The sequence below is a fragment of the Helianthus annuus genome, chromosome 6 (assembly GCF_002127325.2).
Source record: "Helianthus annuus cultivar XRQ/B chromosome 6, HanXRQr2.0-SUNRISE, whole genome shotgun sequence".
NCBI lineage: Eukaryota > Viridiplantae > Streptophyta > Magnoliopsida > Asterales > Asteraceae > Helianthus > Helianthus annuus.
Window position 1 is genome coordinate 102,050,559 of NC_035438.2, and position 144,179 is coordinate 102,194,737.

A 144,179-nucleotide genomic window follows, 5' to 3' on the forward strand; every position below is an offset into this window, starting at 1 on the left:
TGTCTTTTAGTACTATTTCTTTTTTGAACAAGTTAGGGGTTTTACATGTTACTTCATTGTTACCTAAACCTAAGATTTGCACACCTTGTCAACTTGCAAAAGGACAACGTTTATCCTTTGATTTGAATGTTAAGTGTGCTTTTAATTTTTCGAATTTAGTGCATTGTGATTTGTGGGGTCCTGCACCTATTTGTTCTAACGATGGTTTTCGTTATTACGTGGTTTTTATTGATGACTATTCTAGGTTCACATGGTTATATCCCCTAAAAACAAAAACAGGTTTTTACTCTGTCTTACCAGTTTTTCTTGACCTGGTTCAAACGCAATGTTCACGTAAGGTAAAGGTCTTCCAAAGTGATGGTGGTACTGAGTTTGTAAATCACACGGTTTGAAAAATTTTCGAAGATAATGGCACTTTTCATCGGTTTTCGTGTCCTTGCACACCTCAACAGAATGGGCGTGCTGAACGAAAACATCGCCACATTGTTGAAACAGGATTAGCAGTGCTATTTAATGCTCATATTCCGGCTTCATATTGGGTTGACGCATTTACATCAGCTACGTATATTATAAATCACCTGCCAACTCCAGTATTGGGTGATAAGTCTCCCTATCAACTACTCTTTGATGAGCATCCTCAATACTCAAATTTTTGGACTTATGGTTGTCAAGTTTTCCCTTATCTCCGTGATTACACGAAGCACAAGCTTGAGCCACGTAGTAATTGCTTGTGTCTTTATTGGTTATAGTGTTCAACACAAAGGGTATCGATGCCTTGATCCTTCTATGTCAAGGGTATTTATCTCTCGGCATGCGCGTTTCAATGAGTCTGTTTTCCCATTTCAGGGTACCACCCGGCTCCATTGATTTGTCCTCTCTGCCTATCACGAGTTTTACTGAAGAGACTTGCCATTCTCAGCCTATTCATTCTACTTGTGGCCCAAGCTCCGCCATGCTAAGCCCACCTACACCAAGTCCACTGGACCTTCCTGTCTTTGAACAATCTGTTCCATCGGCCCACCATGATACGGACTAGCCTTCATCAGACCAATCATCCTCGGCCCAATCGTCTTCAGCCGAGCCTTCCTCGGCCCAATCCTCTTCGTCCTTAGCTGGGTCACCGGCCCAACCTTCCTCGGCCGAATCATCTTCAGCCGAGCCCGCTGATGAGTCTACCAATGCTGGTCAACCCAATCCCAATGCCTCGCAACATGAAGTCCCGATTTCTTCGTCTTCACCACAGTCAGTTCATCCTATGCAAACACGGTCCAAAGCAGGTATTTTTAAGCCCAAGCATCGACCTGATTTTGCTTCTCTTTCTACTCATGCTCTTCATGTGGCTCTTGTCTCGGCCAAAGAACCTTATGGTTTCAAGTCTGCTGCTAAAGACCTTCAGTGGATGGCGGCTATGCACAATGAATTACAGGCCTTACAACAAAACCATACCTGGACTCTTGTTCCTCGTCCAGCCTCTACTAATGTTGTAGGTTCTAAGTGGGTTTATCATATCAAGTATCATTCCGATGGTTCCATTGAACGATATAAGGCACGACTGGTTGCACAAGGGTTTACTCAGATTCCTAGACTTGATTATTCTCATACCTTCAGTCCTGTTGTTAAGGCTTCCAGAGGGTTCGTATTGTTCTATCTTTGGTCGTTCTAAATCATTGGAAGCTACATCAGTTAGATGTTAAAAATGCCTTTCTAAATGGTAATCTGAGTGAAACTATATTTATGGAGCAACCACCTGGGTTTGCCGATGCTCGCTTTCCCAATCACGTTTGTAAACTCTCTAAAGCATTATATGGCCTTAAACAAGCGCCTTGTGCATGGTTTCATCGTTTGAGCAGTTTCTTAGTGTCATACGGTTTCACTTGTAGTCGGGCAGACACGTCCTTGTTTGTTTTAGGCAAGGATCGTGTCTTATGTACTTACTTGTTTATGTGGATGATCTTATTCTTACATGAAATAATGAAGATGTTGTACACAAGTTCATCTATTGCTTGAATCATGAGTTTGCAATTAAAGTTTTGGGTGATCTTAATTACTTCTTGGGACTTGAAGTTGCATATACAGACACTGGTTTGTTTCACACTCAATCCAAATACGCACAGGATATTCTTCAACGAGCTGACTTATTTGATGCCAAACCTGTTAGCACTCCCTTGGTGCCTCATGAGTCATTTACTATTGAAGGCACTCCTTGTCCTGATCCTACTATGTATCGTTCACTCGTTGGTGCTTTGCAGTATTTAACGATTACTCGACCTGACTTGTCATACGCTGTTAATCAGGTGTCGCAGTTTCTTCATGCTCCCACTCTTGATCATCTTCAGGCTGTCAAAAGCATTCTCCGCTATGTCAAAGGAACTATTTCCTTTGGTCTTACCTATAGTCGGCCTCATTCCACATCCATTATTGGATATTCTGATGCGGATTGGGCTCGTTGCTTAGATACCAGACGCTTTACGTATGGTTATTCTATCTTTCTTGGCGGAAATTTGGTGTCTTGGAGTGCTAAGAAACAACCAACCATCTCACGCTCCAGTTGTGAATCTGAATATCAGGCCATGGCTAACACTGCTGCTGAACTTGTGTGGATTACGCATCTTTTACGAGAGCTTCACGCTTTACCGCCAGATTGTCCTACTTTGCTTTGTAACAACAAAAGCGCTTTATTCATGACTCAGAATCCAGTTTCTCATAAGCGTGCAAAACACATTGACTTGGATTACCACTTTATCAGGGAACTTGTTAATTCAGGGAAACTTTATACGAAGTTTGTTCCAACCAATCTTCAAGTGGCGGACATTTTCACTAAAAGTCTTCCGCGGCCGCAATTTGAGAAGTTTTGTACTATGTTACGTCTTGGTCCGCCACCGTTTCGATTGAAGGGGGTATTAGATAAAGATTTGTAAAATATTTATATTTATTGTATATCTTTTATATTTGTTAACCTCCTTGATTATAGGAGAGTTGTTGTAATTCTTTGATTATAAAAGTTCCCTTTCCCTCATTCAATTGATGAGGTTGAAATCATTATTATCTTATAACCACTAACCAGTTAAATTTATACTAGTTATTAACCAATTAGTTTATTTAACTAGTCCCGTTAATTACTTTAACCTGTTAGTTTCGGTTAATAACCGGTTTTTTTTGCCTTTTTTGAATTTCTTGTTTTTTTCGGTTTAACCGGTCTACTGGTTAAAAAACCGGTTCCTATACTAAATATTTATAAGCGGTTACTAATCGCCTATTGAAATTAATCAATAACCAGTTAAATTTATACTGGTTATTAACCAGTTCTGATTAATTAACAAGTTTTTTGCCTACCTCTAGACTTGTATCTCGCTAGTTATCTGTTGCTACAACAAATACAAGACCAAGGCCTGTAGCGATATCTCCGGGGTAAAAGGGTTCAAGGTTTCAGTTAGCCTAACGCAGGTCGTGGGGTCCCCCCACGTTTGCAAGACGTGGAGAGAGGTTCACTAGTATTGTTGTTATTCTCGTTAGATCCTGAACTGATTAGAAGTCAGCCCAGAAAGCAATCATTGGAGAAGAATAATTATTTAGTGTGAAGAAGAGAACTTGTAAGAAGCAAGCTTTCATGGGAGAAGAAGAAGAGAAGCAAGCATGAAGCTAGTTCTCGAGATGGAGAGGAAGAATCAGAGAGTTAGGATGATTCCTATTGATACAACCCCTTATATAGGTTTATTCAACCCTTGAACCTATTGAGCGATGTGGCCTGGGAGCTCATCCCCTTACATGGCCCTTGCCATGGAGTTTCTTGCTAGGTTCTCAACCTGATTATAGGATAGAAAGACAAATTTTGATTCATCGTTCATTCATTTCAAAGTAATTTGATTACTAGGGGAATAGAACAACTTTTGGGAACTATTTGTAACACGTTTTGGTTAAACATAGAACCTTTTAAGGTTTTTGCCTGTCCAATGGCGGGGAAGCTTTTTGCCTTGCGGACCTGCCAGCTTGTATGATCCCCCGTTGTGGGCTTTAAGGATAGTGTATGGCCCTTCCTACTTAGGGCCAAGCTTTCCTTGGCTTTCTTTCTTGTAGGCCTCATTATTTCAAAGCACAAGGTCCCCAGGCTTAAAGCGTTCATGCTTCACCTGTGTATTGTAATACAATTCCATGTTTTGCTTGTACCTTGCTTTTTGTATGGCTGCTTGATCACGAGCCTATTCAAGGAGTTCCAAATTCAAAATCGTCTCTTTCTTATTTGGCTCAAGGTCGATGTTGTATTTTCTTTGTGTTGTCACTCCGATTTCAGCTAGGATTACAGCCTCTGATCAAAACACTAGGTTATAGGGTGTTTTCTTGTGGCTCATTTTCTCAGTTGTTCGAATTTCCCATACCACATTGGGAAGTTATTCGAGCCAGTTGTTGTCGTATCTTCCCAATCGAGATTTAATCCCTTCAACAATGTTGCGGTTTGTCCTATCAACCTGGCAATTGGATTGTGGGTAAGCTACCGAGCTGAATACTTGAGTTATTCTAAACTCCTTACACCAGGAGCTAGAAGGCTTCTCGGCAAACTACTTCCTATTATCCGTGACTAGTACCCCTGGGAGCCGAAAACGATAGATATGTTTTCCTAAACGAAATCAATGACCTGTTTCCCTGAGATTTTTGCCAATGGTTTTACTTCTGGCCATTGGTGAAGTAGCCCACGGCTACCAATAAGAACTTGACTCCTCCTTTGGCTGGTGGGAATGGTTCAATAATGTCCATTCCCTGCTTGCGAAATGGCCAAGCCGAGAAGATGGGAACGGGGTCATGTTTGGGGCTTTTGGGTACCAGAGCATGTAACTGAAAAGCTTCACATTTTCGCATTTGTTCGGAGGTATCTCGATGCATGGAGGGCCAAAAGTGTCCTAGGTTCATCAACTTTGACACTACCGATCTTAGGCCACATTGAGCCCCACATATCCCTTCGTGAACCTCTTTGATCAGATATTGGTTTTGTTTTGGGCCAATGCATTGAAGTAGTGGTGCAAGGTATCCTTTTTTGTAAAGGATATCTCCTTGTAACACATACTGCCTTGACTTGATACGAACCCTTTCAGCCTTAGTCTCGTCATTAGGTAATTCACCGTTTTTGGGGAACTTTTCAATGGGAGTCATCCAATTTGGCCCTTCTTCGGTGATCATATCTTGAACCTCGTGTTTTTGGATGGATGGGGTTTTTAATACCTCAACTAGTATCTTCTTGGTGAGATGGGTAAACGTAAGAGATGCAAGCTTACTTAGTGCATCAGCTCTCTTGTTTTGAGATCTTGGAATTTATTTGATGGTACATGTAGAAATGTGTTCATTAATTCCTTTGATTTCTTTTGGTACTTATTCATGTTGGGTTCTTTTGCTATGTAGTTGTTATTGTCTTGGCTTGAGAGAGTTTGTGAGTACTTGAAGCTTTTGAACCCCCATTTCTGTGGCTAGATTTAGCCCAGTGATCAATGCTTTGTACTTAGCTTTATTATTGGTAGTCTGAAATACAAGCCGAAGAGCATATGTGAATTCTAACCCTTCAGGGTTAATTAAAACTAGCCCAACACCTAACCCTTCGATATTGGAAGCCTCATCGTTAAAAAGCTTCCAGGTATCAGGGTTGGAGGGTTCAGCTGTAGTTGTATTAACTTCTGTTATGGCTTCTTTAGGGACTTACAAGATGATGTCAGCCAAGATTTGAGCGTTGACAGCTTTTCTCAGGACATAGGTGATTTTGTGTTCACCTAGTTTCACAACCCATTTGGCTAATCATCTGGAATTTTCTTGTTTTTCAAGCACATTCTTAATACGTTAGTCAGTGACCACTTATATCGGGTGTGGCTGAAAGTACCTTCGAAGCCTTCTAGCCATTTGGACTAGGGCTAGAGCAAGTTTTCCAAAGAAGAATATTTGATTTCTGCTAATTTTGAAGTTTTGAAAAAGTAAACGGGTATCTGAACTTTGTTTCGTTCAATGATCAGAGCCGTACTTATGGTCATTTCAGCAATCGAAAGGTAGATAAAGGTCGTTCCTCCTGTTTCCGGAGCTAAAATGGCTAGGAGTGAAGCCAAGTGTTGCTTCATTTGGTTGAAGGCTTCCTTTTGAGGTAAAACGCTTCAAAGCTGTAAGCTTTCCATCGAAAGTCTTTCTTGTTAGCACATCCCTTGAGGGTTGGCTTTTATGCTTTGTTCCCCATGATGTGCCCTAGAAACGAGCACTTGACTGGATTAAGCTTCATGTTGATCTTTCTCGAGTTTTGGAAGGTTTCTTGTATGTCATTAAGCATTTGATATTCCGTTTTGCTCTTGATTACCAAATCGTCAACATAAGCTTCAATGTTCTTGCTGATTTGTTCGGCAAACGGTTTGTCAACCAGACGTTGATAAGTGGCACCTGCATTTCTTAAACCAAAAGGTATTTTTGGATAGAAATATATACCTTTATCAGTGTGGAATGTGGTTTTTTCTTCATCTACTTTTTTCCTTAGGATCTGACGGTAACCCTTTTAGGCGTCATGAAAACACTTGAACGGGAAGCCTGTAAGCGAATTATCCTTGAGGTCTATCTGGGATAACGGGTAGCAATCCTTTGGGCATGCTTTGTTCAAGTCTTTAAGATCGATACACATTCTCCAAGACTTTTCGGGTTTTCGAACCATTACTGGATTGGCCACCCATGATTGATACTTGACCTCTCGAAGGATTCCGGCTAGGACAAGCTTTTCCATCTTTTGTTACTCTGCAAGGCTTCATTCAGGGGCTTGACTCCGTTTTTTTTTGTATAATGGGCTTAATGTCAGGTAGGATCCATAACTCATGTTCAACAATGCTACGAGGGATGCCGGTTATATCTTCCGGGCACCAAGCAAAGACGTAATGCAAGAGCAGCTTTTCAAGGTTTGAGAGGGTTTCATTGGAAAGGTTAGTGTTTACCCTTATCCCCTGTTGAGGATATTTTGGGTTTATGTCCAACCCTTGTTCATCGTTTTCGTCCTTTCTTGAGCTTTCCCCTTCAACAACAAAAGCTTCTTGGGTAGGTTGAAGGGTTGCTATCCCTTTTTCAGTAGGAAACTTCACAGTGCCTTGACCAACTGAAACTGCCATTTTGAACACACTTTGCCCTGACCTTCCTATGATGATATCATAGTTGGAAGGGATATTAATCACCACAAAAGTGAGTTGTTCGGTTCGTCCCTTTGTTCTCTCGCTGAACAAACATTAAGGGTTATTTGGCCTAAAGGCTTGATGGATATGTCTGCGATACCTTCGATGGAGGGTTCAGACTGTTGAAGCTTTGAATGTTCATCATCGCTGAGAGGGTTAAAACATTTCTCAAACATGATTTTGGTGGTTGCACTGGTGTCAATGTAAGCCTTTTGTGTCTTGATGGTTCCTATGTTGGATTCCATCACCAGAGGGTTTGAAAGCAACTCTCCTTCCGGTGGTGGGCAGCAAACATATTGACGTTCCCATGCCTTAAAATGATGGCGTTTGTGGGAAGCTTTGTTTTCAAGGTCGACCATGTTCACTTCCTACTTTTTTTAACCATCTTGTCCTTTACCCCTTTAGCCAAGTGAGCCAGTTCAGACTTGATGGCTTCTTCGATCCTCTTTTTGGGTTGGAAGCAATCATTGGTATGGTGACATTTCTATTCGTGAAACTCACAATGCTAGCTTTATTTTTCCAATCTTTTGTTTTTTGGAAAAGGTTGAGGAGGGCGGAAGTTGTGTTTTACCTCTTTGGTTGCCAAGATCTCTTGCAGAGTCTTGGTTAAGGCTGTAAAGTTTAAGGTTTTTTCTCGACTTGGAGGGTTACGGCCTTCAGGCCTTCTGGAATCCGAACCTTTGAAGCGTTTGTCATAAGAGCCATACTGGAAGCTCTAGTTAAGAGTTTTATTTATTTATTTTTTTTCTTTGATATATACAACTTATTCTCCTCGAATGTGGGCTTCAGCTACTTTGAGTGCTTCTTCAAGGGTTTTGGGCAGGCATTTATTGAAGTCTTTTGTGAGATATTTGGAATTTGCATTCATGAACCCTACAACCCTAATCTTTTCATTGGCGTAAGTTAAATCTTCCTTCTTGTACCTTTCGATGAAGTCATTGAGACTTTCATCATCACGTCGTTTGATCCGGAAGATTATCGTGGCGTCCTTGACATACTTCTGTTGTTATGGGAAAGCTTTGCTAAGATCGTCAAAGGTCTGAATGCTTCGTTCAGGAAGGTCATTGAACCATATGCGTGAAGACCCTTCAAGGGTTTGTATGAACATGAGACAACATTCGGGGCTGGGCAATTTTTCAATTCTTGCTGCCCCAGCGAAGATTTGGAGGTGGTTTTCAGCATCGTGATAGCATCTTTATCTGGGTTTGAAACTCGTAATCAACGATTTGTTGGGAGAAGCAAGACAAGTTATTGGGCTTGTAGGGTTTTGAGAGGTCTTCTACTACCCTTGAAGCTGGGTTACCATTTGAGGTACCTTGGTGAGTGGTTGGCACTTGGTTGATGAAGTTAAGGCTAAAGCCTTGAAGGCTTTCTCTGTCATCATCCAGCTTTCACTTGATGCAGGAAATTGTGCCATCATATGTGTCATCAGCTAGGGTATAAGGTTAAAGCCTTAAAGGCTTTCTGATGGTACTCATAAAAGATGCCATAATCTGTGTCATTAGCTGAGGCATAAGGTTAAAGCCTTGAAGGCTTTCTGATGGTACTGTATAAGGCATTTCCATGGATGTGCTCATGACTGTACCTCGAGCCAAAGGCAGGATGGCCAAGGCTTGTTACCATGAAGTAGCAATGGGAGGAGGAAAACTTGAAGCTGGTGACTGTCATAATTGATCAAGGGTGGTTTCATGCCCAATTTGGGAGGTAAATAAGGGAAAAGCGGTTGGACTTGGCCTCCCCAAAAGCTCAAGGGCTTGAGTGGTTGGTCTGTCACACTTGGACCAGCTTCAATGTAAGATGTGGCTGATCATGAGCTACTAAAAGGAAGAGATAGAGGGCAAGGTGATAATGAGGGTTCAGACTCCTCATATTTTAGTCTTATTCTCACCCTTTTTTCCCTTTCTAGGCTCACATGCTAGTTGAGAAGAAATCTCAGGGTAAGAAATTTCTAGCTACTCCTTCGGGTGTTAGATCTATGCGTTCCGGTGTATACATTGCATCGATTTGAGTAGGTGCAACCCCTGATCAAGATGGGGTTGGTGTTTGAAAAGAAGTGAACTCTGGGAACATATCCCGGTGGAGTACTTCCGGGAGTAGAAAGAGGTGTAGATCTGACCGATGAGATCCGACCAGAATTTAGTGTTAAATCGGTGTTGTAGGCACCTGGTTTACCTGACCAAGAGACTCGCTTTCAGACATGATGTAAAGAGAAAATGGAGCTACACAACTGGTCATTAAGATAAAGTAAGCGGCATAGCCCCACGGTGGGTGCCAACTTGTTGCTACAACAAATACAAGACCAAGGCCTATAGTGACATCTCCGGGGTAAAAGCGTTCAAGGTTTCAGTTAGCCTAACGCAGGTCATGGGGTCCCCCCACGTTTGCAAGACGTGGAGAGAGGTTCACTAGTATTGTTGTTATTCTCGTTAGATCCTCAACTGATTAGATATCAGCCCAGAAAGCAATCGTTGGAGAAGAATAATTATTTAGTGTGAAGAAGAGAACTTGTAAGAAACAAGCTTTCATGGGAGAAGACGAAGAGAAGCAAGCATGAAGCTAGTTCTCGAGATGGAGAGGAAGAATCCGAGAGTTAGGATGATTCCTATTGATTCTGGAGTGGTCTGCATGTTTATCATGGCCTACATTTTATAGTGAAAGAGGTTTCTCAAAGGAGAAACCTTTGACTAGTGAACCTGGCTTGCATTGAGGGACTTACCCTTTTAGGGTTGAAGGGTTTGGACCTGCGGACAAAAGGGTGTGTTCTCCCACATGTTCTGGTTGCGGTTGGGCAGGAGGTTTCACACGCAAACAGTGATGTGACAAGGCCCTGACTTGTCCTTTTTACTGTTCACGACAGCTGACGATTTCTGAACATTTTAATAACCTTTTTAAGTTGTTGTGTCTCTAATCAGTTTATTAAGGTTTAAGCTACCCCCGTCATCAGCCCCCCAAGTCAGAGGTATTTAGGGTGTAAGCTCAAATTCTTCTGTTTGTACACGATTTTTATTGCTTAAAGGCTTCAAGGCTTGAAAGGTTATCAAGCGTCTAAGTTTTTTGGATTTGAATTTTGAAATGACAGTTAATGTGATGGATGGCAGTTTTTTGCCTTTTGCGTAATAATAACTGCCTAGACTTCACTTTCTTTTTTCTTTCGATCGCCTCTCCTAGGTGCTAGCAAAGATCTGTATGTGAGTTATTCTTGTCTCACTAGAGAGGAAGTTGAGGCTTTTTGTAAATAATGGGGGATCGATCTAAAGTTTAATCCGGCAACTCCGGGTTTTAGATAAATCGATTGATCAGTGTCCCGCTGGTTTGATTGCTCTTTATTGTTGTCATTTTGAGTTTTCCAGTTTGTGTCATTCGTTTTCGGTCTTTGTTCTGAATATTTTAGAGTATTATCGTGTGTCTCTTAGTTAGTTGCGTCCTCAAGGTCTTGCTGGGACTTTACACTTTGAGATTTTGTGATAGGGTATGGCCCATCATTGTTGTTCTGATGTTTCTTCCGGTTAACCAAGAATGACGATCCACGTTTGACATCCCCAGTTGATGTTTATTTGATTTCCTCAATGGTTACTACCTTTGGTTCTTGGAAGGACCGATTTTTCTGGATTTCTGAGTCCATTGTTCCCTTCAAGCTTGTTTAGAGGCACCCTGATGCTGTGTTAAACAAGCTTGAGCCATTTGAGTCTGAACTAGATAGTTCGTTATTAAAAGCCATTTAGGAAATGTCCTTCGAGGCTTTGTCCCTTTCCTGAACACCTTTTAGTGTTGATAGGTGTGAGCACCTTGTGGGACAAGCCAGATCGTGACCCTGTGCTCATGAGGGATGATCAGGGTATGATGTTTTGCTTTATCAAGAGTGATGGTACCTTTGATGTTGTGTTTGGGGATGCTGAGGCCACGCCCGGTGAAGATGTTGTTGCCAGGAACACTTAACATAGGTTCGAGGGTTCAGGCTACATGAACGTCCCAAACGCCAAGGGTTTTACCAAGGTTACTGCTTCCAAACTCTCTATTCGCCGTTCAAACCGTCGTTTGATAAAGGTTGCCGACCTACCATCGGCTTCAGAGCCAGTGGAACTGAGCGATGACATAGAGGCTTCAGACGACTTGGAAGTTGGGGTTGAGGGAAAATAAAAAAAAGACAAGGAGTTGTCCTTGGTGATTGGTAAGGAGAGTAAAGCAGCAGGTAAGAAGGTTATGAGCTTGAAGGGTTTCGGGAAGGGTGGTGAAGGTTCCACCAATGTTAATGCAGAAGAGGTTTATGTGCTGGATTGGAGGGTCACAGTTGGTGACAGCTTCAAGTCTTCATCCATTTGTGAGGATGTTCTTACCCATTTTGCTCCTCCTATTATTCGAGGTTCTTGCTCATCTATGGATGACGACCTGATGATCTCGAAGATGTTGATGGGTGCTTGCAACCTTGCTGCCTTACTTCTAGAGGGTGTATCCTGATTTCGCAAAAGGATGCAAGAATATGAAGTCTTTTCGAAGAAGAGGGATGAGATTAGTTATTTAGTGTGAAGAAGAGAACTTGTAAGAAGCAAGCTTTCATGGGAGAAGAAGAAGAGAAGCAAGCATGAAGCTAGTTCTCGAGATGGAGAGGAAGAATCAGAGAGTTAGGATGATTCCTACTGATTCTGGAGTGGTCTGCATGTTTATCCTGGCCTACATTTATAGTGGAAGAGGTTTTTCAAAGGAGAAACTTTTGATTAGTGAACCTGGCTTGTAGTGAGGGACTTACCCTTTTAGGGGTTGAAGGGTTTGGACCTGCGGACAAAAGGGTTTGCTCTCCCACATGTTCTGGTTGCGGCTGGGCAAGAGGTTTCACACGCAAAGGGTGTTGTGACAACGCCCTGACTTGTCCTTCTTACTGTTCACGACAGCTGACGATTTCTAAACCTTTTAACCTTTTAAGTTGTTGTCTCTCTAATCAATTTATTAAGGTTTGAGCTACCCCCGTCATCATTATCCTACATATAATTTAGAAGAAGTTTAATACTGTAAAGCCACTAAAATGGGATAGGCGTATCCTATATATAATTTAGAAGAAGTTTAATAGTGTAAAGCCACTAAAATGCGCCAGACGACGACGACGTATATGTTTTCTTTTTCTATTACTTGTTTTGAGATATGTTCTCTTTTTCTATTTCTATATAAGATTTCATATTTTTTTTCTAAATTATAATATTTTTCTACATTTTTAATATAACTTTAATCTTTTTAATTGTAAGTTGTTCGCTTTTTGGGTTTCTGTATTTTTTATCGGACGGAACCAACACCGTTTATTGTTAGGTTTTTTCTTTTGTTTTCCATAAACTGATACCGATCAAACTTCTATCGCATCCCTGTGACAACGCACAATTTTTTACTTTTCATCTTTACCTTTGTTAGGTACCTTAATTTTTAACATTTTTCTTATTATCTATAATACCTTATTAAGAGAACTGTATTTTTTACCCTTTTCGTAATTTTGCATAGATACGGAGCAACATGTACAACAAAGTCAAAGCCTTTTGATAGGGGTTGGAATTGTAAAGTATACAAACTTTTAAGATGCTTTGAGGGTAAAATGGTAAAATATAAGACTAGGAACTGCTCCTCGGCCATTCGCTTCCCTTTCCTGGCACATTAATGCCTTTAGACAATGGGGTATAGGGTGGGGGTTGGAGCGTGGGTTGGGTACAAACGGCCAAGTCACCACCTTGGGTGGGCTTGGGTTTCGGCGTGGCCCTTTTGGTGGGTGTTTCAGCCCGGGCGTCGGGCGGGGCTACGAACCTGACATGGCGGGATCTCATTGGGCAACAAAAGTAGCCGTTTGGGCTAGCCGTTGGGCATGAATTTTATAAAAAAAAATCTTTTTTCCTATATAAATACCATACCACATTTAACATTTTTCTTACACAATATCAAACACATAAAACACAATCTTGCCATGAGTTCTTCAAGTTCAAGTGTGTAACAATCCTAACTAAACCGACACCCTCGAATAATTCCCGACACTCTAATATATTTTAAAATATCTCAATATGTCCCAAAATATACCCGTATGTGCAAACTGAGCCCGAAATACAAAATAACATTAAAAATAACTAAAAAACTGAAATTGTAAGTTGAGGCGGGCCGCGTAACCCTACCCCAACCTTCACGCGGGCCGCGAGAGACCAAGAACGCGGCAACACCCCAGGCCGACACGTGTCATCATCGTGTCGAGCCTACTAGCTGATCCGGACGAGCTACGCTTTGACCGGAGTTTAAGGCGGGCCGCGTAGGCCCTTGCCTACTCTTACGCGGGCCGCGTAAATGTCAGATTTCAGCCCTATATAAGGAGGCATCGAGCCTTCAAGTTGTTTGTTCATTTTCTTTTCCTCAATCTTAATTTCTGAATAGTGGGCATTATACCCGAGTCTAATACACCCTTAATAGTGAGGTTCTGCTATGATGTAAGTATCATAACCCCTGGAGACGTATTAGATACTCTGCCCGATTGATCTAGGGTTCCGTAACGGCTGTCGTTGTTCTGCCCGACGTAGTCGTTGGAGTGCCGTCTCGGGGAGGGTATTACTAATGTTAAATTGGGTTACTATACTAACATACGTGCATTTGTGTAATTTATAGATTGTCATCAGGAAACCCTTACGGATAATCTAAGACAGCAAAGTGAGTTAATCCTTCTTTTTATATACTCCTTTTTGTGAGTAATCCTCTTTTTGTTAAATGTTTTTACAAAACCTCACTTAATTAAATATATACTAAGCAGTTATTGAGTATTTGTAAGAATATAATTATAGTGGGTATGTTGGGGTTTTTTATACAAAATTTGTTACTGGCGTGGTAACATTCCACAAGTTGAGTATGACAGTACCACTGATGTTAATTGTTATATCTTGGAAACAAAAGTAATTGCGGATGCGCCCTCAATACCGTAAAATGATTGTTATTTCAACTTGATTAAACTGGGATTCACTCACCAGTATTTCCCACTGACAAAATGTTTTTAAAACGCGTTTCAGGTAACAAAATGTGAAAGCCAAATAGAAGCCAGCTGGACAGCACCGAAGGCTTGGAAAAGTGGTAATAAAGTTACCTAAAAAGAAGTAGATGTTTTTCTTAAATAAAAATAGGATTTATTCCTATGAAATGTGTGTACTGAAAACTTGGGTTTTACCCATGTGTTTAATATATTGGAAATGTGGTATTTTACTCTGATAAAATATTTCCTAACTACAGTCCTGATGAAAAATTCTGCTACCAAATTAGACAATAACGTGATACCACCGAAACTGGCTCGCGGCCGCCCGTTCCCGGGGGATTAGGGATCGGGGGTTGCGACAGAAGGTGGTATCAGAGCTATGCCACTGATTAAACCACAGAAGTGTTCTGCTGACTTCAAAATTCAAAGTGTTAGGAAATAAATAACGGGAATACATGTATAATTGTATTCTCTTGTTATGTGTTATCTGACTATTTGTTAGTTTACAGTATGAGCGACCAAGGACCCTCTGACGCGTATTGTCAATTGTCTGGTTCGCCTAGCAGCGAAGGTGCCTCTTCTCAGCCTGCCCTCTCGGGGTATTCTGCTGATACAGAAGATGGAATATTCGTATTTAAGGCTCAATCTGAAGAGCTATTTCCTCAGAAAAAGAGGGGATGGTTCAGTAGGGGAGCACACGAGCGTAGGAAGCGTATGAAAAAGTTACAAGATCAGAGAGCACTAGCCGCAGCAAAAAGAGAAACCGATGCATATGCCCAGGATATGCTTAATAAGGGTATAGCCAATATCCATATTTTAGCAACCACTGCCGCTGACCCAAACCTGGAGCAAATGCTAGCACCTCAACCACAACCACAAATTCCTGATCAACCCATGGAAATAGAAAACCTTGGAAATCAAGTAGAAATGCATGATTTCAACCCGGAGGGGATACCTAGGGTACCTGCACCAAATCCCCTAGACCCAAATTACGACCTATGGTGGGATGACAACAGGGATTATGCGCAACATTACCCTATCCATGAAGATTTGCCCCTGCCAAATCTAGGAGCCTACCCAGGGTTAGATACTCTAGATCCCTATTTTGATAACGATGCATACATTAGGGAGATTTTAGAAAATCCTTACCCATACCAGGCCCCTATACCTCCATATCAGGAACCCGCACCCCAAATTCCGAACCCAGTCCTAGAACCTACACCCCCAATGAGTGCAGAAAACGTACAAGAACTTAGGACTTTCGGTGAGGAAATTTTAGAAAGTAGTGAACGAATGCGACAAGTGGGAGAGCGTCTCGTATGGAAATACGATGAATGCAATATGGATTTTTGGATGAATCCATATCCCTGAATTGATGGTGGAGACGGCAGAAATAATAATATAATATAATATAATAATATATGTGTGTATGTTTAAAAAAAACTACGGATGCCTATTAGTAGTAGTGTAGTTTTAAATTTCAGTTGGTATTGTAATTTTTATTTCAGTACTAGTGTGTAATAGACGCATAATATATGAATAGAGTAAAAGTCGCAATGCTCGACGCTTTTGACCAAAAGTGTGTGACATGTGATTGACTATATTCAAATATTATTGGTGATATTAATATGTGGTAAATGTTTAAAATTCAGATGGACAACGAAGTGAATCAGGAAAACCAGAATGATAATATTCAGAACGACAACCACTCGAATAATGATGATCTGAATAACGAGAATCCGAACAACAATAACAATGGAAACCAAATGGATAATAGTGCCGTTCAACATATACCGGCACAAGGAATCATAGATGCAATGCCATTTATTATTCAAACGGTTTAAGAAGCGAATAATAAAAGTAAGCATAGCAGTAAGCGACCAATTGAACCGGAACACAACGTAAACAATGGACCCGTACTTCAGGTGCCCATTCCTAAAAGAAGAAGAACCATGCCATATGGTTGTTCTTACAAAGAATTCTGGTCCTGCAAACCAATAGAATTCTCGGGCAATGAAGGACCTATTGCAGCTCTACGCTGGATAGAGAAGACTGAGGCTGTTCTGAAAATAAGCAAATGTACTAAAGAAGATAAGATAATGTTTGCTTCTAATCTGTTTAAGAACTCAGCCCTAGAATGGTGGAACACTATCCTCCAGTCAAGAGGAAGTGACAGGGTGTACAACATAGAATGGGAAGAATTTAAAAATATGGTAGAATGGAAGTTCTGCCCTCCCAATGAAAAGGAGCAGATAGCCAATAAGTTTCTGAACCTTAGAATGACCGGGGTAGATTGTAAGGGATATACTACTACATTCTTTGAAACCAACCCTTGGATCACCTGAACCGGTATTAATCTCTTGTTACATCTGGGGATTAATCGGGGAGATTAGGCATGTAGTCAAGGCAGCTAGACCCCAAACCATAGAAGAAGCTGTAGAACTAGCCAATACCTTGACTGATGAACTGGTGCGTACTAGAGAAGAAGACCAGAGGAAAAACCCAACCCAAAGGCTTACCCAAGAATTTCGTTTTAGGAATTCCAACCGTAGAAATGTAGGTTCTACCTCTGCACCATACTGCAAGATCTGCAAGAAGAAGCATTCTGGAAGATGCTCCACTCATTGCAATTTCTACAAGGCCCCAGGACACAAGGAAGAAGATTGCAAGAAGAAATCCAGAAATGGAATGTGTTTCAATTGCGGAGAAAAAGGTCATATCAGGACGAATTGTCCGAAATTGGCTCCAGCTGCAAACCACAAGAATCCTAAAAATGCTAGAGCATTTGTCTTAACTGCAAATGAAGCCAAAATGATCCCGGATGTCATAGCTGGTACATTTTTAGTTAATGATATTTTTGCTAAAGTATTATTTGACTCTGGTGCAAACCAAAGTTTTATTAATACTTCGTTTTGCAAACTTCTAAATCAATCATTAACTAAACTACCACAAGAATGTCTAGTAGAGACAGCAAGTGGAGAAACCGTTAGGATTTCTGAAATCTTGCAGGGAGCAAGAATAGAAATTTTTAATCAAAAATTTATTGCAAACCTTTACCCAATGAATCTGGCACGATTTGATGTCGTGTTAGGAATTGTTAGGAAACTTTATTTGTAAGCATTGAAGAAAATCTCAATCAACTGGATCTCTGAAGTGATAACAGTCCTGAAGGTCACAGCAAGAAGAAGAAGATCAGATAGGACAACCGAAATGCAAAACATCTACTTCAAAGAATCACAAGTTGATCAAGAGTTGATTTGGATTATCAGAGAAGGTCATTTCTGATGGATCTGATGAAATATCATCAGTTTCTGACTATTCTGATCATCAGACTTTCTGATGATTTGTTCACCAGAATTTCTGATGAAGTGGTTTATCCTAAATTCTGATGAAAACCCCACTTGTCTAGTGACAACTTGAATTTCCAAGATTCTTATTTCGCATTTATTGCACGTTTATGTGTTGTTTAGTTGTTTGATTCAATATAACGTTTTGATACAATGAAGTGTATTGTGTGATTATGCATGGTTATGTGTTAATTGTGAAAGACTTGTCAAATATGTGAACTTGGTGGCGAAATTGTGGAATTGTTATGAGATGGTGTAATTGTGTAAAATAAAGTAATTCAGGGTGTATTGAGCAATTAGTGAAAAGTTAATTATACTTAACCCTAATCCTTCACTAAACCACACACACAAAAATCCAAGCACGTAGTTCACAATTCTCTGGCAATCATCACCAAATCATTGGCAAGACATCACAAGTTTGATTCCTCTCTTTCTCAAAAATCATTCAAGGTAATTGTTATTGATCATTGTAATATTTGTAAACTCTAATTGATTTCTTGATTATTATCAATTCCTGATTCTTGATTGAGTGCTCATAAAAACCCTAGTGCTTCATATAATACTCTACGATTCTTGATTTGATTCGGATTGTGATGATAATGATATTGAATGGTTGTTTAATCGATTGCCTGTGAATGATAGAATGGTTGGATGTTGAACTAATGTTTGCAATGCAATGAAATCTAGGTTTCCAGATCGTAGAATATGAGAACGTAACTGATGGAATGTATGTGTGTGTAACTGTTACGATTGTGATTATGTTTGTCTGAGTTTGATTTGATATGTTAGTCCGAGTATTGAATAAAATAGTCTGAGTTTTAATGATGCATTAAGGATCCGAGTTTCAAGTCATGAGATATGGTCCGACCTTTTTATTAACATGATGAATGGAGTCTGAGTTTGTTGATAATACAACTTGTGGCCCGACTATTAAACACCATTGTATGGCCGAGTTTATTTATGATGTGAAGGTCCGAGTATGTGGGGGTATAACCTTGTCCGATGATTAACTTGGTAAAGAGGTCCGAGTTTAGTGATAAATAACCTTGTCCGATACTTGTTGATTTAACTTAATATGTCCGAGTTTCTTGAGTGGAACCATGTCCGACTTTATGATTATATATTAGGTCCGAGCTTCATTAAGGGGAAGCAAGGTCCGAGTTTTATGGGCTTCCCTTGTCCGACTTTGTGAGAGAAACCCACCCCCATGTCCGAGTTTAAGCAGGGGAAACCCCCCCCCACACACACACACTTGTCCGAGTTTGATAAGATCAAGGCCCTGTCCGACCTTTTTATGATGCAAGGAGTCCAAAGATGTTAAGTGGATTGTGTTGTCCAAGTGTTATTGATTTTATATGCTAAAATAAGTGAATGAGTGTTCTGTTATGACAAACACCAGTAATTAGGCCCTCTGTATGCTTCTGTATATAGTTTCATGCAACTGTTCATGTTTGCTTATAACTGAATGATACGATATATGATTTCATGATTTTGATTTCAACTACATGATCCTGCATGCGTGAGCATCCTATGTGATAATTGCATGTACACACTAAACACACAAAAACACAGTTGCTTGATTTCTCATGACATGCAAACCCTAATTTGATGCAAACACTTACATCATATCATGTGCAACATATCCTAGGTCGTGTGTAACGGATTTAGACACTTGATAAACCCTAGAGCATAGCATACCGAGCAAACCAAGGTGAGTTCACACTCTTACTAAGGCATGGGATTCCCAAGGGCTTGGGAATGGGCTTGAAGGAATAAGATTGAATAGAATCGTACTGACACTAATACTAGACTACCATACCACTGTCCTCGGTTGTGCATGACACATACTTATGCTATTCACTGTCCTCGGTTGTGCAGGACACATACTTGCAATCTACGTAGACTTATACTTACTACTATCCTCGGTTGTGAAGGATACGCACGTAAAACCTACGTGCATTTATACTTATTACTATCCTCGGTTGTGAAGGATACGCACGTAAAACCTACGTGCATTATACTTACTACTATCCTCGGTTGTGAAGGATACGCACGTAAAACCTACGTGTACCTATACTCACTACTATCCTCGGTTGTGAAGGATACTTATGGTTACGAGTAGTCTAGTGGTTATACAACATGGGAAGCCCCCACCAATAGAACGTACTAACGGCCCAGTAGAGCCACCTGTACAAACGAACTTACTATTACGCATTTACTTTCTGTGAACTCGCTCAACTAGTTGTTGATCCTCTGTTACATGCCTTGCAGGTCGTTAGATACATGGAGTTTGCACAGGGAGGAGCTGGTCGTTGTGGGCTTGGATCGTGATTGTTTCTTTAAACACTTATAACATTTGATACTATATTACGATGGGTTTGGATCGTGATTGCTTCCGCTAAACAACGATAACTTACTTATGTTTTGGAACACCATTCATATGGATTTGGTTTGGTTTAATGGCAATTACTTTTATTATATATATTGTTCTATATGATTGGTGGCTTGATCCTGGTCAGTCACGCTCCCAAGCGGTGATACTCCGCGGGTGGATTTTGGGGGTGTGACAGATTGGTATCAGAGCCATTGGTTATAGAGAACTTGGTTTTAATATGGGAAAACGTTTTTATTAAAACCAGACTATAACCAGAACAGTGCTCTCAACGATCCACAACGACGCTTCGCTCCACGTGCAAGACTCGACATACTAGGTAATAAGGTTTATGTTTATTGCCTACATGCTAGAATTGCATAGAACTTTGCTCGTAGTATGCTTAGATTACATTGCTCATTACTTGTTATTGCTTGAGAACACCTATGTGCTTACACCCTTCTGTCATCGTACTACTCGCGAACCATTCTCACTTAGTTACATTTGCTATAAAGGTCATGGTCGGATATATCAACATGACTCAAGCCCGGTTGACGGCTCTCATTAACGAACGAATTGCTGCGGCACTTGCAGCCATACAAGCAGGAGGTAAACCCTACAGTCGTAACTAGGGTCTTTAGATCCTACACTCCAAAACCAACTTTTGTGTTTAACCTTGTCCTATTCTTATACACGATAGGTCAACACGCTCAGTCACCTGTTTACACCTTCAAAAATCTCAAGGATTGCCAACCTAGTACCTTCAGTGGAACTGAGGGGGTTGAAGGCCTCCTCCATTGGTTCGAGAGACTCGAAACTGACTTCGAGGTGCATGATTGCCCTGAGTCACGTAGGGTAAAGTTTGCTGCTGGAACACTCGAAGGTGCTGCATTTACCTGGTGGAAAGCACAGGTTCAGATGTTAGGGCTGGCAGCTGCTAATGCCACCCCCTGGAACGAGTTCAAGGACTTAATTAAGGAAGAGTTTTGCAGTCGAGAGGACATCCACAAACTAGAGGTAGAGTTCCTCAACCTACAGATGGTGGGGTCTGAAATTGAAGTTTATACGAGGAGATCGAATGAATTAGCCACATTTTGTCCTACTATGGTAGACCCTCCCACCAAACGTATCGAGCTGTATCTCAAGGGTCTGGTGCCAGAAATTCAGAGTCATGTGACTGCAGCTAACCTTGGCACTATCCAGCAAGTCACTCGTCTTGCTCATCGTCTCACAGATCAGGTAGTGGATCAGAACAAGCTGCCAAAACGCATCAGTACTACCACTACTGCTGCCACTACTTCTGCTACTCCCAGGGACAACAAAAGAAAATGGGATGGGGATTCCAGCAAGGGATCAGCTCCAGTTCAGTCACAGGTTCAGCAGCAAAAGACTGACAGTTATCAGAGTCCCAGTCAGCACTCTTCAGGCAACCAGGGGCAGGGTGGATATCGGGGAATTCATCCACTATGTAACAGGTGCAACAGACACCATAGTGGATGGTGTCGCAAGGAACAATGTCAGAGATGTCTCAAGATTGGTCATGAAGCAAAGGATTGTCGAAACTCACGTCCTGTAACCCAAGAACAACAACGACCGCCTCAACCTTCACAGAACCAGCAACTGCAACTACCAGCTCCACAGAACACACAGCAGCAGCCACAGCGTGGGAACGGGGGATGTTTCCAGTGTGGGGCTGAAGGTCATTTTAAACGCGATTGCCCTCAATTAAACCAGGATCAGACTCAAAACCACGACCATGGAAACAGGGACGACAACGGGGAAAGCGTTGGGGGAAGCAATGGAAACCATGACGCCGGGGCAGCGTGTACATGATTGGTCAGGGAGACGCAATGAACGATATTTGAACTTATAACTTATCTTGGGTTTTCATTATTATGTTTACGCTACTCAAACAAAGTTTGGCTCGAACATTAATCGTATTGGGTTTTATGAATTATTTTACCTACTATATTTTATGTTTGATATGATGGATGGTTTGATATTATTGAACGCACCTGCCGTATTTATGGACCTTACGAACAGGGTATGCAAACCCTATCTTGACAAGTTCGTCATCGTCTTCATCGACGACATTCTGATCTACTCCAAGAGTCAGGAGGAGCACGAGCAGCACTTACGTCTTATCTTGGAACTTCTTCGAAAGGAGCGACTGTACGCAAAGTTTTCAACATGCGACTTCTGGCTTCGTGAAGTCCACTTCTTAGGCCACGTAGTGAACGAGCACGGGATCCATGTTGATCCATCCAAGGTAGATTCGATCAGGAACTGGGCAGCACCGCGTACACCGACAGAAATACGCCAATTCTTGGGTTTGGCGGGATACTACAGGCGGTTTATCAAAGATTCTCCAAGATCGCGCAGCCGCTTACTATGCTGACATAGAAAGGTGTCGTTTACAGATGGGGTAATACGCAGGAAACTGCTTTTCAGTACCTGAAGGATAGACTATGCAGCGCACCTATCCTCTCACTGCCCGAGGGCACGGATGACTTCGTGGTTTATTGTGACGCATCGATACAGGGGCTTGGTTGTGTATTGATGCAGCGGGATAACGTTATTGCCTACGCCTCTCGTCAACTCAAGGTTCATGAACGGAACTACACGACGCACGATTTAGAGCTGGGAGTTGTTGTTTTTGCGCTTAAGATATGGCGACACTACCTGTACGGTACCAAGTGCACAATTTACACCGATCACAGGAGTCTCGAGCATATCTTCAAGCAGAAGGAATTGAATATGCGTCAACGACGATGGGTCGAACTGCTTAATGATTACGAATGCGCTATCAAGTATCATCCAGGCAAGGCTAACGTTGTGGCCGACGCCCTTAGTCGGAAAGACACCTTACCTAAGTGCGTGCGAGCGCTACAAGTTACTATTCAGTCCAGTCTTCCTGCACAGATACGAGCTACTCAGATAGAAGCTTTAAAACCCGAGAATGTCATGGCTGAAGCCTTACGCGGCTCAAGGCAACGCATGGAACAAAAGGAAGACGGCGCCTACTATGTAACGGGGCGTATTTAGGTCCCACTTTATGGCGGTCTACGAGAGCTTGTGATGGACGAAGCGCACAAGTCTCGCTACTCGGTACACCCAAGGTCGGATAAAATGTACCACGATATCAAAACAACATACTGGTGGCCAAGTATGAAAGCCCACATCGCCACCTATGTTGGCAAGTGCTTGACCTGTGCGAGAGTCAAGGTTGAATATCAGAAACCCGCAGGTCTACTGCAACAACCCAGGATACCACAGTGGAAATGGGAAGAAATTTCCATGGATTTCGTTACGGGCTTACCTAGATCCCAGCGTGGGAATGATACCATATGGGTGATCGTGGATCGACTCACCAAGTCTGCACATTTCCTGGCCATAAAGGAAACGGATAAGTTCTCCACTCTCGCAGACATCTACCTTAAAGAAGTTGTTTCGAGGCACGGAGTGCCCACCTCCATCATCTCGGATCGGGATGCACGATTCACGTCAGAGCTATGGCAAGCGATGCACAAAGCGTTTGGCTCTCATTTAGACATGAGCACAGCATATCACCCTCAGACGGATGGGCAGTCTGAACGCACGATTCAAACTCAAGAAGACATGCTTCGAGCGTGTGTTATCGATTTCGGCAACGGCTGGGAAAAGCATCTCCCTTTGGTGGAGTTCTCATACAACAACAGTTATCATACCAGCATACAAGCCGCTCCATTCGAGGCATTGTACAGACGTAAATGCCGGTCACCTCTCTGTTGGGCAGAGGTGGGGGATAGTCAGATTACAGGACCAGAAATGGTAGTTGACGCTACGGAAAAGATTGCGCAGATACGACAACGCATGGCGGCAGCACGCGACCGTCAGAAAGCCTACGCGGATAAGCGTAAGAGGCCATTGGAATTTCAGGTCGGGGACCGGGTTTTACTTAAAGTCTCACCCTGGAAGGGTGTGGTTCGATTTGGTAAACGAGGCAAACTCAATCCACGGTATGTTGGACCGTTCGAAATCACTGAAAGAATAGGTCCAGTAGCCTACAGACTGAACCTACCAGCTGAACTCGGTGCAGTTCACAATGTGTTTCACGTGTCGAATCTGAAGAAATGCCTATCAGATGAGACCCTCATAGTTCCTTTTAAGGAACTCACTATCGACGAGCGGTTGCAGTTCGTCGAGGAGCCAGTTGAAATCACGGACCGGGATGTTAAAGTCCTCAAACACAAGAGAATCCCTCTTGTTCGAGTTCGTTGGAACTCCCGACGTGGCCCAGAGTACACCTGGGAACGCGAAGACCAAATGAAAGAAAAGTACCCCCAGTTATTCGAAACCAATGCAACCACTACTGAGGCTGAAGCTACTACTACTGAATTTCGGGACGAAATTCCAAAGCAACGGGGGGATGATGTGACACCCCAGGAAAACCAGTGAACGATATAACTTACCTAGCTTCCTCAGTGAGTGCGTACCAAATTTAGGGACGAAATTTCTTTTAAGTTGGGGATAATGTGACAACTTGAATTTCCAAGATTCTTATTTCGCATTTATTGCACGTTTATGTGTTGTTTAGTTGTTTGATTCAATATAACGTTTTGATACAATGAAGTGTATTGTGTGATTATGCATGGTTATGTGTTAATTGTGACAGACTTGTCAAATATGTGAACTTGGTGGCGAAATTATGGAATTGTTATGAGATGGTGTAATTGTGTAAAATAAAGTAATTCAGGGTGTATTGAGCAATTAGTGAAAAGTTAATTATACTTAACCCTAATCCTTCACTAAACCACACACACAAAAATCCAAGCACGTAGTTCACAATTCTCTGGCAATCATCACCAAATCATTGGCAAGACATCACAAGTTTGATTCCTCTCTTTCTCAAAAATCATTCAAGGTAATTGTTATTGATCATTGTAATATTTGTAAACTCTAATTGATTTCTTGATTATTATCAATTCCTGATTCTTGATTGAGTGCTCATAAAAACCCTAGTGCTTCATATAGTACTCTACGATTCTTGATTTGATTCGGATTGTGATGATAATGATATTGAATGGTTGTTTAATCGATTGCCTGTGAATGATAGAATGGTTGGATGTTGAACTAATGTTTGCAATGCAATGAAATCTAGGTTTCCAGATCGTAGAATATGAGAACGTAACTGATGGAATGTATGTGTGTGTAACTGTTACGATTGTGATTATGTTTGTCTGAGTTTGATTTGATATGTTAGTCCGAGTATTGAATAAAATAGTCTGAGTTTTAATGCTGCATTAAGGATCCGAGTTTCAAGTCATGAGATATGGTCCGACATTTTTATTAACATGATGAATGGAGTCTGAGTTTGTTGATAATACAACTTGTGGTCCGACTATTAAACACCATTGTATGGCCGAGTTTATTTATGATGTGAAGGTCCGAGTATGTGGGGGTATAACCTTGTCCGATGATTAACTTGGTAAAGAGGTCCGAGTTTAGTGATAAATAACCTTGTCCGATACTTGTTGATTTAACTTAATATGTCCGAGTTTCACACTAGCATGGTCCGAGTTTCTTGAGTGGAACCATGTCCGACTTTATGATTATATATTAGGTCCGAGCTTCATTAAGGGGAAGCAAGGTCCGAGTTTTATGGGCTTCCCCTTGTCCGACTTTGTGAGAGAAACCCACCCCCATGTCCGAGTTTAAGCAGGGGAAACCCCCCCCCCCACACACACACACTTGTCCGAGTTTGATAAGATCAAGGCCCTGTCCGACCTTTTTATGATGCAAGGAGTCCAAAGATGTTAAGTGGATTGTGTTGTCCAAGTGTTATTGATTTTATATGCTAAAATTAGTGAATGAGTGTTCTGTTATGACAAACACCAGTAATTAGGCCCTTTGTATGCTTCTGTATATAGTTTCATGCAACTGTTCATGTTTGCTTATAACTGAATGATACGATATATGATTTCATGATTTTGATTTCAACTACATGATCCTGCATGTGTGAGCATCCTATGTGATAATTGCATGTACACACTAAACACACAAAAACACAGTTGCTTGATTTCTCATGACATGCAAACCCTAATTTGATGCAAACACTTACATCATATCATGTGCAACATATCCTAGGTCGTGTGTAACGGATTTAGACACTTGATAAACCCTAGAGCATAGCATACCGAGCAAACCAAGGTGAGTTCACACTCTTACTAAGGCATGGGATTCCCAAGGGCTTGGGAATGGGCTTGAAGGAATAAGATTGAATAGAATCGTACTGACACTAATACTAGACTACCATACCACTGTCCTCGGTTGTGCAGGACACATACTTATGCTATTCACTGTCCTCGGTTGTGCAGGACACATACTTGCAATCTACGTAGACTTATACTTACTACTATCCTCGGTTGTGAAGGATACGCACGTAAAACCTACGTGCATTTATACTTATTACTATCCTCGATTGTGAAGGATACGCACGTAAAACCTACGTGCATTATACTTACTACTATCCTCGGTTGTGAAGGATACGCACGTAAAACCTACGTGTACCTATACTAACTACTATCCTCGGTTGTGAAGGATACTTATGGTTACGAGTAGTCTAGTGGTTATACAACATGGGAAGCCCCCACCAATAGAACGTACTAACGGCCCAGTAGAGCCACCTGTACAAACGAACTTACTATTACGCATTTACTTTCTGTGAACTCGCTCAACTAGTTGTTGATCCTCTGTTACATGCCTTGCAGGTCGTTAGATACATGGAGTTTGCACAGGGAGGAGCTGGTCGTTGTGGGCTTGGATCGTGATTGTTTCTTTAAACACTTATAACATTTGATACTATATTACGATGGGTTTTGATTATACGCTTCCGCTAAACAACGATAACTTACTTATGTTTTGGAACACCATTCATATGGATTTGGTTTGGTTTAATGGCAATTACTTTTATTATATATATTGTTCTATATGATTGGTGGCTTGATCCTGGTCAGTCACGCTCCCAAGCGGTGATACTCCGCAGGTGGATTTTGGGGGTGTGACATCACAACTCTATCCTGCCACCAATGACCAAGCATGACATTATTGGTTATCATGATTACAAATGCAACTTGAACCATGGATTCAATAAATATGTCAAATTGCTACTTTACGCAGGACTTATTGCATGAATAAACAATTGTTTATTCATGTACACAGCCGTCTATAAATAGAAAGCTCGAGAGGCAGAAGATAATTGAGTTTGAAGCTTAGCATTCATATACAAACACCCAAACTCCACTGCTCTTCTCACCCACATAATTCAAGATTCATTTATATTAGATAATAATCTTACAATCACCTTGTTAAACTAATTTGTTTCAAAGTGATATAAACTTGATAATTCTGTAGGTCTTGTTTCTTGAAAGTCTGATTTCCATTTCCGCACATCTTTTTCACATATAATGAAATCACTTGCCATATTACGTAAAAAGAAGTTGTTAAGGCCATACTGGGTCCAACAATTGGTATCAGAGCAGATTGAATAAATTATTTTCAAATGATCAATCGCTCTTCTTCTTTTTTCTAAATATGGCCAGCTTTCAATCCTGGAATAATGCTTTTAACATTGGTTCTATGTCCAAACCTCCGACTCTGGTCAGAGAGGAATACCGCCAATGGAAAATCAGGATGGTCAATTTCCTTAATGGTCATGACCAAGCTCTGTTTCAATCCATTGAAAGGGGTCCACACATACCAATGACTGAAATACCAGCAATTCCAGCAACTGACCAAATACCAGCAATCCCTGCCTCCCGTGCTCCCAAAAGTGAAATAAACTGGAGCACGGAAGACAAGGATCTGGTGGCTGGGGATGAAAGAGCAAAATCACTCTTAATAATGGCCATCCCTAATGACATATTTTCACAATTTGATGCTAGTGCATCAGCCAAGGAAATATGGGATCAGTTGGAAAATCTTTGTGAAGGAGGAGAAAGGATGAGAAGAAACATGAGAACAAACAATGTCTCATCTTATGAAAGGTTTAAAAGTTTACCTAATGAAAAATTAAATGACACATATCAAAGGTTCACAAAACTTTTAAACAAGCTAAAGAAATTTGGTATAACTAAATCAAATGATGAAAGAAACATAAAATTTCTTGATGCTTTGCCTAGAGAATGGAGAAGTCTAACAATGACTTTGTCCTCAACCTTAGAACCAGGAAACATGAGTCTTCATGACTTATACAGCATCTTGATCCCCAGAGAGGAAGAAATATTTGAAGAAACCATTCAAAGAGGGGGATCTTTAGCTCTTATCTCAAACCCACAAAGACAAACAACTTCCAATGATCCACAACCATCCAACAGCCAGAGTTTTGAAACTTCTGACACAACATCAGATTTTTCAGCTTTTGCTGAAGCTATAGCACTGCTCACCAAAACATTTGAGCAGAGGTTAAGGGGAGGAGGCCAGAGATACCAAAGGAGTGATAGAGGGAGGATGGATGGTAGATCTAAAGAAGAAGCTAGATCTAAGGATAAAGGGAAGGCTAAGGTGGTGTGTTATAAGTGCAAGCAAAAAGGTCATTATGCATCTGAGTGCAAGACCAAGAAGCTGAAAGATGTTGCTTACTATGAAAAGAAGCTTGAGGAAGCTAAGAAGCAATAACAGCAAGTCAGCTTAATTGCTGGGACAGATACATGGCTATCTGATGACTTTTCTGATGATGAAGAAGAAGAAATGGCCAACTTCTGTCTCATGGAACTTTCTGAAGACATACCAAAAACTTCAGGACAACAGGTAAGTTTAGACAATCTTGATCTTGAACACAAGCTAATTGAGCTCATGTCAGATTTTTTAAACTTGCAAGTTAAACATCAATCAGATGGTAAAAAATCTGATGAGTTGCAGAGGACCTTGAATAAAATTATTCTTGAAAACCAATTACTTATAGAACAAAGTTTAGATCAAAGAGCTAAAATTGAGTTCTATGAAAATGAAAGAAGAGATCCTTACAAGAAAATCAATGATAAAGAAATTAATGTAAGAGGTTTTCAAGAAGCAAAAGAATTCATAAATTTCATAGAGTCCACTCCAAAGAACAAAGGAGAGGGTTTGGGTTATGTGAGAATAAATAATATCAAACTCACTGTCTTTGTAAAAGCAACTCAACAGATTTCTGATAAATTTATATTAGAATCTGATTCTGAAACTTGCAAATCAACATGTTCTGAATACTCCTTTGATAAGCCCAACTTGGAACCAAAAAGAAGTGAATGCAATCAAGAGTTTGTAAAAACTCCAGAAGCAGTTCACTCATCTTTTAAAAATTATCCCTTCATTCCATCACAAGAAGGAACATCAAAGGTCTCTGATGATTCTTGTATGTGTGTTGAAATACTGAAGCTTGTTCAACACTATCTCCAGAAGAAAAAGAAAAATTCTGTTAATGGCTCAGCATTTAACAGAAATTCTGATGAAAGTTTATTTAGAAGAAATAATTTTCTATTTCAGGACCATCATGTGCAGCAGATCTGGTACTGCGACTCAGGAAGCTCCAAGCACATGACTGGGGATAGGAGCTTACTCAACAACTTTGTCTCAAGGCTGGGTAAAATAGTGAACTTTGGAAATGGAGTGAAAGGAAGGATCATGGGATACGGATGTATCAGGTATGGATGTTTGACCATTGAAAAAGTAACCTATGTTGAAGGCTTAAAATACAACTTGCTGAGCTGTGGTCAATTTTGTGATAAAGGTTTTCAGGTAACATTTTTACCAGAAAAATGCTTGCTAATAGGTATGGATGATAACAAAATATATTTAAGTGGCAAAAGAATAAGAAAATCAATATACTACTTTGATTTCAAAGAAGAAAATGAACATCCAAAATTATGTTTATTTTCAAAAATCAACAAAGGAAGTAGTTGGTTATGGCATAAAAGGTTGGCTCACTTAAATTTCAAAAACCTAAGCAAACTAGCAAATACGGGCCTGGTAAAAGGATTACCTTTAATATCCTCTAAAAAGGATAAAATTTGTGATGCATGTGAGATGGGAAAATCCAAAAGAAGCTCACATAAATCAATTTTTGAATCTTCCATTACACAAAATTTGGAACTTTTACACATGGATTTGTGTGGACCCATAAGTACAGAAAGTTTTTCTGGAAAGAAATATATACTAGTAATAGTTGATGATTTTTCCAGATATACATGGGTTGAATTTTTGAGAAAGAAAAGTGAAACACCTGATCTTGATCATTAATTTTATCAAGAAAATTGAAAACCTGTTAAAATTAACAGTCAGAAGGATCAGATCAGACAATGGGACAGAATTTAAAAATTCAAAAATTGAGAGCTTTCTTATGAGTAAAGGAATCTCTCATGATTTTTTAGCTCCCAGAACCCCTCAACAAAATAGGGTTGTTGAAAGAAAAAATAGAACCTTAGTAGAAGCTGCCAGAACAATGCTTGCCTATGCTAAAATGCCCACTCACTTTTGGGCAGAAACAATTGCAAATGCATGTTTTACTCAAAACAGAACCCTTATCAACAAAAGGCTAAACAAAACACCTTACAACATTATAAATGGAAGGATTCCAAGTGTAAAATTTTTACACATATTTGGTTGTAGATGCTTTGTTTTCAATGATTTTGAAAGCCTTGAAAAATTTGACAGAAAAGTAGAAAAAAGGTATTTTTTTCTTGGATATTTTTTTGTCCTCAAAAGCTTATAGAATCTTTATTCTTAACACAAGGAGAATCAGATAAAGTTTATATGTCTCATTTGATGACTCATTAGAAACTGAGGTTTCTGATGAATACATGAAAGAAATAAATTTTTCTGACAAACAAGAAAACTATGAGCATCTCTTCGAAATGATATCAAAAGATTTTCTAGAACATGATAAATTTCTCACATATAAATCATCAGAAATATAATGTACTAAACCTACAGAACTAGTGAATAGGACATCAGAAAATCCAAATTCTGGTGCATTACACCCAACAGAGACAACTGAACAGGGAGAAACTTCAAATCCATCAGAACCAACAATTGTTCACAACAGGTTAAGACGGATCAAAGGGCATGTTCATTCTGATATCATTGGCAATCCAGCTGATGGTGTGAGAACAAGATCTGCAACTGCACATGAATGTGCATATGCTGGGTTCTAAAGCAAAATAGAACCCAAATCTGCCAAAGAAGCTCTGAATGACCCCGACTGGATACAAGCTATGCAAGAAGAGCTGGATCAATTCGAGAAGAGCAAGGTATGGGATCTGGTACCTAAGCCTAAAGACAAATCTGTCATAGGCTCAAAATGGTTATACAGGAATAAATCTGATGAGAATGGCATAATCATAAGGAACAAAGCAAGGTTAGTGGTCAAAGGTTATTGTCAACAAAAAGGTATTGATTATGATGAAGCTTTTGCACCAGTAGCTAGATTAGAAGCTGTAAGAATTTTTCTTGCTTATGCTGCATCCAAGGATTTCAAAGTTTATCAAATGGATGTAAAAATCAGCTTTCCTAAATGGTAAAATTGAAGAAGAAGTTTATGTGCAACAACCAGAAGGCTTTGTTGATCCAAAATTTCAAAATCATGTTTATAGATTAAACAAAGCCTTATATGGGTTGAAGCAAGCTCCTAGAGCCTGGTATGAAACATTATCAAACTTCTTAATCAATTCTGGATTTACCAAAGGTACTATTGACACCACACTTTTTCTCAAAACACACAAAGGTCATACCTTGTTGGTTTAGATATATGTTGATGACATTATATTTGGATCAACAAATGAAAATTTTTGAAAAAAGTTTCAAAAGTTAAAGACCAGCCACTTTGAAATGAGTATGATGGGCGAATTAACCTTTTTCTTAGGGTTACAAGTCAAACAAAGAATTGATGGAATATTTTTGAGTCAATCAAAATATGTTAAAACAATTCTACAAAAATATTCACTTGAAAACTGCTCTGTTTCAAAAACTCTCATGGCAACTATACGATCGGTTTTGACACCGTTCGATTGCGTAACGAACGTTCGACGTGCGGAATCTGTGAACGTGCGTGACCGAACACACAATAACGTACTAGAACCGTGAATCTATTGAAAGATATGACGTGTACGATACAAGAATCACGTAGAGAGTACTTTCTCTCTCTAGACTTTCTCTCTCTAGACTTGAATCTCCTAAAATCACAAATGAGCAGAAGTCTTACAACTTATGACATAAAGCTCCTATTTATAGCCCTTGGAATTAATGAGATTTCTCATTAATTACCAAAATGCCACCTTTCTAATTCTATCTAAATATTACAATATAAGCTTGATTTCTTCGGTTTCTCGCTACGGCTCGAATTGACGAAGGCAATAGACATTAATGCACTAACAATCTCCCCCTTGGATATTGCCGCAGTCAATCTCGTAGCGTCTTGTCTTTCTCTTTTTCAAACAGAATCCCTGTTCAGCTTCAGTTGCTCCCCTCCTTGGTAGTCTCTTTCTTCAGGCTCCCCCTTTCGTCAAGCTTCCGTGCTTTTGGGATCGACGCTTGGCTTTCCGTAGCAACAGAATCAAAAACCTACACAACTCAACCTCTCGTAAGACAAAATAATTTTGACTCTAAAAGACTTCACTCAAAATTCTCAAACATATAACACACAATATTGTGATTCAAATTAATGAATCATCTAAACATTTGAGGATTATCTTCCAACTTCTCATCATCTTAACCAAACCAGTTGTTCATCTTGTTTAGCCTTTGAGATTTTGAATATCAGCTTTTCAACATCAGTTGTCGAAAATCTTTTTGGATTTTTCAAAAATTAGGCTAAAACACACTAATATATTTTTTGGATTTTGTAATAAGAGAAATGTAATGCAGTAAAGACATATATACAAGCAATATTTTTGTGAGTTTGTGTAAGAGGATCATATCAGTTTTTGAGACACATCACAAGCACCGTTAAGCTTTAAACATATTAAGTTCTAAACGATTCACATTGATTGACGATATAGTTGTCCTCTTAAGCTCAATCTAAAAACTTTCGAAATGCTTACAGACACGTTAAGGTATATTAATTTTGCACTAAATTCTTATGGACCCCACAATCTCAGCATATCCCCTCATCATGCAATACACTAACTCAAGTAATGCCTTTAAACTTTCATCAACTGTGATATGTGCGAAAACAAAGCAGAATGTTTAAACATTAACAATCAGGTCGATACTTCCGTATACGCAGAGAAAGTCCAATGTTTAAACAAAATAAGAAAATAAAACAAGTTGAAATTGTTTAGGCTTTAACCACCAGGTCGATACTCCCGTATACGCAGAGGAGGTCCAAAGCTTAAACGAAACACCAAAGAAAATAAAGCAGAACGTTTAGGCAATAACATCCAGGTCGATACTCACGTATACGCAGAGGATGTCCAATGCTTAAACAAAATAAAGAAATAAAACAAGTTTAAATCTTTGCAAAATGAAATGCACAATCACAGGGACTTTTCAGCAAAGTTGTGAAAGCTTACAAACTTAACCGGTTTTATGTCTTTCGACAATCAGCGATTACCGAGTAGGCACACAGTCAAGAAGGACAAAACTAAGTACTACGCATTCGACCGTGTTTCCCACTAGAACTAGGCTTTTTCATTTATGTTTGTATCGTTATCGCAAATCTACTAGTCTAGCTGAGCCTATCGTCACATCTTTAGTGAGACCGTTTATCACATTTGACATTTCATATCTTTAGCATGCTGTGATAGTCCACTGATTTACTATCATTTCCTCTTATTCCAACAAAACTCATTTTTGAATTTTCAATGTTTTTGATATTTTCAAATTTTCTAATTTTTTTTTAAAATTTTTCTCCCCCTAAAATCAAAATATGTTTCAATTTTGATTTTCTGAGAAAATTTGAAAACAAACTGTACAAGAACGTGACAACATGATATCGAATTGCTTCAATTCGCCATCCACTTGGCATAAACAATCAGAACTCCCCCTAACAACAAACTATTTTCCCATTATGATTTCAAAACACTTAAGTTTGTTTTAATCAAAATGGTTTTTCCGGAAAATTAGTTTTGTTTACCAATCATTTGTAGATTCGGGGTCACTTCATCACATTGTTTTCTTCAGACACATGACAGATTTTACAGATTTCAGTTTTAGATCTCAAACATCACTTGTAGAAAATCAAGTACAATTTAATGTCCTTGATTTACCACATATAAGGCAAAAAATCACCAAAGTGAAATTTCTCAAGAAATGTACCGATTCATGTTCCACGCTTACCAACCTGGGAACTCCGGCAAGTCAGGTTTTTCTATTTAAACAGATTCACCCAAGCCTGACGGTCCTTGGGTGATTTGGAATTCTTGTTCAACAATGGTGGAAAATTTGCATCTTCCATTGTTAAATCAGAATTCTCAACTTTTACCTCAACACATGGCTCCTCTGGCTTTGACGAACCAGAATCATTGCCTGTATATGGCTTGTCTGACTTTGACCTGTCAGATTCATCGCCTGAAGGTGGCTTGTCTGACTTCGACACATCAGATTCATCGCCGACCATTTTCTCTTTCTTTTTTAACCTGTCTGTCCTCAGATTTGTATCTGATGAACTCAGTTTGCTTGATTTGTTAGTCTTTGAAGAGCAAAGTGGTTTATCAGAACTTTTATCTAATTTTCCTTTTGTATCCGAGGACAAAATCTTCTCCAGATACTCTTTCGCCTTCTTCCTCTTCTTTCGCAGTCTGTCTTTCTGCCCTTGTGAAACCTTCACTTTCTGTTTTTGAACTTTCTGTTCTTTGACTTTCTGTTCTTTGACTTTCTGTTCTGAAACTTTCAGTTCCTTGGGCTTTTCTTTGACTTTGACTGACTTCATCACCCTTTTCTGAGATACAGCCCTCGATCTTTCATTTGATCTCATTGGGCAATCTCTGGCAATGTGACCTTTGATTTGGCATTCATAACATCTTCTTGTCTCAAAACTCTGTCTCTGGCAGTTAATAGCAATGTGTCCTTGAAAACCACAGTTGTAACACACCCTATTATCATACCATGTACCACCTTCACACCAAACGCTCAGATTATAGCATTGTCTGGCTTTGTGGTAGTCATCATTCCTCTTGTAAGCTGGATTTGACTTTTGAGTACTGTGGTCAAACTTGCACCACTTATTACCAACTTTTTGTGAGTTTTGATTTTTAAATTTTTGTGGTTTTTCATAGTGATTGGATGACTGATCTGATGAGCTTTTATTTTCATTTTTAAAATTTTTCAAATTTTTTACTTTTTGTTTCTGTTCTACACTCGTCTGAACAGGTTTTTGCTTTGAGCATTCACCTATTTCAGTAGATTACAAAAAAGTATTTTAAAATTTTTCTTTTAATTCCAAAAATATTTTTCTTTTTTCTTCTTTTTCTTTCTCATCATCAGATTTATCATAACAATCCTCAATTTTGACTTTGTCAAAATTTGTGACACTGTCACTTATTGGAACTGAATTGATCGGTTATGGACACACATATGATGCAGAAGTCACAAAACCTTTCAACTTATTTTCTAACTCAGCAATTTTATTCCGATCACTTTCAGCTTCTTTTTCAAGCTGAATGATTTTAGCAAGATGAGAATTTATTGCAATTTGTTTTTCAAGATTATTTTTACCAAAAATATCTTTCTCATCTTCTAAAATCTTTATTTGATTTTGAAAATCTTTTTCAATTTTTACTTTTTCATTTTCTAAAATTTTTATTTGAATTTTTAAATCATTTTCTGAATTTTTAAAATTTTTGTTTTCTAATGTCAAACTCTCTAAATCCCTCAAGAGTTTGGTATTTTCAGATTGCAGATTTTCACAATTTAAGCACTTCTCGGTCATCTTTTCTGCTTCAGCCTTCTTCTCAACCTTAATAGCTGAAATTTTGTCAACTTGTTTCTCTACCACTTGAACATTTTCTTCAGATTTGATTTTTTCTTCATCAGTTGCTGCTTTACTCTTCTCTCTTGAATCAGACTTCAATTTTCTAATCTTATGGAACTCAAGTTCTTGAGCTTGAATCTTCTCGACAAATGTGCTCAAATTGAATCCAAAATATCCCAAGCTATTTTTCCAAACCGACAAATATGTACCCCACACATCATTTGGTAAAGCGTTCGCCAACTTGTCAACCCATGTCTCATCCATTTGGTTAATGTTCAAACGCCTCATCTCTAAATACAACTCGACATACCTATCGATCAATTCTTTTGTAGACTCTCCCTTAATACCTGTAAAATTATCAAACTTGTTCAGTGCAATATAAATCTCAGAACCCATGTTTCGATATTGAAAGATTCTCAAAACAGATTTTCAAATGAAACGATAATTCACACAAACTAAAATCAATTCAATTGCTTTGTCACACCACTGAATCAGATGAATATCCGATTTAGTGACAAAAATCCGATGACAACAGATCGAGTAAAGATTCGTTTGTGCGGGTATTCGATGCTTCACAAATACCTCGGATCACCTGCAAACAACAAGCAAATGATCAGTTTAAACAAATCAATCTATATGAATGGGCCAGAATTTTCAACAATCAAATGACTTTGTATTGGGCTGAAACTAAAACTTATTAAACCGATGGACTTTATATCAAGAGTTTGGCCTTTTACTTGAACCCAAAAGCTTATCCTTGAAACAAATTAATATCACCAACTTGAAATCAAATGTAATTGAACCTCTACACTGTTGTTAAAAAAAAATTCACAAGCAATCTATTAATTCAAATAGCCGACAATTTAGAACAATTCACATGCAAACAGATGATGAGTTCCCGAGTTGATTAATGTGCCCCCAAACAAAATCTGACAACCCTTCTTAATGATTGGACCGATATTAATCACATGCACATGCAATTCGTTTTTTTTAAATAGCCTACAAACTTCAAATGTTGTTGATTAAGGACTGGGCCGTTAATTTTGACACTTGATTTAATTTGACCAACAAAACCACTTAACACTATTGGACCTTCACATAAAAGTAGCCGACAACTTTACTTAACCGACAACTATTAATTCATACCACAACATCATTGGGCCAAAGACTGAAATCACATGGGCTTTAACGCCTTAGCTCGACTGATTGGACCAATTAATATGTTTTTATCAATTCAATTAATTGTGCCGACAATATCTACTGATGCTATTTTTATTAACTTCTCGAATTACAATATCTACTGATTGGGCCGATGGTATGGTGGGCTGACAACAAAGACTTATTAGACCTCAATTTTAGTTAACCGACAAATTTTAATACACAGCACAAACTATTGGACCGATGATTTTTAATCACGTGAACTGACACACGCAATTATGAGTTCACACAAGATATGTATGTTCAAGCGAAATCACGACGTTCAAGACACTCAGGCGAAATCAGTCTTTTGCTCAGAAGAGCGAAATCAGGTAATGACCGAATAAGCGAAACTATGAAATGGCCATAAGAGCGAAATCAACTTTTGTCACAAGAGCGAAATCACATATTGTCACAAGAGCGAAACCAGGTGATTGCACTATGAGCGAAACCTCATCTCTGATAACGTAAAATCGGAACAAAAAACTGAAATTTCTCCTAAACGGCTAGGAGTTTGGATCTGAAACTTGGTAGGGTTATAGATCAGGTGTTTTCGCACAACATATCAAAAAACAGCCGATTCGGACCGTAAAATCCCGTTCAATTTGACGAAAAACAGTAAAAACGTGATAAAAGTGAAAAAATGAAGAAATAGATGAAATTCGGATCTGAAATCGTTGAAATCTGGTACGAATCAATGTCTTTGATCAGTGCAATCGAGCTCCTAGCTCTGATACCACTTGTAGGACCGGTTTTGACACCATTCGATTGCGTAACGAACGTTCGACGTGCGGAATCCGTGAACGTGCGTGACCGAACACACAATAACGTACTAGAACCGTGAATCTATTGAAAGATATGACGTGTACGATACAAGAATCACGTAGAGAGTACTTTCTCTCTCTAGACTTTCTCTCTCTAGACTTGAATCTCCTAAAATCACAAATGAGCAAAAGTCTTACAACTTATGACACAAAGCTCCTATTTATAGCCCTTGGAATTAATGAGATTTCTCATTAATTACCAAAATGCCACCTTTCTAATTCTATCTAAATATTACAATATAAGCTTGATTTCTTCGGTTTCTCGCTACGGCTCGAATTGACGAAGGCGATAGACATTAATGCACTAACAATCTCCTTGATGGAATAAGTGTAGATATTAAAACCTATAGAGGGATGATAGGGTCATTGCTATATTTGATGCAAATAGACCAGATATCATGTTTGCTACATGCTTTCTGGCCAGATATCAATGTGATCCTAAAGAATCCCACTTAAAAGCTGTAAAAAGGGTTTTCAAATCTCTAAAAGGCATGTCAGAACTTGGTCTCTGGTATCCAAAGGATACAAACCTTGAATTAATTGCATACACAGATGCAGATTATGTAGGGTGTAAGATTGACAAAAAAAGCACATCTGGTGCTTGTCAAATCTTGGGTGAAAAACGGGTATGTTGGGCAACCAAGAAGCAAAACTGTGTTGCCACATCAACAGCAGAATCAGAATATGTTGCAGCAGCAAGTTGTTGTTCACAAGTGCTGTGGATGCAAACTTAACTGAAGGATTATGGAGTAAATCTGGCAAAAATACCAATTCTATGTGATTCAAAGAGTGCAATTGCGATAACAGAAAATCCAGTTCATCACTCAAGAACCAAACACATAGATGTCAGATATCACTTCATAAAAGATCATGTGGAGAAAGGTAACATTGAAATGTATTTTGTTCCAACTGAAAACCAAATTGCTGATATCTTTACAAAACCTCTTGATGAAAAGAGACATAACTTTTTTATCAGCAAACTGGGCATGGTTAACTTAAAAGATGAAAATTTTTCAGAAATAAAAGCAATACAAAATGAAAACCAAATTGATGTGCCAAAAGACTGATAATGAAAGGACAATTAAACAAAATTATGATGAAGAAAACCATCTATCTGATGGAACATCAGAAGGTCTAATAGATCATCAATGAAATGTGATGACTTATCAGAAATTCTGAAGAAATATCAGAAAATCTGATGAAAAAAAACCCATCAGAAATTCTAATATTCATTAGGAATTTTGTTTAAAATGCATAATGATCATTAATCATCAAGGGTCCATATCTTCATACATATTCCATTTGTATAAATTCATAGTTGTCCTTAGTTTAAATTTTGTCATTTTTTTATTAAAAAAAACAAAAAGGGGGGAAACATGACATGCATGAAGATAAAATTAAATCCAGAAAATTCAATCATCACAATTTTTTTTCTTCTAGAAAAATCATTTTTTTTACTCATGCAACGTCATTTTGTCATAAGGAGTTTAAGAGAAACACGTAAGCACCAAAATCATTAGGAGCTATGAAAGTAGCCGCCCAGCTATTGAATGCTTACTCACACAAAGGGCTTGGTAGACTGTCATATTCACTGCAATAGATATCGTCTTAAATGAAGAGATGAAAAATCTTTTTAATGTTAATATGAAACTATCACTTTCATCTATAAATATTAACAAACCTGAAAAAGACATTCTTCATAACAAAATCATCTCTTCAAAAGCCTGTGATCAGAAAACTTCTTATTTCAAATGGGTCACCCAAAATCAATGGAATCCAACCAATTCCCTCTCAACCTTTACGAAAATCATAATCTCAGGCTAAGATCTAACTTGGAAGGACCTGCATGGGAGGACTGCAGGTTTGTATATAATATGATCATGCGAAGTCCTTTGGGCTTTGCTGTATCAACACATGTCACTATATATCCAGAACTTCTTCAAGAGTTCTGGTGGAATGCTCAAATCGTTATGAGTGGCACTTCCATGTGGATAAATAGTGAGGTTATGGGGGTAAAAATCACCCTAAAGGAGGAAACACTCAGAGATGTCCTCCTATTGGGTGTTGATCAAAAGGTCACCATACTGGATAAGGCAGAGGTGCAACGAACCTTGATAGAAATGGGTTATAATTCAAACAACGTGTCAAGGAAAATTTGCAAATCTGGGTTTATACCACCTTTCCAGTATCTGGTAACACAACTAAGTGTTTGCTTTTCTAAAAAGACTAGACACTTTAACGAGCTGTCTCATAGGATGATGGAAGTGGTTCACACTGTTGTACAGGAAAAACCTTACAACTATGCTAAGTTTCTCATGAGAGACTTGGAAGCAAACATCCATGACCGTAATCCTTTTCTGATCTACCCCGTTTTGTAACCAAGGTAATCACAAGTCAGCTGGACTTTGGTGGTGTAAGAAGCTGTTATACAAGAGCTGAGCTGGCACTTCAAGAAAACTTAAGAGTTGCTTCCCTAGTTCCATCAAATAATCACACAGGAAGGATAACCAGTCTCTGGTTATATGTGAAGTGCATGTATAACGTGTTGGATGAGGAGGATGAGTAGTTAGGTTTACTTGTTTTTGTTTTACTTGTGTGTTTAACTGTCTTTTGTTTAGTAATATATTAAGTTTGTCTTAAATACATGTTACTTATATATGTCAATAGGTCTAAGGGGAACTAAGAAATCTTGTCTGATAAAAACAAGGAAAATCTAGTAAAAATCAAATGAAATCTGATAGGATTTAGTAAATCACCAGATAGAATTTATCAGAAATCTCATTAAATCATCAGAATTTGTTCAAATCACCAGATAAACTGAAAAGTTGATGAAAACATCAAAAGAAAATTTCTTTTGACAAACGGGAAAGTTTTATTGTTCAAACGGAAAAGAAACATGACTTTAACCAGATACAAAGGAACTTATAAAACATCTAAATTATCTTTAGATAAGTTTCTTTTAAATTTTTTTTCTGAGGATTGGAACAAGCTATATGACAAAGACTTCCTGATACATCAGAACAAAGGTGTGGAGTTCACAAATACAAGGTAAGTAAAAATTCTTCAAACTCTGTTCATTCCCCCTCATCATAAAAAAATAAAAAAAAATAAAAAAATATATGAGAAATTCAACTCTCCAAGAATTACTTAAAGACTTTCTAATATATATCACTAAAAGGACAACATGGGAAGGTACATAATTGAAGAAAAGGTTTCGACTCGACCTTTTTAAACAAAAGGGGTCCCACATGAAGAAAAGGTGCAAGTTGGATACTAGTGTTTATCCATTTAAATCGTTGGAATCTCTAATTATCCTTAGAAGAGATATACATTAAATTAGAGATAAACCAAAGGTTTTTCAAAAACGGTTGCTTCTTTAAAAGATTAAAACATCATTAAGGTGTCATAAACCACCTTGAATACAAAACAACCCACGAAAAACACTCAAAAATCTCTGTCTCAATTTACTATAAATATCTCATTCAAAAACAGAGACGTCCATCTTCAACCTCAATTCTCAAACCCTAAAAACCCTTTTCAAAGCAAAGACCAAAATCCTAAATGGCTGCTACCAACATCAATTCACCTTCAACTGAACACTCTGTTCCTTTAATCACTGTAGCTGAATATCTTCCATTGAAGATCAACAATGAAGCAATGAATGCTAACATTAAACAATATGATATGAAGTGTCAAATTCTCATTGAATTTCTGATCAGAAGCCCAATAGTTCATGCTCTTACAAAGACCAGAGAGGTACCAGAAAGACTGCTACAACAAGTTGTAAAAACTCTCGAACCTCACAGCACAAGTATGGAGCTAACAGCACACGTATGGGAAAATATCTTCATTACAATAACACTGGAGAAAATAAGGGAATGTTTAGAATTACCCTTAAACCAAGGCTATGAAGAAGCACCAAGAAAAGAAGATATGTTCGAACAACTGGATGCTGTAATGGGCTGCAAGGCAAAATTTTCAAAAATCAATGAATTCAAGAGAAACAAGCTACCTGCCTTCTGACAAGTGTTAATGGAGATACTGAACAAGTGTTTATCATCAAAGATTGGAGGTACAGATCAGATAAATATGAATATTCTAACAATCATGTTCAGCCTCATAACTGGGTTGAATATTGATTTTGGAACAGAAATATTTAATCTGATCAAAAGATCAATTTTGACTAAAACTGGAAAGATAGATTCACATCTACCATTCCCCAGATTTCTGTCAATCATAATTTCTGATACTTTTTCTAAAAAGAATCTACAAATTCCAAAATCAAAAAATATGTGGAAAACAGAAATTATGAGACCTTAGAGTGCTGCAGGGTCATGGAAGTCAGATTTTGATGTACCTGTTCTGTCAGAAAGAATGATGTGTCTGATACCAGAAGACTCACCATACAGAGCAGAATATCTGAGGATGTTAAGCAAACAGGCAGAAACCAAAGAAGGGTTTGAAAATGTGTCACCCATGGAGCATGATGCGGAAGAATCAAGCACACCAAGAATAGAGCAGCAGGATGAATCTGATCCTCATCCAGCTGATGAAGATGCGCATATGAATCCTGTAGCAGAAGAGCATCATGCTGAAGGCTCACATATGGGAGAAACAGGTGCAGCACAATCTAAACTCAATATATTTTATAATTCTAAGAGTGATTCTAATGAATCAATTCAAGGAAAATATGAAATTTTACATAAAAGCACTGTTTTTACAAGACAAAATGTGAGTGAAACAAAAGACCTATTTTCTGAATCAGATTCTGAGGAGGAAAATGTGGTGGCAACAGGTGGAGATCAGTCTACTGATCAAAGAAACCTGGATGAGAAAAATAAGAGTTTCTCAACAACTCATGGAGAACCTGAAAGGGTTCAAGGATATGAGGAAAACCAGGACTTGAATTTGTTTCAATTTTCTGGTGAGGGAACAGATAATTTGGATTCTTCCAATCCTCTTAACCTCAGAACATCAGAAAATGTGTTTTCTACTGGTGTTAGAAGATAAACATCTGTTGTTTCTCCTATTTCCCAAGGAAGTCAATCTATGTCCCCTAAGCAACTTCACAAGGAACTTGAAGACAAAACTGCTACTGTGAAAACAACCACGGAGGAAAAACTTGATCTGATACTGGAAGAAATCAGAAATCAAAAATCAGAAATCAAGGTTTTATCAGAAACTGTCAAAACTGTGTAGAAACAAACAGAAGAAAATAATGCAGCTCTCAAAGAAATACAAAAGTCATCAGAAAACAAAGAAAGCTCATCAGAAATTGAGAAAGCTCTTAAAGAACTACGTGATATCAAGAAATACAGTTTCTTAGAGCCAACAACCGCAGCATGGCTGAGGCTTTTGAGAAACTATTAATGGAATTGACTGCTCAAAGAAATAAGGAAAGTCAAGAGTTTCAGAAGATAAAGAAGCAAGAAGAAACAAATACTCAAGCTCTTACTAATATCCACTTATTAGTAAAAAGATTGCGGTACAATGTTGCCACACTGGCAAAAGTTGATCTTCATGAACTAAAAGCTCCAATTCCATAAGAAAAACAAGCAAAAGGATCAGAAACTCATCAGACAGAAACCATTCAACAAACCAAGCAAACAGAAACTTCAACAACTCAAAAACAGAAGCAGACCATGGGTCCACTTCCAGATAAACAAAAGTTACGCATGGGTCCTCCACCAAACATACCAAAGTCAGACACTTCAAAGATCCAACAGAAAGAACGTGTTCCAGTTCAACCATCTTCTACAACCATCACTGGAGAAACAGAATTAAGCATAAGTATGGATACAAAAGAGAAGAGAAGAATGGAACATGAAGTGACCTCTTCAAAAAGGCCAAGAAATATAATGAGAGAAGATTCAGAAGGCAACATCAAAGAATCAACGGTGCTGGAAGGTGATCTACACACAATCATGTATCCAGAAGAACATCTAAAGCACTACTATTGGAAAAGTCCAGAAGACAACTCAACAAGGCCACCCTCACCAAGGAGTAAAAGTATTATTGAAGAAAGAAACAATGGCAGCTGGGTAATATTGCACAAACACTTGACCAATCCAATAGTATCTATTGAAAGAATTTATACTTTGACCACTGGAGGAGGCATATTAGGAAATGAAAGTCAAAACAAGTATACCCTGATCATAAAAAATAAAGATGTTCAAAAGGTTACTGATGCAGATCTGGCTGATGATGTTCACCCAATGGATATAGTCAAGATGAAGAACATCATTGATGAATGGAAAGGTAGTTCAGTAGTGATCAGAAGAGCCCTTGACAGTCTTAAGAGTGCAGGAGCAAAATTATACAATAGAGCAGCACTGGCAGACTTTGATCTGTGTATCAATTTTGAGTATAGCACCAAAGTGTTAATACCTCCTCCCAACACATCAATTCCAACTGAAATTCCTTCAAAATTAGCAAGAACTAGAGCAATCTTTGACACACCAGAAATATGTGCAGTCTTCAAAGATGCAAATGAAGAGAAAGTTCTATTCAAAATCAGTGAAATTTGCAGGTATTCAAACCAAACTTTAATATATATATATATATATATATATATATATATATATATATAAGATACTGCATAAATGATAAGCAAGAGCAGCTCAAGAAGAAGGGAAAGAACAATGAACAGCTGAGAAAAACAATTGAAGATTGTATTAAAAACTAGATGGAAGCAAGAGGATGGTACAAGTCAATGTACAAGGAAACTCAAAAAGCAATTGATCACAAGAAAAAGCTGAAACCAGGAGACAAATACAGAGGTGGAGTGAAGATCAATTAATGAACTGATGAGATATTGCTGTTTTTGAACAATGTTTAGAGTTTTCTTCTGTTTTTTGAACAATGGTTGGTTTGTTTATGTTTTATGTTTTTGAAACTTAGTTGTTTGAGTTTTCTTTTCAAGAAATAGTTAAAAGTTGTTTACATTGGATATAGGTAGTTCATTTTCTTACAATACTTAGAGGGGAACTGTTAGGAAACTTTATTTGTAAGTATTGAAGAAAATCTCAATCAACTGGATCTCTAAAGTGATAACAGTCCTGAAGATCACAACAACAAGAAGAAGAAGATCAGATAGGACAACCGAAATGCAAAACATCTACCTCAAAGAATCACAAGTTGATCAAGAGTTGATTTGGATTATCAGAGAAGGTCATTTATGATGGATCTAATGATATTTCTGATGAAATATCATCAGTTTCTGACGATTCTGATCATCAGACTTTCTGATGATTTGTTCACCAGAATTTCTGATGAAGTGGTTTATCAGAAATTCTGATGAAAACCCCACTTGTCTAAAATCACAACTCTATCCTGCCACCAATGACCGAAGCATGACATTATTGGTTATCATGATTACAAATGCAACTTGAACGATGGATTCAATGAATATGTCAAATTGCTACTTTACGCAGGACTTATTGCATGAGTAAACAATTGTTTATTCATGTATACAGCCGTCTATAAATAGAAGGCTCGAGAGGCAGAAGATAATTGAGTTTGAAGCTTAGCATTCATATACAAACACCTAAACTCCACTGCTCTTCTCACCCACAGAATTCAAGATTCATTTGTTTTAGATAATAATCTTACAATCACCTTGTTAAACTAATTTGTTTCAAAGTGATATAAACTTGATAATTCTGTAGGTCTTGTTTCTTGAAAGTCTGATTTCCATTTCTGCACATCTTTTTCACATATACTGAAATCACTTGCCATATTACATAAAAAGAAGTTGTTAAGGCCATACTGGGTCCAACAGGAATGGATTGGTTAATAGCTAATAAAGCCAGTATTTTATATGACGAAAAGTCAATTCAAGTAAATTCACCAAGGGGTGAAAAGATCACAATTAAAGGAGATAAATCATCTAGATCCACTAAATTCATCTCTGTGATGAAAACTGCAAGTTATATAAGAAAAAGATCTATAGTGTATTTGATTTCTATAATCACTAACACTAAAGGAAAAGAACTAAAAGACATTTCAGTAGTATCCCAGTTTTCAGATGTGTTTCTAGAAGAATTGCCAGGATTACCGCCAGACAGGGAAGTTGAATTCAGAATCCATTTACTACCAGGGACAGCACCGATTGCCAAAGCACCTTATCGTTTGGCACCCGCCGAAATGCAGGAACTGAAGAAACAGTTGGATGAATTGTTGGAGAAAGGATTCATACAACCAAGCTCATCGCCATGGGGAGCACCGATTTTGTTTGTCAAAAAGAAGGACGGATCAATGCGTATGTGCATTGACTACTGTGAACTAAACAAGGTCACGATTAAGAATCGGTATCCATTACCAAGGATCGATGATCTGTTCGATCAACTGCAAGGAGCTCGATTTTTCTCAAAAATCGATTTAAGATCAGGATATCATCAATTAAATGTACAGGAAGAGGAAATTCCTAAGACTGCATTTAGAACAAGGTATGGTCATTGTGAATTTACTGTCATGCCATTTGGTTTAACCAATGCCCCAGCCGCATTTATGGACATGATGAACCGAATATGTAAGCCATATTTGGATAAATTCATAATTGTCTTCATAGATGATATTCTAATTTACTCTAAGAGTAAAGAGGATCATGCAAAGCACTTGCACTTACTTTTACGTCTATTTAGAAAGGAAAAGCTTTACGCTAAGTTTTCCAAGTGCGAGTTTTGGTTAGAACACGTACAATTTCTTGGACACTTAGTCAATCATGAAGGAATTCATGTGGATCCAACAAAGATCGAAGCAATTACCAATTGGAAAACCCCTGAGTCGCCAACCGAGGTTAGAAGTTTCTTAGGATTGGCTGGTTATTATAGAAGATTTATTCGAGATTTTTCTAGAATAGCCATTCCTTTAACCAAGTTAACCTGTAAATCCATTAAGTTTAAATGGGGACCAAAACAAGAAGAAGCCTTTAGAACTCTTAAGCAAAGATTAACCCATACACCCATACTAGCGTTACCAGAAGGAACTGAAGACTTTGTAGTCTATTGTGACGCTTCTAAGTTAGGTTATGGATGTGTGTTGATGCAACGTCAAAAGGTTATAGCCTACGCCTCTAGACAACTTAAGAATCATGAAGAGAATTATTCAACCCATGATCTAGAACTAGGAGCTATAACTTTTGCCCTTAAAATTTGGAGACATTACCTTTATGGTAGTAAGTTTACCATATTCACAGATCATAAAAGTTTAAAGTATGTTTTGGGGCAAAAGGAGTTGAATACGAGACAAAGACGTTGGATGGAATTGCTTAGTGATTACGATTGTGATATCCAGTATCATGAAGGAAAAGCCAGTGTAGTGGCTGATGCTTTAAGTCGGAGGTATCATGAAAAGCCAAAAAGGGTACGTTCTCTTAAATTAAATCTACAAGTAGATTTAAATGGTCAGATTAGCAAAGCACAAGAATCAGTAATCAAGGATGATGCTGAAAACTTAAAAGGAATGATTAAGGAATTAGAACAAGGAACAGATGGAATTTGGAGATTCCATGAAAAGAGAATGTGGATACCTAAATTAGGAAACTTATGTCACTGTATATTAGAAGAAGCCCATAAGTCTAAATATACGATGCATCCAGGAAGTGATAAGATGTACCAGGATTTAAGGAAAAATTTCTGGTGGATAGGAATGAAAAAGGATATAGCAGCTTATGTTTCTAAATGTTTAACTTATTCACAAGTCAAAGCTGAACACCAGAAACCCTCAGGTCTGTTACAACAGTTAGAAATGCCAGTTTGGAAATGGGAATTGATAAGAATGGATTTTGTTACCAAATTACCCAAAACAAGAAAAGGTAATGATACAATCTGGGTGATTGTAGATAGGCTAACCAAGTCAGCTCATTTCTTACCAAAAAGGAAATTTTCAGTATGGAACAGTTAGCCAAATTATATGTAAATGAAATTGTTTCATTACATGGAATACCTTTATCAATTGTTTCTGATAGGGATAGCCGTTTTACCTCTCATTTTTGGGAAAGTTTCCAAAAGGCAATGGGAACCAAGTTGAATCTAAGCCCAGCTTACCATCCTCAAACGGATGGACAAAGGAAAGGACAATTCAGACAATGGAAGACATGCTTAGAGCTTGTGTAATTGATTTCGGAGGTAATTGGATGATCACTTACCTTTAATAGAATTTCTTATAATACCAGTTATCACACAAGTATCAATGTTGCACCATTCGAAGCACTTTATGGACGAAAGTGCGGAACCCCAGTCTGTTGGGCAGAAATTGGGGAAAAGCAACTATCTTGACCTGAGATAGTGCAAGAGACAACCGATAAGATCATTCAAGTCAAAGAACGACTGAAAACAGCACGTGATCGACAGAAGACCTACGCTGATAACAGACGTAAGCCATTAGAATTCCAGGTAGGTGATAAAGTATTGTTAAAAGTTTCTCCTTGGAAAGGAGTAGTCAGATTCATCAAAAGGGGAAAGCTAAGTCCCAGGTATGTTGGACCTTTTGAGATTATTAGAAGAATAGGACCTGTAGCTTATCAGCTACAACTGCCAGAGGAAATGGCAGGAATACATGATGTATTTCATGTATCACATCTCAAGAAGTGCTTAGCTAATGAATCACTTATAGTGCCTCTTAAAGATATAGAGGTAAATGAACAACTCAAGTTTGTAGAGAAGCCTCTACAGATTGAAGACAGGAAAGTTAAGAATCTCAAGCATAAGAGATTAGTTCTGTTCAAAGTAAAGTGGGAATCCAAAAGTGGACCTGAATACACATGGGAACTTGAATCAGAAATGCAAAAGAAATATCCACACCTATTCCAGTAGATCTCGAGGACGAGCTCTAAAATAAGGTGGGGAGGATGTAACAATCCTAACTAAACCGACACCCTCGAATAATTCCCGACACTCTAATATATTTTAAAATATCTCAATATGTCCCAAAATATACCCGTATGTGAAAACCGAGTCCGAAATACAAAACAACATTAAAAATAATTAAAAAACTGAAATTTTAAGTTGAGGCGGGCCGCGTAACCCTACCCCAACCTTCATGCGGGCCGCGAGAGACCAAGAACGCGGCAACACTTCAGGCCGACACGTGTCATCATCGTGTCGAGCCTACTAGCTGATCCGAACGAGCTACGCTTTGACCGGAGTTTGATGCGGGCCGCGTAGGCCCTTGCCTACTCTCATGCGGGCCGCGTAAAAGTCAGATTTCAGCCCTATATTGTCACACCCCGACCACGTAAAACAACAAAACGTGGTGGAAACATCGGGGAGTGTTGTAACAGAATCATTGTTTCACAACCATGGATTAAACAGTTTCGTTTTATTGAATTAAATGTATTACATTACATTGGAATTAGAAACAAAATAGGAACAAATAAACTTTCATTGTTATTAAGTCACTAAGGCCTCGTCCATTCCTATGTGAGTGTATACAAGTATCATCATCAAACGTCATCAACTATTGTACCTGAAACACATGTGAAAATACGTCAGCATAAAAATGCCGGCGAGTACATAGGTTTTATGTGAGTGTCAGATTCATGGCTTGTTTTACATGTTGCAATACTTATTTAAAAACCTTATTTTGAAAAGTATAGTATTTCAACATAATTAACCAACTCAAATCAAGTTGGATATGATTTATAAATTCTTGTAGCCATGATTCTTAACTCCAAAACATTTGTTTTATGAAATCAAGTTGTAAAACATCTCGTAGAAACTCGTTAATAAAACTCGTATGGTTTATATTATTCAGAAAACATCATTGTGTGACATCGTTTCAAAATCGTTTACCCAAGTGATCTAGATAACGCAACGATATATGATGTGTTAAAAGCACTTATATATAGGAAGTACCAGCGGCGTATCCACCATGCTTTTAACACATTACACCCGCCCCATTACCTAATCACTTCCCTAACCCAATGGTTCAGACAGTTACAAATGGTTCACATATGTCAAATGATTACAAATGGTTCATATCAATCAAATGATTACAAATGGTTCACATACATCCAACGATTACAGATGGTTCTCATACATCCCATGATTACAAATGGTTCCCATACATCGAGTAGTTACAAATGGTTCACATCATTGAGTGGTTACAGATGGTTCTCATAAATCAAAGGTTACAAATGGTTCAAACATTTCAAAATGTAAAACAATGGGCTAGCATGTTAAGTGAACATACATAGCAAAACATAATGAAATCATGTACTAATAGTGTACTAATGGACATAGCAAGTATATGATATGAAAACATGGAAAGCATGAAAGTAACAAGTAGGCACATGTGTTTCACCCCAAAACGTTTGAAAAACAGTAAAAGAGAGGACTATGTAATCACTTAAGGGTGCTTAGAAGTCTTGAATAACAACCAAGCAAAGCTAGATGGATCACGGAATCAAACGGCACCTAATATAGGTAACTATGTAAATAACCGGACCTAATATCGGGAGATTGGATAGAATGAGGTTCGTAAACCAAATGAGTAAAGGAAATCATGTAATATGGTTTAATAAAGCCTACATTCTAAAAGGAAACCTATCCTACGTGCTTACGACCCGTTACGACCCGTTTAGGTAGCTTACGCTACTTTAACGCGTCGTTCGCGTAAAATGCGTTCGGAATGCCTAAAAAGTCCTATGACAAGTATTATATGCCTTAACGTGTCTAATAATGTTACCTAATTAGTTTAGATGTGAAAATTTAGGTTACATATGATTAAAATGAATTTATGTGCAAAAAGGGCATTTTGGTAATTTTCCTAAGGCATATAAGTTACCTATCATACCACTAACTAAACGAAGTGACCAGAAGGTATAACCTCGGAAGGTTATCCCTTATACAACTATGGTCACCTAATGTGTTTCTTCGGATCCTAATGATCGACCAAACGGGTCGAGTTCGAAAGTATAAGCGGTTGTTTAGACCGCTTACCTTACGACCCTACATAAGCACTAAACCTAAAGTGACGAGCTAAACATGTTAAAATATGTTTAATGAAGTTTGAAAAACAGGTTTGGTATCAAAACAAATGGTTTTGATACCTAAAAGTAGTTTGGTTACAAAATACGTAAGAATACGCATTTTGGCTGAAACTACGACCCGCCACTATGCCTAGATAACGTGGTAATCAGTAGGTATAGTCATAAGAGACTAAAACCATCGTGATTACGCTCACGTTATGAAGTTCAAATGAACTTCGCATTGACCATAAACTGGTCAATGCAGAAAGTCAAACAAAGTTTGACTTTCACGCTAAAAATGCATAAAAGAACGAAAGAAGACTTACAAAAGGTCCAAGGAGGTTTGATCCAATTTATTCTCAGGTATGAAGTGTAAGACTTCAACTTAGAGAATGAAAATCAGATCAAATGTGAGTTTGAGAGCAAAGGGGGTGGGCTTTATATAGTTTTTGCACAACCGTTAAGATCGTTCATCGAAAAACGAGCTTCGATCTCATCCGTACACATGTGCCCATGGTTTTGTGAAACCATGGGAGCCCCTAGTTTCATTAAAACCATGTGCAAATGAGGGGAACAGCTGGAACAAGCTGGAATTTAGATTTTTCATTTTGCTCCCTTCCTAAGTTAACTATGACAGAATGTCAATTTTGGTCCCTGAATGTGCAAAACATGGTTTTTGATGCATTTTTAACACGTTTAAGCCCCGTTAATCCCATTTCAAGGCTCTAAAATGAAGTTAAAGTATAGGGAATATGAAACATGCTCAAAAATATCTCGGATGTCGGTTCGTTTGGTCGTACGGTTGCGTTGTTCGGTTAATTACGACGAAACACGAACGAATGCGAAAAACGATCCAAATTATGCGACGAAAGGAATTTTATCATGACAATCACTAAAATAAAATATTTTAATGATTACATAAAGTTTTGGATGTCCGGATGTATTCAGAATGTAAGATATGCGCGAAAATGCAAACTTATGCACTTTTTGACGCTTTTAGTCCCTAGATGACCAAAAAGTTTATTTTAGCACACCGAACCCCTCAAAGCCTATTTCTAAGCTATGTAAAGGATATTTAGGGTATTTTTAACTTATGGTCATGTACCGGAATGTTCGTTACAGTACAAATTGGCATACTTTCGTAGTTTGTCGAAATTAGTCCCTGTAAGCGAATAAACTTGATTTCGCCACACCAAACCTTCCAAAACTTATTTCTAAGTTATGTAAAGGTTATTTAAGGTATGTTAAGCCTATGTCACTGTTCGGGAGTGTTCGTTGCATTAAACTGGTTATATTTACGCATTAGATCGCGTATAACCTTCCAGAAAGCAATTTAAAGCTCGAAATTGAACATGAATTGATATGTGCACATGTTACACATATTTTTACAAATCCCAAGTAAGAAACACAATATTTCATTAATTTGGTATTTGTTTGATGGTCGCAGAGGCACGTGTGTCATAGTCTCCCCTACTTTAGGAAATTTCGTCCCGAAATTTATTCGTAGGAGTCTGTCTGTGACGCTGTGTTAAATAATTGTATTGCATGGAATCTAGTGTGACACCTGTGTCACTTCAATCATCAAACAAATACCAAACCAATGAAATATTGTATTTCATACTTGGGATTTGTAAAAATATGTGTATCGTTTGCACATATCAACTCTCATTCAATTTCAAGCTTTAAATCGCTTTCTGGAAGGTTATACGCGCTCTGATGCGTAAATACAACCAGTTTAATGCAACAAACACTCCAGAATAGTGAAATAGGCTTAACATGCCTTAAATAACCTTTACATAAGTTAGAAACAAGTTTTGGAGGGTTTGGTGTGTTGAAATCAAGTTTGTTCGATCGTAGGGACTAATTGTGTCAAACTGCGAAACTATACCGACTTTATAGTAACAAACCTTCTGGAACTTGATCATAAGTTAAATATGCCCTAAATATCCTTTACATAGCTTAGAAATAGGCTTTGAGGTGTTTGGCGCGCAAAAATAAACTTTTGGTCATTTAGGGACTAAAAGCGTTAAAAAGTGCACAACTTGGATTTTCGCGCATATCTTACGTTCTGAATATATCCGGACATCCAAAAATTTATGTAATCATTAAAATATTATGTTTTAGTGATTGGCATAATAAAATTCCATTAGTCGCTTAATTTGGATCGTTTTTGCGTTCATTACGACTTCCGTCGTAATTTACCAAACAACGCAACCGTACGACCAAACGAGCCGACATCCGAGATATTTTTGAACACATTTTAAGTTCCCTGTACTTTAACTTCATTTTAGAGCTTTGAAATGGGGTTGACGGGGCTTAAACGTGTCAAATATGCATCAAATAACAAGTTTGGAGGTGCAGGGGCCTATTCTGCCATTTTTCAAACTATGCTGACCTGCAGGGGCCTTACGAACCGTATGCACATCCTCTTTCGGTCCGTAAGCAGGTGCCAGAGATCAGAGTTTGTTTTCCAGCTTGATCCGGCGGTTCCACACATTAGCACCTGGTTTCTTTGATTCTATGTGCATGTTTTGGATGCCCATGGTTTCACAAATCAGTGGGTATGATGTGTAGGGCTTGGATCGAAGCTCGAGTTTCAAGAAAACGATCCTAACGGTTCTAGAAATCCTATAAATACCCCCCTTCATTCACTTATAAAACCCACAACTTGATCTGATTTTGGCCTTCTAAGTTGAAGTTTATACTTCATTCCTGAAGGTAAATCGGATCAAGAGCTTGCGGGGACCTTTTGTAAGTATTCTTTCATTCTTTTCATTCGTTTTTATGGTTAAAGTCAAACTGCGTTTGACTTTCTACTTTGACCAGTTTATGGTCAATGCAAAGTTCGTTTGAACTTCATAACGTGAGCGTAATCACAATGGTTATAGTCCCTAGCAACTATACCTACTGATTACCACGTTATCTAGGCTCAGTGACGAGTCGTAGCTTCGGCCAAAATGCGTATTCTCGCGTATTTTGTAACCAAGCTACTTATAGGTATCAAAACAGTTTGTTTTGATACCAAACCTGTTTTCTAACTTAACTAAACATGTTTTAGCATGTTTAGCTCGTCACTTTTAGATTAGTGCTTATGTAGTGTCGTAAGTCAAGCGGTCTAATCAACCGCTTAGACTTTCGAACTAGACCCATTTGGTCGATCAATAGGATCCGACCAAAAATGTTTAGTGACCATAGTTGTATAGGGAATAACCTTCCGAGGTTATACCTTATGGTCACTTCGTTTAAGTAGTTGTATGATAGGTAGTTTATATGCCTTAGGTAAATTACCAAAATACCATTTTTATGCATAATTGATATTTAAGCATATGGAACTCAAACTTTTGTCACTTAACTAATTATGCAACATAATTAAACATGTTTAGGCATATAATACTTGTCATAGGACTAGTTAGGCGGTCCGAACGCGTTTTACGCAAACGACGCGTTAAAGTAGCGTAAGCTACTTAAACGGGTCGTGATGCGTCGTAAGCACTTAGGATAGGTTTCATTTTAGTGCGTAGGCCTTGTAAAACCATATCATATGAGTTCCCACACTCATTTGGTTTACGAGACCTCATACTATCCGATCTCCCGATTTAGGTCCGGTTTATTTATGTAGTTATCAATATTAGGTGTCGTTTGATTTCCCGGACTCCTCTAGCTTGCTTGGTAGTTGATTCAAAACTCCTAAGCACTCTCATGTGAGTACATAGTCCCCTCTTTTAATGTTTTCAACTGTTTTGGGGTGAAGCATGTGTACCTATCTGTTATTTTCATGATTTCAAAGTATAATTGATTATACATGTTAGTACTTATCTTTTGACAAACTAAATGACTATCTATGGTTTAAACACGGATTTTTCAAAGATTATGAAATTAATTGTTGGAATAGTACTTATTTTTGTTCACCAGACCGGTTGGTAGTATGATATAGCGCTATAGGATTTGACACCCCATTCCTGTTGTCATGGAATGTCTGAAACCAATTTGTTTCTCCATCCAAATAGGAATTTCCTTTGTGGTATTTCTATAGTTTCAAAGGTGTATTTTGATGCACTAGGTCTGAATGAATTCTTAAATCACATTATTTTTGTATATTAAGTTATACTCCTAAAAGTATAGTTTGATATGCTCTCATATGTGATATTGTGCAAAACCATCATATATTTGTTAATTATTAAAACATAGTTTGATATGTTATTCTCAAAATCCAAAGCATAGTTTAAATGTGTTATTTATAAATCCAAAGTATCCTTTTGATATACTACTGAAAATTTATTTATTTTAACAACTAAAGTATATTTAATATACTATTTACTTAACGACTGTTTTTTGGTTAGTGTTTAGATAACGGGACAGCTGTAATGTGATGAAAGCATGGTAGATACGCCTCTGGTACTTCTTATATATAAATGTTTTCATCGCACTACATACCGTGGCGTTATTTAGTACACTTGGGTTAACGGTTTTGGAACTGAAATATATTCTAATATATTATTTATTCGACTTTATTAAATCAAAGTATCTTTTTATATATACTATGAATCTTTTTATCAAAATATTGTTTTTCAAACAATATATTTTTATACAAACTTATTTTAATTACTTATTTAATTTCCTATGTATTATTATTTTATATCATTTGATTTCTTATAATGATTTATAAAAGAAAACCTTTTGCAAGGATCATGACTACTTTTACTAAAACTTTTTCTTTAAACTCATAAGTCATGAATCCTAAATACAATAAAACCTATGTATCTCACAGGCATTTTTATGCTGACGCACCTATTTTTACACATGTTTCAGGTGCTGCTTTGTGAGGATTGATGATATATGCTACACTTAGGATGGACTCGTGCCTTAGCGACTTTAAAACTTGAAAGACAATAGTTGTACTTATTTGATTGTATTAAAAGAATAAGTTCATTTGTTCAATAAAACAAAATTATTTATTCCATGGTTGTGAAACAATGATTCTGTTACAACACTCCCCGACGTTTCCGCCACGATTTGTTGTTTTACGTGGTCGGGGTTTGACAGAAAAGTTGGTATCAGAGCCAATGGTTATAGGGAATTAGTTTATTAGTGATGCTTTGACCTAGACTATAACCTTCCTAGGACCCCAACACAAGTTATCTTGTGTTTAGTTTTAAAACAATACCGTCGCCTATCTTTAGGTGACAACCACAATAAGAACACAAATTTCAAATCCGCCTTGAAAACTAATCATCTGTTCTAGGATGATTGATTACTAGGTTTTGAACCCCCTAAGTCTTCAAAACCCCGTCAAAATTTGCTCAAGATAATGTGAACACGTGCAAACTGGAAGGGTGGGTGCCTGTACCCTTAGTTTTCTGTCGAAGGCTAGAGTGTTCGTACAAATCCGCAATATCGGACCAGTCACTCTTACCTGGGAACTCTTGGGGTGAGTGTCCACTTATAGGCGAGCATGTCTTCGCGATACATTATTCTTGACCTATATACTTTGACTAATCACCATGTGACGTTTGTTGCTTTGTAGTATCAAACAAATGACCACCATCTTTGCTTACATCAAATTTGTTCCATCTCATTCTTTTCGTCTAATCCTCTCACTTGTTTTCCTTCCTGTTTCCCCTTTTAGAGTGCCTCATCGACGCGAAAATCCGCTCTCAAATGCCGAAATGGCACATATTATGGCACAGCATATGGCTTCTGTACTCCCAGATGTTATTGCTCAAGTAAACCAAGCCAACAATAACCAGAATGCTCCATGCAATTTCAAAAGCTTCAATTCAGCTAACCCACTCAAGTTTAGTGGTTCTGAAGGAGCAACTGGACTCCTACAGTGGTTCTAAAGCATTGAATGTACATTTCATCATGTTCAATGTCCAGACAATCGGAAAGTTGAGTTTGCATCCAGTGTGTTTCAGAAAAGGGCTCTCACATGGTGGAACGGAATTATGAGGGACCGTGGTGCTGAGGTCGCATTAGCACAAACTTGGGCTGAGCTTCGGGCTCTTATGATGAGGGAGTTTTGTCCTCGTCATGAATTGAGGGCTTTAGAAAGGGAATTTGATGACCTGAAGCAAGACAATGGTTAGCATCGCGCCTATACTGACCGCTATTAGGAATTGAGCCTGCTATGTCCTGCTATGGTTACACCTGTGGATAAGGTGATTGAGAAATATATTGATGGTCTTCCTAACCTAGTTCAGGATATTGTTACTGGCAGCAACCCTATTACTGTCAGACAAGCCATTGAATTATCTGCCACCCTAACTGAATCCCACATCAGGAAGAAAAAGCTTTTTTGAAAAGGCGACCCAAGACCATCCGACAAGTTATAACTGTGGTGACGTTACTCACTACAGAAACAGTTCCTAAGACTTGTTAACATACCTCCAGCACGTGGACGGGCGTTTAACATCAATGAGGCAAACGTAAACAATGATGCAGCAGTAAACAATTAGTGTTTTGTTATTTCCTCTCGTTGTTATCTTTTGACATTTCAAGACAATTTGGTTGTTACATAAATAAAGACTTGTTGTTTTTATTTTTGCAAAACTGATGTGAGTGTATGAATGATTGATGCAACCTTGTGATGACAACACCAAGACAAACTACTCGTGTGGTTCTGTCATTTCTATGATCACTTGTGATCTCCCCAAGAACCTTAAACGCTCGTTTCATTTAAGAAACAAAGCCAAACTCCTGTTGAAGATCCTTCTATCTCCATAGATAGATTCTTAGAAAGGATTAAAGTGCCAAATGAAATCCACGGATTGGATTCCTGGTGTGCTTTAATTTTCCGTGTCCAAAAATAACAAATTAAAGATCAAGTTAACTAATTATGTGATTATGTGCTTATATGTTCTCTTATATGTTTTATGTGATCCATCCAAATCCTCGTAGAATCTTCCATATCTCATATGAGGGATTCATAGTAGGATATCCAAAGGTACTATCTTAAATCCTTAATGGACTTCTACATTGTAGAAAAGTCCCTTAGGTTTTAAAGTACTATTCTATAATTGGACCCCTTGAGTGGTCTAGTTAAACAGATTGATTTGAAAATTTGGTTAGGAATAACATGTGATGATATAATTGAAAAGATCCCTTAAGTGGTCTATTTAAGGAGATCATACGACGGTCTAGTTAAGAAGATCATGTGTTGATCTAGTTAAAAAGATCGTTCATTGATCTAGTTAAAAGATCCTTTCGTGGTCTAGTCAAGTCGCTTCATGTTTATTCAATTGATTTTTTCCCATACGCATTATGAAATGAATTGTGCGGACTGTGCAAGGAATTACGTAATTATGGAGGCCTACATAATTATGGAATTCAGTGCACAGAAACCACAGGAAGTTTTGTCATGTGTTAAGACCTATGGTGACAAGAGTAATGATACGGGAGAAGTCTTGGACCTTGACCGATGTCATTTTATCTTACACGCCCCAATTCTGATTTCAAGCACACACAAGTTTCCTATGATACGTCTTCATGAGAAACGTTCTTCTGTCCATAGTTCGAAACTCCATGTTTTGTTACTACAAGGACTTCACTTTGCGAGTTGGCAATTTCGCTAAGAATCCTAACATGGCCCAGAGTTTTACTTAAGGGTTCAATGGATTTATTTGAAAGCGAAACCGTCACAACTGTCTTCACAAGTTTCCTCTAGAATTAAATTTCGGGACGAAATTTCCTAAACTAGGGGAGACTGTGAAACCTGTGTCACTTCAATCATCAAAAAAATACCAAACCAATGAAATATTTTATTTCGTACTTAGGATTTGTAAAAATATGTGTATCGTTTGCACATATCAACTCTCATTCAATTTCAAGCTTTAAATCGCTTTCTGGAAGGTTATACGCGCTCTGATGCGTAAATATAACCAGTTTAATGCAACAGACACTCCGGAATAGTGAAATAGGCTTAACATACCTTAAATAACCTTTACATAACTTAGAAACAAGTTTTGGAGGGTTTGGTGTGTTGAAATCAAGTTTGTTCGATCGCAGGGACTAATTGTGTCAAACTGCGAAACTATACCGATTTTTAGTAACGAACCTTCCGGAACTTGATCATAAGTTAAATATGTCCTAAATATCCTTTACATAGCTTAGAAATAGGCTTTGAGGTGTTTGATGCGCAAAAATAAACTATTGGTCATTCAGAGACTAAAAGCGTCAAAAAGTGCACAAGTTTGCACTTTCGCGCATATCTTACGTTCTGAATATATCCGGACATCCAAAAATTTATGTAGTCATTAAAATATTATGTTTTAGTGATTGGCATGATAAAATTCTATTCGTCGCTTAATTTGGATCGTTTTTGCGTTCGTTACGACTTCCGTCGTAATTTACCGAACAACGCAACCGTACGACCAAACGAGCCGACATCCGAGATATTTTTGAACACATTTTAAGTTCCCTATACTTTAACTTCATTTTAGAGCTTTGAAATGGGGTTAACGGGGCTTAAACATGTCAAATATGCATCAAATAACAAGTTTGGAGGTGCAGGGGCCTGTTCTGCCATTTTTCAAACTATGCTGACCTGCAGGGGCCTTACGGACCGTATGCACATCCTCTTGCGGTCCGTAAGTAGGTGCCAGAGATCAGAATTTGTTTTCCAGCTTGATCCAGTTGTTCCACACCTTAGCACCTGGTTTCTTTGATTTTATGTGCTTGTTTTGGATGCCCATGGTTTCACAAATCAGTGGGTATGATGTGTAGGGCTTGGATCGAAGCTCGGGTTTTAAGAAACGATCCTAACGATTCTATAAATCCTATAAATACCCCCGTTCATTCACTTGCAAAACCCACAACTTGATCTGATTTTGGCCTTCTAAGTTGAAGTTTATACTTCATACCTGACGGTAAATCGGATCAAGAGCTTGCGGGGACCTTTTGTAAGTATTCTTTCGTTCTTTTCATTCGTTTTTATCGTTAAAGTCAAACTGCGTTTGACTTTCTGCTTTGGCTAGTTTATGGTCAATGCGAAGTTCGTTTGAACTTCATAACGTGAGCGTAATCACGATGGTTATAGTCCCTAGCGACTATACCTACTGATTACCATGTTATCTAGGCTCAGTGACGAGTCGTAGCTTCGGCCAAAATGCGTATTCTCGCGTATTTTGTAACCAAGCTACTAATAGGTATCAAAACAGTTTGTTTTGATACCAAGCCTGTTTTCTAACTTAACTAAACATGTTTTAGCATGTTTAGCTCGTCACTTTTAGATTAGTGCTTATGTAGTGTCGTAAGTCAAGCGGTCTAATCAACCGCTTAGACTTTCGAACTAGACCTGTTTGGTTGATCATTAGGATCCGACCAAAAATGTTTAGTGACCATAGTTATATAGAGAATAACCTTCCGAGGTTATACCTTATGGTCACTTCGTTTAAGTAGTTGTATGATAGGTAGTTTATATGCCTTAGGCAAATTACCAAAATACCATTTTTATGCATAATTGATATTTAAGCATATGGAACTCAAACTTTTGTCACTTAACTAATTATGCAACATAATTAAACATGTTTAGGCATATAATACTTGTCATAGGACTAGTTAGGCGGTCCGAAGGCGTTTTACGCAAACGACGCGTTAAAGTAGCGTAAGCTACCTAAACGGGTCGTGATGGGTCGTAAGCACTTAGGATAGGTTTCATTTTAGTACGTAGGCCTTGTTAAACCATATCATATGAGTTCCCACACTCATTTGGTTTACGAGACCTCATACTATCCGATCTCCCGATTTAGGTTTGGTTTATTTATGTAGTTATCAATATTAGGTGTCGTTTGATTTCCGGGACTCTTCTAGCTTGCTTGGTAGTTGATTCAAGACTCCTAAGCACTCTCAAGTGAGTACATAGTCCCCTCTTATACTGTTTTCAACTGTTTTGGAGTGAAGCATGTGTACCTATCTGTTATTTTCATGATTTCAAAGTATAATTGATTATACATGTTAGTACTTATCTTTTGACAAACTAAATGACTATCTATTGTTTAAACACTGATTTTTCAAAGCTTATGAAATTAATTGTTGGAATAGTACTTATTTTTGTTCACCAGACCGGTTGGTAGTATGATATAGCGCTATAGGATTTGACACCCCATTCCTGTTGTCATGGAATGTCTGAAACCAATTTGTTTCTCCATCCAAATAGGAATTGCCTTTGTGGTATTTCTATAGTCTCAAAGGTGTATTTTGATGCACTAGGTCTGAATGAATTCTTAAATCACATTATTTTTGTATATTAAGTTATACTCCCAAAAGTCTAGTTTGATATGCTCTCATATGTGATATTGTGCAAAACCAACATATATTTTGTTAATCATTAAAGCATAGTTTGATATGTTATTCTCAAAATCCAAAGCATAGTTTGAATATGTTATTTATAAATCCAAAGTATACTTTTGATATACTACTGAAAATTTATTTATTTTAACAATTAAAGTATATTTAATATACTATTTACTTAACGACTGATTTTTGGTTAGTGTTTAGATAATGGGACAGGTGTAATGTGATGAAAACAAGGTAGATACGCCTCTCGTACTTCTTATATATAAATGTTTTCATCGCACTACATACCGTGGTGTTATTTAGTACACTTGGGTCAACGGTTTTGGAACTGAAATATATTCTAATATATTATTTTTTCGACTTTCTTAAATCAAAGTATCTTTTTATATATACTATGAATCTTTTTATCAAAATATTGTTTTTCAAACAATATATTTTTATACAAACTTATTTTACTTACTTATTTAATTTCCTATGTATTATTATTTTATATCATCTGATTTCTTATAATGATTTATAAAAGAAAACCTTTTGCAAGGATCATGACTACTTTTATTAAAACTTTTTCTTTAAACTCATAAGTCATGAATCCTAAATACAATAAAACCTATGTATCTCACAGGCATTTTTATGCTGATGTACCTATTTTTACACATGTTTCAGGTGCTGCTTTGTGATGATTAATGATATATGCTACACTTAGGATGGACTCGTGTCTTAGCGATTTTAAACTTGAAAGATAATAGTTGTACTTATTTGATTGTATTAAAACAATAAGTTCATTTATTCAATAAAACAAAATTATTTATTCCATGGTTGTGAAACAATGATTCTGTCACAACACTCCCCGACGTTTCCACCGCGATTTGTTGTTTTACGTGGTCGGGGTGTGACAGAAAAGTTGGTATCAAAGCCAATGGTTATAGGGAATTAGTTTATTAGTGATGCTTTGACCTAGACTATAACCTTCCTAGGACCCCAACACAAGTTATCTTGTGTTTAGTTTTAAAACAATACCGTCGCCTATCTTTAGGTGACAACCACAATAAGAACACAAATTTCAAATCTGCCTTGAAAACTAATCATCTGTTCTAGGATGATTGATTACTAGGTTTTGAATCCCCTAAATCTTCAAAACCCCGTCAAAGTTTGGTCAAGATAATGTGAACACGTGCAAACTGGAAGGGTGGGTGCCTGTACCCTGAGTTTTCTGTCGAAGGCTAGAGTGTTCGTACAAATACGCAATATCGGACCAGTCACTCTTACCTGGGAACTCTTGGGCTGAGTGTCCACTTATAGGCGAGCATGTCTTCGCGATACATTATTCTTGACCTATATACTTTGACTAATCACCATGTGACGTTTGTTGCTTTGTAGTAACAAACAAATGACCACCATCTTTGCTTACATCAAATTTGTTCCATCTCATTCTTTTCGTCTAATCCTCTCACTTGTTTTCCTTCCTGTTTCCCTTTTAGAGTGCCTCATCGACGCGAAAATCCGCTCTCAAATGCCGAAATGGCACATATTATGGCACAGCATATGGCTGCTGTACTCCCAGATGTTATTGCTCAAGTAAACCAAGCCAACAAAAACCAGAATGCTCCATGCAATTTCAAAAGCTTCAATTCAGCTAACCCACTTAATTTTAGTGGTTCTGAAGGAGCAACAGGACTCCTACAGTGGTTCGAAAGCATTGAAGGTACATTTCGTCATGTTCAATGTCCAGATAATTGGAAAGTTGAGTTTGCATCCAGTGTGTTTCAGAAAAGGGCTCTCACCTGGGCTGAGCTTAGGGCTCTTATGATGAGGGAGTTTTGTCCTCGTCATGAATTGAGGGCTTTAGAAAGGGAATTTGATGACCTGAAGCAAGACAGTGGTGAGCATCGCGCCTATACTGACTGCTATTAGGAATTGAGCCTGCTATGTCCTGCTATGGTTACACTTGTGGATAAGGTGATTGAGAAATATATTGATGGTCTTCCTGACCTAGTTCAGGATATTGTTACTGGCAGCAACCCTATTACAGTCAGACAAGCCATTGAATTGTCTGCCACCCTAACTGAATCCCACATCAGGAAGAAAAAGCTTTTTCAAAAAGGCGACCCAAGACCATCCGACAAGACGGCTCCAGCTGAGCCAAAGGAAAAGCAGGTTGAAGGATCCAAGAAGAAGAAGCGTAAGGCTTCTCAAAACTGCGCCATCACTGTTCAAGAGAAACAGGTTGCACCAAACCAGCCAGCACAACCTTGCAAAAGGCAAAATTATGTTGGTACTGCACCTTTGTGCAATAAATGCAACCGTCATCATCTAGAGCAAGAGCAGTGTCACAAATGTACCCACTGTGGGCGGTTGGGACATTTGATCAATGTTTGCCGTTATGCAAACCAAGCTGCTGCAAACCCTGCTGCTGTTCAAGCACGATTCCCGCCGGGGTCATGTTATAACTGTGGTGACCTTACTCACTACAGAAACAATTGCCCAAGACTTGTTAACATACCTCCAGCACGTGGACAGGCGTTTAACATCAATGAGGCAAACGTAAACAATGATGCAGCAGTAAACAATTAGTGTTTTGTTATTTCCTCTGGTTTTTATCTTTTGACATTTCAAGACAATTCGGTTGTTACATAAATAAAGATTTGTTGTTTTTATTTTTGCAAAACTGATGTGACTGTATGAATGATTGATGCAACCTTGTGATGACAACACCAAGACAAACTACTCGTGTGGTTCTGTCATTTCTATGATCACTTGTGATCTCCCCAAGAACCTTAAACGCTCGTTTCTTTTAAGAAACAAAGCCAAACTCCTGTTAAAGATCCTTCTATCTCCATAGATAGATTCTTAGAAATGATTATAGTGCCAAATGAAATCCACAGATTGGATTCCTGGTGTGCTTTAATTTTCCGTGTCCAAAAATAACAAATTAAAGATCAAGTTAACTAATTATGTGATTATGTGCTTATATGTTCGATTATATATTTTGTGTGATCCATCCAAATCCTCGTAGAATCTTCCATATCTCATATGAGGGATTCATAGTAGGATATCCAAAGGTACTATCTTAAATCCTTAATGGACTTCTACGTTGTAGAAAAGTCCCTTGGGTTTTAAAGTACTATTCTATAATTGGACCCCTTGAGTGGTCTAGTTAAATAGATTGATTCGAAAATCTGGTTAGGAATAACATGTGATGATATAATTGAAAAGATCCCTTAAGTGGTCTATTTAAGGAGATCGTACGACGGTCTAGTTAAGAAGATCATGTGTTGATCTAGTTAGAAAGATCGTTCGTTGATCTAGTTAAAAAGATCCTTTCGTGGTCTAGTCAAGTCGCTTCATGTTTATTCAATTGATTGTTTTTCCCATACGCATTATGAAATGAATTGTGCGGACTGTGCAAGGAATCACGTAATTATGGAGGCCTACATAATTATGGAATTCAGTGCACAAAAACCACAGGAAGTTTTGTCATGTGTTAAGACCTACAGTAACAAGAGTAATGATACGGGAGAAGTCTTGGACCTTGACCGATGTCATTTTATCTTACACTCCCCAATTCTGATTTCAAGCACACACAAGTTTCCTATGATACGTCTTCATGAGAAACGTTCTTCTGTCCATAGTTCGAAATTCCATGTTTTGTTACTACAAGGACTTCACTTTGAGAGTTGGAAATTTCGCTAAGAATCCTAACATGGCCCAGAGTTTTACTTAAGGGTTCAATGGATTTATTTGAAAGCGAAACCGTCACAGCTGTCTTCACAAGTTTCCTCTAGAATTAAATTTCGGGACGAAATTTCCTAAAGTGGGGGAGACTGTGACACCTGTGTCACTTCAATCATCAAACAAATACCAAACCAATGAAATATTTTATTTCGTACTTGGGATTTGTAAAAATATGTGTATCGTTTGCACATATCAACTCTCATTCAATTTCAAGCTTTAAATCGCTTTCTGGAAGGTTATACGCGCTCTGATGCGTAAATATAACCAGTTTAATGCAACAGACACTCCGGAATAGTGAAATAGGCTTAACATACCTTAAATAACCTTTACATAACTTAGAAACAAGTTTTGGAGGGTTTGGTGTGTTGAAATCAAGTTTGTTTGACCGCAGGGACTAATTGTGTCAAACTGCGAAACTATATCGATTTGTATAGTAACGAACCTTCCGGAACTTGATCATAAGTTAAATATGCCCTATATATCCTTTACATAGCATAGAAATAGGCTTTGAGGTGTTTGGTGCGCAAAAATAAACTTTTGGTCATTCAGGGACTAAAAGCGTGAAAAAGTGCACAAGTTTGCATTTTCGCTCATATCTTACGTTCTGAATATATCCGGACATCCAAAAATTTATGTATTCATTAAAATATTATGTTTTAGTGATTGGCATGATAAAATTCCATTCGTCGCTTAATTTGGATCGTTTTTGCGTTCGTTACGACTTCCGTCGTAATTTACCGAACAACGCAACCGTACGACCAAACGAGCCGACATCCGAGATATTTTTTAATGCATTTTAAGTTCCCTATACTTTAAATTCATATTAGAGTTTTGAAATGAGGTTAACGGGGCTTAAACGTGTCAAATATGCATCAAATTACAAGTTTGGAGGTGCAGGGGCCTGTTCTGCCATTTTTCAAACTATGTTGACCTGCAGGGGCCTTACGGACCGTATGCACATCCTCTTGCGGTCCGTAAGTAGGTGCCAGAGATCAGAATTTGTTTTCCAGCTTGATCCAGCTGTTCCACACCTTAGCACCTGGTTTCTTTGATTCTATGTGCTTGTTTTGGATGCCTATGGTTTCACAAATCAGTGGGTATGATGTGTAGGGCATGGGTCGAAGCTCGGGTTTCAAGAAATGATCCTAACGGTTCTAGAAATCCTATAAATACCCCCCTTCATTCACTTGCAAAACCCACAAATTGATCTGATTTTGGCCTTCTAAGTTTAAGTTTATACTTTATACCTGAAGGTAAATCGGATCAAGAGCTTGCGGGGACCTTTTGTAAGTATTCTTTCGTTCTTTTCATTCGTTTTTATCATTTAAGTCAAACTGCGTTTGACTTTCTGCTTTGACCAGTTTATGGTCAATGCGAAGTTCGTTTGAACTTCATAACGTGAGCGTAATCACGATGGTTATAGTCCCTAGCGACTATACCTACTGATTACCACGTTATCTAGGCTTAGTGACGAGTCGTAGCTTCGGCCAAAATGCGTATTCTCGCGTATTTTGTAACCAAGCTACTTATAGGTATCAAAACAGTTTATTTTGATACAAAGCCTGTTTTCTAACTTAACTAAACATGTTTTAGCATGTTTAGCTCGTCACTTTTAGATTAGTGCTTATGTAGTGTCGTAAGTCAAGCGGTCTAATTAACCGCTTAGACTTTCGAACTAGAACCGTTTGGTCGATCATTAGGATCTGACCAAAAATGTTTAGTGACCATAGTTGTATAGGGAATAACCTTCTGAGGTTATGCCTTATGATCACTTCGTTTAAGTAGTTGTATGATAGGTAGTTTATATGCCTTAGGTAAATTACCAAAATACCATTTTTATGCATAATTGATATTTTAGCATATGGAACTCAAACTTTTGTCACTTAACTAATTATGCAACATAATTAAACATGTTTAGGCATATAATACTTGTCATAGGACTAGTTAGGCGGTCCGAACGCGTTTTACGCAAACGACGCGTTAAAGTAGCGTAAGCTACCTAAACGGGTCGTAATGGGTCGTAAGCACTTAGGATAGGTTTCATTTTAGTACGTATGCCTTGTTAAACCATATCGTATGAGTTCCCACACTCGTTTGGTTTACGAGACCTCATACTATCCGATCTCCCGATTTAGGTCCGGTTTATTTATGTAGTTATCAATATTAGGTGCCATTTGATTTCCGGGACTCCTCTAGCTTGCTTGGTAGTTGATTCAAGACTCCTAAGCACTCTCAAGTGAGTACATAGTCCCCTCTTTTACTGTTTTCAACTGTTTTGGGGTGAAGCATGTGTACCTATCTGTTATTTTAATGATTTCAAAGTATAATTGATTATACATGTTAGTACTTATCTTTTGACAAACTAAATGACTATCTATGGCTTAAACACGGATTTTTCAAAGATTATGAAATTAATTGTTGGAATAGTACTTATTTTTGTTCACCAGACCGGTTGGTAGTATGATATTGCACTATAGGATTTGACACCCCATTCCTCTTGTCATGAAATGTCTGAAACCAATTTGTTTCTCCATCCAAATAGGAATTGCCTTTGTGGTATTTCTATAGTCTCAAAGGTGTATTTTGATGCACTAGGTCTGAATGAATTCTTAAATCACATTATTTTTGTATATTAAGTTATACTCCCAAAAGTATAGTTTGATATGCTCTCATATGTGATATTGTGCAAAACCAACATATATTTTGTTAATCATTAAAACATAGTTTGATATGTTATTCTCAAAATCCAAAGCATAGTTTAAATATGTTATTTATAAATCCAAAGTATCCTTTTGATATACTACTGAAAATTTATTTATTTTAACAACTAAAGTATATTTAATATACTATTTACTTAACGACTGGTTTTTGGTTAGTGTTTAGATAACGGGACAGGTGTAATGTGATGAAAACATGGTAGATACGCCTCTGGTACTTCTTATATATAAATGTTTTCATCGCACTACATACCGTGGTGTTATTTAGTACACTTGGGTTAACGGTTTTGGAACTGAAATATATTCTAATATATTATTTATTCGACTTTCTTAAATCAAGGTATCTTTTTATATATACTATGAATCTTTTTATCAAAATATTGTTTTTCAAACAATATATTTTTATACAAACTTATTTTACTAACTTATTTAATTTCCTATGTATTATTATTTTATATCATCTGATTTCTTATAATGATTTATAAAAGAAAACCTTTTGCAAGGATCATGACTACTTTTATTAAAATTTTTTCTTTAAACTCATAAGTCATGAATCCTAAATACAATAAAACCTATGTATCTCACAGGCATTTTTATGCTGACGTACCTATTTTACACATGTTTCAGGTGTTGCTTTGTGATGATTGATGATATATGCTACACTTAGGATGGACTCGTGCCTTAGCGACTTTAAAACTTGAAAGATAATACTTGTACTTATTTGATTGTATTAAAACAATAAGTTCTTTTATTCAATAAAACAAAATTATTTATTCCATGGTTGTGAAACAATGATTCTGTTAGAACACTCCCCGATGTTTCCGCCACGATTTGTTGTTTTACGTGGTCGGGGTGTGATAGAAAAGTTGGTATCAGAGCCAATGGTTATAGGGAATTAGTTTATTAGTGATGCTTTGACCTAGACTATAACCTTCCTAGGACCCCAACACAGTTTATCTTGTGTTTAGTTTTAAAACAATACTGTCGCCTATCTTTAGTTGACAACCACAATAAGAACACAAATTTCAAATCCGCCTTGAAAACTAATCATATGTTCTAGGATGATTGATTACTAGGTTTTGAACCCCCTAAGTCTTCAAAACCCCGTCAAAGTTTGGTCAAGATAATGTGAACACGTGCTAACTGGAAGGGTGGGTGCCTGTACTGTTGGTGCAGTTGTCTGTCGACTACATCTTCGTTCAAGTCTTAGGTTAGGGCTGATTGTATCATGCACGGAAATCGAGAAATCATGTTTTCGTCATGGTTTCGCTTATGTGTCATAGAGATAGGTTTCGCTCTTATGTCATCATGTGGTTTCGCTTATTTGGTAGCCTAGTAGTTTCGCTTATATGTCATGTAAGTATGAGCGAAACCATGTGCCCTATATAAAGGGGTCACATGAGCGAAACTAGAGAGCAATTGAGTTGAAGTCTTGTATGGTACGGCGAAGCCCTGCCGGATTGTCTCCAGCGCTTGTATATTGTTAGCAGATCAATAAAAGAGATTTTAAATTGTGAAATCAAGCTAAACAAAGACTGAATCAATGAATTCCGTGTCACACCCCCAAAATCCACCCGCGGAGTATCACCGCTTGGAGGCGTTACTGACCAGGATCAAGCCACCAATCATATTGAACTTGTAAGTGATAAGTAAAAGTAAATGTAATTCAACCAAACCAATATGAAAGGTGTTATAAACATAAGTATATATCAACGTTTAGCGGAAGCATAAAAATAAACTCAACATAAGTATAAGTATGTAATGTCATAAACGTTTAACAAAGCATTCACGATCCTTGTCCACAACGATCGCGCCTCCCAGTGCAAGCTCCATGTATACCTAACGACCTGCAAGGCATGTAACAGAGAGTCAACAACTAGTTAAGCGAGTTCACAGTGGGTTGTTTAGTAATAGTGTTCATTCCGTAAAACGTTTGCTTGTTTAGTAACCCATATATCGTTTATAATTACATCGCGGCCCTCCAGGCATTTTTGCGAAGATTAGTGGGAGTTTCCCATGTATTGTAGACTAGTTTTATTTGTATCGCGGCCCTCCAGGCATGTGTGCGAAGTTTAGTATCAGTATCGCGGCCATTCCAGGCATGTGTGCGAAGATCAGTATCAGTATCGCGGCCATTACAGGCATGTGTGCGAAGAGTAGCCGGGGCTTCCCCATGTATCACTAGTCTAGCAGTATCTATAAGTGACCTTTCCCAACCGAGGTCAGTAATCCATAATATCCCAATAACAACGTAAGAACAAATAGCCATTCAATCCCATTCCCTACCCCGGGAATCCCGTGCCTTGGTAAGAGTGTGAACTCACCTTGGTTTGCTCGGTATGCTAAGTTATGTGCTCACGTTAATCAATCATGTCCTAAAGTACGCACGTATACATAATCAGTTTATATTCAAGAAGTTCACGTATAAGTACAATCTTAATGGTTATTGAATCAATGATCGTCAAGTGTCACAAAGCGCGTATTCATACTCATACAAGTTATACTCAACATTTAACGGCAGTTAACTAACCAGGTTAACTCTTAACAGAAATAAACAAAGTTACTGTGCAGATTTACCCAACCGGCGAAACACCCATGTTTCGCCATAAATCCCTTTCGACGAAACACTTTGGTTCGTCATGGTTTGTTTCCTCATTTTGATCTTCGGCGAAACACCTTGTGTTTCGTCTTGTTTGTTTCGTCTGGATGGGTTTCGGCGAAACACTAGTGTTTCGCCGTCACCGGTGTTTCGTCTTATGTCAAGAATTCCTGACGCTACCATATAGTATTCATCTCTACCCGGTGATAAATAAAGCATCTGTGCCCCTTTTGATCTCTCAGAAATTTGATAAAACGGACTTTCTAGAGACCCCCAACGGCCGATCCTCGCATGAATTGCTAAGGATCCAATAAGTCCAACATTTATTCCTTCAGATGTGTCAACTGGGCAAATACGCCCATAGTGACTAGGATGAATATCTCGTATTGGAAAAGTAGCAGTTCGCGCAGTCAATCCCTCCAGGCAGTTACGTCGTGACAGTTACAAAATTACAGAAACCCTAATCATTGTTAACAGCCGTCATCAACATCATCAATCATACAGTAAACATACAGGACAGAAATCATCATGAATCAATCATAACATCATCATAACATGATCATCACAACACTGACGTCTAGCATGAATCCTAGTTCATGAGTACCACAAACCAATTACCATAATACATCACATCAACGAACCCTATTAGCATCACACTAGCAACATTCACAGACAAGTATTTGATCGTATAAATTATGGTTTCGCATAGGGTTAATACACAACTGATCACTAAAACCCTAGGCCAGTTATTTAGTTTCGTATAGAGTTACTTATCCGACTAAATCATGTATAACAAAATCAAGATTATCATTATCATAACCATATAATCCCATCTATTCCAGAAATCAAGCAAGTATATACACACACATATATCGAGTAATTAAAGCATCATGAAACCATTTTAACAACCACACACTAACCGAGATAGATGAGGGTTTGATCGCTAAAGAAATCTTGGGGAAACACACACAGTTGCCGTCACCCTTGCGAAAGAGTTCTAGGGTTTCTGATTGCTAAAAATGCGACGAATGAAACAGTGGATTCGCTAAAATACCCGTCGTTACGTGTTGGGCCTTAATGGGCTTCGGCGAAACTGGGCTCGGCGAAACGCCTTTGTTTCGTCGAGGAGGTTGTGACAAAACATACATTTGTTTCGTGGGTAAGTTCATGGCGAAACACCACTTGTTTCGTCTACTAGTTTCGTCAGGTGGGTTTGGGCTTGTTCAAGTCTTAAACAGTTTACAGCTTACAAGTTCACGAACTAAACACTTTATATAAAACATATAGTATATCAACAATCATCTCGAAATTAATGCGAATACAGTCAACGTGACAAGGAACTCAATCAAGCAACTAAACAGTCAACGTGCAATTAATGCGAATACAGAATCTTGGAAACTCGAGTTGTCACATTATCCCCAACTTAAAAGAAATTTCGTCCCGAAATTTAGCATGCGGTTACTGAGGAAGCTAGTTAAGTTGTGTCGTTTACTGGTTTTCCTGGGGTGTCACATCATTCCATCGTTATTTGGAATTTCGTCCCGAAATTCTGTAGTAACTTCAGCCTCAGTAGTAGTTGCATTGTTCTGGAATAACTGGGGATATTTGAGTTCCATTTGGTCTTCTCGTTCCCAGGTAAACTCTGGGCCACTACGGGAGTTCCAACGAACTCGAACAAGGGGTATTCTGGTGTTTTTGAGGACCTTAACATCCCGGTCCGTGATTTCAACTGGTTCTTCGACGAAATGTAACTGTTCGTCGATAGTGAGTTCCTTCAAAGGAACTATGAGGGTCTCATCTAACAGACACTTCTTCAGATTCGACATGTGGAAAACATTGTGAACTGCACCGAGTTCTGCTGGTAGGTTTAGTTTGTAGGCCACTTTGCCTATTCTTTCTATGATTTCGAACGGTCCGACATACCGTGGATTAAGTTTACCCCGTTTGCCAAAACGAACCACACCCTTCCAGAGTGAGACTTTGAGTAGCACTCGATCCCCAACTTGGAACTCGAGTGGTTTCCTGCGCTTATCAGCGTAGCTTTTCTGACGGTCACGAGCCACCGCCATGCGTTGTCATATCTGTGTAATCCGTTCGGTAGCATCAACTACCATTTCTGGGCCTGTGATCTGACTATCCCCCACCTCTGCCCAACGGAGATGTCACCGGCATTTACGTCCGTATAATGCCTCGAATGGAGCGGCTTGAATGCTGGTGTGGTAACTGTTATTGTACGAGAACTCCACTAGCGGGAGATGTTTTTCCCAGCTGTTGCCAAAATCGATAACACATGCCCGAAGCATGTCTTCAAGAGTTTGAATAGTGCGCTCAGACTGCCCATCCGTCTGAGGGTGATAAGCCGTGCTCATGTCTAACCGAGAGCCAAAAGATTTGTGCATTGCTTGCCACAGTTCTGAAGTAAATCGTGCATCACGATCTGAGATAATAGAGGTTGGCACTCCATGCCTCGAAACAACTTCTTTCAAGTAAATGTCTGCTAATGTAGAGAACTTGTCAGTTTCCTTGATAGCCAAGAAGTGAGCAGACTTCGTGAGTCGATCCACGATCACCCAAATAGTATCGTTCCCACGTTGGGATCTAGGTAGGCCAATAACAAAATCCATGGAAATTTCCTCCCATTTCCATTGTGGTATCTTTGGTTGCTGAAGTAGGCCTGATGGTTTCTGATATTCTGTCTTGACTCTCGCACAAGTCAAACACTTGCCAACGTAGGTTGCTATGTGGGCCTTCATGCTAGGCCACCAATACGTAGTTCTGAGATCGTGGTACATTTTATCCGAACCTGGATGTACTGAGTAGAGAGACTTATGAGCTTCGTCCATTACAAGCTCGCGTAAGTTGCCATAAAGTGGGACCCAAATACGCCCCGTTACATAATAGGCGCCGTATTCCTTTTGTTCTAAACGTTGCCTTGAGCCGCGTAAGGCTTCAGCCCTGACGTTTTCTGGTTTCAATGCTTCCACCTGAGCATCTCGTATCTGTGCAGGAAGACTAGACTGAATAGTAAGTTGCAATGCTCGCACGCGTCTAGGTGCAGTATCCTTTCGACTGAGGGCGTCAGCCACAGCATTGGCTTTGCCTGGATGATACTTGATGGCGCATTCATAATCGTTAAGTAGCTCGACCCATCGACGTTGTCGCATGTTCAATTCCTTCTGCTTGAAGATATGCTCAAGACTCCTGTGATCGGTGTAGATAGTGCACTTGGTACCGTACAGGTAGTGTCGCCATATCTTAAGCGCAAAAACAACAGCTCCCAGCTCTAAATCGTGTGTCGTGTAATTCCGTTCGTGAACCTTAAGTTGTCACGAGGCGTAGGCAATGACTTTATCCCTTTGCATTAATACACAACCAAGACCCTGAATCGACGAGTCGCAATAGACCACAAAGTCGCCTGTGCCCTCTGGCAATGAGAGAATAGGTGCGCTGCATAGTCTATCCTTTAAGTGTTGGAAAGTTGTTTCCTGTGTACTACCCAAACGATAAGTAACACCTTTATGTGTTAGTAGTGTAAGCGGCTGTGCAATCTTTGAGAAGTCTTTGATAAACCATCTGTAATAACCCGCCAAACCCAAGAATTGGCGTATTTCCGTTGGTGTACGTGGTGCAGGCCAGTTCCTGATCGAGTCTACCTTGGATGGATCAACATGAATCCCATCCTTGTTTACCACGTGGCCTAGAAAGTGGACTTCACGAAGCCAGAAGTCGCATTTTGAAAACTTGGCGTACAGTTGCTCCTTTCGAAGAAGTTCCAAGATGAGTCGTAAGTGCTGTTCGTGTTCCTCCTGACTCTTGGAATAGATCAGGATGTCGTCGATGAAAACGATCACAAACTTGTCTAAGTAAGGCTTGCACACCCTGTATGGATCGTCACAGAATCGTCTATCTAACCTAGAGTGCGGAATCCTCTAGATCAGAATGTAGCAGAAAACGTGTAGAACACAGAAACAGCAATTCAATCAAACCGGGTTTTCTATTGATTATCAATCACAAGGAATTACAATCAATCCAAAACCCTAACACTCTCTCAAATTCGTCCAAACCCTAGTGTTCTCACGAATTTTCTCTCTAATAACTGTTCTGGCTGATTAACCTTAACCCTAATGTCTAACCTTGTTTATATAACACAAGGTTTACAAGTGGGCTAGGTCAAGACTCTTGGGCTGCGAATTGGACAGGCCCAATTCGCCCCCATCACCCAATTCCTTGGGTTTAGTTAGCCCAAACATAACAACTAACTATTACAAAGCTAAACCCGCTAACTGTTTATCGTTTAACTAATTACAAGATATCCAAAGACCAAATCCAAGCTGTTGTCACAAATATGCACCAACAAACTCCCCCTTGACAATAGCTTCATAAAAACTTTGTCTTGAGTCAAAACTTTGTCTTCGGTCTTCTTGCAATCTTCAAGTAGTCTTGCACTGTCTTTGGTCTTTGGATAGCTTCAGCTTCAACGGCTTCTGTCAGCAACAGACTGTCAGCAACAGACTCCCCCTAAGCTGATGCATCCAATCACCAAATCTTCAACACGTTAGCATTTGAGTAAACTCCAGTTCAGCATTTGCACAGCAATCTTCAAACTCTTCAATCTTGTCTGCAATATAGAAAGGAGGTTCTACCATGCATCCAATCAAACTTTCATCTTCACAGCAACTATCTTCTCAGCAACTATCTTCTCAGCAACATACTGCTTCAATCTGTATACTATAAAACAAACATCTCGAGAAACCATAAGAATTTTTTTTAACAAAGTTAAATAAATTATCATTTTTCAAGAGATTAGTTAAACTGTATCACAGATTAAGCATTTTCAATCACCAACACGCAAAACTTTTTGTCCAACACTGAAGAACCTGCCTGATTTTAAAATTTTGAACTCACTTTCTAACACCGTCTCCCCCTATCAGTAACAATTCCCCAAGAATAACAGTTTTCCGTACGTTAAGAATTTTAAACAGAAAAAGACACTATTTTTGTATTTTTATATTTTTCTGAAAGCAAGTAAATAACAAAAACAATAAACACTCTATTTTTGTGAGAATCACTGGTAAGAAGATCATATCAGCACAATCAAACTGTTTCACACAGTCATATAATTCTTTATTCAATTTTTCGTGAAAAGCAGTTCAAGACGATTACCAGTATGTTTGTCCACTTAAACAAAATGCATGAACATTTCAAGTACCATTACCGTATGATACGTTAAGGTGATTTTATTTTCTGAAATATCAGCGTGTCCCACAAAAGGATATACCCCCACGATCAAGGTATGCACAAAGATTCATCGTAGTAGGTGAGTATACTGAATTCATACTTTAAGATATCCTGACTATGTCTAGTTCTGCATATAAACTATTTTATCATGTTTTAATTGCTTAACTATGAACACCCAAATAAATACTAATCAAATCCTGGAAATATAAACAGCACACTCTATCATGCAAGTATCTTCCCTACCACATATTTCACAAGTCCAATCCAGAGTTCTGAAATCTTAACTGGGATTAGGTTGAGAAGAGAAAAGAATAGATCTTAGTAGAGATGGTATAATATACAGATCAAATGAGATTTTCTCAGTTTGATATAGGTTTCTTGGGTTTCTTTTGGGCACTTAAGGGCCTCTTTCGGGTGTATTAGATCTATAGCGCGACAACGAACAGCTAGGTCAGCATGTATCTGGATGCAGCAGAAGCTGTCGTTGCCTAGCACCTCCAGGTCAGCATATATCTGGATGCAGCAGAGGAGGTACACGACTTTTTTTAGAGAAGATTTCAGAATCAGATCAAAATTGTGTGTATCGGGAAGTATACAGACATTCAAATAGAAATGAGCTAATTCCAAGTGACTATCTTTCCTGGGGTCATGTACAATTTTAGTTCTAACAGACAGACAGCCAAGATATCCCTAGTTGAAATAACAGTATAAAGACCCAAAACTTCAGATTTTGGCAATCTATCAACGCAAGAATTAAGGTCATTAAACCATACACCACTAATGTGTTCCCCACTCATATTCAATTCATTTAAGTTTATATCACATTGGTAAGTTGATTATTTCATGCTTTTTGCCTACTGGTACATCATATGATGAAGCTGCTATCACACTTAAGCAATTTAGGTTCAATTTTAGTGTGACAGTCTAACTTGCTGATGTACTATCATTTCTTTTTTTTTCACACAGTGATATCTCATTTTTGATTTTCTATTTTTTTTTATGTTTTTGATTTTTCAATTTTTTTGTGTTTTTGATTTTTTAAGAAAAGCAGTAAACTATTTACAAAAAAAAATTCTTATGAAAAACCAGTTATTCAGGATTCCTCATCCCGTTGCGTTCGACTAAGTGTTCAAAGCGAGCCCTGTCAAATGCTTTAGTATAAAGATCTGCCAGGTTATCCTCTGTGTCGACTCGATGTAATTCAATTAGTCTCTTTTCAGCACAATCCCGTATAAAATGATGACGTATGTCAATATGTTTTGTGCGACTGTGGTTCACGGGATTATTAGTTATTGAAATAGTGGCATTATTGTCTATCATAATAGGAGTACGAGTGAAATCCAAACCGTAATCGCGCATCTGCTGTTGAATCCAGAGAACCTGAGAGCAGCAGCTTCCAGCAGCAATATATTCAGCTTCACACGTAGAGGTAGACACACAGGATTGCTTCTTGCATTGCCAAGACACGATCCTGCCTCCTAAGAACTGACAACCACCTGTTGTAGACTTCCTGTTCGATTTGCATCCTCCAAAGTCTGAGTCAGTGTAAGCAACAAACGTCAAATCACTATCAGCTGGATACCACAACCCAAGTTTAGGTTTCCCCTTCAAGTAACGAATAATTCGCTTCACTGCTTTCATGTGTGACTCTTTAGGATTCGCCTGATATCTGGCACACAAGCATACGGCAAACATGATGTCAGGTCTTGAAGCAGTCAAGTACATTAGAGAACCAATCATTGCCCTGTATTGAGTAGGATCAACGTCTTCAGTACTTTCATGATCTGGGCCAAGATTGTGATTTTCACATATGGGTGTGTTGGAAGTAGTGCAATCATTCATTTTGAACCGACTCAAAATGTCATACACATACTTTGTTTGATGAATAAACATCCCATCCGCCTTCTGTTCAACTTGTAATCCCAGAAAGTAGGACAGCTCACCCATAGCACTCATTTCGAACTTGCTCTTCATCACCTGCTCGAACTCTTTACACATGCTTTCATCAGATGACCCAAAGATGATGTCATCCACGTACACCTGTACCAGCAGAAAATCTTCCTTCTTCCTCTTGATGAACAGTGTACTGTCAATCTGACCTCTTTCAAAACCATTCTTTATCAGATGTGTAGACAGTGTCTCGTTCCACGCCCTGGGAGCTTGATGTAACCCATACAAAGCCTTATCAAGTTTGTACACTCGATCTGGATAATCTGGATCAACGAACCCATCTGGTTGTGAGACATACACCACTTCTTGGACTTTCCCGTAAAGAAACGCACTCTTCACGTCTAGTTGGTAAACTTTGAAGCCCTTGAATGAAGCAAAAGCTAGAAACAAACGAATTGCCTCCAACCTCTCCACTGGTGCAAACACCTCATTGTAATCTATCCCTTCTTGTTGATTGAAACCTTTGACCACCAATCGAGCCTTGTTTCGCGTGACTATACCTCTTTCATCCTTCTTGCACCTAAATACCCATTTGGTGCCAATCTCTCTTTCACCTTTAGGAAGATCAACCAACTCCCAAACCTTCAACTTCGCAAACTGGGCCAATTCCTCTTGCATAGCTTCAACCCATGAATTGTCTTTAAGAGCCATATGAATGTTCTTCGGCTCCTCTTGGGAAATAAAGCAACTATACAAGCACTCGTTCACTATCCCAGTCTTCTCAATCGACACAAATAAACCTGTATTCGCTGCTATGCTTCTTCTCGTTTGAACACCTGCAGCAGGATCTCCCAGTATCATGTCAACTGGATGATCCCTATTTGCTCGTGTAGTAGCAACAGCATCGACTTCCAAATTGTCACCCAGGTTTGAGCCAACCTCCCCCTGAATATGCTGATCCGCAAAGGGATTAATGAAATCCTCCCCCTGATTGGGTTCGGGTTCATCGTCACTTGAATCAGTATCAGCAGCATCTTGGGAAGGTCCCGGAGCATCTGTTGTGTCAACATTCGATCTAGGCATGAACTCGCCTTCATCATCACCAATCACTGTTTGAATCAGCTGAGACTCATCTGCATTGGAAAACTCAGGAATATTAAATGATTTAAAGACACTTTCATAATCATATAATATAGCTGGTCCACTCGTTGACTGTTGAGGTTTGTAAGAAGTGATTTCAACATTAAACACAACCTCAATTTTACCAGTTTTTAGATTAAAAACCCTTTTATTCGGTGCGCCAGGTACGTAACCTAGAAAGTAGCCCTCGTCAGCCACCTCACCGAATTTTTGTTTATCTTTATTTCGCACAATGGTGCAGGGTAATCCAAATGGTTCAAAGCCTTCCAAGTTTGGTTTCTTGTTAAACATTAATTCATGACAAGTCTTGTTAAAACGTTTAACAGTCAACACTTTGTTTAGGACGTAGCAAGCTGTATTCACAGCTTCCCCCCAGAAAAGAACTGGTAGCTTAGAATCTGAAAGCATCGTCCTAGCGGCTTCAATCAACGTCCTGTTTTTCCTCTCAGCAACTCCATTCTGTTGAGGCGTATAAGGAGCAGAATATTGATGTTCAATTCCCTTGCGAAGACAATAGAGATCCAGAATACGATTCTTGAACTCCGTGCCATTATCACTCCTTATCCTCTTGATCTTTGCATCATGGACGTTTTCTAATTTTGTAAAAAGATCTATCAACATTTCTGCTGTCTCATCTTTTGTACCTAAAAAGAAAACCCATGAATAACGTGAGTAATCATCAGTGACAACTAAACAATAGTACTTTCCACCTATGCTCCTCACGTTCACTGGACCGAATAAATCCATGTGAAGTAATTCGTAAGGGGCATCTATGGAATTTACTGTTTTTGATTTGTGAGGTTTCTTGTGTTGTTTTCCCTTTTGACATGGAAGACATTTGTCTTCCACTTGAAACCTCCGCAATGGAACCCCTTTCACTAGCTCATTTTTAACAAGATAGTTCATTTTGCGATAGTGAATATGGGCCATGCGTCTGTGCCACAACATCGATTCAGCTTCAGATGCTTTTGATAGTAAACATGCCACCACTGCAGTTGGATCCTTAGCACCCATGTCCATGACATAAGTGTCATTTCTCCTTGGCGCTCGCATCACTATCCAATCGTCCGGTATCTTCAAACCTGGTTTCAACACTAAAGCTTCATTCTTGGTAAAATGGACCGAGTGACCCTTGTCGCAGACTTGTGACACGCTCATCAGATTGTGTTTAAGCTGCTCAACATAGTTCACTTTGTCCAGTGTGATCTTCCCATTGGTCACCTTTCCTCGTCCAGTAATTCTACCACCTTTCGCACCCGCAAAATTCACATGTCCTCCATCATAATCTTCAAATTCAGTCAACAACCTCGCATCCCCCGTCATGTGCCTGGAGCAGCCACTATCAACATACCACAAGTTGATAATCCTCCTTAGCAGCTCCTGCACACACCTACCAAAAGATTAGTTAGATTGGGGGACCCAAGCCTTAATGGTCTTGGGTCGTCCAAATTCACCAACCACCGGAACGTCCATCCAATATCCATTACTCCTAACTGGAGTCTTGGATCTTAGACCTGTTGGAAATTGATTTTGACTTCCACTAGGTCTTTGGTCCTGAGGGTTCCTATGTGTGTTTGGACTATTTGACCTTTGAAAATTTTGATTTTGATACCAAGAAGCATTATAATTATAATTTCTAAAGCCATTGTTATAAAAATTTCGACCACCATTATTTTGGTATCGATTTTGATATTGACCTTGACTTCTGAAATTATTGGTATTTTGATTGTTCATTCTTGGTGAACTGCTTCTAGGTCTCTCAAATCTGCCTGGTGGAGATCTAGGCTGAAATCTAGGTTGATTTCTTTGAAAACGAGGAACTTGTGGAGTTCCTTTTTCAGCCTTATCCTCACCAACAGCAACTGGCTCTGGTTGCTTAGGAGCAGATTTCTTTGGAGAGTTGGACTCTCTCTCCTGCTTATCACCATTCTTCTCTGGTGACTTCTCTCTCTTCCTCTCATTCACCTGTGCTTCATTCGTTTTGTTAGGACAGCAGCTAGCTACATGTCCTTTTGTATGACATTTGAAGCACGACATCCTTTTCGAAGACTTCTTATCTGAAGCCTTTGAACTAGATTCAGGCTTTGACGATGATGCCACAGAAGGATTTGGTTCAGTTTGCTTAATTTCAGAATTTTCTTTGTTTTTATTTTTTGCAAACTCTACGTTCGATTCATTTTCAATAACAGTTGTTTCGTTTTTCATGTCACTTCCTTGAACAAAACTAATCTTTTTAACAGAAGTTGAGTTTTTATTCCTAGGATGTGAAGTTTTCGTTTTCAAAACAGGTTTGCTGTTATTATCCTTCTTGGCCTCATCTCTAGCAGACTCCTCTCCTCGACTTGCTGTGGAACTACTTGGTGCTGTTGACATAAACTTTGTTAGCTCATCTTCATCAGGTAGGAATGAATAATCATGACTAAGAGGAGGTGGGACTTCATTATAGCCTTGGAATCCCACACTAGTCTTGTCATTACTCTTCTTTAACCCACCCATCATATGTTTCATAACAAAAGTAGAATCCCTAAATTGACCCAATTTCTTTTCAAGTTCAACAATTCTGAGTTGAGCATCTGACAACTCTTTGTTTTTATCAGAAATCTCTTTTGTTTTTTCAGCCATCATGTCATGAGCTAAGTCAATGACTTGAAGTTTTTCATTTAATTTGCAGGTTACGGCTTCAAGTTCACTTTCATAACCTTTTATTTTCTTCAAGTATGACGTTTCGTTTCTTTTAGCAAAAAAGTTTGATTCTTTAATGTTAGACATTTCGCTTACCAAACTTTTGTTTTGTGCAGACAACCTGTCAACCTCACCCTGTAGTTCACGACATTTTAAACACACAGAATTAGATTTTACCTCTCCTGTTTGTTTGTCAAGGTTGGCCATTAGAGCAGCAAGCTGAGCTTCCAATTGTTTATACTTAGCATCCTTTTCCTCAGCTTCTCTTTCATATTCTGACTTTTGTTTTTCATCTTCAGCACATGTTGTCTGATCATCTTTCTTTTCCTCAGCTCTATTCTCTACCTTCACCTCAGCATCCACTTTCACTTCTGCATCATCTACTTTAGCTTCACCATCATCGATTGGAGTAATCTCTGCCATGAATGCTTGAGAGACATCCCCATCATTTTCTAAGTGAATGCTCCAATCATATGAACCCTCTCTTGCAGTAGAGATCAACGCCTTTGAACTAGAGTTGTTTGATGCATTCCTGTTGTTTGAACTCTGGCTCGAATTATCTTGCTTTTGTTTCTGACATTCCCTAGCAAAGTGCCCATAACTTTGACAATTAAAGCACCTCACTTTGGTTTTGTCGAAACCAACACTCCTTCCAACAAATTTCCTCCCAGTTCTATTCATAAACCTCTTCACACGCCTAGAAATCATGGCCATTTGCCATTGCAAATCCATCTCTTCAAGATCATCAGGGTCAATCTGATCATAGTCTTCATCTAAAGTAGCAGGATCAGAAATCTTTCCCTAAATATAGTTTTCATAGGAAGCAACAAACGAAGCAAGTAGAGCCAGATGCTCTTCAGCAGACTTCACACTCATTGGCATTGACTTAGCAGTAGTACTCTGCTTAGAAGCTGACGATTTCTTAACTCCTGATGATCCTCCTGAAGCAGCAACAAAACACACATCACCATCCTGATTCACCATAACCTGCTCATTCTCACATGATAAAAACGCAGTAGCAGAGTCGCTAGAAGCGTTGTGAGATGAAGAAGAAGATGTAAGCCCATTGTACACTGCCGGATCTTGAACCTGATCATATCCAGTATCTTTCTTCTTCATGCTGAGCTCATAAGCTCTCAACTTTCCTACAACCTCTTCAAGCTCTTTTGTTTCATAATCTGCTTCACCCTTGATCATTAAAGTGTAGATATCCCACTTAGTAGGCAAAGCATCTAGCAGCTTGTCATTCTTCTCTACATCAGAATAGCAATCGATCTCATAATTGTCCATTTCTGACATCAGATGGTAGTAACGAGTGATGACGTCTTCAAGGGACTCATGCTTCATGTACTTGAAAACAGCAAACTGCTTCTTCAGTAGATCAATCTTGTTCTTCTTGACATCAGCATTACCAGCGTATCTTTTCTCCAAAGCATCCCACATATCCTTTGAGTTAGTGTACTTTTTGAAGGTATGTTTGATGCTATCAGGCAACGACATTTTGATTGCAGCCAAGGCTCTCTTTTCAGCCTCATACATCTTTTTATCATTATCTTGCATGTTCACATATTCTGTTCGACGTGGTCTGCCCTCAAAGTCGTGTGTAGGATTCACGTAACCATCTTCGATGCATATCCACATGCGCGTATCCTGATATTCAATGAAGGACTGAAAACGATCCTTCCATGTCAGATAGTTTTCCACCTTCATCATCTTAGGTGGTTTGTTGGTAGTACCAACCTCATGCTCCATCTTCAACAGCTCGTTCAAAGTAGACATGTTTGACATTTTAACGTTAACAGACTGAGAAAACCGTACAAAAGTCGTCCGAAAACAGTGGTTGCCAAATTACACCGTTAGAATCGTCTCGAAAAGACGAATCCAATGATATATAATGTCAAAGACCGAAATCGGGATTTTCCAGATTTTTTTTTTTTTTTTTGTCCTAAAAATCACACGAGTTCAACGGTCCAAACGGTTCTGTCGAACGAGCTACGGATCAAATTCTATTTGCAAAACACCGAAAAATTTCCGACGCTTGCCAACTGAAATTCCACCACTTAAATTTTCTCTTAATTTCGCTGGTTTATGCTTAATTTCGCTAGGTAATCAGTTAAATTCGTTGATAAGGTTCGCTGGTAAGGTTCAACAGTCAATTTCGCTGATAAGGTTCAACAGTCAATTTCGCTGATAAGGTTCGCTGGTTATTTTCGCTGCTCTATTTCGCGAATACGACGAACAGTAAATTCGCCGAGAATCGTAATAACTTCGCTGTGGAAAGTTATACGATCACCAAAGTCGCCTTTGGATTTAAGTTCGCCGGTAAGTTTGCTGGGTTAAGTTCGCTGATCAGTCAAAATCGCCAGAAACAGCTAAATTCGCCCAGCAGCTATGGAAAGTCAATCTGTTCGAATTTTTGAAGATTTTTCAGATTTTCCAACACTTATCTGCAAAATCAAAACACCAAATCAGCAACTTAAAACCGAAAATTATGAAGAACTGATTGAATAAACACGAAGAACACGAAGAACAGTCTTCGAATCTTCAAGTCTATCAGCCACAAACTATTCCAGAATCAGCCAAATCTTTCCAGAAAACCTGCAAACCAACAAACAAACAAACCAGAAGATCAAAACAGCCAACAAAAATCAAAAATCAGAATCAAAACACACCAAAATTTCGAAAATTTTAAAACCTAATTATCAGGTTTCAAAAATTTCGAATTTTTACTCCCTGTTTCTGCAGCAAACAATTCTGAACCGAGCAATCAAGAGCCTAACGCTCTGATACCAATTGTAGGTCCCCTTGATGTATGGATCGTCACAGAATCGTCTATCTAACCTAGAGTGCGGAATCCTCTAGATCAGAATGTAGCAGAAAACGTGTAGAACACAGAAACAGCAATTCAATCAAACCGGGTTTTCTATTGATTATCAATCACAAGGAATTACAATCAATCCAAAACCCTAACACTCTCTCAAATTCGTCCAAACCCTAGTGTTCTCACGAATTTTCTCTCTAATAACTGTTCTGGCTGATTAACCTTAACCCTAATGTCTAACCTTGTTTATATAACACAAGGTTTACAAGTGGGCTAGGTCAAGACTCTTGGGCTGCGAATTGGACAGGCCCAATTCGCCCCCATCACCCAATTCCTTGGGTTTAGTTAGCCCAAACATAACAACTAACTATTACAAAGCTAAACCCGCTAACTGTTTATCGTTTAACTAATTACAAGATATCCAAAGACCAAATCCAAGCTGTTGTCACAAATATGCACCAACAAACTCCCCCTTGACAATAGCTTCATAAAAACTTTGTCTTGAGTCAAAACTTTGTCTTCGGTCTTCTTGCAATCTTCAAGTAGTCTTGCACTGTCTTTGGTCTTTGGATAGCTTCAGCTTCAACGGCTTCTGTCAGCAACAGACTGTCAGCAACAATAAGATCCATGAAGACTGCAGGTGCGTTCGTTAATCCGAATGGCATGACGAGAAACTCGTAGTGGCCGTAGCGAGTTCTGAATGCTGTTTTGGAGACGTCCTCATCCCGGACTCTCAGCTGATGGTAACCTGACCTCAGATCTATCTTTGAGTAGTAGCCCGACCCTTGCAGCTGGTCGAACAAGTTATCTATACGTGGCAGAGGATAGCGGTTCTTCACTGTCACCCTGTTTAGTTCGCGGTAATCTATGCACATCTGGAAAGTTCCATCTTTCTTCTTTACAAACAATACTGGAGCTCCCCAGGGCGAAGAGCTAGGACGTATAAAACCCTTATCCAAGAGTTCTTGCAATTGCTTAGACAGTTCTTCCAGTTCGGTTGGAGCTAATCGATACGGTGCGCGAGCTATGGGTGCTGCTCCTGGAGCTAGTTCAATCTGAAATTCGACCTGGCGATGAGGCGGTAGCCCAGGTAAATCTTCAGGAAACACTTGAGGAAAATCGCGTACAACTGGAATTTCTTCTAATCTCTTCTCTTTCGTTGACGCGTCTGAACGAGTGCCAAGATGGCAGTATGACCCTTTCGCAAACACTTCTGGGCCTTCAGGAAGGAGATGATGCCAACCACGGCACCACTCTTGTCGCCTTGAATCTCGAGAGGTTCCTTACCAGAACGGGGTATACGAATAATCTTCTCCTTGCATAAGATCTCTGCTTGTTGTTGGGATAACCAATTCATACCAATGACGATGTCGAAGCTACCCAGAACTATAGGAATGAGGTCAATGGAGAAAGTCTGACCCGCTAAGACAATGTTACAACCCTTGACTACGTGTGTGGCCTCTAAACTTTTACCATTGGCTAACTCTATGACATGTTTGGTGTTTAGGGGTGTTGGCGTACGTTTTAACATTTGACTAAGTTTTAGAGACACATAACTGGTATCCGCACCCGAATCAAACAATACGGTAACATAAAAGTCGTCGAGAAGAAACCTACCCATAACCACGTTAGGATCATTCCTTGCGTCACCCTGCCCCAGCACGAACACACGACCCCTAGCATCGTTGTCGTTGTTGTTTCTCCCGTTGTTGTTCCCATTGCCCGGATTATTGTTATTATTGTTGTTGTTCTGGTTTTGGTTTAACTGAGGGCAGTCACGTTTGAAGTGGCCTTCAGCACCACATTGATAGCATCCTCTGTTGCCTCGCTGCTGTTGCTGTTGCTGGTTTCGTGGAGCAGGTGGTTGTTGTTGCTGATTCTGGTTCGCAGGTCGTGAGCTTCTGCAGTCTTTAGCCTCATGACCCATCTTGAGACACCGCTGACATCGACCCTTGTTGCACTGGCCGTTGTGGTGTTTGTTGCAAGTGTTGCACCTTGGGAGGTTTCCTCGATATCCACCCTGTCTTTGATTACCCAAAGATTGCTGACCAGGGCTCTGGTAGTTATCAGTCTTTCGCCGCTGAACGTGAGACTGAGCTGTAGCTGAGCCTTTGCTGGAATCCCCATCCCATTTCCGCTTTTTATCAATGGGAGTAGCGGAAGTAGCAGCATCGGTAGCACTGATACGTTTAGGCAGCCTGTTCTGTTCCACTGCCTGATCTGTGAGGCGATGACCAAGACGCTGAATATCCTGGATGTTATTAAGGTTGGCCGATGTCACGTGGCTTTGAATTTCTGGTGCCAGCACTTTGAGATATAACTCAATACGTCTGATAGGAGGGTCCACCATAGTTGGACACAGGACAGCCAGCTCGTTTGACCGTTTAGTATATACCTCAATTTCCGACCCAGTCACCTTCAAATGAAAGAACTCCACTTCTAACTTGTGGATGTCGTCACGTGTGCAGTATTCCCGTTTAATCAGCTCTTTGAAATCATTCCAAGGGGTGGCGTTAGCAGCTGCCAACCCTAAAAGCTGAACTTGCGCATTCCACCAAGTCAGCGCAATTCCTTCCAGTGTGCCAGTGGCGTACTTCACCCTGCGAGCCTCAGGGCATTCACACATCTCAAACACCGACTCGAGTTTTTCAAACCAATGGAGGAGTCCCACTGCTCCCTCCGTGCCACTGAATGTGCTAGGACGACAGTCCATGAAGTTCTTGAAAGTGCAAACAGGTGGCTGAGTGTGTTGACCTGCTGTGTATATATGAACAGGACAAGGTTAAACACAAGAGTTGGTCTAGAAGTGTAGGATCTAAAGGTCCTAGTGTGTGTTACAACTGCAGGGTATACCTCCTGCTTGTGCAGCTGCAAGTGCCGCAGCAACTTGTTCGTTAATGAGAGCCGTCAACTGGGCTTGTGTCATGTTAATGCGTCCAGCCATGATCTTCATAGCAAAAGTAACGTAAGTAAGAGAGCGTTCACGAATAGTGCAATGACAGAAGAGAGTAAGCACACAAGTGTTCTCAAGCAATAATGAATAGTAGGCAATGTAATCTAAGCATACTACGAGCAAAGTTCTATGTAATTCTAGCAAGTATGCAGTCTAAACATGAATAATAGTACCTAGTGTTGAGCCTTGCACGTGGAGCGAAGCGTCGTTGTGGATCGTTGAGCACTGTACTGGTTATAGTCTGGTTTTAATAAAACGTTTTCTCCAAATTAAAACCAAGTTCTCTATAACCAATGGCTCTGATACCAATCTGTCACACCCCCTAAAATCCACCCGCGGAGTATCACCGCTTGGAGGCGTGACTGACCAGGATCAAGCCACCAATCATATTGAACATGTAAGTGATAAGTAAAAGTAAATATAATTCAACCAAACCAATATGAAAGGTGTTCAAAACATAAGTATATATCAACGTTATAAGTATGTAATGTCATAAACGTTTAACAAAGCATTCACGATCCTTGTCCACAACGACCGCGCCTCCCAGTGCAAGCTCCATGTATACCTAACGACCTGTAAGGCATGTAACAGAGAGTCAACAACTAGTTGAGCGAGTTCACAGTGGGTTGTTTAGTAATAGTGTTCATTCAGTAAAACGTTTGCTTGTTTAGTAACCCATATATCGTTTATAATTACATCGCGGCCCTCCAGGCATGTTTGCGAAGATTAGTGGGAGTTTCCCATGTATTGTAGACTAGTTTTATTTGTATCACGACCCTCCAGGCATGTGTGCGAAGTTTAGTATCAGTATCGCGGCCATTCCAGGCATGTGTGCGAAGATCAGTATCAGTATCGCGGCCATTACAGGCATGTGTGCGAAGAGTAGTGGGGGCTTCCCCATGTATCACTAGTCTAGCAATATCTATAAGTGACCTTTCCCAACCGAGGTCAGTAATCCATAATTTCCCAATAACAACGTAAGAACAAATAGCCATTCAATCCCATTCCCTACCCTGGGAATCCCATGCCTTGGTAAGAGTGTGAACTCACTTTGGTTTGCTCGGTATGCTAAGTTATGTGCTCACGTTAATCAGTCAAGTCCTAAAGTATGCACGTATACATAATCAATTTATATTCACGAAGTTCACGTATAAGTACAATCTTAATGGTTATTGAATCAATGATCGTCAAGTGTCACAAAGCACGTATTCATACTCATACAAGTTATACTCAACATTTAACGGCAGTTAACTAACCAGGTAATCTCTTAACAGAAATAAACAAAGTTACTGTGCAGATTTACCCAACCGGCGAAACACCCATGTTTCGCCGTAAATCCCCTTCGAAGAAACACTTTGGTTCGTCATGGTTTGTTTCGTCATTTTGATCTTCGAAGAAACACCTTGTGTTTCGTCTTGTTTGTTTCGTCTGGATGGGTTTCGGCGAAACACTAGTGTTTCGCCGTCACCTGTGCTTCGTCTGATGTCAAGAATTCCTAACGCTACCATATAGTATTCATCTCTACCCGGTGATAAATAAAGCATCTGTGCCCCTTTTGATCTCTCAGAAATTTGATAAAACGGACTTTCTAGAGACCCCCAACGGCCAATCCTCGCATGAATTGCTAAGGATCCAATAAGTCCAACATTTATTCCTTCAGATGTGTCAATTGGGCAAATACGCCCATAGTGACTAGGATGAATATCTCGTATTGGAAAAGTAGCAGTTCGCGCAGTCAATCCCTCCGAGCAGTTACGTCGTGACAGTTAAAAAATTACAGAAACCCTAATCATTGTTAACAGTCGTCATCAACATCATCAATCATACCGTAAACATACAGCACAGAAATCATCATGAATCAATCATAACATCATCATAACATGATCGTCACAACACTGACGTCTAGCATGAATCCTAGTTCATGAGTACCACAAACCAATTACCATAATACATCACATCAACGAACCCTATTAGCATCACACTAGCAACATTCACGGACAAGTATTTGATCGTATAAATTCTGGTTTCGCACAGGGTTAATACACAACTGATCACTAAAACCCTAGGCCAGTTATTTGGTTTCGTATAGAGTTACGTATCCGACTAAATCATGTATAACGAAATCAAGATTATCATTATCATAACCATATAATCCCATCTATTCCAGAAATCAAGCAAGTATATACACACACATATATCGAGTAATCAAAGCATCATGAAACCATTTTAGCAACCACACACTAACCGAGATAGATGAGGGTTTGATCGCTAAAGAAATCTTGGGGAAACACACACAGTTGCCGTCGCCCTTGCGAAAGAGTTCTAGGGTTTCTGATTGCTAAAAATGCGACGAATGAAACAGTGGATTCGCTAAAATACCCGTCGTTACGTGTTGGGCCCTAATAGGCTTCGGCGAAACTGGGCTCGGCGAAACGCCTTTGTTTCGTCGAGGAGGTTGTGACAAAACATACATTTGTTTCGTGGGTAAGTTCATGGCGAAACACCACTTGTTTTGTCTACTAGTTTCGTCGGGTGGGTTTGGGCTTGTTCAAGTCTTAAACAGTTTACAGTTTACAAGTTCACGAACCAAACACTTTATATAAAACACATAGTATATCAACAATCATCTTGAAATTAATGCGAATACAGTCAACGTGACAAGGAAGTCAATCAAGCAACTAAACAATCAACGTGCAATTAATGCGAATACAGAATCTTGGAAACTCGAGTTGTCACATTCCGCCTCTGATTCAGTCTGAGCACTCTTCTGATCGACTCGTCAGGTCGTCAAACGATCCTACATGTACCCTGAGTTTTCTGTTGAAGGCTAGAGTGTTCGTACAAATCCGTAATTTCGGACCAGTCACTCTTACCTGGGAACTCTTGGGGTGAGTGTCCACTTATAGGCGAGCATGTCTTCCCAATACATTATTCTTGACCTATATACTTTGACTAATCACCATGTGACGTTTGTTGCTTTGTAGTAACAAACAAATGACCACCATCGTTGCTTACATCAAAATTGTTCCATCTCATTCTTTTCGTCTAATCCTCTCACTTGTTTTCCTTCCTGATTCCCCTTTTAGAGTGCCTCATCGACGCGAAAATCCGCTCTCAAATGCCGAAATGGCACATATTATGGCACAACATATGGCTGCTGTACTCCCAGATGTTATTGCTCAAGTAAACCAAGCCAACAATAACCAGAATGCTCCATGCAATTTCAAAAGCTTCAATTCAGCTAACCCAATCAAGTTTAGTGGTTCTGAAGGAGCAACTGGAGTCATATAGTGGTTCGAAAGCATTGAAAGTACATTTCGTCATGTTCAATGTCCAGACAATCGGAAAGTTGAGTTTGCATCCAGTGTGTTTCGGAAAAGGGCTCTCACATGGTGGAACGGAATTATGAGGGACCGTGGTGCTGAGGTCGAATTAGCACAAACTTGGGCTAAGCTTAGGGCTCTTATGATGAGGGAGTTTTATCCTCGTCATGAATTGTGGGCTTTAGAAAGGGAATTTTATGACCTGAAGCAAGACAGCGGTGAGCATCGCGCCTATACTGACCGCTATTAGGAATTGAGCCTGCTATGTCCTGCTATGGTTACACCTGTGGATAAGGTGATTGAGAAATATATTGCTGGTCTTCCTAACCTAGTTCAGGATATTGTAACTGGCAGCAACCCTATTACTGTCAGACAAGCCATTGAATTGTCTGCCACCCTAACTGAATCCCACATCAGGAAGAAAAAGCTTTTTCGAAAACGCGACCCAAGACCATCCGACAAGACTGCTCCAGCTGAGCCAAAGGAAAAGCAGGTTGAAGGATCCAAGAAGAAGAAGCGTAAGGCTTCTCAAAACTGCGCCATCACTGCTCAAGAGAAACAGGTTGCACCAAACCAACCATCACAACCTCGCAAAACGCAAAATTATGTTGGTACCGCACCTTTGTGCAATAAATGCAACCGTCATCATCTAGAGCAAGAGCAGTGTCACAAATGTACCCACTGTGGGCGGTTGGGACATTTGATCAATGTTTGCCGTTATGCAAACTAAGCTGCTGCAAACCCTGCTGCTGTTCAAGCACGGTTCCCGCCGGGGTCATGTTATAACTGTGGTGACCTTACTCACTACAGAAACAATTGCCCAAGACTTGTTAACATACCTCCAGCACGTGGACAGGCGTTTAACATCAATGAGGCAAACGTAAACAATGATGCAGCAGTAAACAATTAGTGTTTTGTTATTTCCTCTGGTTTTTATCTTTTGACATTTCAAGACAATTCGGTTGTTACATAAATAAAGATTTGTTGTTTTTATTTTTGCAAAACTGATGTGACTGTATGAATGATTGATGCAACCTTGTGATGACAACACCAAGACAAACTACTCGTGTGGTTCTGTCATTTCTATGATCACTTGTGATCTCCCCAAGAACCTTAAACGCTCGTTTCTTTTAAGAAACAAAGCCAAACTCCTGTTGAAGATCCTTCTATCTCCATAGATAGATTCTTAGAAATGATTAAAGTGCCAAATGAAATCCACGGATTGGATTCCTGGCGTGCTTTAATTTTCCGTGTCCAAAAATAACAAATTAAAGATCAAGTTAACTAATTATGTGATTATGTGCTTATATGTTCTCTTATATGTTTTGTGTGATCCATCCAAATCCTCATAGAATCTTCCATATCTCATATGAGGGATTCATAGTAGGATATCCAAAGGTACCATCTTAAATCCTTAATGGACTTCTACGTTGTAGAAAAGTCCCTTGGGTTTTAAAGTACTATTCTATAATTGGACCCCTTGAGTGGTCTAGTTAAACAGATTGATTTGAAAATCTGGTTAGGAATAACATGTGATGATATAATTGAAAAGATCCCTTAAGTGGTCTATTTAAGGAGATCGTACGACGGTCTAGTTAAGAAGATCATGTGTTGATCTAGTTAAAAAGATCGTTCGTTGATCTAGTTAAAAAGATCCTTTCGTGGTCTAGTCAAGTCGCTTCATGTTTATTCAGTTGATTTTTTTCCCATACGCATTATGAAATGAATTGTGCGGACTGTGCAAGGAATTACGCAAGTATAGAGGCCTACATAATTATGGAATTCAGTGCACAGAAAGCACAGGAAGTTTTGTCATGTGTTAAGAACTATAGTGACAAAAGTAATGATACGGGAGAAGTCTTGGACCATGACCGATATCATTTTATCTTACATTCCCCAATTCTGATTTCAAGCACACACAAGTTTCCTATGATACGTCTTCATGAGAAACGTTCTTCTGTCCATAGTTCGAAACTCCATGTTTTGTTACTACAAGGACTTCACTTTGAGAGTTGGCAATTTCGCTAAGAATCCTAACATGGCCCAGAGTTTTACTTAAGGGTTCAATGGATTTATTTGAAAGCGAAACCGTCACAGCTGTCTTCTTAAGTTTCCTCTAAAATTAAATTTCGGACGAAATTTCCTAAAGTAGGGGAGACTGTGACACCTGTGTCACTTCAATCATCAAACAAATACCAAACTAATGAAATATTTTATTTCGTACTTGGGATTTGTAAAAATATGTGTATCGTTTGCACATATCAACTCTCATTCAATTTCAAGCTTTAAATCGCTTTCTGGAAGGTTATACGCGCTCTGATGCGTAAATATAACCAGTTTAATGCAACAGACACTCCGGAATAGTGAAATAGGCTTAACATACCTTAAATAACCTTTACATAACTTAGAAACAAGTTTTGGAGGGTTTGGTGTGTTGAAATCAAGTTTGTTCGATCGCAGGGACTAATTGTGTCAAACTGCAAAACTATACCGATTTGTATAGTAACGAACCTTCCGGAACTTGATCATAAGTTAAATATGCCCTTAATATCCTTTACATAGCTTAGAAATAGGCTTTGAGGTGTTTGCTGCGCAAAAATAAACTTTTGGTCATTCAGGGACTAAAAGCGTCAAAAAGTGCACAAGTTTCCATTTTCGCGCATATCTTACGTTCTGAATATATCCGGACATCCAAAAATTTATGTAATCATTAAAATATTATGTTTTAGTGATTGGCATGATAAAATTCTATTCGTCGCTTAATTTGGATCGTTTTTGCGTTCGTTACGACTTCCGTCGTAATTTACCGAACAACGCAACCGTACGACCAAACGAGCCGACATCCGAGATATTTTTGAACACATTTTAAGTTCCCTATACTTTAACTTCATTTTAGAGCTTTGAAATGGGGTTAACGGGGCTTAAACATGTCAAATATGCATCAAATAACAAGTTTGGAGGTGCAGGGGCCTGTTCTGCCATTTTTCAAACTATGCTGACCTGCAGGGGCCTTACGGACCGTATGCACATCCTCTTGCGGTCCGTAAGTAGGTGCCAGAGATCAGAATTTGTTTTCCAGCTTGATCCAGTTGTTCCACACCTTAGCACCTGGTTTCTTTGATTTTATGTGCTTGTTTTGGATGCCCATGGTTTCACAAATCAGTGGGTATGATGTGTAGGGCTTGGATCGAAGCTCGGGTTTTAAGAAACGATCCTAACGATTCTATAAATCCTATAAATACCCCCGTTCATTCACTTGCAAAACCCACAACTTGATCTGATTTTGGCCTTCTAAGTTGAAGTTTATACTTCATACCTGACGGTAAATCGGATCAAGAGCTTGCGGGGACCTTTTGTAAGTATTCTTTCGTTCTTTTCATTCGTTTTTATCGTTAAAGTCAAACTGCGTTTGACTTTCTGCTTTGGCTAGTTTATGGTCAATGCGAAGTTCGTTTGAACTTCATAACGTGAGCGTAATCACGATGGTTATAGTCCCTAGCGACTATACCTACTGATTACCATGTTATCTAGGCTCAGTGACGAGTCGTAGCTTCGCCCAAAATGCGTATTCTCGCGTATTTTGTAACCAAGCTACTTATAGGTATCAAAACAGTTTGTTTTGATACCAAACCTGTTTTCTAACTTAACTAAACATGTTTTAGCATGTTTAGCTCGTCACTTTTAGATTAGTGCTTATGTAGTGTCGTAATCAAGCGGTTGAGGTACACAAGGTAGAAGGTTCATGAGGTTGAGGTGCTAGATATGCCAAGGCAACATATGAAGCAAAATTTGAAGGTTGAGCAGTAGCAGGATTTGTAACAGCTTTGCTTTGGATTGCAAAGTGGCATATGTTAACCAAATGTCCCCATCGTCCATCGTGGGTACATTTGAAACAGGGTATTTGATTCGGATGATGACGGTGGCATTGATTGCACAAAGGAGCAGTTCCCTTATACGGCTTCATCCCTGAGGTGAGTCATGGTGATGGCTAAATCAATGATCCTCTGGCGTACGACGCCTATTCGCTGGGTAATTGCAGCATCTGGTTTGGACATTTGAGTGTTGTTGCGATGAAGAGGCATCTTGGAGATAATGGAAGGCATAGGAGCAAACAAACGAAAGATAGTCAAAAGAGAATTACAACGCATGAAGATTGTGACCATTTGTTTGTTACCAAAGGCAAACAAATGAGACGGTGACTAATCAAAGTAAATGGGACAATATAATGTATCGCGAAGACATGCTCGCCTATAAGTGGACACTCACCCCAAGAGTTCCAGGTAAGAGTGACTGGTCCGATACTGCGGATTTGTACGAACACTCTAGCCTTAGACAGAAAGCTCAAGGTACAGGCACCCACCCTTCCAGTTTGCACGTGTTCACATTATGTAGCCCTAAACTTTGATGAGAATTTGAAAACTTTAAAGGTTCGAAACCTTATAATAAATCATCCTAGAACAGATGATTAGTTTTCAAAGCAGATCCGAATTTTGTGTTCTTATTGTGGTTACTGCCTAAAGATAGGCAACGGTATTGTTTTATGACTAAACGCAAGTAAACTCGCGTTAGGGTCCTAGGAAGGTTATAGTCTAGGTCAAAGCATTACTAATAACCTAATTCCCTATAACCATTGGCTCTGATACCAACTTTTCTGTCACACCCCGACCACGTAAAACAACAAAACGTGGCGAAAACGTCGGGGAGTGTTGTAACAGAATCATTGTTTCACAACCATGGATTAAACAGTTTTGTTTTATTGAATTAAATGTATTACATTACATTGGAATTAGAAACAAAACAGGAACAAATAAACTTTCATTGTTATTAAGTCACTAAGGCCTCATCCATTCCTATGTGAGCGTATACAAGTATCATCATCAAACATCATCAACTATTGTACCTGAAACACATGTGAAAATACGTCAGCATAAAAATGCCGACGAGTACATAGGTTTTATGTGAGTGTCAGATTCATGGCTCGTTTTACATGTTGCAATACTTATTTAAAAACCTTATTTTGAAAAGTATAGCATTGCGACATAATTAACCAACTCAAATCAAGTTGGATATGATTTATAAAATCTCGTAGCCATGATTCTTAACTCCAAAACATTTGTTTTATGAAATCAAGTTGTAAAACATCTCGTAGAAACTCGTTAATAAAACTCGTATGGTTTATATCATTCAGAAAACATCATTGTGTAACATCGTTTCAAAATCGTTTACCCAAGTGATCTAGATAACGCAACGATATATTATGTGTTAAAAGCACTTATATATAGGAAGTACCAGCGGCGTATCCACCATGCTTTTAACACATTACACCCGCCCCGGTACCTAATCACTTCCCTAACCCAATGGTTCAGACAGTTACAAATGGTTCACATATGTCATATGATTACAAATGGTTCATATCAATCAAATGATTACAAATGGTTCACATACATCCAACGATTACAAATGGTTCTCATACATCCCATGATTACAAATGGTTCCCATACATCGAGTGGTTACAAATGGTTCACATCATTGAGTGGTTACAAATGGTTCTCATAAATCAAAGGTTACAAATGGTTCAAACAATTCAAAATGTAAAACAATGGGCTAGCATGTTAAGTGAACATACATAGCAAAACATAATGAAATCATGTACTAATAGTGTACTAATGAACATAGCAAGTATATGATATGAAAACATGGAAAGCATGAAAGTAACAAGTAGGCACATGTGTTTCACCCCAAAACGTTTGAAAAACAGTAAAAGAGGGGACTATGTACTCACTTGAGGGTGCTTAGAAGTCTTGAATAACAACCAAGCAAAGCTAGAGGGATCACGGAATCAAACGACACCTAATATAGGTAACTATGTAAATAACCAGACCTAATATCGGGAGATTGGATAGAATGAGGTTCGTAAACCAAATGAGTAAAGGAACTCATGTAATATGGTTTAATAAAGCCTACATTCTAAAAGGAAACCTATCCTAAGTGCTTACGACCCGTTATGACCCGTTTAGGTAGCTTACGCTACTTTAATGCGTCGTTCGCGTAAAACGCATTCGGAATGCCTAACTGTTGGACTGGTTTTGACTCCGAAACGATTGCGAAACGAACATATAACGTGCGGAATCCGTACACGAACGCGACCTAACACACGTGATGTAATATAAACGTGATTCTATTACTCAAATCTGAAAACGTACAAGAACCTTGAATCACGATGTCACTTTCTCTCTCTAGTTTCTCTCTCTAGCTCTAGAAACCTCCAAGTGACAAATGTAGCAAAAGTTCTAAAACAAAGGCATAAGCCTCCTATTTATAGGCCAAGGGGTTTAATGAGGAATCTCATTAATTACAGTTATGCCACCTTGCCTTTTTGACTAACTATCACTAAATATAACAATGTAAATCTCTTCTGTTTCTCTTTGATTTCTGCTACGGACTAGATTGACGGAGGCGATAGACAGATAATGCACTAACAGACTCCCCCTTGGATATTGCTGTAGTCAATCTGTAGTCAACTCGTAGCGCCTTTTCTTTCTCTCTCTCTCTCTCTGAGTCTTCTTGAAGCTTTAACATCCTCAGTTACACAGACTCCCCCTTGCTCAAACAGAATCCCCGTGGATCTGTCTTCAGCTTTAGCTTCCTCTTTCGGTAAACTCTTCACTTCATCAGGCTCCCCCTTTCGTCAAGCTTCCGTGCTTTGGGATCGACACCTGGCTTTCCGGTTACAAGCTCTTTTCAAGAACGATACTTGGCTTCTTGCACGCTTCCCTTTGCGTTGAGCTCGTCTTCAGACTCCCCCTTAGACTCGGCTTTCGGGATCGTAGTCTGGTATAACATCTGCAACACTCAAACATTTATAAGTAACAATGTTTTGAACATTCAATTAAATTCTCTAATCCACTCCCCCTATCAACTAACTTTACAGATATGGCAGCGTTAAAGAATCCAACTCCCTCACAGTTAATCGTCCAAGTCCAAACGAATGACCTTGGAGATATCACAAACTGTTTTTGAAATTTTTGATTTTAAATCAAGTATCAAATTAATGAACTTGTTTTATTTTCAGAAACACAATCAGCTTTCTTAGATTTTGAAACTCAGCAACTCAGACATCGGTTGTTGAAAATAACGCAGAAATCAAAATCTTTTTGTATTTTCTGAAAATATAAAGCAGTAAAGAAATATGTACAAACATATTTACAGACAATATTTTTTGTTTGAGTATGCGACAGAGGATCATATCAGTTTTTGATAAGTCACAAGTACCGTTGAGCTTAATGTCACGTTAAGAATTAAACAATTCACTTAGATTGTCGATATACTGATCCACTTAAATTTTCATACAAATTTCAACTAATTCAGGATACGATTTAGGTGTTTTAAGACTTAAACTTATTCATGTGTCCCACCTCTTGAATATACTCCCGTATCCAGAATCTCAATATTCAGTCTTACAGGTAATTATACTACAATGGTATCTGTACATAAATTAGGTATGCGAGGACTGAGGGATCTCAGGTCGATACTTCCGTATGCGCAGAGAGATATCAGTTTCGACTTTTCAGTATGTCCCCTTTAGAGGATCTTTTAGTTACAACAGCAGCGACTATCAATTTTATTGTTTCATCTGCATGCTGAGGGTTTATGCTATGTTTCAAGCATTCGGTGAAAGTATTATCCAAGGACTAGGTCAGAACTTCCATTCAGCAGAAGTCCCGGAATAATACCCCAGACATCATTGAGTATGAAAACCTAGTATATCAGAATACGAGACCTTTCAAACGAGATTTCAGGGGTTACCTATATATCCAAGTAGTGTTCCCCACGAAATAAGCAAGTGTTTGAATTTAGGTTTATATCCCGAAAAAGTTTACTAAGTGTATAAAAACCTATCGACATATCATCAGTGAGACTGTTTAACGCTATTTAATCATTACAATTCTTTAGCATACCGTAACTGTCTACTGATGTACTATCATTTCCTCTTTTTACACAACAACTCAAATTTTTTGAATTTTATCATGTTTTTGGCTTTTTCAAATTTCCTAATGTTTTTGTATTTTCTAACAATATTTCTCCCCCTAAAATGCAAAACCATTAAAGAAATTTGACAAACCGATACTGATAGCTTTGTCTCGCCATCCATTTTCTGCATCTCATGCTCTGTTTTGCAGAAAATATAACATATAGTACCCCCATGATTTACAACCCATTGATTTTGATAGTTAGAAAACCGTTTTTCAATCTGTGACAGTAATCATCTTTGTTCAGCCGTGAGGGTTTCGGCGTATTCAATCAACACATATTTTTGTAATTTTCTATTTTTGACAAGAATTAAAAACAAAAATATTTTTGGTTTTTCAAATTTAACAAACTAAAACATATTTTTGGTTTTTAATTTTCTAATTTTTAGAGTTTTTAAAATATTGTTTATTTATGTACAGAAAAACATATAAACTCCCTGTTCAACCAAACCAGGGTCCAGCAGCCTTCTCCTCCTCTTGGTGTGCCAGGCTGCTCCAATTTCCAAACTTACAATCTTCAGAATTCTTGAGCACCTGCACATTCAACCTTTATCAAATACTACACAATAATTTTCTTTCACTAAAGATGCCGATCCATGCTTCGCGATAAAGGAAGCTCCGGCAATTCAAATTGTTTAATCAAACATTGTGTCCACCCAAGCCTCATCAGCCTTGGGTGTAACCTTGATTCTAGCAACCTGAATCTTAAAGTTTTCAGCCTTGAGTGGTGGAAAATTTGCATCATAGGCAATCGAAATTGAATCCTCAGCTTTCTTCACCTTAGAAAATGAACTTTCTATTTCTGTTTTTGATTTCCAGATTTGTTTTTGTTTCTCATTTTTAACCAAATCAACATGTTTCTTAACACTCCATGCTTGACCTTTTGGTGTTCCACGTTTGTAAAAATGTGAATCTTTTTGAACACTTTGGTTTTGAACAACAACTTTTGGTTTCCAAACCATTTGGGGTTTTGTCATATCAACTGATGTTTTCCAACTTTGTGTTGTTCTGAACCTGGGTGTGTGAGAATTCCAGGTCTGTCTTGAATCAAACCTGTTCTGGTTTGATTTCCAATTTTGATTGGAAGCAAACTTGTTTTTGTTGTACCTCCAAGTTTGTTTCGAATCAAATTTGGTTGACCTTTGTCTCACAGTCTCAGATTTTTGTTTCTCAGCATCAATCTTCTTTTGATCAACATCCACAGGTTTTAGATTTGGACACTTGCGTGCAAGATGTCCTTTTTGATCACATTTGAAACATGTTCTTATGGACACATCTTTGACCTGTGGTTGTTGCTTTTTCTTTTGTGCCTCAAACTCAGCATTAGACTGCCTCATTTTGAGTTCTTTCTCTTCAGCTAAACTGTTTCCTTGAACAAAACTCAATTTATCCTGATAATTTGGCACTTCATTTTTCTTTCGATTCTGTTTCTTCTTATAACCCAACCCGGCCTTCATGTTCTTCTTTTTGACACCCGGTTTGTTATAAAAAGTTTTGTGACCTTTACCCGCAAATTTCGACATTTCAGATTTCTCAATTTCAACCATCTTGAAAACTTTGTCAACTTTATCTGAAATCACATTCTGAATCGGGAATACAACATCTAAGAATAATTTGTCCGATCCAATCATGGTATAAACCAATCCCTTTGAATCATCATTCAAATTTTTCTTGGATTTTGTGTTTTTCAGATATCCATCATGAAAATTTCCTTCATTTTCATCTTGTGATTCAGTTTTACCTGTATCAACCGACTCTTCATGAAAAACGCTTTCAACAACCTTACCTACCACCTCTGAATCACTGATATCATCAGATTTGGTGTAAGTCACATCGATGTTATCGGGTAACTGGTCAACCATGTTGATTACTTTTTCCACTTTTTCGCCATCATAGAATGTATAATTATTCTCCAACGGTGGTGGAACTTGATGGTATTCAGACCCTATTCCCTTTTTGTTCTTTTCAGACTCTTTCTCATCGGGTGTGATGTTGAAAATACGTTCCAGAATATATGAAGATGAATGATAGCTTTGCAATTTATTGACCAACTTTTCTTTGTCTGCCAATTCTTTTTTAAGCTTAGCAACATCATCAATATATTGGTTTAACACTCTTTGTTTATCTTCAAACCTAGCTTCAAGAAATTTAGTGTTTCTTTGACAAGCACACAATCTATCATCTAGACTTTTGACTTTACTTTTTAAAGTTTCATAAGCTTCTTTTACAGTTTCATATGACAATTTCATTACATCATATTCTTTTTGCAACTCTTGAATTTTTATGTCTTTTGGAACACAATTGTTGCAAACAGCTGAACACTTTTCTTTTAATTTCTTGTTTTCTGCTTCAAGATCATCACATTTTAATTTCAATTTTTCATTTTCTTGTTTCAAAAACTTCTCATTTTCAATCATCTCATGACATTTTTCTTTGAAATTTTTTTCTATTTTAGTGAATTCAATGTCTTTGTTGTTGAGTTTTTCATCTTTCTCAATACAAGAACTGCACGTTTCCATGCATTTCTTGCATTGTTATTCAGCTTCATTTTCAATTTTATCAGAAGTATCAGTTTGAATAATTACCTCAGTGATTAACTCTGCGGTTTCCTCTGCTTTCTGAATCTGATCTTCTTCAGCCACTTGCGTTTTCTCTTCAACAACTTCCTGAACTTTCTCTTCAAGTTTCTTCACTTCATTCACCATCTTCTCACTCTCAGTTACAATTTCTTCAACTGTTTTCTTCTTCTTCTTCTCCAGGCTAGCAAATATCACCTTTCGAATACCTTCTTCAACCTGCTCTTTGTACCTTGGAATCTCCCTAAGGCCTTTGCACCAACACTCACAGTAGGTATTGCCGCAACTAATGCATCAAGGTCAACTGTCTTCGGATCAACCGTTGGGTTTCCTTGAGGATCAACATAGCATTCTTTTTCTTTGCTCCACCTGCCTGCTCGTGTTGCTTCTTTGTAAGCATCATATACATCATCTAATCTCAGACGTGCATGTCTTTCTTCACGAGTAAGTGTTACTTCAGTAGTTATTGCTTTAATCTTCAAACCTTGAATATCTCGAATTACCTGAATCGAACAAACAACAAGATTAGTTCAATTACTAACAATCAACTGAAACAAAATAGTACTCGAACTGGTGAATATTCTTGTGCGGACTGAAGGATGACAGACTGTTTAGACTGAAAGTTGACACACCGTGCGAACTGAACTTGATTCGAACTGAGATTCAAATTGTATGACACAGAATTCACTTTCAAACAACCTTGACCCTTTCAAATGACTTTGCAATCTGAAACTAATGTACTAAATCAAATGGGCCTTAACTTCAATATCGCGTCAACACTTTGGGCCTAAAACAAAATGAAATAACATGGGCTGTGACTTGGGTAGCCAATTTCCACTAACCAACTCGATGACTTTGAGCAACAATTATAATTTTGGGCCAATCCTTCCAATTTCAGTAAACCCGATGACTAGCCGACAACAATTTTGATCAAAATCTTTGTATCTTGGGCCGTTCAATCTGTCTTGTAAACAAACAACAACTTCACCAACTACACATGAATATTGGCAGCTAACAATTATCACTTGACCTCAAAATACTATATGGCAGCTAACAAACAACTTTAATAGGACCGTAAATTTTAATTTCTAGATTCTCATTAAGCTATTTGAATGTAATCACAAAACACATGCATTGGGCCAATTATTTCACTTATATGAACTTTGATTGGGCCTTCATTAATGAATTAACATGAACATGTGAGATGCAGCCGACAACTATGATTTGATGTTCTACTTCTATTGGGCCGTTAATATGAAGTCACATGGGTCTGATTATATAGCCGACCAATACTCTCTGTTACATTCAATTTTCAAACGGTAGTCAGATTCAAACTGTCAGATCAATTTTTGTTCAAACGGTCACCATTTTTCAAACGATAGTTTCAGTTTCAAACGACATATTCAAACGGGAACCCAAATTTCAAACGATAGTTCAAACGGACATCATATTTTCAAACGATAGAACAACTTCAAACGGTCAATTCAAACGTAAGCCTCATTTCAAACAATAGTTCAATGTTTCAAACGGCCAGACGCTGATTCAAACGAACTCGGACCAAAAATCTCGAATATCTCCTAATCGGCTTGGAATTTGAATCTGAAATTTGGTAGGGTTGTAGATCAGATGTTTTCGCACCACATATCAAAAAATCAGCTGAAACGGACCGTGGAAACCTATTCAATTTGACGAAAAACAGTAAAAACGTGAAAAATATGAAAAAAAAATGAAGAAATCTATGAAATTCAGATGTGAAATGGCTGAAATCTGGTACGAATCAATGTGTTTGATCGTGCAATTGAGCTCCTAGCTCTGATACCACTTGTTGGACCGGTTTTGACTCCGAAACGATTGTGAAACGAACGTATAACGTGCGGAATCTGTACACGAACGCGACCTAACACACGTGATGTAATATAAACGTGATTCTATTACTCAAATCTGAAAACATACAAGAACCTTGAATCACGATGTCACTTTCTCTCTCTAGTTTCTCTCTCTAGCTCTAGAAACCTCCAAGTGACAAATGTAGCAAAAGTTCTAAAACAAAGGCATAAGCCTCCTATTTATAGGCCAAGGGGTTTAATGAGGAATCTCATTAATTACAGTTATGCCACCTTGCCTTTTTGACTAACTATCACTAAATATAACAATGTAAATCTCTTCTGTTTCTCTTCGATTTCTGCTACGGACTAGATTGACGGAGGCGATAGACAGATAATGCACTAACACTAACTAGTCCTATGACAAGTATTATATGCCTTAACATGTCTAATAATGTTACCTAATTAGCTAAGATGTGAAAATTTAGGTTACATATGTGACACCTGTGCCTCTGCGACCATCAAACAAAAACCAAATCAATGAAATATTGGGTTTCATACTTGGGATTTGTGTAAACTTGTGTATCGTTTGCACATGTCAATTCTTGTTCGATTTCGGACCTTAAATCGATTTCTGGAAGGTTATACGCGATCTGATGCGTAAATATAACCAGTTTAATGCAACAAACACTCCGGAATAGTGACATAGGCTTAACATACCTTAAATAACCTTTACATAACTTAGAAATAAGTTTTGGATGGTTTGGTATGCCGAAATCAAGTTTGTTCGCTTACAGGGACTAAAATTTGACAAACTGCGAAAGTATGCCGATTTGAACTGTAACGAACAATCCGGAACTTGATCATAAGTTAAATATGTCCTAAATATCCTTTACATAGCTTATAAATAGGCTTTGAGGTGTTTTGTGCGCAAAAATAAACTTTATGTTCATTCAGGTACTAAAAGCGTCAAAAAGTGCGTAAGTTTGCATTAAAATATTTTATTTTAGTGTTTGGCATAAGAAAATTCCATTCGTCGCTGGATTTGGATCGTTTTTGCGTTCGTTACGACTTCCGTCGTAATTAACCGAACAACGCAAACGTACGACCAAACGAACCGACATCCGACATATTTTTGAACATGTTTTGAGTTCCTATACTTTAAATTCATTTTAGAGCCTTGAAATGAGGTTAACGGGGCTTAAACGTGTCAAAAATGAGCCGAAATGCAAGATTCTGAAGTTCAGGGAGCAAAATTGACATTCTGCCATAGTTATCTTAGGAAGGGACCAAAATGAAAAATCTGAATTCCAGCTTGTTCCAGCTGTTCCCCTCATTTTCACATGGTTTTAATAAAACTACGGGCTCCCATGGTTTCACAAAACCATGGGCACATGTGTACGGATGAGATCGAAGCTCGTTTTACGATGAACGATCCTAACGGTTCTAGATTTCCTATATATACCCACCTCCTTTCACTTGCAAAACCCACAATGATCTGATTTTGTCTCTCTAAGTTGAAGTTTATGCTTCATACCTGAGAGTAAATCGGATCATAGCTTGCGGGGACCTTTTGTAAGTATTCTTTCGTTCTTTTCATTCGTTTTTACCGTTAAAGTCAAACTGCGTTTGACTTTCTGCTTTGACCAGTTTATGGTCAACGCGAAGTTCATTTGAACTTCATAACGTGAGCATAATCATGATGGTTATGGTCCCTAGTGACTATACCTACTGATTACCACGTTATCTAGGCTCAGTGACGAGTCGTAGTTTCGGCCAAAATGCGTTTTCTCGCGTATTTTGTAACCAAGCTACTTATAGGTATCAAAACCGTTTGTTTTGATACCAAACATGTTTTCCAACTTAACTAAACATGTTTTTGCATGTTTAGCTCGTCACTTTTTAGTTTAGTGCTTGTGTAGAGTCATAAGTCAAGCGGACTAAACACCCGCTTAGACTTTCGAACACGACCCGTTTGGTTGATCATTAGGATCCGACCAAACATGTTTAGTGACCATAGTAGCATAGGGAATAACCTTCCGAGGTTATACCTTATGGTCACCTAGGTTTAATTAATCGTATGATAGGTAGTTTATATGCCTTACGAAAATTACCGAAATACCCTTTTTACACATAAATTCATTTTAAGCATATGTAACCTAAATTTTGACATCTAAACTGATTAGACAATAATATTAGACATGTTAAGGCATATATTACTTGTCATAGGACTAGTTAGGCGTTCCGAACGCGTTTTACGCGGACGACGCGTTAAAATAGCGTAAGCTACCTAAACGGGTCATATCGGGTCGTAAGCACTTAGGTTATGTTTCATTTTAGTATGTAGGCTTTGTTAGACCATATCATATGAGTTCCAATACTCATTTGGTTTACGAAACCTTATACTATCCGATCTTCCGAGTTAGGTCTGGTTATTAATGTAGTTACCTATATTAGGTGCCGTTTGGTTTTCGTGATCCCTCTAGCTTTGCTTGGTTGTTGTTCAAGACTTCTAAGCACCCTCAAGTGAGTACATAGACCCCTCTTTTACTGTTTTTCAAACGTTTTGGGGTGAAACACATGTGCCTACTTGTTACATTCATGTTTTCTTGTTTTTATATCATATACTTGCTATGTTCATTACATGAACTGTTTGAAATCTGTTTGAACCGTTGGGTTAAGGAAGTGATTAGGTAACGGGGCGGGTGTAATGTACTAAAAGCATGGTGGATACGCCGCTGGTACTTCCTATATATAAGTGCTTTTAACACATTATATATCGTTGCGTTATCTGGATCACTTGGGCAAGGTTATCAAAAACAAAGTTATACTACAAGGTTTTTCTAACAATATATATATACTATTCGAGTTTTTATTTCAAAAATGATTTCCAATCCGGGTTTAATTAAACAAATGTTTTTGGAGTTAAGAAGCATGGCTACGAGATTTTATAAATTATAATCACCTTGATTTGAGTTGGTTAATTATGTCGCAATGCTATACTTTTCAAAATAAGGTTTTTAAATAAGCATTGCAACATGTAAAACGAGCCATGAATCTGACACTCACATAAAACCTATGTACTCGCCGGCATTTTTATGCTGACGTATTTTCACATGTGTTTCAGGCACAATAGTTGATGATATTTGATGATGATATTGGTGTATGCTCACATAGGAATGGACGAGGCCTTAGTGACTTAATAACCACGAAAGACTATTTGTTTATGTTTTGTTTCAATTTCTAATGTAATGTAATACATTTGATTTAATAAAACGAAACTATTTATTCCATGGTTGTGAAACAATGATTCTGTTACAACACTCCCCGACGTTTCCGCCATGTTTTGTTGTTTTACGTGGTCGGGGTGTGACAGAAAAGTTGGTATCAGAGCCAATGGTTAAAGGGAATTAGGTTATTAGTAATGCTTTGACCTAGACTATAACCTTCCTAGGACCCTAACGCGAGTTTACTTGCGTTTAGTCATAAAACAATACCGTTGCCTATCTTTAGGCAACAACCACAATAAGAACACAAAATTCGAGTCTACTCTGAAAACTAATCATCTGTTCGAGGATGATTTATTATAAGGTTTTGAACCTTCAAAATTTTCAACATCCCGTCAAAGTTTGGGTCTCATTAATGTGAACACGTGCAAACTTGAAGGGTGGGTGCCTGTACCATGGGTTTTCTGTCTAAGGCTAGAGTGTTCGTACAAATCCGCAGTATCGGACCAGTCACTCTTACCTGGGAACTCTTGGGGTGAGTGTCCACTTATAGGCGAGCATGTCTTCGCGATACATTATGAGGACCTATTTACTTTGATTCAGCCTTTGAGTGTCGTTTGTTTGCTTCGTGGTTCAAACAAATGACCATCACCCATGCTTTTGGTCGGTAATTGTAACATCCTATTATTACCCAATGCCATTTCACTTGTTTCCTCTCTTGTTTCCCCTTTTAGAATGCCTCCACGATGCGAAAATCAGATACCTATTGAAGATCTGGCAGCTGTCATTACGCAGCAAATGACTACTGCAATACCGAACATCGTTGCTCAATGTAACCAAGCTCTCAACAACAACAATGCCCCCTGCAACTTCAAGACGTTCAACTCGGCTAAGCCTTCAAAGTTTTCTGGATCTCAAGGAGCAACTGCACTTCTGCAATGGTTCGAGAGTCTAGAGAGCACCTTCAGACATGTTCAATGCCCAAATGAGCGAAAGGTAGACTTCGCTTTTAGTGTCTTTGAGAAGCGAGCTTTGACATGGTGGAACGGTGTGATGAGAGATAGGGGTGCCGATGTGGCACTGGCTCAAATGTGGGAAGAGCTTCGAGCTCTGATGATGAAGGAATTCTGTCCTCGTCACGAGATCAGGGCCTTGGAAAGGGAATTTGATGATCTTAAGCAAGATAGCGGTGAGCATCGAGCCTACACGGATCGTTATGAGGAGTTAAGTCTGTATGCCCAAACATGGTCACGCCTTTGGATAAGGAAATCGAAAAGTATATTGATGGCCTCCCTGACTCAGTACAAGACGTTGTGACTGGTAGTAATCCCACTACAGTTAGACGGGCCATTGAGCTATCCGCTACCTTGACTGAATCTCAGAACAGGAAAGGTAAACTTTTTCGAAAAAGTGACAAGAAACCGATCGAGGAATCGAAACCCAAGGAGGAACAGACTGGATCCCCTAAGAAGTCAAAGAAGCGAAAGGCTTCTCAGAACTTCGCTGTGGTCACTCACAATGATCAAGCCGTCCCCAACCAACCAGCTCAACCCCCTGCTAGAAAGCCCTACAACGGAACTGCACCCTTGTGCAACCAATGTAGCCTCCATTATCATGCCAATGTAAAGTGCCACAAATGCCAAACTTGTGGACTCATAGGCCATACAACAAGAGTTTGCCCAGCTGCAGCTGCACCAAATCAAGCTAGCAACAATCCCGCTCAAGGTCGTTTTCCACCAGGTTCTTGCTTCAATTGTGGCGAGATGGGCCATTTCCGAAGAAATTGCCCAAAGCTTGCTAATGCGAATCCAGCGCAGGGATGAGCATCTGACCAATTGGAAGACAACACTGTTAGAAATAATCAAGCCTTAAGTATTATTTTCTTTTGTGGTCATGGTCCATGAAACAGTTGTAATTGTTGTTTATAAATAAATCTTTTATTTCACATCGCAATATATATATCATGTGGTTGCATGTATAAACAACATATCCCCTACAATACCGACAATCAAGGAATCGTATTCCTTGAAGAACAGACTACCCCCAAAAAAAATTCTCCCACCTTATGATCTCTTGCGTTTTCCACGAAAATCATAAGTACCCGTTTCCTCCAAGGAAAACGAAGTACAAGGCGCAAGTTACAACTCTGGACGAATACCCAATCCTTGATAGGATACCTAAGGGTATTTCCATAAGTCCTTAATTGTTGTATACCTTAATTCGAATGTGATGATTCCTTATAATAAAAAAATCGAATTTTGGAAGATTATCCTATCTTTCAGATAGATGCTTGAGGACGTTAAAGTCCATCGACTGGGTTCCTGGTGTACCTTGAATACCCATGTTCAAATCGTCATCAAGTTAATAGCAATCAATGACAAGACAATAACAAGTTAAAGGTCAAGTTAAACAATTATGTGATTATGTGCTTATGTATGTTTTTGTGTGATCCAAATTTTTGTTATCCAAATCCTCGTAGAATCTTCCATATAAGGAAATGCATAGTAGGATACCCAAAGATACTACCTTAAATCCTTAATGGGCTTCTACGTTGTAGTTAAGTCCCTTGGATTATAAAATACTATTCCATAATTAGACCCCTTGAGTGGTCTAGTTAAACAGATTGATCCAAAAATCTGGTTAGGAATATCATGTGATGATATAGCTGAAAGGACTCCATAGGTGGTCTAATTAAAGAGATCATTTATCGATCTAACTCAAAGGACCCTATGGTGGTTTAGTCACACTCATCACAGGTTTGATTTTATTCCCCTACACATTATGAAATGCACTGTGCGGACTATGCAAGGAATTACGTAATTATGGACGCGTACATAATTATGGAATTTAGTGCACAGAAACCACAGCAAGTTTTGTCATGTGTCTAGAGTTAACCCTATTCATTTCCATTTCTGATGAAGCGACCGTTGAAAATGACTCCGTCCGTTCATTTTCGTTTCTGAAGATTGTCCGTTGAGGAAATGAATATCCGTTTGTTTATCCATTTCATTTCTGTTTCTGAGGAAGCAACCGTTGAAAATGACTCCGTCCGTTCATTTTCGTTTCTGAAGATTGTTCGTTGAGGAAATGAATATCTGTTTGTTTATTCCTTCATTTCCGTTTCTGAGGAAGAAACCGTTGAAAATGACTCCGTCCGTTCATTTTCGTTCTAAAGATTGTCCGTTGAGGAAATGAATATCCGTTTGTTTATTCTTTCATTTCCGTTTTCTGATGAAGCACCCGTTGAAAATGACTCCGCCTGTTCATTTTCCGTTTTTGAAGATTGTCCGTTGAGGAAATGAATCTCTGTTTGTTTATTCCTTCATTTCCGCTTCTGAAGAATACTCGTTGAGGAAAATGACCCCGTCCGTTCATTTTCGTTTCTGAAGAATGTCTGTTAAGGAAATGACAGGATTATGCCTTGCATATCTCTAGTGGTTATTTGACACAAGTCACAGACAGACTCCTACGAATAAATTTCGGGACGAAATTTCCTAAAGTAGGGGAGACTGTGACACCTGTGCCTCTGCGACCATAAAAAAAACCAAATCAATGAAATATTGGGTTTCATACTTGGGATTTGTGTAAACATGTGTATCGTTTACACATGTCAATTTTTGTTCGATTTCGGGCCTTAAATCGCTTTCTGGAACGTTATACGCGATCTGATGCGTAAATATAACCAGTTTAATGCAACAAACACTCCGGAATAGTGACATAGGCTTAACATACCTTAAATAACCTTTACATAACTTAGAAATAAGTTTTGGATGGTTTGGTATGCCGAAATCAAGTTTGTTCGCTTACAGGGACTAAAATTTGACAAACTGCGAAAGTATGCCGATTTGAACTGTAACGAACAATCCGGAACTTGATCATAAGTTAAATATGCCCTAAATATCCTTTACATAGCATATAAATAGGCTTTGAGGTGTTTTGTGCGCAAAAATAAACTTTATGTTCATTCAGGGACTAAAAGCGTCAAAAAGTGCATAAGTTTGCATTTTCGCGCATATCTTACATTCTGAATACATCCGGACATCCAAAAATTTATGTAAGCATTAAAATATTTTATGTTAGTGTTTGGCATAAGAAAATTCCATTCATCGCTTGATTTGGATCGTTTTTGCGTTCCTTACGACTTCCGTCGTAATTAACCGAACAACGCAACTGTACGACCAAACGAACCGACATCCGACATATTTTTGAACATGTTTTGAGTTCCTATACTTTAACTTCATTTTAGAGCCTTGAAATGAGGTTAACGGGGCTTAAACGTGTCAAAAATGAGCCGAAATGCAAGATTCTGAAGTTCAGGGGACCAAAATTGACATTCTGCCATAGTTATCTTAGGAAGGGACCAAAATGAAAAATCTAAATTCCAGCTTGTTCCAGCTGTTCCCCTCATTTGCACATGGTTTTAATGAAACTATGGGCTCCCATGCTTTCACAAAACCATGGGCACATGTGTACGGATGAGATCGAAGCTCGTTTTACGATGAACGATCCTAACGGTTCTAGATTTCCTATATATACCCACCTCCTTTCACTTGCAAAACCCACAATGATCTGATTTTGGCTCTCTAAGTTGAAGTTTATGCTTCATACCTGGGAGTAAATCGGATCATAGCTTGCGGGGACCTTTTGTAAGTATTCTTTCGTTCTTTTCATTCGTTTTTACCGTTAAAGTCAAACTGCGTTTGACTTTCTGCTTTGACCAGGTTATGGTCAACGCGAAGTTCATTTGAACTTCATAACGTGAGCGTAATCACGATGGTTATGGTCCCTAGTGACTATACCTACTGATTACCACGTTATCTAGGCTCAGTGACGAGTCGTAGTTTCGGCCAAAATGTGTTTTCTCGCGTATTTTGTAACCAAGCTACTTATAGGTATCAAAACCGTTTGTTTTGATATCAAACCTATTTTCCAACTTAACTAAACATGTTTTAACATGTTTAGCTCGTCACTTTTTAGTTTAGTGCTTGTGTAGAGTCGTAAGTCAAGCGGACTAAACACCACTTAGACTTTCGAACACGACCCGTTTGGTCGATCATTTGGATCCGACCAAACATGTTTAGTGACCATAGTAGCATAGGGAATAACCTTCCGAGGTTATACCTTATGGTCACCTAGGTTTAATTAATCGTATGATAGGTAGTTTATATGCCTTAGGAAAATTACCAAAATACCCTTTTTACGCATAAATTCATTTTAAGCATATGTAACCTAAATTTTGACATCTAAACTGATTAGACAATAATATTAGACATGTTAAGGCATATATTACTTGTCATAGGACTAGTTAGGCGTTCTGAACGCGTTTTACGCGGACGACGCGTTAAAATAGCGTACGCTATCTAAACGGGTCATATCGGGTCGTAAGCACTTAGGTTAGGTTTCATTTTAGTATGTAGGCTTTGTTAGACCATATCATATGAGTTCCAATACTCATTTGGTTTACGAAACCTCATACTATCCGATCTTCCGAGTTAGGTCTGGTTATTAATGTAGTTACCTATATTAGTGCGACAACCCTCACCAAATCAAGTATCCGTACGAATTAATTACTATTTAATTACTGCTTAATTACTGTGCTTTCTTTCAATTGTGGATAAACTGCTACTTGAATACTAATACATATACTTGCCTACATCATACTTTATTAACTGTCACTCTATTATTTACATACGAAACTTTAGTGACAACCTTGATGCACAAAAGCACAGTAGCACAATGAACGGATAACCCATTAAACATGCTGATATAGCCAGCATCAGGCAGACACTGCCTCTAAGGCCTGTATGAGCCAAGGATAGTTTACTACACTAGTAGAGAGTGTAGGAAAATGAGGGTTGTAAAACTGCGTCAGTAGATGATAGTTATAGTGACCGGATGTGCCTAAAACATGATTTAAACACAAAATCCTGCCCTTTAATATAAAATTCAGCTTTTTAGCTAACTAGTAAAGTGTAAAAACATGGGAAATAATACTAGACACTTTCCAAAGTGTCGGAAATTCTTTGTGTCACTAAAAATAATAGTAACGACACTCTAAATGCTTGTTAAGCACTTTAACAGATCAGTATCCAACCGAACAACCGGACTTTACCCGGAACATAAAAATATTGTCATTGATATTGTTTTTCTTTTTCTGAGCCAGTTAGGGTCCCCGAATACCCTAACACCCGTTATATATTTTACTACACACAAATAACTAAACATAAATACTAACTAACTAACTAGTGTTTAACTAGCTAGTTAAGTTCTTATCACAAACACCCCCCAACAATCATTTCCCCAAGGGGACAACCACTTACAATTTGGTTATTATAATATTGTCGTCCCATATCTTGAAGACACTTGAACCAGTGGTTAAACATGTAATATGGATTATATATAGAACCAAGGGGATAAGCACCTCATTCATCCATCACTTAGCAAAAAAAAAAAAAATCAACTCTCCCTCTCTCTAGATATCACGGCCGAGAACTACAAGCCAAGCACCACCATTTTTCAATTTCATTCAAGTTATTCCAAGTGCACTCAAGTGTGAAGGATCTCATACGAGGAAGCCCGGTGCTTGCGGATTGCCAAGGACCTCTCTACGACGCTTTTAACCACTCGTTTTTCGACTAGTTTCTTCCCTAGCCTCGAGCTAGTAGTAAGTGGCTCTAAACACCTTCTTGATCTATTCTAAAGTGGTTAATAAGAATTTTGTCGGTTGAAAACCATGAACATATAAGATCACAAACTAAAAGTCTACTAAAGTGATAAACAAAGTGGTTAATGGATGAATAATGGTGTAAAACTTTTGAAACTAGTTTTGTTATGGTTATTTATTGTTGCTGACTGCGAGTATGGGAATGGATCTTCATCAAACCGCGCTAGATCATGTTCATGAAATATGAACTAGCCATATGTTAAGTCGTAAAGTTATTAGATGACGAACCCTTTCAAACATGAACTTGTGTAAAAACAATTTTTCTTATGAAATGGAGTTCTAAACTAGTAGATCTAAAGATCTACAAGTGGTATTTTCGAAGAACCAAGTGTAAGATGAAATCATATTTTTAAAGCCGAATCTTTCCTAAACAAAGGTGATTTTTGTAAACACACAAGTGTGTAGACACTTGTGTAACAAAAAGTTTCAACCAAGAATTATTTTTGTAATTTTTGACAAGAAGTTGTAAAGATGTATCTTCTTTAAAAACAAGATTCTCAAGAAACCGATTTTATAAAAAGATCTACTAAAAATATGGGGAAAGTTACTACATATCTTACACAAACCACAAGTTCATGTGTTTTGCGATTTATATTTATTTTGACTAGTTTGATGTTGAAATATTGTTTATTGACGGTGGGAACATTGTTGATTGAATTTATAAAAGAAAATGATACGCTTGAAAGCGTGGCCACCTCCAGTCAGGGGAAACTCTGGTGAAATTTTTACAGAAATATAAACACTTGGAAATATTTTTGGTGACAAGTGTCTATAACTATATTTTTAACTTGTTTTCAAAATATAAATTTCGCCACGATTTTTATTACAAAACTTCCAAGTGTCGGAGGTGGGATTCAGAATATATATTTTTCATAGCAACACTTGTAAATTTTTATGATTATTCTGTGAACTACGTAAATATTATTTTTAGGGTAAAAATAATATTACTGAATATTAACAGCTCCAAAATAATACTAACGCCTTTACAATAAATATTTAAGTTACACCGGTATTATTAATACCACCCGAACCTTACAACATAACTTACGTATTTTCAGAAAATACTCATAAGTGTGTATTTTGACAAGGATATTATTTTGGGAAAATTATTTATATTTTGGAAGAAGAGTATTTTAGACAAATGAAATAAAATATATTTTATTAAGTGATACTAAATAATATATTTGAAGATACATAGGCGCACATGTATTAAAACCCCCATCCTTGGGAGGGAATATATTTACCAAATAATTACGAAGTGTAAACACGAAATAGTTGCCTAACTATTTCCCAAAAACTTTAACCTTAAGCTAAGGCACGGCCGTCCGTCTAATAGAAGTTAGTACGTGTAGGTCGTCGCATAGCAGGTTGACAGAGAGATTACTTGTTAGAGACGCACTTCGGTGAGTTCATGTCCCCCCTTTCTCTTAACTGTTTTCAGTTTTCTAAACTGCGGGGGTGAAATACATGTTACTATGATTACGAGTACTTTACACATGGTATGATTAGCGTAAGGAGGGTCACTACTTAGATCATGTGAGTGGGTAGGCGTGAACTGAAGGCCATTAATCCTCATAGTAGGACCGAGGGACAGTAGCGGTAGATCTATCTGGGTGTAGCGAGCCCAGCCCCAAGCCCATCAGAACGGACCTCGGGGTGACTTTGTACCCAACGCAAAATATGCTAGGTTTGAGTCTTCCTACTGCACATCACACATATCAATGGCCTTGCAAACCATTGGTGATCTCTTTATTTACTTATTTGCTACATACCAGGATTTTTATACTTACAAAGGTTTTACTTACTCACTACACATGAACTCGCTCAACATTTTTGTTGATTTTTCCAACTTACATGTATTTCAGGGAACTAAGGATCTGGCACGGTATGCTACGTTTCCACGCTGCGTTAGAGTTAATGGGATCATCCTCGTTTAGGGATTGCGACTTTTACCTGGACGAGTCGCAAGTCTTAAACGGTGTTTATTTTAAAGTTTATGGTTGTGTCTTAAGAACAATGTTTTCATTTGGTAGGTTGTAATTTCCGTTGCATGTGTCAACGCTTTGAGACAATGTTGTTAGTTTTGTTTTTTTAAGACTTTAATGGATGATTCTGCATGGTTTTACTTTCATATAGCTTTGTTGTGATTAAGCTATGGTATTAACAGGTCACACCAAATAAACCTACGCTTCTGCAAAGCCAGGGTGTGACAATTAGGTGCCGTTTTTCGTGATCCCTCTAGCTTTGCTTGGTTGTTGTTCAAGACTTCTAAGCACCCTCAAGTGAGTACATAGACCCCTCTTTTACTGTTTTTCAAACGTTTTGGGGTGAAACACATGTGCCTACTTGTTACTTTCATGTTTTCATGTTTTTATATCATATACTTGCTATGTTCATTAGTACACTATTAGTACATGATTTCATTATGTTTTTATGCTATGTATGTCCATTGTGTGCATACTTAGTACATTGTTTTACATTACATTTTGCTGCATATGCTCATCCAACATATGGACACATTGAATTACATTTTGAACCGTTGTAACTATTTGACTATGTGAACCATTGTAACCATTTGATTATGTGAACCGTTTGTAACCATTGAATTATGTGAACCGTTTGTAACTGTTGAACCGTGTGAACCATTTGTATCTGTTGATGGACATGAACTGTTTGAAATCTGTTTGAACCGTTGGGTTAGGGAAGTGATTAGGTAACGGGGCGGGTGTAATGTGCTAAAAGCATGGTGGATATGCCGCTGGTACTTCCTATATATAAGTGCTTTTAACACATTATATATCGTTGCGTTATCTGGATCACTTGGGCAAGGTTATCAAAAACAGAGTTATACTACAAGGTTGTTTTTCTAACAATATATATATATATATACTATTCGAGTTTTTATTTCAAAAATGATTTCCAATCCGGGTTTAATTAAACAAATGTTTTTGGAGTTAAGAAGCATGGCTACGAGATTTTATTAATTATAATCAACTTGATTTGAGTTGGTTAATTATGTCGCAATGCCATACTTTTCAAAATACGGTTTTTAAATAAGCATTGCAACATGTAAAACGAGCCATGAATCTGACACTCACATAAAACCTATGTACTCGCCGGCATTTTTATGCTGACGTATTTTCACATGTGTTTCAGGTACAATAGTTGATGATATTGGTGTATGCTCACTTAGGAATGGACGAGGCCTTAGTGACTTAATAACAATGAAAGACTGTTTATGTTTTGTTTCAATTTCTAATGTAATGTAATACATTTGATTTAATAAAACGAAACTATTTATTCCATGGTTGTGAACAATGATTCTGTTACAACACTCCCCGACGTTTCTGCCACGTTTTGTTGTTTTACGTGGTCGGGGAGTGACAACATATGCTTAAAATGAATTTATGTGCAAAAAGGGCATTTTGGTAATTTTCCTAAGGCATATAACTACCTATCATACCACTAACTAAACGAAGTGACCATAAGGTATAACCATTGAAGGTTATCCCTTATACAACTATGGTCACCTAATGTGTTTGGTCGGATCCTAATGATCGACCAAACGGGTCGGGTTCGAAAGTATAAGCGGTTGTTTAGACCGCTTACCTTACGACCCTACATAAGCACTAAACCTAAAGTGACGAGCTAAACATGTTAAAATATGTTTAATGAAGTTTGAAAAACAGGTTTGGTATCAAAGCAAACGGTATTGATACCTAAAAGTAGTTTGGTTACAAAATACATAAGAATACGCATTTTGGCCGAAACTACGACTCGCCACTATGCCTAGATAACGTGGTAATCAGTAGGTATAGTCATAAGAGACTAAAACCATCGTGATTACGCTCACGTTATGAAGTTCAAACGAACTTCGTATTGACCATAAACTGGTCAATGCAGAAAGTCAAACAAAGTTTGACTTTCACGCTAAAAATGCATAAAAGAACGAAAGACGACTTACAAAAGGTCCAAGGAGGTTTGATCCAATTTATTCTCAGGTATGAAGTGCAAGACTTCAACTTAGAGAATGAAAATCAGATCAAATGTGAGTTTGAGAGCAAAGGGGGTGGGGTTTATATAGTTTTTGCACAACCGTTAAGATCGTTCATCGAAAAACGAGCTTCGATCTCATCCGTACACATGTGCCCATGGTTTTGTGAAACCATGGGAGCCCCTAGTTTCATTAAAACCATGTGCAAATGAGAGGAACAGCTGGAACAAGCTGGAATTTAGATTTTTCATTTTGGTCCCTTCCTAAGATAACTATGGCAGAATGTCAATTTTGGTCCCTGAATGTGCAAAACATGGTTTTTGATGCATTTTTGACACGTTTAAGCCCCGTTAATCCTATTTCAAGGCTCTAAAATGAAGTTAAAGTATAAGGAATATGAAACATGCTCAAAAATATCATGGATGTCAGTTCATTTGGTCGTACGGTTGCGTTGTTCGGTTAATTACGACGAAACACGAACGAATGCGAAAAAACGATCCAAATTACGCGACAAATGGAATTTTATCATGAAAATAACTAAAATATAATATTTTAATGATTACATAAAGTTTTGGATGTCCGGATGTATTCAGAACGTAATATATGCGCGAAAATGCAAACTTATGCACTTTTTGACGCTTTTAGTCCCTGAATGACCAAAAAGTTTATTTTAGCACACCGAACCCCTCAAAGCCTATTTCTAAGCTATGTAAAAGATATTTAGGGTATGTTTAACTTATGGTCATGTTCCGGAATGTTCGTTATAGTACAAATCGGCATACTTTCGCAGTTTGTCGAAATTAGTCCCTGTAAGCGAATAAACTTGATTTCGCCACACCAAACCTTCCAAAACTTATTTCTAAGTTACGTAAAGGTTATTTAAGGTATGTTAAGCCTATGTCACTGTTCCGGAGTGTTTGTTGCATTAAATTGGTTATATTTACGCATTAGATCGCGTATAACCTTCCAGAAAGCGATTTAAAACTCGAAATCGAACATGAATTGATATGTGCACATGTTACACATATTTTTACAAATCCCAAGTATGAAACACAATATTTCATTAATTTGGTATTTGTTTGATGGTCGCAGAGGCACAGGTGTCACAGTCTCCCCTACTTTAGGAAATTCCGTCCCGAAATTTATTCGTAGGAGTCTGTCTGTGACGCTATGTTAAATAATTGTATTGCATGGAATCTAGGGTTTTTATCTATTTGCGTAGAATAACCCATCAAAGATATGCAAGGCATAGTCCTGTTATTTCTCTCAACGGACATTCTTCATAAACGAAAAATGAACGAAGTTATTTTCAACAGGCATTCTTCATAAAATGGAAAATGAAGGAATAAACAAAAGATATTCATTTCCCTCGATGGATATTCTTCAGAAACGAAAATGAATGGAATGAGTCATTTTCCTCAATGGGTATTCTTCAGAAACAGAAATGAAGGATTAAACAAAAGGATATTCATTTCCTTGATGGGTATTCTTCAGAAACGAAAATGCACGGAATGAGTCATTTTCCTCAATGGGTATTCTTCAGAAACGAAAATGAAGGATTAAACAAAAGGATATTCATTTCCCTCAATGGGTATTCTTCAGAAACGAAAATGCACGGAATGAGTCATTTTCCTCAATGGGTATTCTTCAGAAACGGAAATGAATGATTAAACAAAAGGATATTCATTTTCCTCGATGGGTATTCTTCGGAAACGAAAATGCACGGAATGAGTCATTTTCCTCAATGGGTATTCTTCAGAAACGGAAATGAAGGATTAAACAAAAGGATATTCATTTTCCTCGATTGGTATTCTTCAGAAACGAAAATGCACGGAATGAGTCATTTTCCTCAATGGGTATTCTTCAGAAACGGAAATGAATAGGGTTAACTCTAGACACATGACAAATTGGGTTATTACTAATGTTAAATTGGGTTATTATACTAACACACGTACATTTGTGTAATTTATAGAGTGTCATCAGGAAACCCTTACGGATAATCTAAGACAGTAAAGTGAGTTAATCCTTCTTCTTATATACTCCTTTTTGTGAGTAATCCTCTTTTTGTTAAATGTTTTTACAAAACACTTAATTAAGTATATACTAAGCAGTTATTGAGTATTTGTAAGAATACAATTATAGTGGGTATGTTGGGGTTTTGTATACAAAATTTGTTACTGGCGTGGTAACATTCCACAAGTTGAGTATGACAGTACCACTGATGTTAATTGTTATATCTTGGAAACAAATGTAATTGTGGATGCGCCCTCAATACTGTAAAATGATTGTTATTTCAGCTTGATTAAACTGGGATTCACTCACCAGTATTTCCCACTGACAAAATGTTTTTAAAACGCGTTTCAGGTGACAAAATGTGAAAGCCAAATAGAAGCCAGCTGGACAGCACTGAAGGCTTGGAAAAGTGGCAATAAAGTTACCTAAAAAGAAATAGATGTTTTTCTTAAATAAAAATAGGATTTATTCCTATGAAATGTGTGTATTGAAAACCTGGGTTTTACCCATGTGTTTAACATATTGGAAATGTGGTATTTAACTCTGATATAATATTTCCTAACTACGGTCCTGATGAAAAATTCCGCTGCCAAATTAGACAATAACGTGATACCACCGAAACTGGCTCGCGGCCACCCGTTCCCGGGGGATTAGGGATCGGGGGTTGCGACAAAGTGAATCATCATCATCATCTGATGATGGTGCAGAAATAGTTCTACAAACAATCGCGACGGTGGTGAAAGCTATCGTGGAAGACGATGAGGAAGAGACTCTGAAACCTAAACGAAGGAGGTACATCGCTCGTGAATGGCACACCGCTAATAATTTGGTGGTAAGCGATTATTTCTCAGCCGAACATAAGTATGATGAAAAAATGTTTAGGCGTCGTTTTCGTATGAGTAGAAACTTATTTTTAAGGATATCTATGGATCTTGAGGAGAAGTATGTTTTTTTTCCAACAAAAACCGGATGTAACCGAGCAATTAGGATTTAGTACGTGGCAAATTATGACCACACTTAGACAGTTAGCGTACGGCAATAGTTCGGACATTATGGATGACTATTTAAAAATGTCTACACGTGTAGCTAGAGAAAGTCTTCACAACTTTTGTTCATGTATTTTAGAACTTTATAAGAAACGATATTTGAGAAAGCCGTCGTTCGGTGTTCTGCAACAACCAGAGATTCCCAAGTGGAAGTGGGAACAAATCTCCATGGATTTTGTTACGAAATTGCCAAGAACGCCGAGAGGCCATGACACTATCTGGGTGATAGTGGATCGATTAACGAAATCAGCGCACTTCTTACCTATCAGAGAGAAGGATAATACGAGCAAGTTGGCCGAAATTTACATGAGGGAAATTGTTACACGCCATGGAGTACCTCTCTCAATCATCTCTGATAGAGACGGAAGGTTCGTATCAAGGATATGGCAATCCTTCCAAGAAGCTTTTGGCTCGAAGTTGAATATGAGCACCGCGTTTCACCCACAGACCGACGGTCAAAGCGAGCGGACGATTCAGACGTTGGAGGACATGCTGAGAGCGTGTGTTATGGATTTGGGCGGTAGCTGGGATAAGCATTTGCCTCTGGTTGAGTTTTCATACAACAACAGCTACCATACCAGTATTGGTGCCGCGCCATTCGAAGCTTTATATGGACACAAGTGCAGATCACCGCTCTGTTGGTCTGACGCCGGTGATAGACAGTTGGTTGGTCCTGATGTAGTCCAGGAAACCACCGATAAGATTGCACAGATATGAGATCGCATCAGTGCGGCTCGTGACCGGCAGAAAGCCTACGCGGATCGAAGCAGGAAACCTCTAGAGTTTGAGGTTGGTGATATGGTTTTGTTGAAGGTATCACCCTGGAAGGGTGTGGCACGCTTTGGGAAGCGTGGAAAGTTGAATCCGCGATATATTGGTCCGTTCAGGATTCTGGAAAGGATTGGGACCGTAGCATACAAGTTGGACCTACCTGCCGAACTGAATGGTGTTCACGATACATTTCATGTATCCAATCTGAAGAAAAGCCCAACACAAGATACCGTTGTCATTCCTACCGACGAAATTCATGTTGACGACACGCTCCACTTCGTTGAAGAACCCGTTGAGGTCACGGATTGGAAAGTGAACAAGACCCGCCGGAGCAGTGTCAAGCTCGTCAAAGTTCGTTGGAATACCCGCCATGGTCCTGAATTCACCTGGGAGCGTGAGGACCGAATGAAAGAGAAATACCCCCATCTATTTCCCAAGAACCCTGCTTCTACAAGCAGAACTTAAATTTCGGGACGAAATTTTTCTAACGGGGGGAGAATGTGACAACCCTCACTAAACCAGGTATCCGTACGACTTAATTAATAATTAATTGCTGCTTAATTACTGTGCTTACTTGAAATTATTGATGAACTACTACTTGACTGTTGATACTTGTACATACTTGCATCATACTCTATTTGCTGTCACTACATTATTTACATGCTGAACTCTAGTGACAAACATGATGCACAAAAGCACAGTAGCACCATGAACGGATAACCTATTGAACATGCTGATAAAGCCAGCATCAGGCAGATACTGCCTCTAAGGCTTGTATGAGCCAGAATTATTTTACTACACCCATAGTGAGTGTAGGGATACAAGGGTTGTAGAACTGCGTCTCTAGGAATAAGTTACGATGACTGGATGTGCCTAAAACACACACTGAGCACAAAACACAGCACTTTAATTAACATTTCAGCTTCTGGCTAGCTAATAAAGTGCCAAAACATGAGAAAAATATTACTAGACACTTTCCAAAGTGTCAGGAAATAGTTGTGTCACTAGAAATGGTATTTACGACACTTAAAAGCTTTGTTAAGCGCTTTAACGGATTACTATCCAACCGAACAACCGGACTTTACCCGGGACATGAAAATATTGCCCAAAAACATTATTTATCTTTTTCTGAGCCAGTTAGGATCCCTGAATATCCTAACACCCGCGTTAAAACATAACACGCAACTAACCGAGTTAAGTGCTTAACTAACCTACTTAACTTAACTATGACTTAACTATTAGTTGAATTCTAACCAAATGACCCCCCCCTTTCCAACAAAACCGTCCCCTAGGGGACATACTTGTACAAGACTTGATTTCTTTTCATTATTATAATCCAAAGTGTTGGATATCTAATAGACACATTAACCAATGGATTTAGAACTTGATTTTGCCTATAAGTAAACTCATTAGCACAAGTGATCATTCACATCCAACTTCACTCAAAAATTACTCTCTCTTTCCCTCCCTTGGTTCTCGGCCGAAGACACCCCACCCCCATCCATCCTTGTTCGATTTTGATCAAGCAATCCCAAGTCCATACAAGTGTTACGGGTCACATACAAGGAGCCTTGGAGCAAACGGAAGACGAAGGACCTCTCTATCTAGCTTTTATCCACGCATTTTTCGCATAGATTCTTCCCTAGCCTCGAGCTAGAGGTATAATGCTTAAAACTCGTACTCGAACTAATCTAAGGTGGTTAATAAGATATATGATGATTAAAACTCGGAATCTTGCATTTTGAAGCATTAAAGTCTACTAAAATTACAAGTATTGTTGGTTAAAAGCATATAAGTTGTGTAAAAGTTGTAGTAATTAAAAGTTGTGATTATTTAGGCCCGATCTATGATGTGGTAGCTCGGATCATCATTTAACCCGGTTTGGTTAAGGCCATGGATCTTGACATAAGCTTGTTTTTAATAGAACAAGGGTTAAAAGGTGAAACTCTACCACACGCGAAGCATGAACTTGTGTAAAAGTATTTTTACTTGTAAAGTAGTATCTAAAACTAGCAGATCTACGTATCTGCGGGTGGTATTTTCAAAGAACCACATATCACAGAAGTCATGTTTTCTAAAAATAGATCTTACATTAACAAGCATGATTTTTTTATAAACCACAAGTGTGTAAACACTTGTGAAATGAAAAGTTTCGACAAAATAACAATCTTTGTAAAAGATGACGAGAAGTTGTAAAGACGGATTTACTATAAAAACGAGGTTTTTACGAGATCAAATTACCTTATATGAAGATCTACTAAATTTAAGGAGATTTACACCACAGTTTTGGGAAAACTGCAAGTTCATGTAATTTTTGGCGATTTACACATATGTTGATTAGTTGTTGTGATGAAAGTTGTTTTGATCAAATAAAGAAAATTGTTGAGTTGATTTGTTAAAGAAAATGATACGCTTGAAAGCGTGGCCACCTCCAGTTACAGAGGAAACTCTGGCGAAATTTTTCTAAAAACCTAACACTTAGAATTATCTACGCTACAAGTGTTAGAATTATTTTTGACATGTTTACAAAATATATTTCGCCACGACTTTATTTTCAAATATTCGGAGGTGGGATTTTCACAAAAACTAAACGTGATAAATATATATAATATATTTTCACCACACTGTTTATGATTATTTTGTGAAAATACATAAATATTATTTTTAGAGTAAAAATAATATTTACGAACGTTAACAGATCCAAAATAATACGAACACCTCTACGATAATTATATAAGTTACACCGGTAATTACTATTACCACACGAATGATAAAACGTAACTTACGCATTATACGGGAATATTTATGAACCCGTATCTTATCAACGTATTATTTTTGGGAGAAAATTATGAGGAAAGAAAATATAATATTTTTGAGAAAAATATTTATATTTTGGGATTAGAAGTAAAAATATATTAAGTGAGACTTAATGATATAATTTGAACGCACATGTATTAAATCCCCCATCCTTGGGAAGGAGATTAACTACCAAGTATATACGAAAAGTAAACACGGAATAGTTGTCTAACTATTTCCAAAAACTCAAACTATAAAGCTAAGGCACGGCCGTCCGTCTAATAGATTTAGCACATGTAGGTCGTTGCACAGCTGCCCGATTTGGAGTACTTGGTAGAGACGCACCGACTGTGAGTTCATGTCCCCCTTTTCTCTTAACTGTTTTCAGTTTTCTAAACTGCGGGGGTGAAATACATGTTACTATGATTACGAGTACTTTTTACATGGTATGGTTAGCGTAAGGAGGGTTACTACTTAGATCATGTGAGTGGGTAGGCGGGAACTGGAGGCCATTAATCCTCATTGTAGGACCGAGGGACGTAAGCGGTAGATCTATCTGGGTGTAGCGAGCCCAACCCCAGGTCCAGCATAACGGACCTCGGGGTGACTTTGTGCCCCGACGCAAAATCGCAAGGGTTGAGTCTTCCTACTTGCACTTCACACGTATCAATGGCCTTGCAAACCATTGGTGATCTCTTTTTCCTTATTTGCTACATACCAGGATTTTGATAAATACAAAGGTTTATTTACTCACTTTCGCATGAACTCGCTCAACATTATTGTTGATTTTTCAACTTACATGTATTTCAGGGAATTAAAGATCTGGCACGGTATGGCACGTTTTCCCGCTGCACTAGTTTCCGAGGTCATCCGGGGTTTAGGGAATGTGACTCTTTCCTGGACAAGTCACAGTCTTTAAACCATGTTTATGTTTTGTTTGTTTGTTGAACAATGTTCTGATTATTAGGGTATTTTCCCGTTAAGACAATGGTATTGTATTTGGTTTTTAAAACTTAATGGATGATCTTGCATGTTTTTAAATTCATATAGCTTTGTTATGATTAAGCTATGGTATTAAGAAGTCACACCAAATTAACCACGCTTCCGCAAAGCCAGGGTGTGACAGCTTGGTATCAGAGCTCTGATCATAGCAAACTAGGATTCTTTCTCGAGTCTAGACTATGATCACTAGGGCTCTCACGAAAACATTTTTATTGCATACCACTTAAGTCCAGATCCAAAACGTTTTTTTTACAAACACATGTTGAGCACATTTTATTATTTTTAGGCTCAGTCTTGGAGGCTGAGGCTCGGTCTTGGAGGCCGAGGCTCGATCTTAGAGATCGAGGTAGATGTTTATTGTTTTAGGCTCAGTCTTGGAGGCTGAGGCTCGGTCTTGGAGGCCGAGGCTCGATCTTAGAGATCGAGGTAGATGGCTAGTGAGACTAGGAAGAGTGGGCTCAGTCATGAAGGCTGAGGCTCGGTCATGGAGGCCGAGGCTCGATCTAGGAGGTCGAGGTGGATGATAGAGCAGTCTTAGAGACTGGGAGGAATTTGGCTAGTGGGACTAGGAATGTCAGTCTTAGAGACTGGGAAGAATTTGGCTAGTGGGACTAGGAATGTCAGTCTAGGAGACTGGGAGGCTAGTGGGACTAGGAGGATTATGTGATTTCTTACTTGGTGACTTATGTGATTACTTGATTGTATGGCTGATTATTTGTGCAAATTTGTGTTTATGTTACAGACTCATGGACTCGCCCGGTACCGGCGATTCGGACACCACTGGACCCATACCTGTAGTATCTGATGACCTCCCATCCTCAGAGCACGAGGTGCACACTTCTGATTACACCAGCACTGACGAGGACGATTTTCAACCCTTCGCACTACCTGAGGGTGCTGATGAGCCTGCAGATGGCCCTCCCGTTGAGTACCTACCGTTAGTAGAGATTCCGGCTCCTATACCCTTAGCCGTTTATCCTGTGTATGATTTACTCCTTGACGCCGAGGCTGACGGTGATATTGACCTGTATGACGATGAGCCCATAGAGGATGATGATCTTCTCGAGGATGAGATCCAGGACGCGGCCCTACTTCCTGCTGGCGATCTTCTGATGATCGCTGATGCTCCCGCCGAGGATTCGCCTGCGCATTCTCCGGTCCCAGACTCCTTTGAGTCTGTGGCATCCGCACCTTTCCACCCTTTGAGCGCATAGCACTTTTTGCATGGTTCAGACCCCGACCAGGCATCCTCTGTTGCTCCTATTCCCAGCTTTGCGTTTGACCATGATGACATAGAGGATTCTGATCCTATCTTTCCTCCGGGATTCGACCCGGATCATGATATAGAGTTCATACCTATGGATCAGCCCATGGAGGATCCAGCTGACCCAGTCGATCCTATTGACCACGAGTTCGATTTCGAGATGGCTTTTGATGACCCTGAGCCTGCCTTGGCTCCTGAGCAGGCAGCTGCTCTAGACCCTATGCCTGAGCATGACCCCGTACATGCTGGCATCCCTGTTGAACCTGTGCTAGCTGACCCGCCTGTCGATGATCATCTGGAGGATGATCATGTTATTGCTGCCGATCATGTCGATCCACCTCTTATTGCTGATATACCTGTTGACCATCCTGTCGATCACATTGCACCCGTTCACCCTATTGTTGCTCCCCCACCCGATCCCGTTCCACTAGAGCGCGAGCATGCATTGTTCGCGGCACACATGGATCCACCGGACGAGCACGCACAGCACGGATGGATTCCTGCTGATGAGGATGTTCCACCTATTCCCCCACACCACACTGATACACGACATGTTGATTTCTCTTTTCAGGTTCCTTAGTTTGTACCTCCAGCGAGACCTGGAGAGGGTTCGTCGGCCCATCCCTTTGGGCATATACCGACATATGTTCTTGTTATGCCACAGTTTCCACCTGTTGTACCCCCTGTCTCTCCTTTTCATGTGGCACCTTTCGATCCCACCAGTACGCCATTCCTTTGGCCGTCACCGCCTGTCATGCCACCTACTGATCCTTACCATCCATTCCATGTGGGACACACTATAGAGGGCGTTTTGAAGTCTTTCGTTTTTCAGCATGAGTCACACACGCAGCGCATCCAGGAGCTTGAGAGAGCTCAGCTGCCACCATGCCAGTGCCATGGTCAGACACATTCTCCTTTGCAGCCTTCTCGACCTATGCCCCCAGATTATGCTGCGCGTCTCTTTGCTTTAGAGCAGCAGGTTGCTTCATTCATCCGTACTCAGAGAGCCATGGAGGAGGACTGGCCCCAGTTACGTCGTTTGTTTTACACTCACTTTCCCCCTCCTCCACCGCCATCTGTATAGAGCTCATCAGTACTGTTTGGGTAGACGTTGGTGAGAGGACCGCGATTGCTTTTGACTGCACAGCCTTTTTGGAGACTACATGATGGTTCTGACTTTTGACATGTATTTGATGTATTTGACACTGACTTGATATAGTTTTGGACAGGGGTGATGTAGCCCCTAGTTGATTGATGATTGTATGACACAGTGATGTACTGATACACTTACTACGTGGTCTCGATATATAGCAATCGCAGTATTCTCATCATATTTGATTCGCTTGATTGCTTATTTATATTTTTATAACATAGGATGTTGTGTGTATAATGTTTGTGACATGGGATGTTGTGTGATTAGTATTTGTGAAGTATTGATAACATGAGATGTTATGTGCTATTACTATTACTATATACGTACGCTTTACTATGGCCTGACCGACGTAAACACATCTTTAGAAGATGCCGCCAAGACGTCAACAACAGCAAATGCCTACCACTCAGGCCGAACTACAGCAAGTCATTGCTGCTGCCATTGCTCAATATGCTGCCTCTCAAGGAGGAATGAGTGGAAGCAACTCTGGCAACACTGGCAACAATAACAATCCACCTCATGGTAACCCTAAGTCATTAAGACATACCATGACCTAAATGGATTTCCCTAGCAAGAATGCTAATGCCAATCATATGTTATAATGTATGTGCAGGGTGCACCTACAAGCAGTTCTTGGACTGCAAGCCCGTAAACTTTGATGGCACAGGAGGTGCTGTCGCCTTTGTTCGCTGGGCTGAGAAAACCGAATCCGTTCTTCGCATGAGCAAATGCGCACTGGATCAGCAAGTCACCTATATCTCTGGGCTATTTTTGGATGGAGCCCTATCTTGGTGGAATCTACAAGTACAGACACTTGGCAAAGCTGCAGCCTATGCGCTGACCTGGACCGAACTGAAGGAACTCATGCGCAAAAAGTATTGCTCCCGTGCTGAAATCCAGAGATTAGAGACCGAGTTCTGGCATTTGAAAATGGAAGGCCCAAAGATAGCAGAGTATGTTCAGAGATTCCACGATTTGTCGCATGTGGTACCCTACATGGTCACTCCCGAGTTCAAGAGAATTGAACGCTTCATTTGGGGATTAGCTCCTCAAATCATAAGCATTGTGACCTCCTCCAAACCTACGACGATCACTGAAGCCATTGATTTGAGTGTGGCTCTCACAGAGGAGGCAATTCGTTTGAACAAGTTTGATGAAGTTGAGCCAAAGAAGAAAGAGACTCATGTGGAGTCATCTGGAGGGAACAAGCGGAAGTTTTCAAACTTCAAGCAGGGCACCGGGGTGGTGGTTAAGAAAGGGGAATCAAGTATGCCAGCTCAGGATACAGCTGGTGGTAGGAGGAAAGGTAAGGGATATATGGGTGCACATCCCAAGTGTAACTCTTGCCAACGCCATCACTCTGGTCGATGCGGGCCAAAAGTATGTGAAGCTTGTGGAAAGACTGGTCACTTGAAGGATTCCTGTTGGGCTAGTGCTGGCCGGGGAGGCCAAGGAGGAATTGGGAATAGAAATAATCGTGGTGGTGTTGGGAATCGCCCACAAGGGAACAATGGAGGTGATGGGAATCGGGTCAATAATGCAAACCAAGCGGGCGCTGTGAATCGTAATCAGAGAAACAATCAAGCTAGAAACGGTGGTGGAAATGGGCAGAGGCCCGGATGTTTCAACTATGGTGACCTTGGGCATTACAAGAAGAATTGCCCGGAATTAAACCAAGCCCGCGGAAGGGTTTTCAACATAGAAGCAAGGGAAGCGCGCCAGGATCCCAATGTTGTCACTGGTACGTTCCCTATAAACCAACGCTATGCATCCGTTTTATTTGATACTGGCGCCGATTATAGCTTCGTGTCGTTAGAATTTAAGAATATGCTTGGTTTAGCCGCTAGTAAGTTAGATATTCCGTACTCGATCGAATTGGCGAATGGGAAGTTAGTAGAAGCCAATGAAGTCGTCAGGGGTTGTGTGATTGAATTGGGAGAGCGTGAGTTCGCTCTAGATCTACTACCAGTCCAGTTGGGAAGCTTCGACGTGGTAGTAGGAATGGATTGGTTATCGAGTAACAAGGCCGAGATAGTTTGTCATGAGAAGGTCATTCGTATCCCGACCGAAGATGGTGGGACCATTGTTGTTCACGGAGAGAAGCGTGAGGCGCCGTTAAGAATTATTAGCTGTCTGAAAGCAAGAAAGTGTTTGCAGAAAGGATGTGTTGCTTTTCTGGCACACATTGTGGATAAGAAAGCAGAAGAACCGAAGATCGAAGACATCCCTGTCGTGAGGGAATACCCAGAAGTCTTCCCAGAAGATTTGCCTGGCTTGCCGCCTCAAAGGCAAGTGGAGTTCCGCATTGACTTAGTTCCAGGCGCCGCGCCTGTGGCTAAGGCACCTTACAGACTTGCTCCGTCTGAAATGCAGGAACTGTCGACACAACTTCAAGAGTTGTTAGACAAGGGATTTATCCGACCAAGCTTCTCGCCTTGGGGAGCTCCAGTCTTGTTTGTCAAGAAAAAGGACGGTAGTTTCCGTATGTGCATTGACTACAGAGAGTTGAACAAGCTGACGATCAAGAATAGGTATCCTCTGCCAAGGATTGATGATCTGTTCGACCAACTTCAAGGTTCAAGCTTCTACTCGAAGATCGATTTGCGATCTGGTTACCATCAGTTAAGGATACAAGAGGAGAGTATCCCAAAGACAGCCTTCAGAACTCGTTATGGGCACTACGAGTTTCTGGTTATGCCGTTTGGTCTGACAAACGCACCTGCAGTGTTCATGGATTTGATGAATCGAGTTTGTAAGCCGTACTTGGATAAGTTCGTGATTGTATTCATCGATGATATTTTGATTTATTCAAAGACGAAGGCTGAGCACGAGCAGCATTTAAGAGCCATTCTTGAGCTGCTAAAGAAGGAACAGTTGTACGCCAAATTCTCTAAGTACGAGTTTTGGCTAAGAGAAGTGCAATTCCTTGGGCACGTGGTAAATGGAGATGGAATCCACGTGGATCCAACCAAGATCGAGGCGATCAAGGATTGGGAAACGCCAAAGACGCCAACCGAGATTCGGCAATTCTTGGGTTTGGCTGGCTATTACCGAAGATTCATTGAGAATTTTTCAAAGATCGCTCAACCATTGACGCTCCTCACACAGAAGGACAAGAAGTTTGATTGGGGAATCAAACAGGAAGAAGCGTTTCAGGTATTGAAAGATAAGCTTTGCAACGCGCCAATCTTAGCCCTACCGGAAGGTACAGATGATTTTGTGGTATACTGCGACGCTTCGCGTCAAGGATTGGGTTGTGTGTTGATGCAACGCCAAAAGGTTATTGCTTACGCATCGCGTCAGTTGAAAGTGCATGAGAAGAACTATACCACACATGATTTGGAACTAGGCGCAGTGGTTTTTGCTTTAAAGATCTGGAGGCACTACCTTTATGGTACGAAGTGCATAATCTTCACAGATCACAAGAGCCTGCAGCATATATTCAACCAAAAGGAGTTGAATATGAGGCAAAGACGATGGGTAGAGCTGTTGAATGACTACGACTGCGAGATAAAGTATCATCCAGGGAAGGCGAATGTGGTCGCCGATGCCCTGAGTCGAAAAGAGAGGATCAAGCCCATAAGGGTTAGGGCTTTGGAGATGGTTGTACGAACCGATTTTCCTCTGTGCATTCGTGCCGCGCAGAAAGAAGCTTTCAAGGAAAGAAACCTTGAAGAAGAGTATCTCCGTGGGATGGAGAAGTTATTGGTACCAAACAAGGAAGGAACGTTGTGTTTTGAGAAAAGAATTTGGGTTCCTTTGTTTGGAGGTTTAAGGAAGGTTATTTTCGATGAAGCTCACAAGTCGCGGTACTCTATCCACCCTGGAGCGGATAAGATGTACCAGGATCTTAAAGATTATTATTGGTGGCCTAGGATGAAAGGCGATGTGGCTGTTTATGTGAGCAAATCTTTAACTTGCGCTAAGGTTAAAGCGGAATACCAGAAGCCTTCAGGACTTCTGCAACAACCAGAGATTCCCAAGTGGAAGTGGGAACAAATCTCCATGGATTTTGTTACGAAATTGCCAAGAACGCCGAGAGGCCATGACACTATCTGGGTGATAGTGGATCGATTAACGAAATCAGCGCACTTCTTACCTATCAGAGAGAAGGATAATACGAGCAAGTTGGCCGAAATTTACATGAGGGAAATTGTTACACGCCATGGAGTACCTCTCTCAATCATCTCTGATAGAGACGGAAGGTTCGTATCAAGGATATGGCAATCCTTCCAAGAAGCTTTTGGCTCGAAGTTGAATATGAGCACCGCGTTTCACCCACAGACCGACGGTCAAAGCGAGCGGACGATTCAGACGTTGGAGGACATGCTGAGAGCGTGTGTTATGGATTTGGGCGGTAGCTGGGATAAGCATTTGCCTCTGGTTGAGTTTTCATACAACAACAGCTACCATACCAGTATTGGTGCCGCGCCATTTGAAGCTTTATATGGACACAAGTGCAGATCACCGCTCTGTTGGTCTGACGCCGGTGATAGACAGTTGGTTGGTCCTGATGTAGTCCAGGAAACCACAGATAAGATTGCACAGATATGAGATCGCATCAGTGTGGCTCGTGACCGGCAGAAAGCCTACGCGGATCGAAGCAGGAAACCTCTAGAGTTTGAGGTTGGTGATATGGTTTTGTTGAAGGTATCACCCTGGAAGAGTGTGGCACGCTTTGGGAAGCGTGGAAAGTTGAATCCGCGATATATTGGTCCGTTCAGGATTCTGGAAAGGATTGGGACCGTAGCATACAAGTTGGACCTACCTGCCGAACTGAATGGTGTTCACGATACATTTCATGTATCCAATCTGAAGAAAAGCCCAACACAAGATACCGTTGTCATTCCTACCGACGAAATTCATGTTGACGACACGCTCCACTTCGTTGAAGAACCCGTTGAGGTCACGGATTGGAAAGTGAACAAGACCCACCGGAGCAGTGTCAAGCTCGTCAAAGTTCGTTGGAATGCCCGCCATGGTCCTGAATTCACCTGGGAGCGTGAGGACCGAATGAAAGAGAAATACCCCCATCTATTTCCCAAGAACCCTGCTTCTACAAGCAGAACTTAAATTTCGGGACGAAATTTTTCTAACGGGGGGAGAATGTGACAACCCTCACTAAACCAGGTATCCGTACGACTTAATTAATAATTAATTGCTGCTTAATTACTGTGCTTACTTGAAATTACTGATGAACTGCTACTTGACTGTTGATACTTGTACATACATGCATCATACTCTATTTGCTGTCACTACATTATTTACATGCTGAACTCTAGTGACAAACATGATGCACAAAAGCACAGTAGCACCATGAACGGATAACCTATTGAACATGCTGATAAAGCCAGCATCAGGCAGATACTGCCTCTAAGGCCTGTATGAGCCAGAATTATTTTACTACACCCATAGTGAGTGTAGGGATACATGGGTTGTAGAACTGCGTCTCTAGGAATAAGTTACGATGACTGGATGTGCCTAAAACACACACTGAGCACAAAACACAGCACTTTAATTAACATTTCAGCTTCTGGCTAGCTAATAAAGTGCCAAAACATGAGAAAAATATTACTAGACACTTTCCAAAGTGTCAGGAAATAGTTGTGTCACTAGAAATGGTATTTACGACACTTAAAAGCTTTGTTAAGCGCTTTAACGGATTACTATCCAACCGAACAACCGGACTTTACCCGGGACATGAAAATATTGCCCAAAAACATTATTATCTTTTTCTGAGCCAGTTAGGATCCCTGAATATCCTAACACCCGCGTTAAAACATAACACGCAACTAACCGAGTTAAGTGCTTAACTAACCTACTTAACTTAACTATGACTTAACTATTAGTTGAATTCTAACCAAATGACCCCCCCCCCTTTCCAACAAAACCGTCCCCTAGGGGACATACTTGTACAAGACTTGATTTCTTTTCATTATTATAATCCAAAGTGTTGGATATCTAATAGACACATTAACCAATGGATTTAGAACTTGATTTTGCCTATAAGTAAACTCATTAGCACAAGTGATCATTCACATCCAACTTCACTCAAAAATTACTCTCTCTTTCCCTCCCTTGGTTCTCGGCCGAAGACACCCCACCCCCATCCATCCTTGTTCGATTTTGATCAAGCAATCCCAAGTCCATACAAGTGTTACGGGTCACATACAAGGAGCCTTGGAGCAAACGGAAGACGAAGGACCTCTCTATCTAGCTTTTATCCACGCATTTTTCGCATAGATTCTTCCCTAGCCTCGAGCTAGAGGTATAATGCTTAAAACTCGTACTCGAACTAATCTAAGGTGGTTAATAAGATATATGATGATTAAAACTCGGAATCTTGCATTTTGAAGCATTAAAGTCTACTAAAATTACAAGTATTGTTGGTTAAAAGCATATAAGTTGTGTAAAAGTTGTAGTAATTAAAAGTTGTGATTATTTAGGCCCGATCTATGATGTGGTAGCTCGGATCATCATTTAACCCGGTTTGGTTAAGGCCATGGATCTTGACATAAGCTTGTTTTTAATAGAACAAGGGTTAAAAGGTGAAACTCTACCACACGCGAAGCATGAACTTGTGTAAAAGTATTTTTACTTGTAAAGTAGTATCTAAAACTAGCAGATCTACGTATCTGCGGGTGGTATTTTCAAAGAACCACATATCACAGAAGTCATGTTTTCTAAAAATAGATCTTACATTAACAAGCATGATTTTTTTATAAACCACAAGTGTGTAAACACTTGTGAAATGAAAAGTTTCGACAAAATAACAATCTTTGTAAAAGATGACGAGAAGTTGTAAAGATGGATTTACTCTAAAAACGAGGTTTTTACGAGATCAAATTACCTTATATGAAGATCTACTAAATTTAAGGAGATTTACACCACAGTTTTGGGAAAACTGCAAGTTCATGTAATTTTTGGCGATTTACACATATGTTGATTAGTTGTTGTGATGAAAGTTGTTTTGATCAAATAAAGAAAATTGTTGAGTTGATTTGTTAAAGAAAATGATACGCTTGAAAGCGTGGCCACCTCCAGTTACAGAGGAAACTCTGGCGAAATTTTTCTAAAAACCTAACACTTAGAATTATCTACGCTACAAGTGTTAGAATTATTTTTGACATGTTTACAAAATATATTTCGCCACAACTTTATTTTCAAATATTCGAAGGTGGGATTTTCACAAAAACTAAACGTGATAAATATATGTAATATATTTTCACCACACTGTTTATGATTATTTTGTGAAAATACATTGTCACACCCCCAAAATCCACCTGCGGAGTATCACCGCTTGGGAGCGTGACTGACCAGGATCAAGCCACCAATCATATTGAACATGTAATTAATATTAAGTAAAATAAATGTAAACCATCCATCCAATACGATAGGTGTTCAAAACATAACCATAGTTTCAAAGTGTAGCGGAAGCATAGTAAATAATCCAACAATAGTTAATAGTTTTAAATGTCATAATAGTTCAACGTAGAAACCACGATCCTTGTCCACAACGACCCGCTTCTCCAGTGCAAGCTCCAAGTACCTAACGATCTGCAAGGCATGTAACAGAATGATCAACAAACTAGTTGAGCGAGTTCACAGTAAGTAAGTGCGTAACAGTAAGTAACGGGTGGCTCTACTGGGCCAATAGTAAGTTATACAGGTGGGGGCTTCCCATGTTATGTGACCACTAGACTATTCGTATCAACTACTCGTATCATCCCTGTTCTTCATCCGAGAACAGTAGCGCGTATGGGGTGTGCGTAGGTTTTACGCACGTATCCTTCACAACCGAGGATAGAAGTAAGTAATGCGTACACGTAGGTTTTACATGCGTGCCTGACATCCGAGGCAGTAATTGGCATATGACCACGTAGGTGTTATCCTAACCTACGGAACCGTCCTGACATCCGAGGACCATGGTAGGTGATAGTCTAGGAAAAGCATATATACGTTCTTAGTCAATGGTAACCTTTATCCCATTCCCACGACCCGGGAATCCCATGCCTTAGTAGGAGTGTGAACTCACCTTGGTTTGCTCGGTATGCTAGGTTATGCACTCACAAGTAATTAATCAAGTCCTATTGTATGCACGTATAACAAATCAGTTCATGTTCGAAATGATACGCATGTAATCTAATGTCACATAGTGCTTGATAGCCAATATCATGTATCAATCATGTATCACGTAACAGTTAACCCATTCATACAATTCACGTAATTCATATGAACATTTACAGGATCATGCACCTCTCAAAAACTCAGACAAGTATGGGGGGGGGTCTCCCCTGTACAAAACTCGGATAGCACATGTAATCATACAATAAACTCAGACTATCAAGTTACACACACAGACCCGGACCCTTGGTACATTCCTTAAACTCGGGCCCAATGTCATCATATTAACCTCGGGCCCAATATCATCATAACATGCATAAACCCGATCCAAATTAAAGTGTTAAATTCGGACTACAAGATAAACTCGGCCCATATAATTAAACTCGGTCCAAATTCTTTACATAAACTCGGACCATTTGGCTTTATTAAACTCGGCCCCTCCTTTGTTTAACAAACTCGGACCATGTTAATTATATTAAGTTCGGACCACACTTCAACAATAAACTCGGACCAATTAAATTTAATAACCTCGGTCCATTATTGATCCATTTAAACTCGGTCAAGGAGAATCAATTAAACTCGGACACACTCATCCCTTTATTATCCTCGGACCAAGAACATACTCGGTCTATTTGCTTAATTAAACTCTGACTAATTTGTAAATTATATTCGGACAAGCATGCAAAGGTTATACTCGGACACTACTTTAAAGATTATATTCGGATCATATTACTTCATTATACTAAACTCGGGCCAGCTAGATCATTTTTAAACTCGGACATGTATTATATTGTGAAACTCAGACAAACCAGCAACCACAACACTCTGAATAATATTAATCATATGGTCGTAGGGATCATAGCAGTTACATTTCTTGGTCTATAACCCTAATTTCATATATTTTGACGGCAGAAACAATCATCAACCAACCCATGTTTAACAACAACAATCATCACCAAGATAATCTATCGAGCATGCAGCCAAGTATCATCAAACTCACAATTATTCAGAATCAAAACAAAATCATGTGAGGAACTAGGGTTTACAAGCATCAATCAATCAACAATTAGTCAAGAATTGATACAATCAAATAATCAACGCACAATCATTAACAATTACCTTGAATAATTCTAGAGAAAGAGGAAATCAAGTGTGATGATTATCTAGTGCCAATGATGGTGGTGATGATTGCTAGGGAGCCAAAGAAATGAGAGTACGTGCTTTGGTTTCTTGGAAATGATTAGAGAATGATTAGGGAAGAGAATTAGGGTTATTAGTTGTTAAAGTTTCACTATCAACCCTAAGCACCCTTAAGTAATATTTATTACAGTTTCAACACCACATTCCATTATTTGACAAATCTTTCACAAGTTACACATAACCATGCACAACCACAAAACTCTATATTATATCAAAACATATATAGTTTCATAGCAAACCAATTGTGCAAGCAAACAATCTAAACAATCAATAAACGTGCAATAAATGCGAAATAGAATCTTGGAAATTCGAGTTGTCACATTATCCCCAACTTGAAAGAAATTTCGTCCCGAAATTTGGTACGCACTCACTGAGGAAGCTAGGTAAGCTGTACTGTTCACTGGTTTTCCTGGGGTGTCACATCATCCCCCCGTTGATTTGGAATTTCGTCTCGAAATTCAGTAGTAGTAGCTTCAGCCTCAGTAGTGGATGTATTGGTTTCGAATAACTGGGGGTGCTTTTCTTTCATTTGGTCTTCGCGTTCCCAAGTATACTCTGGGCCACGTTGGGAGTTCCAACGAACTCGAACAAGAGGGATTCTCTTGTGTTTGAGGACCTTAACATCCCGGTCCGTGATTTCAATTGGTTCCTCGACGAACTGCAACCGCTCGTCGATAGTGAGTTCCTTAAAAGGAATGATGAGGGTTTCATCTGATAAGCACTTCTTTAAGTTCGACACATGAAAGACATTGTGAACTGCTCCGAGTTCAGCTGGTAAGTTCAACTTGTAGGCTACTTTGCCAATCTTTTCTAAGATTTCGAATGGTCCGACGTACCGCGGATTCAGTTTGCCCCTTTTGCCAAAACGTACCACACCCTTCCAGGGTGAGACTTTCAATAATACCCGGTCCCCGACCTGAAATTCCAAAGGCTTTCTACGCTTGTCCGCGTAGGCTTTCTGACGGTCGCGTGCTGCCGCCATGCGTTGTCGTATCTGTGCTATCTTTTCTGTGGCGTCCACTACAATCTCTGGACCCGTAATTTGACTATCCCCCACCTCTGCCCAACAGAGAGGTGACCGGCATTTACGTCCGTACAATGCCTCGAATGGAGCGGCTTGAATGCTGGTATGGTAACTGTTATTGTACGAAAACTCTACCAATGGGAGGTGTTTTTCCCAGCCGTTGCCGAAATCGATAACGCATGCCCTAAGCATGTCTTCAAGTGTTTGAATCGTTCGCTCAGACTGCCCATCCGTCTGAGGATGATATGCTGTGCTCATGTCTAAACGTGAGCCGAAAGATTTATGCATTGCTTGCCATAGCTCTGACGTGAATCGTGCATCGCGATCCGAAATAATAGAGGTGGGCACTCCGTGCCTCGAAACAACTTCTTTAAGATAGACGTCTGCGAGAGTGGAGAACTTGTCCGTTTCCTTAATCGGCAGGAAGTGTGCAGACTTGGTGAGTCGATCAACTATGACCCATATTGTATCATTCCCACGCTGAGATCTAGGTAAACCTGTAACAAAATCCATGGAAATTTCTTCCCATTTCCATTGCGGTATCTTAGGCTGCTGAAGTAGACCAGCTGGTTTCTGATATTCAACCTTGACTCTCGCACAGGTTAAGCATTTTCCAACGTACGTAGCGATGTGGGCCTTCATACTAGGCCACCAATAAGTAGTACTGATGTCGTGGTACATTTTATCCGACCCTGGATGTACCGAATAGCGAGACTTGTGAGCTTCATCCATTACAAGTTCGCGTAGACCGCCATAGAGTGGGACCCAAATACGCCCCGTTACATAGTAGGCGCCGTCTTCCTTTTGTTCCATTCGTTGCCTTGAACCGCGTAAGGCTTCAGCCTTGACGTTTTCGGGCTTTAATGCTTCCATCTGAGCAGTTCGTATCTGTGCGGGAAGACTGGACTGAATAGTGAGCTGCAAGGCTCGTACGCGTCTAGGTAAAGTGTCTTTCCTGCTGAGAGCATCAGCCACAACATTGGCTTTTCCCGGATGATACTTGATGGCGCATTCGTAATCATTCAGTAGTTCAACCCATCTTCGTTGACGCATGTTCAAATCCTTCTGCTTAAGGATATGCTCGAGACTCCTGTGATCGGTGTAAATCGTGCACCTGGTACCGTACAGGTAGTGTCGCCATATCTTAAGCGCGAAAACAACAGCTCCCAGCTCTAGATCGTGCGTCGTGTAGTTTCGTTCGTGAACCTTGAGTTGCCGAGAAGCGTAGGCAATAACTTTATCCCGCTGCATCAATACACAACCAAGCCCCTGTATCGATGTGTCACAATAAACCACGAAGTCATCCGTGCCCTCGGGCAGTGAGAGAATAGGTGCGCTGCAAAGCCTATCCTTTAAGTACTGAAAAGCGGTCTCCTGCGTATTACCCCATCTGTAAACGACACCTTTCTGTGTTAGCATAGTAAGCGGCTGCGCGATCTTGGAGAAGTCTTTGATAAACCGCCTGTAGTAACCCGCCAAACCCAAGAATTGGCGTATTTCTGTTGGTGTTCGCGGTGCTGGCCAATTCCTGATCGAATCTACCTTGGATGGATCGACATGAATCCCATCCTTATTCACCACATGGCCTAAGAAGTGGACTTCATGAAGCCAGAAGTCGCATTTTGAAAACTTTGCGTACAGTTGCTCCTTTCGAAGAAGTTCCAAGATAAGACGTAGGTGCTGCTCGTGTTCCTCCTGACTCTTTGAGTAAATCAAAATGTCGTCGATGAATACGATAACGAACTTGTCTAGATAGGGTTTACACACCCTGTTCATAAGATCCATGAAGACTGCAGGCGCGTTCGTAAGCCCGAATGGCATGACCAGAAACTCGTAATGACCGTAGCGAGTTCTGAAAGCGGTTTTGGAGACGTCCTCATCCCGGACTCTCAGCTGATGATAACCTGACCTCAAGTCTATCTTGGAGTAATAACACGACCCTTGCAACTGGTCGAATAAGTCATCTATGCGCGGAAGGGGATAACGGTTCTTCACCGTCACCTTATTAAGTTCGCGGTAGTCGATGCACATTCTGAACGTACCGTCTTTCTTCTTCACAAATAACACTGGAGCTCCCCAAGGCGAAGAGCTTGGACGAATAAAGCCCTTTTCCAAGAGCTCTTGTAGCTGCTTCGACAGTTCTTCCAGTTCGGTTGGAGCTAAACGATACGGTGCGCGGGCTATTGGTGCTGCTCCAGGAGCTAACTCAATCTGAAACTCGACTTGACGATGAGGAGGTAAACCAGGTAAATCTTCAGGAAACACTTGAGGAAAATCACGCACAACTGGTATATCCTCCAGCTTCTTTACCTTTGCTGATGCGTCAGTGACAAGTGCCAGAATGGCAGTATGTCCCTTTCGTAAACATTTCTGCGCCTTTAAGAAAGAGATGATGCCAACCACAGCACCACTCTTGTCACCTTGTACTTCGAGGGGTTCTTGACTGGAGCGAGGAATACGAATAACTTTTTCTTTGCATAAGATCTCCGCGTGATGTTGGGATAACCAATCCATACCGATGACGACGTCGAAACTACCCAAAACTATGGGTATGAGATCAATCGAGAAAGTCTGACCCGCTAGAACAGTACTACAACCCTTGACTACATGCGCGGCTTCTACACTTTTACCATTGGCTAGTTCTACGACGTGTTTGGTGTCTAGGGGTATTGGTGTACGTTTTAATAATTTACTCATTTTCAATGACATATAGCTTGTGTCAGCACCCGAATCAAATAAGACAGTAACATAAATATCGTCGAGAAGAAACTTACCCATAACCACATTGGGATCATTCACTGCGTCACCCCGACCTAGCACAAAAGCACGACCCCGAGCTTCGTTGCCATTGTTGTTGTTGTTTCCCCCGTTATTGTTGTTATTGTTCTCGTTGCCCTGATTGTTGTTGTTGTTCTGGTTCCTGTTTAGCTGGGGGCAGTGTCTCTTGATGTGACCTTCAGCACCACAATTATAGCACCCCTTGTTGCCCTGTTGCTGATTCTGCTGTGCCGGTGGCTGCTGCTGATTCTGATTCGCAGGACGAGGGCTTCTACAGTCTTTGGCCTCGTGACCCATCTTGAGGCATCTTTGACAACGGCCCCTGTTACACTGGCCGCTGTGGTGCCTGTTGCAGTTGTTACACTTTGGAAGGTTTCCGCGATATCCACCCTGCCTGTGGCTACCTGACGACTGCTGGTTAGGGCTTTGATAGTTGCCAGTCTTTCGCTGCTGATTCTGGGACTGAACCGAAACTGATGCTTTGCTTGAATCCCCCTCCCATTTCCTCTTGTTGTCACTGAGGGTAACGGGAGTAGCTGAAGGAGTGACTGTAGCAGTAGCGCTGACGCGCTTAGGCAGTTTATTCTGATCCACTGCCTGATCGGTGATGCGATGAGCGAGACGCTGGATTTCCTGGATGTTGTCGAGGTTAGCCGAGGTAACGTGGCTCTGTATTTCTGGTGCCAAACCTTTGAGATACAACTCAATTCGCTTGTATGGAGGGTCCACCATAGTTGGACATAACACAGCCAACTCATTTGATCTCTTGGTGTAAGCTTCGATTTCCGACCCAACCATTTTCAAGTTATACAACTCGTCCTCCAACTTGTGAATGTCTTCTCTAGTGCAGTATTCCCTCTTGATCAGTTCTTTGAAATCATTCCAGGGTGTGGCGTTAGCAGCTGCCAACCCTAAGATCTGCACTTGTGCGTTCCACCAAGTGAGCGCAATCCCTTCAAGTGTGCCAGTAGCGAACTTCACCCTGCGAGCCTCAGGGCATTCACACATCTCGAAAACTGACTCGAGCTTTTCAAACCAGTGGAGGAGTCCAACTGCTCCCTCCGTGCCACTGAACGTGTTAGGACGACAATCCATGAAATTCTTGAAGGTACACACGGGTTGTTGCTGAGCGGGTTGACCTATTGTGTACGAATAGGGCAAAGTTAAATACGAGAATTAATGTAGGATCTAAAGATCCTAGTGTCTATACTGCAGGGTATACTACCTGCTTGAGCGGCTGCAACTGCCGCAGCAACGAGAGCCTCTAGCTGGGCTTGAGTCATGTTAATTCGTGCGGCCATTGATCTTCACATCAAAGGCAACATAAGTGAGAAAGGTTCGCGAATAGTGCGATGACAGAAGAGTGTAAGCACGTAAGTGTTCTCAAGCAATAACAAGTAGTGAGCAAAGTAATGTAAGCATACTACGAGCAAAGTTCTATGCAGTTCTAGCAAGCAGGTAACAAACATAAACCTTATTACCTAGGATGTCGAGTCTTGCACGTGGAGCGAAGCGTCGTTGTGGATCGTTGAGAGCACTGTTCTGGTTATAGTCTGGTTTTAATAAAAACGTTTTCCCCATATTAAAACCAAGTTCTCTATAACCAATGGCTCTGATACCAATCTGTCACACCCCCAAAATCCACCTGCGGAGTATCACCGCTTGGGAGCGTGACTGACCAGGATCAAGCCACCAATCATATTGAACATGTAATTAATATTAAGTAAAATAAATGTAAACCATCCATCCAATACGATAGGTGTTCAAAACATAACCATAGTTTCAAAGTGTAGCGGAAGCATAGTAAATAATCCAACAATAGTTAATAGTTTTAAATGTCATAATAGTTCAACGTAGAAACCACGATCCTTGTCCACAACGACCCGCTTCTCCAGTGCAAGCTCCAAGTACCTAACGATCTGCAAGGCATGTAACAGAATGATCAACAAACTAGTTGAGCGAGTTCACAGTAAGTAAGTGCGTAACAGTAAGTAACGGGTGGCTCTACTGGGCCAATAGTAAGTTATACAGGTGGGGGCTTCCCATGTTATGTGACCACTAGACTATTCGTATCAACTACTCGTATCATCCCTGTTCTTCATCCGAGAACAGTAGCGCATATGGGGTGTGCGTAGGTTTTACGCACGTATCCTTCACAACCGAGGATAGAAGTAAGTAATGCGTACACGTAGGTTTTACGTGCGTGCCTGACATCCGAGGCAGTAATTGGCATATGACCACGTAGGTGTTATCCTAACCTACGGAACCGTCCTGACATCCGAGGACCATGGTAGGTGATAGTCTAGGAAAAGCATATATACGTTCTTAGTCAATGGTAACCTTTATCCCATTCCCACGACCCGGGAATCCCTTGCCTTAGTAGGAGTGTGAACTCACCTTGGTTTGCTCGGTATGCTAGGTTATGCACTCACAAGTAATTAATCAAGTCCTATTGTATGCACGTATAACAAATCAGTTCATGTTCGAAATGATACGCATGTAATCTAATGTCACATAGTGCTTGATAGCCAATATCATGTATCAATCATGTATCACGTAACAGTTAACCCATTCATACAATTCACGTAATTCATATGAACATTTACAGGATCATGCACCTCTCAAAAACTCAGACAAGTATGGGGGGGGGTCTCCCCTGTACAAAACTCGGATAGCACATGTAATCATACAATAAACTCAGACTATCAAGTTACACACACAGACCCGGACCCTTGGTACATTCCTTAAACTCGGGCCCAATGTCATCATATTAACCTCGGGCCCAATATCATCATAACATGCATAAACCCGATCCAAATTAAAGTGTTAAATTCGGACTACAAGATAAACTCGGCCCATATAATTAAACTCGGTCCAAATTCTTTACATAAACTCGGACCATTTGGCTTTATTAAACTCGGCCCCTCCTTTGTTTAACAAACTCGGACCATGTTAATTATATTAAGTTCGGACCACACTTCAACAATAAACTCGGACCAATTAAATTTAATAACCTCGGTCCATTCTTGATCCATTTAAACTCGGTCAAGGAGAATCAATTAAACTCGGACACACTCATCCCTTTATTATCCTCGGACCAAGAACATACTCGGTCTATTTGCTTAATTAAACTCTGACTAATTTGTAAATTATATTCGGACAAGCATGCAAAGGTTATACTCGGACACTACTTTAAAGATTATATTCGGATCATATTACTTCATTATACTAAACTCGGGCCAGCTAGATCATTTTTAAACTCGGACATGTATTATATTGTGAAACTCAGACAAACCAGCAACCACAACACTCTGAATAATATTAATCATATGGTCGTAGGGATCATAGCAGTTACATTTCTTGGTCTATAACCCTAATTTCATATATTTTGACGGCAGAAACAATCATCAACCAACCCATGTTTAACAACAACAATCATCACCAAGATAATCTATCGAGCATGCAGCCAAGTATCATCAAACTCACAATTATTCAGAATCAAAACAAAATCATGTGAGGAACTAGGGTTTACAAGCATCAATCAATCAACAATTAGTCAAGAATTGATACAATCAAATAATCAACGCACAATCATTAACAATTACCTTGAATAATTCTAGAGAAAGAGGAAATCAAGTGTGATGATTATCTAGTGCCAATGATGGTGGTGATGATTGCTAGGGAGCCAAAGAAATGAGAGTACGTGCTTTGGTTTCTTGGAAATGATTAGAGAATGATTAGGGAAGAGAATTAGGGTTATTAGTTGTTAAAGTTTCACTATCAACCCTAAGCACCCTTAAGTAATATTTATTACAGTTTCAACACCACATTCCATTATTTGACAAATCTTTCACAAGTTACACATAACCATGCACAACCACAAAACTCTATATTATATCAAAACATATATAGTTTCATAGCAAACCAATTGTGCAAGCAAACAATCTAAACAATCAATAAACGTGCAATAAATGCGAAATAGAATCTTGGAAATTCGAGTTGTCACATACATAGATATTATTTTTAGAGTAAAAATAATATTTACGAACGTTAACAGATCCAAAATAATACGAACGCCTCTACGATAATTATATAAGTTACACCGGTAATTACTATTACCACACGAATGATAAAACGTAACTTACGCATTATACGGGAATATTTATGAACGCGTATCTTATCAACGTATTATTTTTGGGAGAAAATTATGAGGAAAGAAAATATAATATTTTTGAGAAAAATATTTATATTTTGGGATTAGAAGTAAAAATATATTAAGTGAGACTTAATGATATAATTTGAACGCACATGTATTAAATCCCCCATCCTTGGGAAGGAGATTAACTACCAAGTATATACGAAAAGTAAACACGGAATAGTTGTCTAACTATTTCCAAAAACTCAAACTATAAAGCTAAGGCACGGCCGTCCGTCTAATAGATTTAGCACATGTAGGTCGTTGCACAGCTGCCC